This window comes from Nuphar pumila, chromosome 8, assembly GCF_984573655.1.
Source record: "Nuphar pumila chromosome 8, dmNupPumi1.hap1.1, whole genome shotgun sequence".
In the NCBI taxonomy this organism is placed as follows: Eukaryota; Viridiplantae; Streptophyta; class Magnoliopsida; order Nymphaeales; family Nymphaeaceae; genus Nuphar; species Nuphar pumila.
Window position 1 is genome coordinate 134340 of NC_143256.1, and position 144179 is coordinate 278518.

The following is a 144179-nucleotide window of genomic DNA, read 5'->3' on the forward strand; positions in this document are numbered from 1 at the left end:
ATTAATGTAATTTCCAGTAGTTGTTACATATTTATGAATGTAATTTTCATTGAATTCCAACAAAGTGTTTAGATTTCTGAGCGCCGTGTATTTGAACTTCGGCTGCTGTGTGAAATTTCGATGGATGATTCTGTTGTTTGAAATTTCGATGGATGCATGCAATTTGAGAATCCGATTTTCACTGCGATTTGGATGCTTGAAATTCACTGTGATTTTCACTGTAATTTGAATGCTTGAAATTCAGAGTGTGCTTGCTGAGTTAACTGTGATTTTCACTGTTGAACTGTTGAGCTAACTGTTTAATACAATGTTGTTAGTTAACTAAACTGTTAGATGTAGTGAAATGATTTGTTAGCTATTAGTTAAGTGAATAATATTGTTAGCTGAGTTGTAAGTCCATTCACTTAGTTAAGTAATCACATTTACTTAGTGCTTTATCATTAGAGTTACTTAGTTAAGAAAATGTTATTAGTTAGTTTGATATTAGATGTAGTGTTTAGGTTTACTTAATGATTTGCCATTAGGTTTTAAATAGTTAGCAGTGTGTTTAGTAATATTAAGTTGCAATCATTCACATTAGTAGTTAGGAATTAGTTGCATATATTAGCATTACATGTTTAGCAGTTTATTACTTGTCATTTAGCATTTTAGCAATCATTTTCATTTAAAATTGTCATTAGATTTCTTTTATATTATATTTCATTGTTTTAGCATTTAATTAGTATATTTTGCTTAGTGTAGTTTCTATTAGTATCTTGTGTTGCCCGTGTTTTTTTGCATTTTGCAGGATAGCATGGAGTGGAGCAGAAGCGAGTAAGCGACAAGGAGGCACAAGCATAGAAAACTTTTGCTTTTCTTTTAGAATTTAGGAATTTAATTCAATTTTTGGGTTTGTAATAAAACAGTTTCAAGCTCTCTGCGTAGGGTATTCATTTGTTGTAATAGTTAATTAGATTTACTTTTCTCGCACATTTTCATTTTGACAATAAAGAGTAGTTTAGTTGCTTGTTTGAATACAAAGTATTCTCGTTCCCTAAGTTCGACCCGGTCTCTACCACTAGTGAGAACCGGTTTTTATTATTTGATGTTTGGTTTTCACATTGCTTTCATTTAAAAATCTTTTCAAAACTACACTTTCATAAAAAGGACATCACCCATCTATATATAGACGTCCTCATGAGAAAGATTAACAAGGTTAGTTATCTCTCTTTCTCCCATTCTCATTAGAATTCTCCAATCTCTTTCTACCATATTCTTCTTCCTCTACTATTCATGGCCTAAGAGGTCTAATATGTGGCTTGAGAAGTCACTAACCTTACATATTTCATCAAGGTTGCGGTGGTGAGACTACTGGATCACTCAATTTCTTTTTGGTTCATCGATCTATCAATTCTTTTAGGTAAAATTTATTTAGTTTATGCTATGTGATCATGCATGAAATGCACATCATGTTAACGAGTTATTCATGCATATTGTAATGAGATTAAGGTTTAAAACCCATGTTTAGATGCATTTTGATAGTAAGGGGTTATGGTTCGAATTTCAGAGAAATCGAAGTTAAAATGAGAGAGTTATGGCTATTTCAGTGTTCAGGCACAGATTTCGAGGTGGATCGGATCCCTATCCGATCCAATTAGGCTATTTTGGACTTTGGATCAACCTTTTGAAAGCCCAAATCCAATCCACACGTATATCCATACCCATTTAGAAAACTTTTTGCAGAAAACCCCTCAGAAAGTGGCGCGGGGTAAAAAATTTTATTATAACACTGTTTTTGAAAATACCAAAAGTATAAATACAATTTTTGGGCAAACCCTAGGCATCTTTGGCATTGGGATTGGCGCCTCCTACTGTGACTCTAACTCCAGCCCCTTCCAACCTCTCATTCCACCTCATTCTCCATTGAGGATCGATTCATGCTTGGAAATCAAGCATCATTCTATCTCCCTTTGCATTTCTATTCAATTCTTTATCATCCTTGTTGTGTTTAATCACCATTTGCTGTGTTTTTGCAGGTGGAGACCATTTATCTTGCTTGGAAGTGTGAAACACCCCAACAAGATGAGCCGGCCCTACCTCCATCCAGTTTTCTAAGCCCTCTGATCGCGAATCGGCACCCGTTCCATCTTCAGTGGATCTCCAATGTGTTGCAGCTGTAGATACTCTGCTCGTGGTGATATTCCAGCATTCTCAAACAGTCCGGGACGTCAAGCTAGCGCCATTGTCCGCTCTCTTCTCCCCCACAATCGTCGGATCGCCCTGGAGGTAGGTCTTCTTCTCTCTTTTCTTCTAGTTAAAACCTAAATCGTGTGTGCTTGTTTTTCTTTTATTATTTTCTTTGTGTTTGCTGTATTTTCATGGGTTTAGCCCTAGTATAGAACTCGTGCATAGACCAGCACGGTAGAGCTAGGTTTGATTTTATTTTTATATTGTTCGAGTCTTGTTTTTTCCTCGTTTTCACCCAAAACGTGTAAATCGGCTAGAACCCCTTCTAGCCAATTTTTTTTTCTGTCCAGCGTGTTTTGTTGTGTTGTTTCTACAGAAAAACCAGTTTAAAAAGTTCAGTTTGATTTAATTTAGTCGTTGGGTCTGCTTGCTTATTGTTTCAATTAAAAAGAAAAGAAAAATCGACTAGATTAACTGTAGCCGATCTTTGTGTTTCAGCGAGTATAATCTCTGCAATTTTTTTTTTAGTTTTCTCGTGTAGTCTGAGTATTGTTGAGTTGTGTCCTAGGTATTCTAGATTCGTTTTCGTTGAAGGGCTGTGTTGGTTTGATTCTATGCATATCGTGTGATTGGTTTTGAAAAAGTTGTTGAATCAAAGTTGAAGTTGGGTAAGTGCGTGTGACTCCATTGTGTAAGTCGTGTAGTCTGCTGTTTGTTTTGCAGTTTAATAGTCTTGTAAAGTTGTGTTAGTCAAGTTCATCATATTTGAGTCTTCCTAAATATTGTTTTAATGTTTTAGTGTTTTGTGTGTTTTAGTTATATTGAGAAAAATTCGAGTTTTATTTCTTTGTTTTGGATATATTCAACCGGTTGAATGGTGTTGCATAGATGGTAGTCATTAAATTAGTTATATTCCATTGTTTAATGTCATATTAAGTTAGGTGTTACTTTTGCAATAGTGTAGTCGTATTAATTTTAAATATTGGGTGTTTTAGGTTGTGTTTTCATTAGTGTAATTAGTAGTTTTGATCATATGTTACTTTAGTTTTATCATTCTCATTGTCATTTAGTTTAATTGTTTTATTTTGAATTTTGGTGTTTTAGTCAGTCGTCTTCCCCAAGGAGGGGCGTCAGCCATTAGAGCTCCATTAGAGCTCTAGGCTGCTTTTGTTAAGTGTTTTGTGCATTTAAAAAGTCTTTAGTGTGTCTAGGTACATTGTATTAGATGTTGGTTGCTCTTAGACGTTTTTAGTGAATTTTTTAGTAAGTTTCTTAGGTTAGGTAATTTAATTTAATTGTCTACATTCATTAGTTGTAGTCTAGGAAACGTTTTTGGTGTGGTTTTAGGACAGTTGAAATAGTATAGTAATTGCTCCAAAAAAGAAAAACGTTTTGAGAGAAGTGATTGCTCCAAATTCGTTGACTACCATTTAAGTAAGTTTGAAATTGGGTTTAAGGAAGGATAGTCAAGATAAAATCAATAAATTTTTGGGAAAGTTGAATTGAATTTTCAAATTTTTTCTAAAAAGGAAATCACGGTTTTGATAGAGGTATTTATTTGTTTTATCAAACATTTTTTGAAAGCTAAAGCCGTGGAGACTCTCTTGAATTGGACATTTGCAACTTGTCTACTTGCTTAAATTAGTTTTTAAAGATCTTAAAGAAGTGTAACTGCTCCTAGCTGGACGGTTTTCCACTTCTTACCTTTCTAAATTGAAGTTTAAGGCAAGTCAAGACAAGCATTTAGAGTTGGACGATTTTTGGAGTTATCAATCTTCCAAAATTATCTTTGAGCATTTAATCTTTCCTATTTCTCTAACCGTCCATAGTAGGTTAGTATAAATTAGGTCTTAATTAATTTAGTTAATTGTGTTAACCTTAGGTTAGTAATTAGGATTATTGTTTAGGAAGGTATTAACTAGGGTTTCATGTATTAGGCGTGTAAGTAGTGGAGTCATTAGTGTTATTTATTAGTTTTAATTAATTAGGTATTAATTTTAAGTGTCTAAATTAGTCATTGTCTAAGGTATTTAACTTAACCTAGTCAACCTAGTTGACCCAGTTAGATGAGTCGTGTACCTAGTCTAAGCCAAGTCAAGTCGACCTAGCCAGGTGTGGCGTGAACCTAGTCCTAGTCATATCTTAAAACCGCCCCATTTTGGTTTTTAGTGGTTTCTTTAACTTTAGTTTTAATTTATATTAGCTTTAGTATAAGTTAGTTTAGTTCTTCACTTAATCGATTTAGTTAGATTTTAGAAGTTAGTGTTTATTTAATGTGTAGTTGTTCATTATGTTTGATTTGATCATTTCATTTAATTAAATTGTATTTAGTTCTTATTAATTGTAGCTGCTAATTCATACAGTTAGGTGTGCATTTTTAATTACATTAGTTGCAATTGCATTAGTAGTTCACTTAGCTTTAGTCATACTTTGCATATCGTATTTCATTTTTATTTCATTTAGCATAACTGCATTTAGTAGCTGCATATAAATTGTTATTCATTATCATTTAGGTTTGTATTAGGGTTAGATTGCATCCTTAGGGTCTAAAATAGACTTACAAAGTGAATAGTGCATTGAAATCAAAAACCGATTTTTCCCCTGTCGCACTGTCGTCATTTCATGTGCAAAAAATTCTATTTTTCCAAATATTATTTTTCTATTCACTTTGTTGGCGTGTTAACTGTCTTCAGACCAAATTTCAGCTTGATCCAAGTTGGTTTGCTCTGATTTTTAAGCGTTGCGTGAAAACTGCTTTTTCGGATTTTAAAATTTCGGGACCTGCGATATCCAGATTTTTTCAAGTTTTGAAACACTTATATCTAGAGTTACAGATATCATTTTTTAATTCTGTAAAAACTGTCAGATTTTTGAATCTGTTAGTTATAGAATAGAACAAATTTAGGGAAAATCGGACCTCGTTTCCCTTGTCAAACAGTCATTTTCTGAAGAGCTGTCAGAAGTCTATTTTGCACTAGTTAGGGGTAGATTTGTAATTTAATTCATTTAGTCATTTTTCGGTTGGTTTTCATCAGTTTCTGCATTTTAATTGCTGCATCTGCATCATCCAGCATTATTAGACTTAGATTAATTGATTTTAGAATTAGTTTGATATTTTCTTGATTATTTTATTATTAATTAGGTTTTATTTGTTTAAATTCTTCAGAATTAGGTTTAATTTACATTTTAGTTTAGTTTCATTAAGTAATTTACTAACTTTGCATTTTTCTGTGTTTTTAGGTTGAAAAGCATAATAATTTTCCAGGGATTCTTGTCCAAGGGCAAAAATTGAGAAGTGTGGAAAAGAAAGAAATACCCTTGGCATGCAACAGAAGACTGAATTGCTTTTCTATTTTATTTTTAGTGTTAATTTGTAATTGCTATTCGTCTTGTAATTGTAGACTGATATTTGTGATTAATAAATTAAGTTTCTTAGAAATACTTAAGTAATTCCTATTCCCTGTGGATTCGACCCGTACTTACCACTTTATGGAAAGTCGGTTATTTACTTTTGGTTGACGATTTTCCAAAGATTTTATTGAAAATATTGTTTTAAGAATACCACTTCCAAAATATCAACCAAATTTTGGCGCCATTGCCGGGGAACGACGAATTACTTCTTTTATTTCTTAGAGTTTAATTTATTAATCTGTGTTAGTTAATAGTTAATTAGTTGTTTTTACTTTCTAGTTAGTAGGATTAGTAAGTGAATATAGGTTTAACATAGTTAGTACATATAGGATTCACGTACTGTTTTCTAGGATTCACTCTATATTCATTTTGCAAGGAGCGATTAGACAGGTGGGTTTTAGAAAAACTTAGTTTGTGATTTCCTGTATTCTTCTTTTTCAGTAAAGTAAAATAGTTTACTTTGTTATTTCATTTACTTAGTTAATTAGTCTGACATAATTAGTTTAGCATAATTGCTTATTAGTGTCTTGCTTTGTTTTATTTACATTTTAATATCTGTGTTAGTCTTAGTCTTAGTTTTAGATTTAGGTTGTGTGCTTACATCTGATCTTAGTACCAGTGTATGCAGGGGCGAAGAACTCTAGGAACTCCATTACATCCATTTGTTGACAACCAAGAGAGAATTTTACATTCTCGTCGAAGTTCGACAATAATGGCGGATATGGATCTTCCAACTCCACCTCCAGTTCCTCCCTGTTCTCTGAGGGAATACTTCATTCCCACTGATTATGTTCAGGCATTCTGCATTCGGAGACTCGATGTAGGAGCGCATCATTATGAGATTAAGGCCAACATTATTCAGATGCTCCCATCTTTTTATGGCCTTAGTCACGAGGATCCCTACTGGCATTTAGACGAATTCCTCGAAATTTGTTCTACTGTTAATATACAGAATTTCGACGATGATACTTTAAGGTTGACCTTATTCCCATTTTCATTAAAGGACAAAGCCAAGTATTGGCTAAAGTCCTTAGATTTTGTAGAAATAGGGTCATGGGATCAGTTGCAGCAGGAGTTTCTTCGGAAGTATTTCCCCATTGGTGGTACGAACCAGTACCGGAGAGCCATCACTAGCTTCTCAAAGCTAGATGGTGAACATTTTCATGAGATCTGGGAGAGAATGAAGGATCTCCTTAGGAAGTGTCTCCATCATCAGCTGTCTAGATGGCAGCTGGTGCAGAGCTTTTACGATGAATTATCTGACACGAATCGTCAGATGATCGACTCTTCATGCGGAGGGACATTCATGTTGAAGAGCGAGGATGAAGCATGGAGGTTGTTCAATACATTGGCTGAGAATTCCCTCCACCATGCTTCGAGCTCTCATTCGGATAGAGCCACACTCAGCATTCAGAATAAAGTTGGTGTTCTTGAGATTGGTTCATCTACTGCACTACAGTGCAAGGTAGACATGATTGCTCAGAAGCTGAACCAGCTTCTCTCAGGACCACCCACTACTCAGCAGGTGTGTACTCTGTGTGCCAGTCCGGCACATGAGATCAGTGAGTGCCCTTCGACAGCTCAGTACCCTGAATTTGTTCAAGAACAAGTTCAGGCAGCCCAGGGTTACGCCAGACCGCAGAATAACCCATTTTGATCTACATATAATCCGGGTTGGCGTAATCATCCCAATTTCTCATGGAAGAATCCACAGTCTTTCATTCAGATGTTTACATCCTCTCAGCGAGCTCGACCGCCATCATTTACTCAGACATTTGTAAGGCCGAGTTATCCTTAGTCATCCTCTTCATTTCCTCCCCCGATTCCGCAGGAGTCTGCTCTGCAGACATCTTTTGAGGAGAGACTTCTCCAGGCATTCCAAGAGGTGAAAACCTCTAATCAGGATGCTTTCGAGAAGTGTAGCCAGATTTTGAGCTTGCATACGTAGTCCATTGTGAAGTTAGAGTCGCAAATGGGACAGTTAGCTGAGGCTATCAGTAGGAGACCTGAGGGTATGTTGCCGAGCCAGGCTGTCATGAACCCGAAGGGCAAGAACCAGATGACCGGAGGCCTGTTTCATGCTGAGTCACAGCAGTAGGCCAAATCTGTTATGGCCCTGAGGAGTGGACATGAGTATCACGTCGAGAGCAGAGAGAGTAGAGAGAGGATCGAAGAGCCAGAGACCAGTGTTCCACCTTCGTCGGCTCAGCCATCATTATCATCACCATCATCATCTTCATCATCATCATCATCATCTTCACCATCATCTTCATCTTCAGTTCAGAAGAAGGATAGGAGTGAGTCTTCTCACAAAGAGGAGGAGTCACCCATGTATATTCCCCCACCACCCTATCCCAAAGCATTAGAGTCTCCCGGATTCAGAGGGAAGCAGAGCACGAAGATCCAGGACATGCTTGACATCTTCAAGCATGTACAAATCAACCCGCCTTTGCTCGATGCGATTCAGCAGGTGCCGGCTTATGCCAAATTTCTGAAGGAATTATGTACGCAGAAGAGGAAATCCAGAGAGAGTTCCTAACAGGGTCCATTTGACTGAGCAGGTGAGTTCAGTACAACAGCATCAGACACCACTAAAGCTCAAGGACCCTGGAGCCTCCATCATTGCTTGTACCATAGAGAACATCCAGATAGAACGCGCATTGCTCGATCTTGGAGCAAGCGTGAACATTCTGCCCGAAAATTATTTGTGAAATTGAATCTGAATTTAAATTTAAAATTGAAATTTAATTTTAATCTCGAATTTAAGATTGAAGTTGAAATTGAAGTTGTAATTGAACTTGTTTCGAAAATAACTTGAAAATGATTTGAAATAATTTCAAAAATAACTTTGAAAATGCTTTGAAAATATTAAAAAAATGATGTGAAATAATCTTTTAAAAATGTTTCGAAAATATTTCAAAATAACTTCAAAAATATTTTGAAAATATTTGGAAAATAATCTTTCAAAGTATTTCAAAATAACTTTGAAAATATTTCAAAATGACTTGAAATAAAATTGAAAATGATTTGAAATGAACTTGAAAATAATTTGAAAATAATTTAGAATAAACTTGAAAATATTTTGATAATAAATTGAAATAAACTTGAAAATATTTTGAGAACAAATTGAAATAAACATGAAAATGTTTTAAAAATAAATTGAAACAAACTTGAAAAAGATAAATATTTTGAAAATCACTTTGATATTCATCTTGAAATAGAAATTATTTTTAAAAAAAATCGATTTTTTGAAAAATAAAATGATGAAATTCTATCCTAAATGATGAATCCATTATTTTGTAAAAGTTTTGATTTATTCAAAATTTTATTTTGAAATAGAGTTTTGTGCCTTTATAGAATTTAAACAAGATTATTTGTTCATATATTCATGACTATGACAATAATTATACTTTGAGTTAATCATTATTTCAATTCTAATAAAGGAAGAAAAAAATAAATTTTGAAATATGACAGTTTTTTAAAATGACCTAAGAGTATGGGTCAAAAATTTCCTTAATAAAGAATAATAATTCTAAGTATTTTTCATATTCTGACTATGACCACAAATATGAAGTTTACTTAGTTTTATTATCCTTTATTAAAGTGGTGCATGTGTCATTCGTGTTTTACCATAGTACAATTCAATAAAATAAGAAAAATAAACAAATTAATTATAAAAATTGAATTCAAACTATATGCTTTTTCGTTCCTAAACTAAGCATAAAGTAAAATTCTAATTAATTATTCAATTACAACCCTTGATATAATATAATAATTAATAAAATGGCAAAATAAAAGGAAAAATCCTACAAAATTAGAAAACTTGTTAGAAATAGATATAGGCTTTTGTGGAGTTTTTTTCAATTATTGGAAAAGTGAAGAAAATAACCAAAATTAGCCTGTTATGCCCCAAAAATAAAGGAAAAATTAAACAAAATAAATACAAATGATGCATGGCTTTTCAAAAGCATTTGAAAATGTGTTTTGGAGTTTCAAATTTTTGAAATATATAAATTAACTTTAAAATTCAAATTTAAAATGAATTTAACTTTGAAATTGAAGATTTGATAAAAACACATATTTAAAATTATTGAAATAAAAAGCAAATAAACTCCAAAACTTGTTAAAATGAAGACAAGGCATCCTAAGTTTTTGAAAAACATTTTCAATTTATAAAATATATGAATTATATTTGAAAATTGAATTTTAAAATATTAAAATACCCAATTTAACTTTATTTTAATAAATAAAAAACCTTTTATAAAATTGGTTTTGGAAAAATGCAACAAATAAAGGGTCAAAGGACAAACAAAATTTATGAAAATTGATATGGAGACTCATAAAAACCATAGTAACACTTTAGAATTGAAAAATTCAAGAAAATATCGGATAAAAACCCAAATTAAAGTTTTTTTATCCAATTAATACAAGAATTTATAAAATCAGGATTTACAAAGAAACCTGACAGAGCATTTCGGGTAAATGGCGATCTAATTCAACTCAAATCATGCTCAAAATGCATCCATGGATTCATAACATATTGGAGAAACATCTCCTTTTTATAGATCTTCAAAATCATTTTTGAAATTTGAGATATGACGGAAACATTAGAACATTAATTTTAAAAATAGGAAATTGGATTTTAGCAGACAAACTTCTGTAATTTGGGTGTTTTAGAAACAAACTTGACTCAATTTTTCCCAAATTTATGAGACGTTGCTCAACACAATCAGGAAACAACTCCAATTTACAGAAATAAAAAATCAATTTTGATTTGGAAATGGTGACTTCGGGAAGTCACTATTTCATCTCAAGAAATAAACCCAGTCCCGGTTTTTAGCAAAATTGAAATAGCAAATGAGAATGAAAGTTTATAAAAATTGACTGGAATAAACTACATACAAAATGAAAGAAAATGCTTTTTACATATTTTAAAAATGAATTTTCATTAGAGAGAGCTCTTCTAAACAAGATGAGATAATATATAGGTAATGCTTAATGATAAAAGATGATAGGGTTCTGATTTTTGATCCACATGAAATATGAAATCTCCATGGAAATAGATAAAAATTTGTAGAGGTAAATTAGACATGCAGAGAAAAAAATCCATTTTAAAGATCTAAAAGATGATCTTTTATTAGGGAGATCTGATCCAAGCAAGTTGGTTTAAAACCTATGCAAAGCCTGACAAAGAAAAATGACAAGATTCTGGTTTTTAATCTAAATAAAATATGAGATGGCAATAAAAATTGACATGCATAAACTAGACATTTTAAGGAAGCAACTCCTTTTTACAGACATGAAAAATTATTTTCCATTAGGGAGATATGACTGCAACAAGTCGATCATAGGTCTAAGCAATGCCTGAGATTGCAAACAGATAAGGTCTCAGTTTTAAATATAAATTAAATATAAATCTACCATAAAAATTGTTGCAGATTTTCCAGAATTAACTAGACATACATATTAGTAGAACCCTTTTTACAGATCTATAAAATGATCTCCCATTAGGGATATATGACTTTGACAACATGGATTAAAATTTAAGCCATTAAAATGACATATGGTGATAAGGTTGTGGTTTTGTATCACAATTAGGTATGAAATGACCATATAAATTGCTAAAAATTGGCATGAACAAACTAAATTCAATACCAGAGATACCATTTTTAACGGATCAGAGAAATCATTTTCGGTTAGGGAGAAATCACTCCGGCAAGTCGGGCCTGATTCAGGGACAATTCGAACGGTGTAGAATAATAGGTCATGAATCCTGTTTTTTTAAGTAGGTCAAGCAGCTCAAAATACAATGAATTTTGGTAGAGATCTTCAAAACACATGAAAGAATATACAATAAAAAAAATCAGATTAAAATGTCATCCAATTATATGTGAATTGATGAATTGAAAATCAGACCAGAATTGAAAATGCATCTAAACATGATTGAATAGAATAGAATAGAATCTCATTAATGAATTGATTCAATGATCAAGAATGAGATTTATCATTTTAGATCATGATTGATGATGAAAATGATGCAAAAACAGAATTAAAACATCTAAAAACCAAATTGAAAGCATTGGAGCATAAATTGAAATTGATTTAGCCAATTGAAAGTGAGATTTGATCTATTGAAGATCAAATCTCATAATTCTAATGACTAAAATGAAATTATATGAATCAAATAAAAAAATTGAATGGATCAAAAGTATAAAATCAAAGCTAATACAGAAATGAAGTAGATCTACATTGCTACTTTATAAAAAATTTGAAAGAAGACAAGTAAATCTAACTAAAAAAAGAATAAAAAATAAATAAAAAGGAAAGAAGGAGACTTAACTTGGACTGAAGAGGGAAGAAGGAGAGAGGGGCTGGAATCCTCCAAGAATGGCACCAATCCCAAGAAGAAGGGAGAGAGAGAGATAATTCCAACTTTCAAGGGAATTCTTCTCTTTTTTTCAAGTTGTTAAATAGACCCTCCTAAGGGGTCTATTTATAGTTGAGCTTGGGGGCAATTTGGGCATGCCCAAAATTCAAAGTTAGTTGGTATAGGGCTGAGGTGGCAAGCAAAAAGCTCCCATGTAGGGCGCCAACCTCATGTGGGTCTTTTTCAATTTTTGTAAATGGGTAATGATGGTATTTTGCTAAAACATTAACGCATGGCATCACTTTGCAAGTGATGCCCTTGTGTGTATGTTTTTTTAAACAAAGGGGATTTTAAAAGTGGGTTTTAAAAACAAAGGGTTTTAACAAAGAAAATAGAATTTTAAAATGAAAATTGATTTGAATTGAAAATGCCAAGTAGCGCCTCCTTTATAAAAGAGATTTTTTTACCTTTTTAAAATCTAAAATAAAAGATTTAAAAGTAAAAAGGGAAATAAAATGGTGAAAAAATAAAGGGGATTTGAAAATTAAAAATAATGAATCTTAATTAGATTTAAGATCCATTTTGATTTTTGAGATCCAAATTGAATTAAAATTGGATCCATATTGAATTTTGAAAGATTTTGCAAAAACACTGAATTTGAAATTCAAGGATTGTTTTTTGAAATTGGGATAAAAATGAGATTTTGACTTTAAATTTAAAATCTAAGAATTGATTTTGAATTTAGGATAAAAATTGGATTTTGAATTTGGATCTGGATCCATTTTGGTATTTTGAAATCTAGATTGAATTTTAAATTGGATCCAGGATATTTTTTAAAAGATTTCACAAAAATGCTAGATTTGAATTTGAAATCCAAGAATTGATTTTGAATTTAGGATAAAAAATAGATTTTAAAAAGGATCTACATCTGAGGTTTTGAATAAAATTCGGAGCTAGATCTTGATTGCAAGAAAAAATAAAGAAAATTGGTTTGAATTGGCAATCGGACCCTGAAAATGAATTAAAATAGAAAATCCAGGCTTATGATAAAATTTGGATTCGGATCTTGGATTTGGATATTGGATCAAGCCTAGAAATAGAATTGGATCTTGGACCTAGATCATAATCCAAGAAATGAAATTGGATCTCAGATGAACCTGAGTTAAAAATTAGAAATCGATTCAATTATCCTTCTAAATGGATCAGAAGGTGGATTCAGATAAAAATGGATCTGGAATGGTTAATTAGATCATGGATATCCAATAAGATATTTCAGGTTTAGAAACTGAATTGGACTCTAGATATAGATTATAAAATAAATTAGATGAAAAATCTAGGTTTGAGAAAAAAAATGGACATCAGATCAAACATTGGATCCAGTATCTGATTTGAAATGTGAATTGGATCTCAGATATTGATAAGATATCAGGTAAAGAAATTGATCTGAGTCTGAATTGGGACTTGTCCCAGTTTGCAAAATTGATAGAAATGATGTTCTGAAGTAATTATTGTTTTTTTGTTTTTGCCCTGCAGGGGTAAGAAACACGGTACTGGACTGGTTTGAACTATTTTGAACTAGATAAGATTGAAATGAACTGAATTGAAAGTTATTTATACTAAGGTGAACTAAATCTAGAGTTAAAACACTAGCTCAACCAGCTGGGGTTAGCTCAATTCAGACTTAATTATGCTCAAACGAGCTGAAATTAGTTAAAATGAAGGTCTGAGAATACGGAAAGTGACTTAGAACTCGAACTGGACTGTTCAAACTCCTGATAAACTCATTTTAGACTCAGAGGGATAGGATCTACTGAGTTTATCTGACTCAGGAAAAATTTAAGCTAAAAATGAGCTTATTTTGCCAGAAATAAACTAGATTTAGCTTGAGTGAACTGACACAGCTCATCGTGAGCTCGGTGTAGTTAGAAATGACTGATACTCTAACTTTTCTAAACTTAAGATGAGTTTGGCTGAGTTTGACTGACAAAAAGGGCTAAGGGTGACTCAAGAGTAAAATGATAATTTTATTGACCAAATAGGGTAAACTGACCTCTAGACCGAGATAAACCTAAGGGTGAGACTCTTACATCGCCCTGTGGGGGGTTGGCATCTGTGAAAGAGGGTGTCCGGAACAGACCTAGAAAATTTGGGGTGTTTATAGATGCCTCTATTTGCTGTTAAGCCAGTTGAAAGCTGAGCTTAGTAGTAAAGAAAAATACACCATATTTTTAAAAACAAAAAAAAATGCCCCAGTTAGGAAAATCTGAACTGAGTGTGAAAGAACTGATCTTGAAGGAGGTTCAGGTTTAATATCTTATCCTGAATGACTTTAAGAAGGACGGAATTCTAGAAAATGAAGTAATTGGATAAAAGGTATGAGAAAACCGTGATGGGACTTTCGAATTTTGCAAACAAAAAACTCGAAAAGCGATTGCAAAAGGCAAGAAAAATAGAGTGCCTGAAGCTTTAAAAAGGGAAGATTTGATCATAAGAGAGGTCTCGTGACTGAGACAAAATAAGCTTTTGAAATGGCCTTTTTGCAGAAATTCAGGTTTAGCCCTTATCATGGATGGGGCAAAAAACACCTCATCGAAATGAGACTCAGGTTTAACCCTTACCTGAACGGGGATAAAAAATACCTCATCGGAATGAGGACAAAGGTACCTTATCAGAATAAGGAGGAAGATACCTCATCAAAATGAGGCTCAGGTTTAACCCATACCTGAACGGGGACAAAAACATGGGATTGCAGGAGGCAAGTTGGAAAATGAACAAAGCAAATATTTCAAAGAAGTATAAGGTGAATCTTTTGTCAATGTGAAAGATGAATAAGGCAACTCTCTTGAAGAAGTAAGCAACACCAGGATGCATCAAAATAGACATCAAGTCCTTATTTCATGTCAGGATAACCAAAAAATATCGTCAATAAGATAAAACTTTGTTGATTCAAATGTTTGAAAATATGCACATATGTGCAACAGATATTCCCTCTTCTACCTAGAGTATTTCTTCCAACGAGATTAACTCCACGGATTCTAGAGTAAAATTCAAGTTTTAGTGTTGTTGGATTTTCTTTCAAGGAAACCATCCATTTCCTTGATATGAAGAGAGAGAAAATATTCTTAGTCTCATGAATTTATTCAAAATTTTTGTTGAAAATTTATGGGTCTTATAATAACTTAGGAGGATGTTGGGATCAAATGATATAGATGGATGGTTATCTAACAATATCAAGAGTCTAGGGTTAACACCATGGGTCTTTTGTATTGTTATCATCGCAAAAAAAATTCCCCTCCCTCTATGAGAGAGAGAAACAATTCTGCGAGTCAAACTCGACCAAAGTTTTGAAAATTGGTTTTGAAAATTACTCGCCTCCGTTTTTAAAAATTTACGGGAAAATTCCGTGGAATGGGATCCGCTTGTCGGTACGAGGTCCGACTGTTCCTGGTGCCTTTACCAGGGGTAATCGAACCAAGGATCAATTGTGTGCTTTAACTTGACTCAAATATCTAAATCATGTTCTATTTTCCTAAAATGCACAGAGAATCAGACATGTGTTATGGAATTTTGAAAAGATGCAAGTTTGAGAAATATGATGTTTGCTTTGGAAAATTGAGGGAAATGACTAGAAAAGTGTTTGAAGATGAAATTCCTGGGAAAATCACTGAATTTTATTGGAAATCAGAAATTTACATTGGAAAATGAATCTTGAATGAAAATTGATTCTTAGAAGAACTGGAACTTTGAGAAAATCAATTTTGAGATTTGGATTGTTTTTCTGAGGAAATTGATTTCTAAAATGGATTTCAGAATTCTGGGAAAATCAATTTCAAAAGTAATTCAAGGTTTTTGAGAAAATCGATTTTGGGATTTTAAAATGAAATTGAGAATGTGGAAATCTTGGGAAATCATGATTTGAACTTGGAAAATATTTGGAATCTCATTTGGAAATTCAGAGTTCTGAGAAAATCAAATCCTGAGAAAGACTTGGAAATTTTTGGGAAAATCGATTTCTCTGAAATGAAATTGGGAAAAGAGTTTGAAAATGATGTAAATTGAATGAATGAATATGAATTTGAAAGATATTTCATTGAGGAATTGAGAAAATCCTTTTGAGTTTTGAGAAATGCAGTGCATTTTTGAAATTAGCCTAAGAGTGTAGGCTGAATGTGGCTAATACGAAGATCACAAATCTGGGTTTCCTTCGTATTCTGACTATGGCCAAAAATATAAATTTCACCAAGTTTGTCAACTCCCTAAGAGCTTGTGCATGTGTCATTCGTGTCAACCATAGTGTATTTGGAAAATGTGCATGAATGATACATCAGATATTAAAATTTGCAGAAATTAAATTATATGCAATGTAGTCTTATTCTATGCAGGAAATGTAAATCTTATTCCAAATATTACATTATTTTTTACATTGAATTGAACAAAAGAAAAGAAATAAAATAACCAAATCTTCTTCTTGAATGTTCCTGCAAAACTAGAAAACATGTTAGCACAGAAATGTAGGTTTATATGGATTTATCCGAAAATATTAGAAATTAACAGATATTATTCAGATGTAAACCCAAATTCATACCTTCTTTGATATAAACATGAAAAATAAGTAATAAAATTCGAAAATAAACTTGGAAATTCGAAATTGGAGTAAAAATGACCAAAATGCCCCTGATGACCTTGAAATCAGGGTTTTCTGACAGAAATTTTATAAAATTTGGAGATTTGAAGATCAAATGAAATAAAACTAAACACAATATGACACAATACGATGATATGCATGAAAATTTATAGAATTAAAGTTTGGAATTTCAAAATTGAGGTCAAAATGACTAAAATGCCCCTGATAACAAGATTATGGCCTTGAAACTAGGGTTTTCTGAAATAAATTTTGCAAAAATGGGAAATGTGAAATGCAAATGACATTGAAATTAACCCTAATATGATATGATATGATATGCTTATTCACATGATGAAAACCCTAAAATGGCAAAAATATCACAAATTGTCAAATTTAACTTGATTTTCGCTTGATTTTCGCCTTTGAATTTAAAGGTAAACTAACATATAAGGTAAATGAACTTGGAATTGAGCCAAATTTGGCATGGACACCCAGACTAACCCTAAAAATAGAATGAATCTCGAAAATCTATATTTTTGATATTTTTTTAATATGGAAAATTAACTAGAAATCCTAAAAAACAAGATTTTGCCTAAAATGCTAACTCTAAACTGAATTTTGGGTACTAAACTACCATAAAAAATTTCTAAATTTTATGGAGTGACAGAGGACAGTTAGGAAAATATTTTTTTCCTTTTACAGATTTTGGTTTTGACCTATGGTCAAAGCTTGACAACTCTAACAAGTCGGATCGGAATCCGGCGACTCTAGGATTTAGGACACACTAACAGGTTTCGCAAACAATTATCGAAAAAATATCAACAATAGATAAAATGACTAAAATTTTGGGAGAATGTCCCTGACAAATAGAGGAAAAATTCCTCTTTTTACAGTTTTGGGATTAGATGAAAGGTTTGGAAAAGAGCAGAGGATTATCAGAGATCTAGATCTCTGTAATTCTCAAACACTGGAATTTGACAGACAGAGAGTTTAATTTCGGGAAAAATACCTAAATTGCTCCAAAAATTCTAAAATTTTGGAAATTGACAAAGGTAATGGTGAGGAATAATTTTGTTTTTGAAAGTTTTGACATCCAACCTACAAATTTAAGCATTACATCAGATTAGGGTCGATCTAGACCCTGATCAGGAAAAATCGAGATTTTCACAGGTTTTGAAAAAATTTGATTTTTAACAGAGACCAAACCTCATTAAAAAAAATCTAAAAAAAAAATACTTAAAAACAATAGATACTAACAGAGATCCACTATATTTTTTAGAGGAAAATTTGGATTTCTCATGCTGGAGATTTCGAGTGTTCTTGTCTGCTAAAACAAAACCTGGAATTTCCAGAAGGGTAAAATCTCAGTTTGGGATTTGGTTTATTAGAGAGGGTTCCAAAACCCCAAATCAATCTAGATTTTTGACAGAACATCACAGATAGATAAATCTAGATACAACAAAATTTTCAAGATTTATATAAGAAAAATCATGCATGAAATAGTGATGAGACTGGACGTCTAAAACAAAATCTATGAACTACTTAAACAACCATTAATGAGGCCTATGAAATATCTATCAAATAATAAAGTAGACTAAATACAACATCTAGGACATGCATCTAGTATGAAAAACAGCAAAATAAAACAAAATCAAGGGGGTATGAGCCCTTATTTTTAATGTGACTATAAGAAGAAAGGATCTGACCCATGTATCTGGTGGATCCCCTTTCCTATATGCTTTTTCTTTTGAGAGATGGATATATAATGTTGTTGCTCTTCACCAACTCGCAAGAGTACTGGCCCCATTTTATGGGGATGTAGGTGATGATTAGGCACAATTGCGATGCGATGACGCACAACTTGGAGGCTTGGGGACCCACACTTAGCTGCAGATGCTGGCTTCTTTTTAGGTTTTGGGGTTTGAGAGGTTTTCCCTCTTGTTTTGAGAGACTGTGAGAATGGATGTATATTGTCTCATTTTGTAGACTTGAAACACTTGAGTTTTGTACATTTTGGATCTTTGATGTATATGTATCACGTGTTGTGGCCTGCTTAGACTTGCAGCCTTTTTACCCTTGTTTACCCCCCTTTCTTTTGTCTTTCCACTGTTTAACATAAAACCAACTTTCAAAAAAAATCCTCAAAAATCAAAGAATTTTTTCAAGGTCGGGATTTGGGGCACCACAGAAAGAACCAGGACTGCAATGCATAGATGCACCCTTCTACTAAGATCGAATCTTTGAGCGTGAAATGGGTCAATCCATGGTATAAGAAGGCAAGTGCAGCCATGGCGATCGAGAGACGGTTGGTCTGCTGACTTCCCCATCTTCGCAAAAGTTGCACTACTCTGATGTCCACATAGTTCTATCCATCCTAGAATAAGGTTAGTCCTAGTGTTTACAAGACCATTGCATGTTGAATCCTTTCTTGTGTTGCTTTAGATAAGGAGTCGACTTCTTCAAATGCCCCATACTGTCGGTATAGCTCAAACAAGTTGACACACTGACTCTCATATGCTTCTATCATAGGTCAGAATCTGCGTCCAGTCATCCGGGCTAAAGCATCTTGGGGGTTGAATCCCTTAACATAGATCAAAAACTACTCTAATGGATCTTCTGACTGACCAGCTGGCTCAGGTAGACCCATAATCTCTGAAAACTCGTCTAGTAGTAGAGTCATCTCTATCCACGGGAACAAGAACGTACAAGTGTGTTGATTCCACTGCTCTGCCAGTGCTTGAATCAAATTACCATTGATGAACTGCTTGCCAACTGTCGCTGCCAGCTCTAATCTGCAGTCGCTTAAATGATCCGGGAACATACGAGAAAAGTTTTTTAGCCAAGAGTAATACCACCGGAGAAGAAAAGATTTAGTGTTCAGAGCCTAATGTTCAGTGAGACCTTATTGCACCTCATAAGAGATATGGCCCTCAAAAAAGATGGGATCAAGGTGACCGGATGCCATCAAGGTAGACTGAAAAATGAAGAAGAAATAAGACTTAAAGAATATACATGATTTTTTGAAAATTTGAGGGCAGAATCAAAACAAGGCTAGAAATTTGAGATCTAGAGGAATGGAAGGAAAGGGAAAACACTTGGAGTTTTGAAGAAATAATAGAGGATTTTGAGAAATCGTCCAAGGTTTTGATAAAATCTTTGTAAAAATATAGGGAAAATAAAGAAAAAAATAATTAAAAATGGCTAAGATACATTCACATCATATTCTGCACAAACAAGTATGCGCATACAACATTCTCCAAAAGGCTGATTCTAAATGCACAAGTTTTGAAATAGTTGTAGGACCCTAATCCTAACTTTAAGGCTCAGATCATTTGTGTTCAATCATGCTATGCTGATATACTCGAGCCGAGGCTCGATGTACGTGGCATAAAAATAATTTTCTCCAGTTCTAGGCTCATGTTTTCCAATATCCTTGAGCGTCTGCCGATATACTTTAGACTATGGCCCTCAATACGTGGCAGGTGACCCAATTGTGAGGCTTTGTCCTGAACTATGGTTCTGAAAGAAAGCTCAACAATGTGGTAGACATGTAAAAATATGTGAGTTATTTTTAAAATATGATCAACATGCAAGAAAACAGAAGGCTCTAATGACCTAAAGAAGTACAATTTTAAAAAATTATGAGAAGCAAACAATTTTTTAATCAGATACTAGATTGAGGAGGATTGTATGAGACCTAAGTCTATGTGAGCATGAGTAATGTCTTCTCAATTGGTCCTACTAAACCATGCCTAAGTCTATACGTAATCCATGTTAGCTGAATTTGATTCTAGGCTTCTAAGTTCATATGAAATAGAGCTGACATTGTAGAACACGATTTTGACAAGTTGAATAGTACAAGTTTGATCAGGCGAAGACATGTCTCATCTCGATCGCCAAACCTATTATAATTACAAAATTTTACTTTCGCAAGTCAAACTGACCTTTTGAAAATAACTCACCTTCATTTTAAAAAATTTACAGAAAAGGGACTCGCATGTCGGTACGAGGTTCAACCATTCTTGGTGCCATAACCAGGGGTAATCAAACCAAGAATCAATCATGTGCTTTGCTTTACTCAACTGTCTAAATCGATATTCTATTCCTAAATGCGTGAAGAATCAGGCATGTGCTATGAACTTTGGAAAATTTTGACAAAAAACATAATGTATGCTTGGAATATTTTGAAAATTCTTGGAAAAAAGATACTTTGAAAATCATGAGCCACATTTGGGAAATATTTTTTTGAAGAAAAAGAAGCTTGAAAAATCATGAATTTGGACTTAGAAAAAGGGGGAAACCTTGAAAATCATTTTTTAGGGAAAACTGGGTAACTTTGAAAAAATCAATTTTTCTGAGACGAATTTGTGAAATAGATCAAAAGGGATGAGCGTGTGGCCCTGTGAAACTCTTTTCATGATGCAATCTAACCTAGATGATGCATGAATGCAGTTTATGAAAATGTTTTTTGAAGAATTTGAGAAAATCATTTGTAAAAAAATTTATGTGCCTTATAGCATTTAGATGAAATAAATTCTCTACATATCCCTAACTATGACAATGAATACATATTGAATATATATCATTTGATTCTAAAAGGAAAAATACTTGGAAAAACTTTAGAAAATATGCATTAATTTCATAAGATAGCCTAAGTGTGTATGTTGTTTGTAACTTAGAAGAAGATGATAAATCTGGGTATCGTTCGTATTCTGACTATGACCACAAATACAAACTCCACCAAGTTTATTAACTCTCTAGAAGCGAGTGCATGTGCTATTCATGTTGATCATTATAAATTTGAAATATGTGCATGAATGACACGCATAACAGTTATATATCAGAATTAAACTATATGCAAATGCATCTGAAGCTAAGCAAGAAAGTAAATTTATATTCCAATATTACAATTTACATCAATAATTAAATAATAAAGTAAATTCTTGAGCTTCTCTGCAAAACTAGCAAACTTGTTAGTGGAAATATGATGGCTTTTCAGAATTTATCCAACAATATTTGGAAATTAAGGGATTTATCCAGATATAAGCCTTTTTTTCATGCTTCTATAAAATAAAGCCAACCAAATAACAAAATAGATGATGCATAACTGAATAAATAATAAAAATAAACAATTTATAAATTTATAATTTGGAGAAAATAACCAAAATACCCTTGAAAATTGACATTTATTGCAAAATAGGGTTAAAACAGGGTTTTTTAGAAAAGATTTTTGTAATACGCTTGATCTGGGGATCAAACAAATTCAAAATAATGCTAAATCGGGTGGAGAGTAGCCTAATATGATTATAAACATGATTAAACTCAAAAATCATGAAAATAATTGACAAGAATAATGAAATATGCAAAAAGAATGAAATTTGCCCGTGTTCCAGTTGAATCAAAACTCTGCGGGCATCCTATTTTTATCAAATAACTAGATAACACATCAAATGAATTTTAAAAATCATAAAAATTTACATGAACACTTCTAATAGCCATAAAAATAATATACAATAAAAAAATATTTTTTAAATTATTTTGTATATAAATATTAAATAAAAAGATAAAAAATATGTTATTTTACCTACAGTTCTTTACTTCTCATGGTGTCAGACCAGAATTAGGTATCAAATAGTAATGAAAATTTATAGAGAGATACTATACATATTAATGAAAATAACCCCTTTTACAGATCATAAAAAGCATCTTCCGTTAGGGAGATACAATTCCGGCAAGATGTGTTTGATTCCGGCCTATGCATAACGATGCAATAAAGACAGATCCGGTTTTGGGTTTAAAAAAAGGTAGAAAAACAAAATAAAAAATTATGAAAATTTTATAAAGGATAGTAGACATGCATATGAAGACATGGTTTTTTACGGATTGGGAATACAATCTTCGATTGAGGAGATATGACCAGAGCAAGTTGGCTTTGACTCCAGGTGGCGACTAATAATTATAAAAACACAGACTTTGATTTTTAACTAAAATAAAATAACAATATACCATAGAAATTTATAAAAATCACACAGAATAAACTTGAGATTTAGACAAAAACAACCCTTTTTACGGTTCAAAGAGATCATCTTTGGTTAGGGAGAACTCGCTTCGGCAAGATGGACCAAGATTATAATTGGCCTGGCAATTTAAGAAACACAATGTTTGATTTTGGGCTAAATAAAAATAGAAATCCACCAAAGAAATCTATGAATTTTTTACAGAATAAAGTAGACACTCTGACAAACATGACACTTTTTACGGATTTTAAAAACAATCTTTGATGAGGGAGATATGTCTTCGACAAGTAGCACCTAGATTTACACAGTGTTTAAACAATGCAGGAAACATGTTCTAACTTTGAATTTTGAAAATACGGTTACAGAACAAAAAAAACTGATTTTTTTATTGCAAACTATGAATATATGCACGATTCTACCATAAAAATTTCAGATTTAAATAACGAATATAAATATGCAAAACATCATTATCAGACGGCCATAATTGCATATCTCATAAATAAAACCCTAAACATGATATATTCTGATTTATGCATGTAAAAAATCATAAAAATATGAGATCAAGGGCTCTTGATCATGCTTGAACATGTAGATGATGAAAATAATGTAACACTCCCCCTCAAACTTACTCAATGATATACCAAAAGTTTGGAAATACAAAAAAGATTTAATAGGAAGGATTCAAGTCTTCAAGTGAATTCAAGGAAAATCTTCATCTTTATCACATAGATAATTTTGTAAATACAAGTCTTCAAATGTCTTTACTGGTGATCATCCCCAAATGCCTTCATCGGCTATCTCCATATTTATAACATGATGCATCGAAGATATCCTTTCTCAATCCATCACATCTTTAAGAGCTTGTAGAGAGAATAAACCAAAAGGTTCCAACTACACAAGGAAGATATCCTAGCCCAATAGTTATAAAAATTTAAAAAATATATATTTTAAAAACAAGAATAAAGTTTTCAAACAAAGTAGGAATAATTTTTAGAAATGTTAGATAATCATTAAGAAAGATAAGAGTATTCCTCAAGGATCAATTTTTATGAAATGACACCATAATATTAAAATCAACTTATTTTTCAAGAAAAACATAATATTGATCATAAGAAAATTTGATCATTAAAGGACATATGAATCATCAAGAAGAGATTGACAATTATGCATAAATAATATCCTAAGCATTTCAAATAACATGGATATAAAATATAACAAGTCAAAATGAGACCTTAAGAAAAGTGAAGCTAATTGAGTTCATGCAAAAAATGTGAACAAGATAATCAATATAAATATATATATATATATATATATCCAACATGTAATTAAATAATATTTAATGCACATAAGACAACACTAAAAATAACTATTTTTAATAACATGCACATAAAATGCATGATTTTAAGAAAAAAAATCAAATAGCCTTTAATTACAAACAAAAGTATCCACCAATATCAATTGGACAACACACAAGTGTTTTCGTGATGAACACACTCTCAACACCCACAAATGGGCACACACAATAAGACTTACAATATAAAGAATAAGATTTTATTAAACATCACAAATTTGCAAAAAATGCTTGAAATTTTTATCTATAAACATCTTCCATACAAAAAAAAAAAGAGTAGTAAAAGTTTAAAAATTTCAAGAAGAGATTTTAAAAAATCCTACCTAACAAAGAGAATGATATTTGCAAATCAACACTAATTTGTGAAAAATATGAAGAGATTTAAATTCTCACAAATATCAACAAGTGATTTTTTTCAAACTTCAACAATAGTTTGACTACCATAAGCAATTGATTCACTAGGCCTCCAAACCTAATAAATCAAGTGTATCAGCGACTAGATCAAGAACATAATCACCATGCCAATAAAGGGCCAAAGACACACATGGAGGTGTGTATAAACATATTTTGTCTGCATATAATGACATTCAAAATATGTGTGTCAGCGACTAGAACATGAGCTTGGCCGAATGGAAAATATTGATTTGAAACCTAGGTTTTTGGAATTAATTTTGAAAGAGAGGTTTTAAAATCGAATTTGGATTTAATATTTTGAAAAACATGAGTGTTGGATATCGAAAATGATATACAATGGCATGCAATGCAATAAAATGACATAAAATGATATGAAATAACATGAAATGATATAGAATGATATGCCAAATGCAAACCCTGGATGAGGGATTTGAAGTTCTCAGATCCTTGGCAGAGACAAAGAATTGAAAATTTCTGTTTGAAGATAAGAATTGATGATTGGATATGAGATTCGCTATTGGATCCGATCCAAATATGGATTGGGTCTTGGAATAGCTAAAATTTCAAAAAAGGAATTGATCCGAGCCCACGTTGATATTTATACTAGCTTGAGAAATGATAAAATGATATTTTAGACAAAATGTTTTGAGAAATGATTTTTCCCCTACAGGGCAAGGAGTGAAACTGAAAATTGAGGTTTTAACTGATTTGAATTAGTTTAAACTGGTTTCTAGAGTTTCTAAACTCAGAGGAACTAAAAAGACACCGACTTGACTAAACTCCTAGGCTGGATGATCGAGAAATGACATCATTCTCAGAGAAATGACATCATTCTCAGAGAAATGGACACTGAAGTGAAGTGAGTAACGAGACTGCACTGTGTTTAAGCTGGAATAAAGATCAGTTATACTGAAATAAACTAAATCTAGAGCTTAAACACTAGCTAGACTGACTGGACTTAACTCAATTTCAGCTGAAATGAGCTAAAATGGACTCCAATAGTATGGAAAATGGATTTGAACTGAAATCAAAATACTTGAACTCCTGATGAGCTCAAGTTAGACTCAGAGGCATAAGGTCGACTGTAATTGACTGACTCAGGAATAATTGGCTAGAATTGAGCTCATTTCTTAAAAAATAAACCAATTTTAGCCCAAATGGTCAGAAATGAATAGGATTTGCTCATCGTGAGCTCAGGGAAGCTAGAAATGACTGACATTCTAACTATTCTAAGTTTTAAAATGAGCTTGATTGACTCTAAATGACAGAAATCTAAGGTCACCTAGGGGTAAACTGAGAATTTTACTAACAAAAATGGCGAAATAACACTTAAACTAGGACGAACTTAGGGTTAGACTCCTAAGGGGATTAACATCTGCTGAAAGAGGGTGTTTAAGAATGAATGAGGAAAATTTGGGGTGTATACACCTATACTTCAGAATACTAAATAGGGTTGGGGTACATATTTTCCTTAGTGCAGAATGCACTTGTTTGCCCAAGTGGCATTTGAAGTCCTATAAGAATGATTATGACGTTAAACCCCTTCAGGACTTATGCTTATCGTGGTAGATGATGATGGTACAACCGTGAGTGACATTTTATGAACAAAAGAGTTCAAGGGACCTCATGTCACTTAGTAGGTTTGGAGGTTGAGTTATCCTTAAGATCTAAAGATTAAACCCCACTACTGCAGTTAAAGGATGCATCCAAAACAATATGATGGGGTTATCCCGGTATGAGTTCTAACTACCACCCCACCATGGACATGGTCATCACGCCTTTAGGTATCTAAAATACATAGCATAATAAATTCACAAAATGTCACATTGATGCCGAAGTTCAAGCTTCTCCCGTGTACCAGGGGTGAACAGTTAATATCGAAACAATGCATTAGTTATAGGTTCAATGATGAATGTATGAATGAATGAATATGTGTTCTTCTAATGATTCATGCATAACCTTGTGAAAGGTATTGAGATCGGCATACTACTGAACCGATAGGGCAAAGACTCGTAGTGTATCTGCACGACTAAGCTAAACTCGAGGAGTTCTTGCTTAGATTCGTGTGATACTGATATGCCAAGTCGTAAAAACTTGAGCTTTAATATTTCAATCATAGCCTTGAAGAGTTTTTCGTAATATAAGCTAAGTCGTGGAGACTTGAGCGACATTGTTTCAAACTGTGGCTCTAAGTAGCTCATTGTATTTTTCACAGTTTATATTTGCTTTGAATTCAAATACTTTTTTACCAGACCGGCAATGGTTCTGAGCCCATTTAATGAGAGAAACAGGTATTGAACCTACAATGTGATATGCAGAGCAATGTGACATCGAGTTCTAGGGTTTCTCCAAATAGTGTTGAACCTTTTCATTTATAAAACTAGTTTATAGAATATTGCTTTTCCAAGCAATAATGTTTGTAATAAACAACTCATTTTGATAAATGAAATACTTTGGTGGTCAATGAGTACTTGGCCACATACCTGTGACTTGCTCGGTGTTTTCTAAAATCGATGATTCATTATCGTTTATTTTTTATGCTAAAGACCTTTTCTAAATTTCGTTGTAAAAAAAATTCATGAATTTTTGACCAAGTATTATTTTAAAAATCTGGGGCATTACAAAAAGATAGAGAGGGGCGTGTGATAAAAAGAGTGAATATGTTACTCTTTATAACCTTTTCTCAAGAGACCCCTCGTTAAAAAAAGAAGTAACAATGTTAATCTTAGCAAATTAGAATTCCAATTAGATTAAGTAACCTTCTATAATCCTAGCTAAATAGGGTTTCTAATGCAATAAAGAAACAATTAAGCAATTTAGTTAACTAAGTCTCTTAATAAAATAACAAAACAATTTAGGACTTCTAATTAAATAACAAGCAAACCAAGCTAATAAGATAAATAGGAGAAAATAGGAAAGTAGGTGGAGACGTCTCACCTTCTTTGACTTGGCTTGAGTCCATATCTTGGACTCTAAGATCCAAGAGGGCCCACTTTAAAGGGGTGTCTCACCCTATGGATCCTATTTACCAAAATTGAGATTCACGTTTGGATCTAGATAGTACAAATTGAAATCCAAATAATAGAATTGCAATTATCTAGATCCAAATTGAAATTCAAACAAAAATTATAACATGAATTTCATCTTTATTTCATAGAAATGTATAAAAAATTCTCAAGTGTTACATCACAATTATTAGACTCCTACGGATTTTAGGATTTTTGAAGGTAATCGCAAAAACTTCATCGCTAGTTTCACAAATTGTTTGAAATTTTACAATTTTTTCAAAAAATTGTAACCTCAGATGCGATTTTATTGACAAATTTCGTAGGTGTACTATTTTAGTGTCATGATGTGCGAAAATCAGAATTTTCAACTGCAAAGGATAAAAATTGTAACCTATGATATTGTCCATTCGACATATTTGATAAATTGGAAGGCATATTTTAAAGTGTATCATTTTTGCTACAGTACAATTATTTTCCATAAAAAAAAATTGTACGATACTAACTGAACAATGGAGTAGCCAGAAATTTTTATTTGGAGGGGCAACGATATTCATGCCACGTGAAGAACTAATATGTGTCTACCATAGAAAGAGAGACTTAAAATTAATATGAGAGAGAGAGAGAGACTTTTAAAGTTAATATGCTCTTAACTTGGGGATCAAACAGGTCCTTAAACCATTTGATTAGAAGTGCCACATACCATGCATATCAGAAAACATATTAACAATTTGAAAATTAAAGGGGCACAAAAAAAATACCAAGGGACAGCTGATGGCATGTTTATTAGTAGCAAACTGAAAGATCTCTATCATCTAGGGATTTTTCTGGCAAGTTACAAAAACACACAACCAATGGCGACCACAAGCCCAAGTCCCATCTATAAATGGGTCCAGTAAAATAATAATAAAAGTAGATGAGCCAACAGGGTGGCAATTGACATGTGGGGTCCTTGTCATATTCTTAAGCAGTATCGGTGAAGATAACTATTTCATGCACTTGTTTATGAAACTTCATTCTGTCCATAGACTTCATAAAACATCTTCAAGTCTAAAGTCATTTATTGTGGATCCACCTATCCTTTTTATTGCCTAACCAAAACCGTGCTGATCCTTTTGCCAGAAATAAGGACTAAAGTGGACCATGTGATTTACTGCACACCTGCAGTTCACCCTACAAATATTTCTCAAACAAACTCGTTAAATTCCCTTCGTACCAGTAGATTAGCTGTGGTAACCAATTTATTTGCTATAATTGTTTGTATGTACAAATGATTTAGCAAATTCAATTTTTTTTTTTTTTGTAAATCTGACTCCATAAATATGATCCACATAGTCTGCTTTGTGAAGATTGACGTTTAGACGTCAGTTGCTAATGTGTGCGTAGGTTTTTCTCGCAATCCAAAAGTAAAGTTGATGGTCATAAACACTTTAAAAAATATAAAATGATCAAAACCTATTTTTTTTTGTCAAAAAACACGATCTGAGGTTTGAATCCTAACAAATCTATCATGCTGAGCACATTTTTAATGTTAGATTGAATTAAAATGACTTGCAGCATGAGATTTCAAATTATATTGCTCTGTTTGGAAACTAGCAGTTGGGATTGGGGTTTATGCATTTGGTAGCTAGATATAGATACATGGTCAAACTACATTGGTGGTGGGTGTTTGAAAAGTGGTAGCCCGGATGAGAGATTATACATTTAAGGAAGTGAAACTATATCCTTTTTATATTTGCACTAAAGAATGGATTTGTTTGCCAGGATTTGGAGGTACCACTTTTCCAAATGCAAGAAGCCCCTCAGACTATCAGTTTCCAAACACTGGCGGAGCCAGGGGTGGGCAGAGGTGGGCGGTCGCCCACCCCAGAATTAGAAACCGGATTTTTTTTTTCTTCTGACGATGTTAAAGAAAGAATATGCATCCATGTGTGCTTTCTTCTGACGATGGTCGTGCTAATCTTTTCCCTTAATTTTTTTTACCTTATTGAACTGTGTAAAAACCGCAGAAGAGACGGGTTATTAGTTTGTGGGAGTTGAAGTTCTCTATTGTGAATATTCAACGAAGATCTGTGTGCTTTTCTCCCAGCTTCTTCTTTTGTCATTTGTTCTTTGTGAAACCGTGTAACCTACGTTTATGGGGAACCCGACTCCACTTATCCCTGTATCATCCTCTGTGGTCATAACTCCCTCTGGGATCTCATTGGTACTAAGTTATTTTGATCAATCTGACCCTATCGATGGGTTCAACACAGTTGATTTAATAGAAATCAATCTTTTGATAGTGTTCTTTAACAAAAAAAAACATGATTTTCAATTTATTTTGACAGTGTTCTTTAACAAAAAAAATCATGTTTTTATTAATTGGTTATTGATTTTTGAATCAACAAAAAGTCTTGCACATAAGTCGGATTCTGTCTATTCAAATGCCGATCTTCACTAAATGGATGATGTAGATCACAAACACAGGGTCCAATTTGATGAAAACAACTTGCATCGGTGAGGTCCTAATCACAGGAATGGCGACATGAATGACTGGAACCAAAATCTAGTTATGGGTGTCATGCAAAACACTATGCTTGCTTCACTAAATGGAGGAAAAGAGGGATTGAAAGTGTGTTGTAGCCTGGCCACGGGCAGGCCTATGTTATGAAGGCCCTCAAAATGATGAAACCAGATGGTACCATCAACTTGATGGCCATTGCCTTCTCCAGCCAGGGAGGCCGCTTCTAGAAGAGCATGTGAGATCTATCACGAACAACCAAAATTTCTTCTGACGATGGGTAGGCAAAATTTTTTTAGCTCCGCCACTGGTCCGAATAAATGGATCGTCCTTCAGGACCATAGCATTGTCCCCGAGACCCAAAATCTGCCCACCCAAAGAAAAACTTCTGGCTCCGCCACTGTTTCCTAACGAAATTCACAAACCTTTCTTTTATAGTCAAATATATATTCACAAACTCTCTTATGTCCCTAGTAAATAATTCAGGTGTGTTTTGGTAATTCAGTCGGAAAGCAAATCAGGTCATGCTGAACATGAGCGTTTTTGCTCATGCTGACATCGTGGCCATCCGATTTGTATCTCAAAAAGCTCAAAAGTCAACAAAACCACGGGGCATTCATCCAAAATGCAAACAGACGGCCACGATGTCGGCATGAGCAAAAACGCTCATGTTCAGCATGACCTGATCTGCCTCCCATATTGTGGCCGTTTAAACCCTTGAAGATCCTACCACCCACATGCCCAACTGGAAACTGTCCTACGAGAGGCAGCCCCTTCTTGTAGAAGGGGTAGACACTCTAACTACCCCAGACCTGTGTAGAGCAGAGAAGCGATAAAAAGCAAAAAAAAATGGGTAGAAAAAAAGGACTAAAGGAGAGGTCCCCATCTATATTGTAGTGCCATTAACTCTCTGGACCCTCCTTGCTTCAGAAGAACGCTGCCACCATTAATGCTCTACAGAGCGGCCAATCTGCGCTTCGGATGAAGTTAGGTCGATCCACCCACTTTGTGAAATGGGTGCCACCATAGAACCCACCATTAATCCTGCTCAGTTCCTCACTTATTCTGTCTTAAACCCTAAACCCTCAATGCTCACGCTTTTGCCTACCCAACTGCCAGAACATGCCTTCATTAAATTGCCGCCTGGGTTGTTATCCTCTTGCCCCTCCCCTAAAACCCATTTGATCGGTTCTGGATTGTCTGTTTCTGTGAGAACAATTTGGGGAAGTAGTCCTTCTGTTTTGGAGTGCAGAAGAAAGGAGGAGGGGGCTGGAAGTAGATGGAGTTGGGGAGGAGCTACGCCTCCGGGCTGTGGAACTCGTCAGAGAATGCGTTCAGCCAGTCGAATTCTCTGCGAGAAGATGAGGACGATGAGACGGCCCTCAGGTGGGCGGCATTGGAGCGGTTGCCGACATACGACCGGGTGAGGAGAGGGATTTTTGAGAACCTCATTGGGGAGCATAGGGAGGTGGAGATCAGCAGCCTTGGCGTTCAGGACCGGCAGCTGGTTCTCGACCGCCTCATGAACGCCGTGGACCAGAATGCGGAGCAGTTCCTGTTCAAAATGAGGCGTAGATTCGACGCGTAGTGTTTCTAGTCCTCCCACCAAGCGTTGATTGTGTTTTCTTTTGGGAATTCTGTTAGTGTTTTCCATGTCTGGTTTCAATGACTGTTTTGTTTGAAATGCACAAAACTTCTCTACAAACTCTACAATTTTAACTCAGTTTTTGTCTACAATATTGTCCGATACCTTGGTGCATTCTTTATTTTAAGCTTTCCTTTTGATTTTCTGGTCTTCACTAGCAGAACAAGGTGTATGCATTAGCTTTAGGACTTCTACTTGGGCCTCATATTTCACTAGTTCATGTGAGCAGGTTAAAGTTCTGCACTGAGCATTTTGCTTCCATCTTTTCCCCTTGATCTTTTCACCAATGTTGGATTTTTTTTTCCTTTAAAATTTCTTGATTTTTTTCATCTTTCATATCAAATAGAAAATTATAATTTATGTTTCATGTCATTATTTTCCACAAGAAAGGTGACATTTTTTCTTTAAGGAATTTTCCAAGAATGCTTTTCTTGGACTCCTCTTGGCTTTTGAGTTAGTTTCTAAAAAAGGAAACTGCTTGATTTTGTAGTTTGCAAAGTCTTCTGCAACTTTATATCCTCTATTAGGACAGGAAAGATGTTTCACATTGAACAATTCGGTTGAGCTTTTCCGTGATCACTTTATATGAGTTTAGTTTCTTAGTTGTAATAGGAAATTATGGTGAATATTGAGCAATGCGAATTTTGTTTAGTTGGAAAGTTCCATGTTCCCATGCTATGATCAAATGATACTTATCTTTGTTTTAGTTCTTATCATTACTGTCTTTGGGAAGCGGAAGTAATGCTTTTGGCGTTATTTGCAGAGTGGGTCTTGAATTTCCAAAAATTGAGGTTCGATTTCAGCAGTTGAAAGTTGATGCATATGTTCATGTTGGAAGCAGAGCTTTACCAACGATTCCTAATTACATATGTAACACGGCAGAGGTATTTATGTTGATTGCATGGCACATATCTCTTTGTTATGGTTGACATTAAATTCTAAAGGCAGCTGCTTTTGAATGTATAAGGGTTTTAATATACTTTTGATCTTGTTCTCAAGGCCTTTTTGAGACAATTCAGGATTTTACCCAGCAGTCCAAGACACTTGTCCATATTGCAAGACATTAATGGCATAATTAAGCCTTCCAGGTCTGTTCTTGACAGAATTTTAATGTTGGTGTTGAGGCGATCATTACTTGTTCTTCTTCAATTACTAAAGTTGCCACTCTTTCAGAATGACACTACTTCTAGGTCCTCCTAGCTCAGGAAAGACGACACTGCTCTTGGCACTGGCTGGAAGGCTTGGATCAGATTTGCAAGTCAGTTTTCTTCACTTGAAAATTTTCTTTCTGGGGGTTGGGTGTGTGCAGACACATGCATGAATCTGCTATGATTTATCTGAATAGTTTTATGGGACCAACACCTTCGTTGCTTCAGGAATTTACATATATAACTGCAACTTGATCTTGAATGTTCTGCTTTACTTACAGAATGGAAGATATTGTGGTTAATTACATATAGCTTGTTGTGGACATACTCTCTGGAATCAATAATTCACTACTGGGAATATTTTTTGTAGATGTCAGGCAGCATCACATATAACGGTCACAGTCTTAAAGAGTTTGTTCCTCAAAGAACATCGGCCTATGTTAGTCAGCAAGATTCACATGTTGCAGAAATGACAGTTAGAGAAACTCTTGATTTTTCAGGGAGATGCCAAGGTGTCGGAATCAAATATGGTAAAACATTTCATCCTCAAATACTGAGAAAGTCTTTGTTCCATTTTCTCTGGAAGCTGAAATGTTGTTGAGTTGAATAGATATGCTTCTGGAACTTTCAAGAAGAGAAAAGAATGCTGGAATAAAGCCAGATGAGGATCTTGACTTATTTATGAAGGTATTCAATGTTATTCTGGCGTCCCTTCTCTATGTTTGGGCGGAAGGCTGTAAATTTGTTTATTCATTTTTAGTTTTGTTCCAGGCTTTAGCTTTGCAGGGAGAACAAACAAGCCTTGTGACAGAGTATATAATGAAGGTTCATTGAGATAGCTTTACTGTTCTTTTAGCTTCATTGTCTCTTTCTAAGATCAACTTCTATTCTCTATGAAAATCTACATGTATACTTGGTAAAACATGCATCATTAAAACATCGGAAATGATTTTTTGTTATAATATGTATTTACTATTTACTGACGTCAACTTTTCACGAGGGCATTTCATTTTCAAGGCAATAGCTTTCCACTTTATCACCCAACTAGTTTTTTTTTATATTTTTTCTGCAAACTTTATTTGATGGAGCATTTTCATATGATTGGAACTAAATCAGTGTGCAATATACTCTATACTTTAGAAGGCATACCAGTTTTTTTGTAAAAATTCTGAAGTTTATAAGCTCTGATTGGCATAGATTCTAGGTCTGAACATATGTGCTGACACCCTAGTAGGAGATGAAATGCTTAGAGGAATTTCTGGAGGGCAGAAGAAACGACTTACAACTGGTAAATGTTTCTCTATAGATGCATCTAGTATTCTACATGCATCTCTCAGGTGTTCAGGGATGCCTGACATGTGGATTTTGCAGGTGAACTACTAGTCGGTCCAGCTAGAGTTTTGTTTATGGATGAGATATCAAATGGGCTTGACAGCTCAACAACTTATCAAATCATCAAGTACCTCCAGCATTCAACCCATGCACTTGATGGAACTACTATGATATCCCTATTGCAGCCAGCTCCAGAAACATATGAATTATTTGATGATATAGTTCTTATTTCTGAAGGTTACATTGTTTATCAAGGACCTCGTGAGAATGTCCTTGAATTCTTTGAGTTCATGGGTTTCCGGTGTCCAGAACGGAAAAATGTTGCTGATTTTTTGCAAGAAGTATGAATTAAAGATTGTTCCTGTTGTATAATTTTCAATTCTTTCATGTTCAATGGTGCCAACTCTATACCTTTTACTGTTTTTAGGTGACATCTAGAAATGACCAGCGACAGTATTGGTCAGGTCGTGATTATAATTACCAGTATATACCCATTGAGAAATTTGCTGAAGCATTTCAATCTTTTCATGTTGGCAAGAGTTTGATGAAGGAACTGTGTGTTCCATATGATAGACAGCGTAATCATCCTGCAGCACTGACTACTTCAAGTTATGGGGTCAAGAAATCAGAGCTTCTGAGGGCTAACTTTGACTGGCAGATGTTATTGATGAAGCGAAACTCTTTCATTTATGTCTTCAAATTTATTCAGGTAACATGAATTCTATAATTTGAAAAAAAAAACAGAATAAAGCAAATTGGGTTGCTGAAAAATGAATTGAATGTTGGTACAACTAAATTTGGAAAATAATCTCCACAAACTGCCTTTGATAGTTGAATTAGTTACATAATTAGTTGGCTACTTATATGGTTTAAAATGAAACACAAATACTATCAAAATATCCATATACATGATGCTGATTTTCATTGTATGCTATGTCACATAGGTGCGGGTGCAGATACGGATGTGGGTGTGGCGATGATGTAATGCCCCCAAATTTTAACTTGTGATTTCGAAAACATTGGTGAAAAACCTTTCAAAGATAAGAGTTTTTACTTTTAAAATCGACAACATAAGCAATTTAGAAAAGAACACAAGTTAACAAATTATGGGCACGTTAGATATAAAATTATCATCATCCATAAAACAGTTACTCAAAGTAAGTGCAAAACAAAACCATATCTTATTAATAGAATCTTCAGTTTATTACAAAATGATAAACATTCTTTCCCACAATCCAAAAATCTAAAGGAAACCCAAAACACAGAGCCAAGACGCCAGCAAAAAGAAGGAAATCTCGAGCCATATTGCATCGGGCCATCGACCGTCGGTAAAGTTCAGCTCGTCACCTACTCATGAAATGGGTCAGTTTCATAACAAACTAGTAGGTTCACGAATAGACAATGTAGAATTAAAATAAAGCAGGACATTCATGAGATAAACAATTTATTTCATAAAAATAATAATAATTGAGATAAACAATTTATTTTATAAAAAAAAATAATTAAAATATATAATCTATTCTAGCAGGTGCAACATATACAAAGATCGTGTAAAAAGGTGAACTCCAGGTTTACCTGCGCAAGGAGAAAAAACGAGAAAAGAAGAAAAGAGGGCTGCAGAAAGTCACAACTGATTCTCTCACTCGTGACTAATCTATTCAAGGCATATGTATATAAAGATTACAAAGATTAGGGTACCGAAATACCCTTAAATAAATGTTTAAAATTACAACATAGCACAACCCATATATGGATACGGGTCTGGATTGGATCCAGATCCATAAACGATTCTTTTCACCCTCCCTTAAGTTGTACATGATCTTGGATCATGAACAACTTGCCTTTTAACATCCAAAACCTGTCATTTGTTAATCCTTTTGTGAATATATCTGCAACTTGTTCTTCTGTTCGGACAAAATTGGGCTCAATTTCTTTTTCTTTGACCTTTTGCCTTACAAAATGTTGATCTATCTCAATGTGTTTTGCTCGACTGTGATAAATGAGTTTGAAAGACATATTGATGGCACTTTGGTTGTCACATAGTAGAACTGATCGAGCAATCAATTCTCCTAACTCTGTGAGGAGATGTCTTATCCATGTAGCCTCTGCAGTCGCGGAAGCCATCGATCTGTATTCGGCCTCTATGCTTGATCTAGCTATGGCTTTCTGCTTTCTACTGCTCCAAGAAACTAGATTTGACCCAAGAAAACTGCAATAACCAGATACTGATCGACGTTCGTCTGGATCACCTGCCCAATCAACGTCAACATAAACAATGATTTCATGGGCGCCTTGATTCAGCTCACTCTTTCTGTACACAAGGCCATCGCCGACAGTACCTTTTAGAATATGTGATGCATGAGGTTCATGCATAAATTGAGATACCTGATTGACATAATACACTATATCAGGTCGAGTGAATGTTAGGTATTATAACATACCTACTATGCGCAGTATTTGGTAGGATCTTCATATAAGTCTCCCTCTTTAGAACTTAGTTTCTGATGCACGACACTTGGGGTTGCCAAGGGTTTGCAATTCATCATACCCGCTCTACTGAGAATATCCACTTTGTACTTGTGTTGAGTGAGAGTAAGTGTATTACATGTCTTGTCGACTTCCACCACAAGGAAATATCGTAGATCTTCGAGATCTTTCATTTTAAATCTCTGATTCAATAATTTCTTTACTTCCTCAATATGAGTTTCGCAGTTACTTGTAATGATGATGTCATCTGCATATATCAATAGGAGTGTGGTCACACTCTGCTTCTTGTAGATGAATAATGAATGATAAAAAAGAGACCTAGAGAAGCCATGTCTCTGTATTTCAAGCGAAAAACTCTCGAACCAAGAACGAGATGCCTGTTTCAAACCATATATCGCTCGTTTCAGTTTACACATGTATTGATCAATATCTTGTTCTGTATATCCTGCGGGTTGCTCCATATAAACTTCCTCCTTGAGATCTCCATGCAGGAAGGCATTTTTAACATCTAGCTGACTTAATATCCATCTATGTTCAACAGCTAGACCCAACACAATTCGAATGGTCCCCATTTTCACCATGGGACTAAAAGTTTTATCAAAATCCTGCCCTTGCTCTTGTGTGAATCCTTTTGCAACAAGTCTAGGTTTGTACCTTTCAATACTCCCATCAGGTTTATATTTAATCTTGTACACCCATTTTGATCCGACTATATTTCTATTTGGTGGTCTGGGAACAACCTCTCAAGTGCCACATTCATGTAGAGCTTCCATTTCTTCATTCATCGCTTCAATCTACTTCTTTGAGTTGGCAGCTTAATAAAAGGTGAGTGGTTCATATTCTTTGGTTATGGCTCTTAGAATCAATTGATAATCCAGTGATTTTTTTTTGCAGCTGGCCCATTTGTCAAGTGGGTGACGAGCCCGAGTAGTCCTTCTGATCGACAACATCTGTGAGGAAGTAGGAGGCATATTAAGGTTCGTACAGGGAGTAGAGACGAGTGGAAGGTCCTTCTCACGTCGAGTGTAGACGATTCCCTTATACCTTCCTATTTCCAAGGGTTGACCATCAACCTCTTTTGATTGTGATGCACCTTCTGACTCCTCACATGCATCCTTCTGACTGTAGTCCGGAGGGCATTCAGTATTAATGTTGGAGAAAAGTTTAGAGCTTAGCCATGGACAATATACCTCAACATTGGAACATGAGCCAGAGGGGTTAGTTAGTTGATTATCAAAGTTCATCTCATCAAAAATAACGTTTCTCGACACTTTGATGCGTTTACTCGAAGGATCATAACACTTGTACCCCTTATATTCATCTGCATATCCCACAAATCTACACTTCAAGGCTTTGTTTTGAAACTTATGCCTTAATGAGCTATCAATGTGTACATAACAAATAGATCCAAAAACACGTAATTCATGGTAATCAGGATGGATGCCAAAAAGTGTAAAGTATGGTGATCTGTTTTCCAACAGTGACATAGGCAAGCAGTTTATCGCATGCACTGTAGAGTGAAAAGCCTCTGTTCATAAAGTAATAGGGAGATTACTATCATGCATCATGCTCATTGCACTCTCAGCAATATGTCGATGCTTCCTCTCAGTAATCCCATTTTGTTGAGGTGTGTGTGGGTAAGACGCTCTCCTCCTTATTCCATTATGCTGAAGAAATTCAATAAAATCACTAGAGGAGAACTCTCCCCCTCCATCACATTGAAAATGTAGGATGTTTTCAGAGAAGTGGTTTTTGATAAAGGAATAGAACTTTTAAAATATTCCAAAAACTTCTGATTTATGCTTCATGAAGAATATCCAAGTGTAACGTGAATAACTGTCAACAAAGATAAAGTAATATCTACTTCCAGAAGCAGAAGCAAAAGCAATTGGGGCAGGGCCCCAAACATCAGAACATATGATCTCAAAAGGTCTTGAAGCTCTTTTATTGATTGAATTGAAGGGTAAAATATGACTCTTACATAAATGACAACTCAGACATTTTATTTTACTTGTTTCTGAACCCAGACTAGACTTAGGAATCAAATTATTTGAGACAAGTTTTTCAATGAAATGACGACTACAATGACCCAATCGACTGTGCCAAAGGATTGACTTATTACATTCAGAAATAACGAACACAGACTCATATGAGACTAATGATGGATGCTGATAGAGCTTCGATGAACAAGTGGAATGAACTGTGGAGGAGGGATCTTCTTGAAAAATGTACATATTGCCTCGCCTTTTTCCTTCAGCGAATGTCTTCCTCGTGCGACGATCCTTGACATAAACAGAAGAGGGAGTAAATTCAACTGAAGCATTAATATCATCAAGTTTTGACACAAAAACAATATTTTTCTGAATATTTGGTGCATAAAGAACATTTGGAAGTTGAAGGGAAGACTTGGACATGGGTATAACAATATTTCCAATGTGCGATATAGAGTGGTGAGTCCCGTCTCCTGTGACTATGCTATTTCTACCAACATAAGGAATAAGGTTTAAGAGTTTACCCGCATCACCTGAAACGTGGGTTGCTGCCCTTGAGTCAACATACCAAGTGCCTTTATCATTTTGCTTCATATTTAGCCTTGCCAGTGCTGCCAATAGTAACTCTTTTACTTCTCCCCCAGCCTTTGAATTTTTTGTGTCTTTCTTGGCTTCTAATTGCAAAGATTTTCCTATTCTTGGGATTGAATCAACAATTTGCTTTAATATGTCCCTTTTTGTTGCATAAGAAACCGGTAGGAATGGTCATTTGACTTTGCAAATTGGAAGAAACATTGGGCGTTAGGAGTAGCCCATTGTTAAATTATGTAATCTAATAATGCAATATAATATATATATTATATATATATATAAGATAATACATATACATATATTAATATATATCTATATGTATCTACTTATTATATATATATATATATATATATATATAATATATATTTCTAACTGTTTAACCGTATGGGTAGTTTAGTCTTTTTACAACATATTCTTTTTAGAATATATTTTTGTAATTTCCTTTTATTCTTTTTCTTTTTTCTTTTTTTTTTGCTGCTTTTTGTAAAAGGTGGAAAGCACCTTGGAGGGGCCCACCATCTAGTCATTGGGCCCCTTCCAACGGTCACATTTGTGACCGTTGGAAGGGACTCCAACGGCTAGAGGTGGAGCCTCTTCAAGGTCTCCACCTCTTTATTTAAAGGGGATCTCCCCTTGTGTATTCTTCGAGGCTTTGGGATTATAGCCCAAGTTTGTGTTAGTGGAACTTATGACTTTTGGGTTCGTATTTGTGCATTTGTGAGTTTGTGTTGTGCATTATGTGTACAAGTGTTTCAAGTGTTCTTGTTGGGCGTTTTAATACGCATTTATTTCCAAGAATATTGTAATATTGTTCATAGTATCTTGTTGGAGATACTTTCACATGGTATCAGAGCCTCGTTTGAAGAAGAATGATCGTCCGTTTCTTCTCTTTTGAAGTGCCTCAAAAAATGTGCCTTCAAGCTATTGGAGTTTGGAGTGGATCATCTCCTTCGGGCAATATTTTAGAAGCCTTTTTTGTCAAGAAAGAGTTGAAAAGCCTTTGAGGTACGTATTGTTTTTCATTATCTCTCCTCTCTAATGGGTGAAAAAGACTCCCATTTCTCTCTTGGGTTCAAACTCAATGGGTCCAACTATCATGTTTGGGCCGGTAACATGGGAGCTCACATCAAAAGAAAAGGGCTTTGGGGCTATGTCCAAGGCTCGATTCCCGAACCGGAACCCAAGATAACTTTAATAGAAGGAGGAGAGATAAAAATTCTTGAAGGAGATGAAAGAACCAAGGCCCTTGAAGAATATACGAAAAAGCATGAAGAATGGAAAATGCGAAATTTTAAAATCCTCTCTTGGATATTTTCATCCGTAGAAACGAGAATCAATGCAAATATCATAAAGTTGAAGAAGGCTTCTCAAGCATGGGGATATCTTGAGAAGATATATACCTCTAGGGATTTATCCCACAAATACTAGCTCCAAAAGAGGGCGCTAATGCTTCAACAAGGAAAAATGTCTATTAGAGAGTACTTTGCCGAACTTTCTTGTATTTGGGATGAGCTTGCTATGCTCGAACCCAAATAGAGTGGTGAAGCCATAGAGCTCCGTCACAAACAATTGGAAGAAGATAGATTTTTTAATTTTTTGAAATGGCTTAGGCCCGAATTCGAACAAATCCGATCTTCTCTTTTATCCGCTTTTTCTTCTCCCCCTCTTAAAGATGTATTAACTAAGTTAAGTGGGGAAGAAACTCGGATGTATATAAGCAAGAATACCCCAAGTGTATTAGCCACACCTTCAAATAATGAAGATAATGAAGGTGTAAATGCCGTTTCAAGACCAGGAAACAACTTAAAGACATACAAGCCTCCTCATTTCAAAAACCAAAATCCAAGTGGACAAGGAGGAATGAGGGACTATAGCAAGCTTACTTGGTACTTTTGTAAGGAACCGGGGCACATCAAACCCATGTGTCCAAAGTTAAAAATTCTTCTTGCCATGGCCACTACATCTCAAGAAGGCCCATCACCTTCAAATGAAGCACTCTATCTTCAACAAATCGTAGATGCTCTTCAACCCCTTCTAAAAGGTGCCACTTCCGGTGCGGCCATGTCAACCTCCTCTCCCCTCGGTAAGACTTCTTGGCTTTTGGATTCGGGTGCTTCCTTTCATATGACTCTAAGTTTTAATTCTTTTTCCGAGTATTCAAAAAATCTCCTTCCATCATTTGTTTCAACCGCGGATGGAACGTCTCTTGAAGTAAAATGAATGGGTAACTTTGAAAAACAAGGATTCTTTATTCCAAAAATTAGATTTATACCCAAATTAAACTTAAATTTACTTTCCGTTTCTCAACTCTCGGATCATGGGTGTGATATAAAATTCTCATGTAACAAATGTTGGATACAGGATCGTTAGTTAAGACTCTAGGAAGGGTGATATTTACTATGTCGATTCCCTTCAAGTTCCAAAGAATCCTTTTTGTAATACAACAAACAACAACAACAACTACGCCTTCATCCCAAAACAATTGGGGTCAGCGATATGAACCAAAAAAAGAAATTCATTTTGGGTCTTCCACATGAATCCTTTTCCTCCAATCATTTCTATTCAATGCCATGTCCTCGGTGAGGTTCAAAGCATTCATATCCTTTCCTATCATCTCCATCCAAGTCTTCCTATGCCTACCCCGACCTCTTTTAACTAATATATTTTCCCATTTCTCCAACCTTCTAACTAGAGCATCATTAGGCCTTCGCCGAATATGTCCAAACCACCGTAAACGATTCTCTCGCATCTTATTTTCAATGGGTGCAACACCTACCTTCTTACGTATCTCCTCGTTCCGAATCTTATCTTTTATTGTATTTCCACACATCCATCTAAGCATCCGCATCTCAGCTACACTCATTTTTTGAATATGATGTCTCTTGGCAGCCCAACATTCCGTACCATATAGTAAAGCGGGTCTAATAGTCGTCCTATAAAACATTCCTTTCAACCGCAATGTCATTCTACGATCGCATAACACTTCAGTTGCACTTTTTCATTTCATCCACCCAACCTTTATCCTATGATTTACATCTCCATCAATTTCTCCATACTTTTGAATGATGGATCCCAAATATTTGAAATAATCATTCACCGGTATTTCTTGCTCACCAAGCTTCACTACACTCCCATCACTACTTCGTTGCTTACTAAACCGACATTCCATATATTCAGTCTTACTCTTACTCAACTTAAAACCTCTAGCTTCCAATGTCTGTCTCCATAATTCTAACTTAGCATTAACCTCAACTCTAGCCTCATCAATCAAAACAATATCATCAGCAAACAACATACACCACAGTACATTTTCTTGAATTGATCTCGTAAGCTCATCCATCACTATCGCAAATAGGAAAGGGCTTAAAGCAGATCCTTGATGTAACCCAACCGTTATCAGAAAATTGGTTGTCACCCCTCCACAAGTTTGGACATTGGTTACTACTCCTTCGTACATATCTTTAATTATACTAATGTACTTGAGAGAAACACCTTTCTTCATCATTGTCCACCAGAGAACGTCCCTAGGTACTCTATCGTATGCCTTCTCTAAATCAATAAAAACCGTATGCAAATCTTTGTTCCTCTCTCTATATCTTTCAATAAGTTGTCTAAGAAGATGTATAGCTTCCATAGTTGATCTTCCAGGCATAAAACCAAATTGATTCTCCGATATCATGACAACCTTCCTCAACCTAGACTCAATCACCCTCTCCCAAAGTTTCATAGTATGACTCATGAGTTTTATACCACGATAGTTTGTGCAATCTTGTATATCACCCTTATTCTTATATAAATGCGCCAAAGTACTCTTCCTCCACTCATTAGACATCTTATTTGTTCGCCAAATCAAGTTAAAAAGATTTGTCAACCATTCTAAACCTTTCTCTCCCAAGCATTTCCAAGCCTCGATAGGTATACCATCTGGGCCAACTGCCCTTCTAGATTTCATTTTCTTCAAAGCCTCTGCAATTTCTTTCTTTTGAATCTTGCGCATGAAGTCACAATTTATCTCATGAAAAGGAATGGAGAAGTTTCCAAGATCTTGAGCATGACTATCATTAAATAGCTTATCAAAATAATCTTTCCATCTCTCCTTAATCTCCTCATCTTTGATTAAAACCCTTTGCGTTTCATCTTTGATACATCTAACCATACCCAAATCCCTCGATTTTCTATCTCTCATCTTTGCAAGCCTATAAATATCCTTCTCGCCTTCTTTGGTATCCAACTTGTCATAAACCGCCTTATATACCTCAGCCCTCGCGTTTCGAACTACTTTCTTAGCTTCCTTCTTTGCTATCATATACTTCTCCAAATTCTCATTATCACGACTCTTAGATTTCTATAACACTCTCTTTTAACCTTAATAGCTAATTTGACATCCTCGTTCCACCATGATGTATCCTTACCTAGTGGTGCACCGCCTTTAGACTCACCCAATACCTCCTTAGCCACTTTTCTCATGCCACCCGCTATCTTATTCCACATTGATTCTGAATCCTCCTCGAGACACTAATCAACTTTCTTAACTACCTGCTCTACAAACATTCCTTGTTTAGCTCCTTTCAGTGCCCACCACTTAATTCTAGGATCTATCCTATGTCTATCCCTTTTGCGGCATTGTCTAATTCTAAGATCTAAAACTAAGACTCTATGTTGTGTAGCTACACTTTCTCCCGGTATAACCTTACAATCGATGCAACAACCCCTATCTCTCTTTCTAAGTAGGAAAAAATCTATCTGACTCGTATTAACCCCACTTATAAATGTTACTAGGTGAGACTCCCTCTTCCTAAACCAAGTGTTTGCTAAGATCATATCATAGGACAAACAAAAATCTAAAATCCTTTCTCCACTTTCATTTCTTTCTCCTATACCATAGCCTTCATGGATACTCTCAAATCCATCCCTACTAATGCCTACATGTCCATTAAGGTCACCGCTGATGAAAAGCTTTTCTCCATAAGATATCCCTTGTACTACTCTATCTAAATCTTCCCAAAATTGATGCTTAATGGAATCATCTAAACCTACTTGAGGTGCATAAACACTAATAATATTAATAATATCCGTACCTAATACTAATTTAATAAGTAAAATTCTATCACCCTTCCTACGGACCTCAACTACATTATCTATAAACTGACGACTCATAACAATCCCTACTCCATTCCTATTCCTATTTATTCCTGTATACCAAATCTTATATCCCCAAGGTTCTATTACTTTTGCTTTCTCACCTACTCATTTGGTCTCTTGTAGACATAAAATATCAATCTTTCTCCTACACATAACATCTACTAACTCTACCAACTTACCAGTTAAAGACCCTATGTTCCAAGTGGCTAACCTAATTTTATGGTCTTGGACTAACTTCTTTACCCCCACTCGTCCAACAAAGTGAGGGAACCCTTGCCTATTTGACACCACACCCGGGCGCCGGTGTGACGCGTCGCTTCTGGGCGACGACCTAGCAACCCTTGCCCATTTATCACTGCCTCCGGGCCTAGAGAGTACAGCGCGTCGCTCAGTAGGGAACGCTCCAACGAAATTCTCATATTGGTTCATTTTCATAGGGTATGACTAAGTTTTTATGCTGGCTGTCACAGGCCTACCGCAACCCTCCTCCTTTATCCGGGCTTGGGACCGGCAGTGTATAACTAAACAGTTATACACAGGCGGAGTTAAAGAATCCTTTTTGTAATGTTGTCCAAAAATATATTAATGTATGGTACAAAAGACTTGGACATCCAAATATTGTAAAAAATTTTCATTTGCCTTTTGTCAAAAGTTTATGCAAAAGTGATTTCACTTGTAATGATTGTATATTTGGGAAATAAAAAAATTACCTTTCTTTCAAAGATCTATGTTTACAACTAGACTGTTTGAAATTGTCCATTCTGATGTATAGGGTTCGGCACCAGTTTTATCAAAAGGTGGATTTGCTTATTATGTTATTTTTGTTGACGATTATACGAGATATTGTTGGATTTATTTTCTTAAACACAAATATGAGTTTTTTTTCAACTTTTAAAACCTATCATATGATGATTAAGAATCAATTTAATGAGAATCTCAAAATTTTTAGAACTGACTCAGGTGGAGAATACCTTTCAAATGATTTCAAAAACTATCTTGAAAATTATGGTATTCTCCACCAAAGATCTTGTCCAAAAACCCCTCAACAAAACGGGTTAGCAGAAAGAAAGCATAGACATATAATAGAGATAACCTGAACTTTGTTGGTCTCTCAAAACATCCCAAAAGGTTTTTGGGCTGAAGCTGCTCTTGCATCTGTTTATCTGATAAATCGGCTACCCTCTAAAAACTTGAACAATATCTCGCCTTTTGAAAAGCTCTATACTAAAGAACCTGACTATAGTCGATTGAGAATATTTGGTTGTAAATGCTTTGTTCTTACTGATAAGAATGATAAGCTCTCACCTAAAGCGATTCTTTGTGCTTTTTTTGGATTATGGGTTTCGTTGTTATGATATCAAGAATGATAAGTTGTATGTCTCCAGAAATGTGAGTTTTCTGGAAAATGTTAATGGTTTTGAAAAAGGTGAATCCTGTGAATATAACATGGATTATTCTTTCCTATTTGAAATGTTAGCTCATGATGATGACAATGAGGATAGTGATGATGGTTTCACTCCTAATGACATCAATGAAAATGAAGATAGTTGCCCTCCTCTTCCCTTGGTACCTCAACATAGTAATGAAGAAGATTTAAGAGAACCTATAACATATATCTATAGAGATAGAAGTAATTTCAGGAGTGCTATTGAAAAATACAGTGAACGTAGTAGTTCTAGTTTAACAAATGTTGATCTACGAAGAACTAAGAGAAGTAGAAAAGTACCCTCTAGGTTTATCTCATTTGATTCTTTTTCACACAGATATAGGGCTTGTCTTAGCGCTATTCACTCTTTGAACCAAAGAATTTTGAGGAATCTTAAAAATGTATAGAATGGCAAGAAGCTATGCAAAATGAACTCACTGCTCTTAGGAAAGCAGAGACATGGGAATTCCAAACTCTACCTATTGGAAAGAAAACCATAGGCTGTCGTTGGGTATTTAAGATTTAAACTAAGAGTGATGGATCTCTGGAGAGATACAAAGCTCGATTAGTTGCTAAAGGGTATAGTCAAGAAGTATGAGATTGACTATGAAGAAACTTTTGCGCCCGTTGCTCGAATGATAACTGTCCGATGTCTCATCTCTGCTCCTTCTATCAACAAATAGAACATCTATCAAATGGATGTTAAGAATGCTTTTCTGAATGGTGATTTAAATGAAGAGGTTTACATGGATGCTCTACCTCTAATGGAGACTCCCAAAGGGAAGGTGCTTCGCCTTAGGAAAGCCCTTTATGGCTTAAAACAAGCCCCTAAGGCTTGGTATGATAGGTTCAACTCTGTAATGATAGAAAATGATTTTTCATCTTGCTTTACTGATACTGCTTTATTTGTTAAGAAATCTAATGCAGGGATTGTTATTTTACTTCTATATGTGGATGATATGCTTATAACCGGAACTGATTCTAAAGAGGTTAAAAGCATAAAATCAATTTTAAAGGATAAGTTTGAAATGTCTAACTTGAGTTTTCTAACTTATTTTTTGGGTATTGATGTAGCTTACTCTCATAGAGGGTATTTTTTGTCTCAAACTAAGCTTGCGTCTGAGATTATTGACAGGTCAGGTATTACTGATGATAAGGTTTGTGAAACTCTTGCTATAGTAGGAGCTAAAATGAAGATTGATGATTGTGTTCTTCTCTCCGATCCTACTCCCTACAGACAGCTTGTAGGATCGTTGATGTATCTGAGTATTACAAGACCAAATATCTCAAATGCAGTTCATACGGCAAGCCAGTTTCAGCATGCACCAACCTCCATTCACATGAGTGCTATCTTACGAGTTGTAAGATACATAAAGGACACTCTAAATAAGAGAGTTTTCTTGTCCTCTTCCTCTGATTTAAAATTAATTGCATATACTGACTCTGATTAGGGAGGTGACCCAAATAACCGTCACTCCACCACTGTTTTTTGTGTTTTCTTAGGAGATTTGCTGATTTCATGAAGATGTAAGAAGCAACAAAAGGTGTCTCTATCATCAACTAAAGCTGAATATCGTGCCATGACGACTACTACCAGGGAAATTGTATGGATTCATCAGTTGCTGGAAGATATGGGGATCATAATCGAAGGACCTACCAAGCTATGCTGTGACAACAAAAGTGCAATTTATATTGCTAAAAATCACATTTTTCATGAGCGGACCAGACACATAGAGATGGATTGTCACTATGTTCGTGAGGCGTACTTCAAAGGAGTCATTGACCTTCTATATGTCACATCAGAATATCAGTTGGCGGATTTCTTCACCAAAGCTTTGTGTGCTCCACGCTTCAACTTCCTTCTTAGCAAACTCTCAGTCATACTGCCCTAAGTTTGAGGGGTGGGTGTTAAATTATGTAATCTAATCATGCAATGTAATATATATTATATATATATATATATAAGGTAATACATATATTAATATATATGTATATGTATCTACTTATTATATATATAAAATATATATTTCTAATTGTTTAGCCGTAGGGGTAGTTTAGTATTTTTACAACATATTCTTTTTAGAATATGTTTTTGTAATTTCCTTTTATTCTTTTTTTTTTGCACCTTTTTGTAAAAGGTAGAAAGCACCTTGGAGGGGCCCACCATCTAGTCGTTGGGCCCCTTCCAACAGTCACATAGGGGCTCCAACGGCTAGAGGTGGAGCCTCTTCAAGGACTCCACCTCCTCTATTTAAAGGGGATCTCCCCTTGTGTATTCTTCAAGGCTTTGGGATTATAGCCCAAGCTTGTGTTAGTGGAACTTATGACTTTTGGGTTTGTATTTGCGCATTTGTGAGTTTGTGTTGTGCATTGTGTGCGCAAGTGTTTCAAGTGTTCTTGTTGGGCATTTGTATACACATTTATTTCTAAGAATGTTGTAATATTGTTCGTAGTATCTTGTTGGAGATACTTTCACACCCACGACCCCCAAAACCAGGTCTTCCCTGTCCACTCCTGCCTCGAAAAGCACCACCTCCTCTTCCTCTTCCTCTTCCATAAGTTAGCCCTGTAGCAAGAAGTTCTTGGGTCCCAGATTGCACACGATTTTCTTCAGAAAACCCCTTCAGACTCATCTCATATTGTAACAATTTTGCACGTAGATCTTCGAACTTAGGAAGCTCTGGGAGGCACAATAATGACCATGTCAGAACATGATAATCTGGCCCCAGTCCGCTTAGAGTTTGTTGTACTTTATCTTTGTCATTAACTGCACATCCCACGATAGCTGGCTGATCCGTGATACTCTTCATTTTATTTAAGTATTCCATGATCGACATAGAATCTTTCCTCAACATCTGAAAATTTCGCTTAAGAAACACAACTCTAGCCTCAGATATTTGCGAATATGTCTGAAGTAACTTATCCCACAATTCTCTGACTGAACAATCATCAGGGATGGCTACAAGAACCTCTTGAGACAATGTAGAGGTGATGTATGCCACCAATGCTTGGTCTCTCTTCATCCACGCGATATAATTTGGGTTTCTGAGAAGCACAGTAGAGGATGCCCCTTTATCATCTTCCTTTTCATGCGAGATAAACTCTGGAGGGGTTGGAATTGATCCATCTAGATGTCTAGAGAGATCTTGACTCCTTATAAAAGGGATGATCTGTCTTTTCCAAGTCAAGAAATTGCTATTGTTTAACTTCTCAGAGACGAGTTGACTAAGAAAATTAGAAGAAAGAAGCGTTTGTGAGAATGTGGAATCCATTGAGGGTAACACAAGTGATTGGGAATAAAGAAAAAAGAAGAATTTTCGGACCAGATTCAGTTAATAGATAAGAGAATAAGAGAATCGACGACTTTTTTTTTTTTGCAGAAATTTAACCAGAAAGGTTATATCCTGTCGTGGTCAGCAAACATAAGAGGTCTGATGCTGTCAACACTGAATCTGTTTCAGATGGATAAAGAAAAAAAAAAAAAATATATATATATATATATATATATATATATATATATATATATATATATATATATATATACACGTTGTTGAATGAATATAACTAGTCTTCAACAAATTCTGTAATCTCGAATAGCAAGAATGGTATAGATAACACAAAATTTTTAAGTAAAACAGATTGGCAGCATATCGATGGTCCTTTTAAAGGATCAAAGATTGTTGTCAATAGAAGAAGAAGATAGAAGTCGAGAGACGTTCCTGATTTTAGAGAAAAAGTTTCAGAAATCGTCGATTAAAGAAACAGAAATATGCTGAGACGCTGATTTAAGAAGATACAGAAACAAAAATACGCTGAGACGCTGATTTAAGATACTGAGACGCTGATTTAAGAAGATGAACGTAGATTGTTTGGAGGTCTGGGTTTAAAAGGATTCAAGAGGGAAAAATGCAGATTGATTCGGGGTTTAGAAAAAGGGCGTAGATTGAAGGAGACACAGTTTTGGAGAAGACAGATGAGATATATTGAACTCACAGATTTTCGGCTTGGAGCTTAGGATCTCTTTGGACAATCCTGTTTGGAGAAGCAATCCCAGGCTACTGCTTTGATACCATGTGAAAAGGTGAACTCTAGGTTTACCTATGCAAGGAGAAAAAACGAGAAAAGAAAAAAAGAGGGCTGCAGAAAGTCACGACTGATTCTCTCACTCGTGACTAATCTATTCAAGGCATATGTATATAAAGATTACAAAGATTAGGGTACAAAAATACCCTTAAATAAATGTTTAAAATTACAACATAGCACAACCCATATATGGATACGGGTCTGGATTGGATCCAGATCCATAAACGATTCTTTTCAGATCTACTGTTCTGAAACAAATATTCTTCGTAAGATACAAACAACATTGTAAGTAGTATGAATCTCAATTATCTACAACTATTGTGAAAGAGATATTCTTTAAGTTCTGATATTAACTGGCCTGTGGGTACGCACGGACGCGAAACGTAGAAACAACCGAGATCGATCTGGGGGTTTATTATGTTAAGTGTTTTTCATTAACCCGGATGACTGATTGAGTCTGCTACTATGAGGACGGTTAGTGACCAAGAGAGTAAATCCCCAAAGGCATTCGTGGCCCATGGATTTATCCAATTTCTGCAGAAGTACCTGTGAGTTACCACCTAGGACAATTTATGGTAATCTCAATTTCCCTAACTCCGATGACTGGGGAAACCAAGTCTTTTGCTCGTGGAGTGATTGTTAACAACCTGTCCATCAGAGTTTTTGTACCATTCATTCTTTCCCTTGATGAACCGTGAAGGTCGAATGGGCACGACGGGGGTTTCTTAACCATCGTTTTATTCTATATGCTCTGGTCTACTAAACCTATTTGAGCATCTTGTCTGTAAAGGCGAATTATCACCATTTATGTGATCTCAACATTGTGCCATATACACGCTTCGAGGTTGCCACAACCTCATCATGAAAACATCGCAACACCAATGTGACGTACTTGTCCAAAAGTATGTCCGTACCTGCCTAAAGGTACGACTACGATGAGAGGGTCAACATTTAATATGTTTCAACTTATTTAGTTTGAACTTGACATGCATTGCTCTTTGACCATTTGGTCTATGGAGTGATCATTATTTTCACTTATTTTTACAGTGTGCTCATTGCACACATCGAGGTGCTCAACGACCTCACATACTACTTATCGTAATGTATATACCGTACCAGTCCAAAGGCCCGACCACGATAGTAGGTCATGGGACTCTCGAAAGATAACCCAACATAGTATTTGATATGACATAAAAGCACTAATATACTTGGCATACTCAATCACTACGAAACAGGAAATCTCAAACAAGACTTGGGATCGCCGTGGATCCAATCATTCTTTTTGAGTAACCGACTCGGGGTACAATTAGTTGCATCTAGCAACGCATAAATGAAACATAAGCTTTATAAGCAGGATTTTGTTCTCGAAAAGTCGGCCTAGCACAAAGAAGCACCTTCTCTCAAGCTTTTAGTGCATGTACACAATTTCGCACCTTTTCAAAAGGCGAGAAATATGGTACGCGCACCTGCACACCCTACAAGGCTTGCCTGAGGGCGACAACAAGAACAAAATGTAATAGCAAATCTAAACATATGCAATATGACGACAACAAGAAGCAAGTAGTGAAGATCACTGGCAGTAAACTAATGGCAGAACTCATACTATGCATACAAGACGTGGTGGCTACAAAGAACATATAATTTCTGATAAATAAGGTCAAGTAGAGAGCAGGCCATCACAAGTCATATTCATCCATATTTACGCATGCATGCAAATATATCAGTTGTTCTTATCCCAGGATTCAACTACTTTATTTAATTCATCCAAAGTCCTCGTGCATCTTGTTAAAAATGATGTTCTCTACGTTCACCTGTGCAAGAAGGAAGAAACACAATATAGGAAGAAGTGGCTGCAGAAAAACACGTCAAAATATGGTTCAACGTGTTTCATTGTATTAGGTTACGAGTATTTAACTAATACAGATATTTATGGTATAAAAATACCCTCTAATACAAAATAGAATTACAATATATTCTATGTTTGGATCTTAACCTGATCCGGTACAGAAGTCGGGTCTGGTTCTGTGCAGAACCAGACCCGACTTGGCTCCAAAACCCAATAACGACTTATTTTCAACCTCCCTCAAGTTGTGCATGGTCCTGGACCATGAACAACTTGCCTTTCAACATCAAGAATCTGTCCTTTGTCAGCCCTTTGGTGAAAATATCCATAACTTGCTCTTCAGTTCGCACAAACATAGGCTCAATCTCCTTTTCTTCAACCTTTTTCCAGACAAAGTGTTGATCTATCTCAATATGCTTTGCTTGACTATGATAGATAGGATTAAAGGACATTGATGGCACTTTGATTATCACACAACATAATTGATCGAGTAATCGGTTCTCCCATCTCTGTTAGGAGATGTCTTATCCTTGTAGCCTGAGCAGTGGCAACAACCATCAACCTGTATTCAGCCTCTGTACTCGACCTAGCAATCACCTTTTGCTTTCTACTACTCCAAGAGACCATGTTCGACCCGATGAAGCCACAATAATTAGATACTGATCGTCGTTCATCTGGATCACCTGCCCAATCAGCATCAGCGTAAATAATGATTTCATGGCCACGTTGATTTTCACTTTTCGTGTACACCAGCCCATCACCAACTGTACCCTTTAAATACCGTAGTATTCACTTAACAACCTCCATGTGCGGTGTATGAGGTTCATGCATAAATTGTGATACCTGATTGACCGAATACACTATGTCGGGTTTGGTAAAGGTTAGGTATTGCAGCATGCCAATTATGCTATGGTACCTAGTGGGATCCCCATATAAATCTCCTTCTTTAGAACTTAGTTTCTGATGGATGATACTTGGAGTTGCCAATGGCTTACAGTCTTTCATGCCTGTCCTACTAAGAATATCCATGGTGTATTTGTGTTGAGTGAGAGTAAGTGCATTACATGTCTTATCAACTTCTACCCCAAGAAAATACCGCAGATCTCCCAGATCTTTCATTTTGAATCTCTGATTAAATAACTTCTTTACTTCCTCAATGTGATCTCTACAGTTCCCTATGATAATGATATCATCTACGTATATCAATAGAAGAGTGGTGACATCTCGTTCACTTTAGATGAATAATGAGTGGTCTAGAAGAGACCGAGAGAAACCGTGCTTCTGTATTTCTAGCGAAAAACTCTCAGACCAGGACCGAGAAGCTTGTTTCAATCCATAGAGTGATCTTGTTAACTTGCATACATACAGATTGACATCTTGTTCTGTATACCCAGTGGGTTGTTCCATATACACTTTCTCTTTTAGGTCCCCATGCAAAAAGACATTTTTAACATCTAGCGGGCTCAACATCCATCCATGTTCAATGGCTAGACTCAATGCAATACAAATGGTCCCCATCTTAACAACATGACTGAAAGTTTCATCAAAGTCTTGTCCATGTTTTTGTGTGAATCCTTTGGCTACAAGTCTAGCTTTATACTTTTTAATTCTCCCATCTGGTTTATATTTTATCTTGTACACCCACTTCGACCCAACCACATTTCTATTTAGTGGTCTAGGCACAACTTCCCATGTACCACATTCATGTAAGGCTTCCATTTCTTCGTTTATAGCTTCGATCCATCTTCTAGAACTTTCAACTTGATAAAATGTGAGAGGCTCGTTCTCTTTATTTATGGACGTTAAGAACAATTGAAAATCCAAGGAGAATTTTTTATAGCTTACTCACTTGTCAAGCGGATGTCGGATCCGGGTGGATCTTCTGATGTCCAACATTTGTGGAGTAGAAGTAGAAGAACAAATATCTGTGCAAGGAATAGATGATGGATCTTTCTCTCGCCGGGTGTAGACAATACCCTTATACCTTACTGGCTCCAAGTTTTGTGTGGTAACCTCTTCTGGTTGGGATGCATCTGCTAGTTCCTCAATCTGTAGAAAAATCATCCCTAGTATTGGAAAAAAGTTCTGAATTTAACCATGGATAGTATACTTCAACACTGGGACTTGGATTAGCAACATGGAGGCTTGGATTAGCTGGCTGATTGTCAAAATTCATCTCGTCAAAAATGACATTTCTCGATATTTTGACGCGTTTACTCAATGGATCATAGCACCTATACCCCTTGTAGTCATCAACATATCCCACAAACCTGCACTTTAAGGCTTTGTCCTGAAACTTATGTCTCAATGAGCCATCAACATAAATATCCAGATCTGAGTAAGATCTGATTCCTCCCCTTTTTAGATCTTCACCTTGTACACGACAAGATCTGACACCCACGACCATTGGGTCTTCATCCAACTTCCAGATCTGGCTTCAGATGTGAGTCATGACCTCCAGTCAGATCTTCATTGTCGTGACTAGGTCTGACTGCAGATCTGTCGCCAGATCTGATCTTCACCAAGAGGCACAGAACGCTGATCAGCAGAGGAGCGATGGGATGTTGATCTTCTCCGACTATCCGATGAGATATTGCTTGAAGGAAGCTGAGACTGGAACTCAGACACTCAAGATCGCACGCTGCTTTGATACCATGTTGACGTCGGCTGGGTTAAGAGAGAGAGAGAGAGAGAGAGAGAGAGAGAGAGAGAGAGAGAGAGAGAGAGTAATCATATATTTTCATTAGACCCTAATCCCTTCTTAAAGGAATTAGTTAAAAAATAGGTTACCAAAAGAACCCATCTACTTATCACTAATTACATAATGCTACCCAAAACCAAAAAGATATTTTCCTTTAACAATTACAATTAAAATTTAAAAAGTTAAATACATCCATATTTAAATTAAAGAACTAAGAAATAGTCAAATAACTAAGATAACAATTAAAAAATAGCATTTCTGTTTCTCATTGGTTCGCAAAAGTAATCGAAGATTGAAATAAATAAAGACTAAATTCTCTACACCGGTTGTTGGTGAGTTGTTTATCATGATGTTGTGGATTTGGGCATGTGTGCTCTAATTTCTTTCACGACATGATGATGTAGTAGGCTGAAATAGCAATCTCAATGCAAAACACTGAAGAAGAAATGTTTCTGATTCATATGTTGACCACCATGTTTTAGGATATATATTCTCTTCCTCTCTCGGTAGTAATGCCTATCCATATAACCTCCTATAGGAAAAATTTTCAAACTCTTGTGTGGCTTGCTTTATAATATGTTCTTAAAGTCTTGCGATACACATATTCCTATGCTTTGATAGCTCTGGATCTAGATTTGGAGGGACACGACCAACACCTCCTTGTCACTTCTTTGTATAATATTTGAGATTGAGAGAATGTGCCATGCAATGCAAAAAAGTGCTACTCTTATCCCATCTTTTCACTAAAATTGAATGTATATAATTAAAAAAATTTGAATCATCAAGTGCGTGATCTTTTTTCTCGTGCTTGAAAACTGCAAATTGTATTTTTTTAATTAAATTATCCCACATTTTATAAACTTTGTGAAGCATGGGCTCATCCTTGTCAACTGCTTTCAACATTTTTCAAATAGGTTGCGTAAACTCAATGAAGTATATGACTCTATCTCAAAACTTATCATCAATAACACATTTCTTAATTTCTTGGGCCTCGACAACTTCATCAACACTATGGAATGTCCAATTATTACAGTCACCATGTTAATTAAAGCATTCTTGACTTGATTCTTTTCACCATCATAATGATAGACACAAAACGTATTTCAGCAACCTAAATAATTATAGATCATAGTGCCTATTAAATATGGCAATAACATGATGGTGGTTGACAAAAAAATTCCTAATATTTTTATATTTTTTTTAAATTCTTCAATCCATGAACATAGAACATATTAAGGCGATTCTTCTTTCTCTTTTGGGTTGTAGATGCTCTTGAGGGACAAATTCAAGCTGTGTGCTATAGAGGGAGTCTAAAAATGTGAGGATACTCACTGTCCAAATTCAATGCTGCACTTTTATAAACTGGTGCACTATCTGTGATGATCTGCATTACTTTCTCATCACTCTCTTCTTTTATTACTTCTATAAACAACTCTTTCAAATACTCAACATTTTTATATTGCCTAGATGCATCAACTGCTTTCAAGGATACTAATCTACTAAGCGAAGAAACAATGAAATTAATCAGGTGACACCTTTGAATATTCATTCACCCATAAAACACAATGAAAACTCCATTTTGTTCCCATAAAAATTTATTAATCTCTAGCAAACTCTAAACATTTGTCCTCTCTTCTGCAAGATTTGTCGTTCATTGTTTTCGACACTTGGAGATGCATAGCCACTCAAATTATAGTTTGTTAGTGAAATAATTAAATCCTTCAAATAAAGATTTCTAGCTCCATTAAATTGAAGTAAACTAGAATAAAAATACTTCTTACTTTTCTATCCATCTCCTCCCTTCCATATGTATTGAATGTTGCTTGTATCGTTTCTCTACTTTCTACGTTCACTTTTCTTTTTTTTTTAGTATTTTCTTGGTGGCTTAAAAGGGGTATATTGATTGCACAAGAATCAGTCATTCTTCTTCTCTTTTCATATTCATCTTGTATTTTTTGTAGTCTCTACATAACCTCATCAACTTTTTATATCATGAAATGCCATGTCTTGATATCTTCAACAAATGATCCTTAACTTTTGTGGAAGACTCAATAAAATTTCTCTCATAAAGAGTACACTGAAATCTCACATTTTCACTACCTCCTCCAGCTTTTTCAAGTCTTTTCACATGTGCCAATAGTGGCCCATCATCACATGATGCAGTTAGAACGAAAACCAACACTACCACTAGTAGCAGAACTTGCATGTGGAGACGAGGATGATGCAATAATTTTTCTTTTGTTCGCAAGTCTTTTCCCTTTATCCGCCATTTTCATCCTTAAAACCAAAAAAATAAAATTTGTATTAAAATAAAATTTATAAAAAAAGCTGCAGAACCCAACCCAAGCTTGAGTTCGGTTAAGCTTGAGTTCAACACAACCGAATCCAGTTTGGCCCTTGCGTCAATGAGGGGAGGAGGAGTAGAAAGTAGAAGGAAGAAGAAGAAAGAGAGGAGGAGGCGACGAAGGGAGGAAGAGAAGGAAGAAGAAGAAAGACAGGCGGAGGAGGAGAAGAAAGCGGAAGAAGAAGGAGAGAGAGAGAGAGAGAGAGAGAGAGAGAGAGAGAGAGAGAGAGAGAGAGAGAGAGAGAGATGCCTGAATTCGTCACCGCCATCGGAAGAGGAGGAGTCGAGGAGGTGGTCTTTCGTCGTCGCCTGGTGCGGCACATTTTAATTACTGCTGCACCAGGTGCTGCACCCACACCTGTGTTGCATCCATGAGGGTGCAGTCACCCTTTTAAAGAGTCCCTGAGACATAGATTGTATGCTATTTAGGGTTTGCTATGATTTAGAGAAGTCTATTGACAAATTATTAGCTGAACGGTTGACATATAATCTGGCATGCTAATCAGCTTGTTTAGTTGCTATCTTGCAGCTTCTACTTGTTGCTGTTATCACAATGACAGTGTTTTTTCGAACAAGAATGCACCATGACACTGTAGAGGATGCTGGAGTATATCTTGGAGCATTATACTTTTCTATCATAATGATTTTGTTTAATGGGTTCACGGAAGTGTCAATGCTTGTAGCTAAGCTTCCTATTCTTTATAAGCACAGAGATTTGTGCTTTTATCCATGCTGGGCATACACTCTTCCTGCCTGGGCTCTTAGTATTGCAACCTCGCTTATGGAGTCTGCTATGTGGGTGGCAGTTACATACTATGTGATGGGTTTTGATCCACAAATTACTAGGTAAAAACATCTCCATTGCTTAATGTGAAATTTGTTTGAATGTTTATAAATTGCCTTGACATTGACCCAAATATTTGACATGTTGCTATGCAGATTTCTTCGGCAGTTTTTATTGTTCTTCTTCTTGCACCAGATGTCATTAGCTTATTTCCGTATAATGGCAGCCCTTGGTCGAAATATGATAGTTGCCAACACTTTTGGGTCTTTTGCTATGCTGATTGTCATGCTTCTAGGAGGATTTATTACTTCCAGAGGTTGGAAATTTGTATTCTTCATGTGCCTATTTTGATTTGGTGGGTGTTGTTGGTTCATTTAGTTCTGATTGTTGCAGATAGCATTGGGAAGTGGTGGATTTGGGGATACTGGTTTTCTCCCTTAATGTATGCTCAGAATGCTGCTTCTGTAAATGAGTTTCGTGGGCATTCATGGGATCAGGTAAATGGATTCTTGCTCCTATAAATGTTGTAAATTGCACCTTTTATTTTTTATAGTTTGATCACAGTAGCAATATATTCTCCTCTCTACATGTGTTGCATTCTACGCATGGTCTTCTAGCCCTCTTCCTCTTGTTATTAATGCTCTTATTGTTTTGCCTTTCTCCACAAATTTATCTAGAAGGCTAATATGCATATTGTGGAACTTGGTAAGCTGCACAAATAAGCAGCAACAGAGGTTTTGAGAAATTTTGCATGTTGATGTCTATTGGTTCACTGACTACATGCTTCCTGTCCAATAGATAGTTTTTATCTCTAAAGAGTTTGAGTTTTTTCCCATAATTTTTATTTCCTCAATGTTGAGTACTTAGCTTGCAATAGCTAATTTTATCTCACAAATTTGACTCCATCAGAAACTTATAAAACCAACTGATCCATGACTTGCTGTGACTGCTTAAACTTTGTTATGTTACCTGCACAAGTTCCACTGCAATCAGATTTCAAATGGTTCTTTTAGAAGCACTGCTTTCTGATGGAAAATCTGAAGTGCTATATTTTAGTTATTCAATAGTCCATGAAAATCTGAAGTGCTGACCCCAATTGTTTTGGGATGAAGGCGTAGTTGTTGTTGTTGTTGTTGTAATAGTCCATGCATTTTCTCATTCATGTTAGTTTTGGCCCAGGCTTTTTGAAATTTTCTTTTCCTGTTTGTTTTCTACCACACTTTCTTAAATAAGATGTTCTGTATGTGCGTGTGTGTGTTTCCTTAAACTCCAAACATTTCTCTAACCTAAATGAACACTTTCCGAGCAGTGATCTTTCTGCGTTCTGGCTTTTCCCAGTCACTAGCTTCTTTAATAGTTCAATTAGATAGCTTCATATTGCAGTTTTCTATATAATGTGTATTTTCTGTGGTTCTATTGGTACATTTGCTTCATTATCTTTCATGCAATTTTGTCTTTTCTTTATATTTGGGTATTTTGATAGAGGGTAACTCTTTGACATTAATTTCACTAGAACACCTATTTAACTAGAGCACCTATTAAATTGATGCAGATCAATAAGTGCTATTGATGAAAACTTTTATATCTTTTCATCTTAAAAATTACCTAGTTTGGTTTCTTTATCTTTTTATGTTAATGCCACAGCTGTTTATGGTCGATCCTATGTCATAGGCACACCAATATTTCTCCATGTGTCCCTTGTAGCACTTGTAGTTTGACATAAAATGCAAGCTAAATTGCTCACAACATGGTCATAGTCATGTCATATGTGGTCAACCATGCTAGACATTCCCATATTGCATGTTGAAGTACAACGTTTCCCTATTTTGGTTTTTCAGCTTTTTGTGTATACTTCAAGACCATAAAAAAGTAGAGGTCCCTAAGATAAATTAAAATAAATTATGTCATTAGTCGTTATTGCTCACCCATTATGTTAGCTTAAAATTTGTCTAATAAATCAGGTCAATTCTATTTTGTTGTCACACAATCATACACGATTTTAAATGTTCCTTCTCTTCCCTCAAAGGAAACCTAACCAAGTTTTGTACAAAGGTTACTAAAGTTTATAAACAGCCCCTTGCATATTGATATAAACTTAACTATTCTTAAGCTATTTTAAGGACTGACCTAAACTTGAGTTGACATAATTGGAGAGATTTGTTACTCTTAACTTGAGATCTTTGTGTATCTAAAGTCCAAGAATGTGTGTGTGTGTGTGTGTGTTATCATGCATGTTGATGCTATATGAACTATGATCTGGTTCTTCAGATAGCGATCACGTTATATTTATGCATTTCTTTACATGGGATTTGGCAGATAATAATCTATATGCTGTTTCTTCTCAGACTATTTTTTAGACTTTTAACATGCTTATTGATGATATGTGAACCATGATCTTGTCCTCCATATAGCATTCGAACCTAATTGTTGGACATGCTGAGGGTTTCCATCATCATTGATTAATCTGTGACAGAACTTGTAACTTTTAATTGTAAAATAAAAAAGATAGAGATTGACACATATAGTGTTTTGCTAGTTGTATGGGTGCTTAAATTTGTTTGCTCCTGCGAGGTAAATTCTGATGTGAACTTTGCCTTTCAGAGAATTGGCAACACTAGTGAAACCATTGGCCTGGCACTCTTAAGAGGACGTGAGTTGTTTCCTGAGAATTACTGGTATTGGATTGGTGTTGGTGCTCTACTTTCTTACTCAATCTTGTTCAACATCATTTTCACCTTCTTCCTGACATACCTCAATCGTAAGAATACTGTTTTAAGTTTTAATTATTGAGATATCTTAACTTCAAGTCTTCAGCTGAAAGTTATAACGGGAATCATGTGCACGAGTCTCTTGCAGCTCTTGGGAAGCCACAGGCAGTCCTCTCTGAAGAAGCACTCCAAGAGAGGGATGGTAAGGGGAGTGGTCATTTTGAGCTAAGCCCACCTATGCATTCAGGAACCATGGGAGGTGAGCAAATTATGTGACAGTTCCAAATTCAGTTTTCTTTCCTTTTTCTCCTCCTGCATCAAGTCTCACATAGTCTCATACTATGCCAACAGCAAATGGAAAAGAGAAGAGAGGCATGGTTCTTCCATTTCAACCTCTCTCTATGTGCTTCAGCAATATCAGATACTATGTGGATGTGCCTGAGGTGTGCTAGTGTGCCTTATCATTTTCTATTTTGATTTATGCTTGATAATCTTCAGATTCATTCTTTCTTATGATTCACTGTTGATAGGAAATGAAGCAACAGGGCATTATGGAAGACCGATTACAGTTGTTAGTTGATGTTACTGGTGCATTTAGGCCTGGCATTCTTACTGCATTGGTTGGAGTTAGTGGTGCTGGTAAAACCACTCTAATGGATGTACTAGCTGGTAGGAAAACTGGTGGATACATAGAAGGAAATATAAGCATATCAGGTTATCCAAAAAATCAGGAAACCTTTACAAGAATCTCCGGCTATTGTGAGCAGAATGATGTACATTCTCCATATATGACTATCTGTGAGTCACTTGTATATTCTGCTTCGCTCCGTTTGCCTGCACATGTCGATCCAAGAACTCAAAGGGTAAGTACCTTGATGCTGGAGTAGGAGCGAGACACTACTGAGTCTAGGGTCCATTAGATCCATTTTGATTATTTGAGTTTCTTTTGTAATTATTTAGTTGATTTTGGTTCTTGAGTCATATTTGGATCATATTTTAGGATTCTATCTCAGATCCGTATTGGTTTTTTAGTATATTTGGATCATAGTTTGCAATTGGATCTATCTCAGATCCATAGTAAGATTAGGGTTTCTAGGGTTTTTCTCTCTTCATTATAAATTTTCATTGTGAAGATTAGGGGAGAAGCTAGATGAATGATTTTAGTTAATTTTCAGCAATTTTTAGTTATTTTCCATTAATTCTTGTTTTCGTAGATAACTCGGTTTTTAGCTAGGATATCGATTTTGCGGGGTTTGAGAGAGCTAAAAACAAAGTTACCTACAAAAATAAGAATTAATGGAAAATAACTGAAAATTGTTGAAAATTAACTAAAAACATTCATAATCATTCATCTAGCTTCTCCCTGAATCTTTACAATGAATATTTATAATGAAGTGAGAAAAACCCTAGAAACCATAATCCTACTATGAATTTGAGATAGATCCCAATCACAAACTATGATCCAAATATGACTCAAAAACCAATATGGATCTGAGATAGATCCAATTCTAAAATATGATCCAAATATGACTCAAGAACCAAAATCAACTAAATAATTACAAAGAAACTCAAATAATCAAAATGGATCTAATGGACCCAAGACCCGATAGTGTCTCGCTCCAACTCCTACACCATACCTTTAGTGCAACGTTTGGTTTTTGACCCTTTTAGATGCAACTGGTACTTCATAATGGTGTGCAGGCTTTTGTGGAAGAGGTAATGGAACTGGTAGAGCTTGTTCCAGTTAGTGGTGCCCTTGTCGGACTTCCAGGAATAAATGGGCTGTCAACAGAACAGCGCAAAAGATTGACCATTGCTGTAGAACTTGTTGCTAATCCATCCATCGTGTTCATGGATGAGCCAACATCTGGATTGGATGCCAGGTCTGCTGCCATTGTTATGAGAACTGTGAGGAATATTGTGGATACTGGACGCACAATTGTGTGCACCATTCATCAACCCAGTATAGACATTTTTGAATCTTTTGATGAGGTCATTCATCTAGCATTTCTTACATGAATAGGTTTCTAATTTTTTTCAGCAATTCATATAGGCATTTATCCATAGAAGATTTACTATTAGTGTCACTGTTGATATTGATGTGGTTTATATCATCAGCTTTTGTTTATGAAGCATGGAGGAGAGCTCATTTATGCAGGTCCTCTGGGAGATAATTCTCAGAAACTCATAAAGTATTTTGAGGTACACTTAAACACCTTGATATTTTCTATATTAGTGCTTCCACATTTATCTTCTCTTGAAGTCTTCTTCAACAAGGAGCTTGGATTTTATTTTATTTAATTTTTGCTTTTCTAATTGTATCTTTTAGGGTTGTCTCATGGTTAGAAAGCTGCTCTAGTTGCTTAGAAGCTAGTTTTCTAAATTCAATTCTTCACTTGCTGAATCATGATTTTGTTTTCATTCAATAACAGTCTTTCTACTATTAAAAAGCAAACCAAGCTTAGGTATTTGGGTGTATAATTGTTTTCTTATCTATTTTGGTTGCTTGGGTTTCGTTTCACATGTTTTTGGTGTAATGAGACTTCTCCTCCATGTAATGGTCCCAACAATTGATAAGTATTTTCTATAGCAAGCATTGTCAAGATTTACTTACTCTAGTGGTCTAGCCTCATTGATTATCTTGTTTCATATGTCTACAATTAGTCACACTAGTTAGTGTTTCTTGTTATTGCCACCACATTTAGTTGATATAATCTTTCTAGAGTTGTTCAGCAAGGTCTTGGGTTTTCTTTCCCTTGTATTTTCCTGCATCATTGTCTTGCTCCATTCTATTCTTTATTACTTTTGTGATGCTCTTATTCTCAGTTTCTCATCTGTCTCACTCTTGCCTCTTAATTTTTGATAGAAAACAGAGAAAAAAAAAACAAAAGAAAAATGGTGGAAGGAGGTGGCCATAACTTTAGTAGAAAAAATGATTCCGAAAAGGGAAGTAGCCTTGGTATTGATCAAAGTGTGCCCCCTGTGCACCATTGAAGAAGTACGAACTGGGGACGCATTACAGGTACTGATGATGTAAAAGAACATATTTATGAAAGGACCTGATAAGTGATAACATATTCTCAGCACTGCTGTGGTAAGAAGAAAGACAGAAAAAGGAAAAGTTGAAAAAGAAGCAGGCACAATGTTGGAAGCACCTTAGCTAGAATAAGATGAGATCAGAAATTTAAGAAAAAAAGTTGAATGTCAAAAGGAAGAGAGATGATGATAAACAAACAGTATGGAGGTTTTACTGTGTGATTCCAGCCACAGGACAGATGAAAAAGAGAACAAAAAAAAAAAAAAGGAAAAAGGAAGAATGGAAAGAGGCTAGAAAGAGAAAAGAAAGAAAAAAATGAGAAATTTGTATCTTTGACAGTTAGTGGGGTTTAGCATCCCTTACTGGTAAAAGAATATAAAGAATGAAAAAGAAAAAATGGAATACTTTCTGTTGCGGCTTTCAGTTGCTTCCTTGCAAAAGCGTCACTTACTAATCCATGTTTGTTTTTTGGGTACAGATAAAATTCCATGACTGTAGTGAGTTAACTGAAGTTCTACCTGCTTAGGAGTTGGCACAATATAGTGCATGACACGGTGATATTTCAGGCAATATAGTGAGACTAGAAACTGTGATTAGATAGTGCTGCATGCATTAACTGAAAATGGTAACTGGGATAGTGTGATATTTTGCAAATTACATACTTCATTTATGTTTTCCTTTCAATCATGCTATGATCCAACATTTAAATCCTGAAATATCTGTCATTGCTTTTTTTCAAGTTTAGATCTAGGAAATGTCTCTCGATTTCATTTTTTTGCTCACAATTTCATGTTCGTACAAGTCTTTATCTTTGAGCAAGAAGTTACGTATGTAAACAAACAAGCACATACATGCACACAAAAAAGACAATGCGTACTCTCTGTAGAGTGAAATGCCCTTCCCAGATGTTTCTGTTGCTTACTGTGCATAATACATGACTTGCAAGAAAAAGATCTTTGTGGTATTAACAGATCTTATATGAAATTAGGCCATTGAAGGTGTGCCTAAGATAAAGGATGGTTATAATCCAGCAACATGGATGCTAGAGGTGACCTCTCCAGAAGAAGAGAACCGCCTAGGAGTGGATTTTGCTGATATTTACAGGAAATCTAATTTGTACAGGTTTTGTCATTTTCTTTACTGATGCCATTTTTATAGAAAAATGAAAATTGGTTTTGTAAGTATGCTTTTTCTATATCTCCGCAGGCAAAACAAATTGTTAGTTGAGAATCTAAGTCGACCATCACATGACTCAAAAGATCTCAGCTTTCCAACCAAATATGCTCAACCATTTCGCATGCAGTTTCTTGCGTGCCTGTGGAAACAGCACAGATCTTATTGGAGAAACGCTCACTATACTGCAGTTCGGTTTTTCTACACTGTCATCATTTCTTTGATGTTTGGTACCATCTGCTGGAGATTTGGTAGCAAAAGGTTACACCTGGGACCGACTCTCTCTCTCTCTCACACACATGCACATGCACATGCACATGCACATGCACATGCACATGCACATGCACATGCACATGCACATGCACATGCACATGCACATGCACATGCACATGCACAAACATACAAACACACACATTGGTAATCCTATCCCCCATGGTTTGTACAAGACTGTATGCACCAAGACGGGTTATGTTGCTTTTACGAATACTGCTTGCAGAAACCGATAATTCCTGGTTGGGCCTTGTATTGGCATTCTACTTTTTGTATTTTTCATTTTTTACTTTTATTTTGTTGATACATAACTGAGTCTTGTAAATGTTGTTTTCTTGGAGACATCATTCCCTACCATGCAGAATGTAGAATCTCTCTTGATCAAGATTGAGCCACCTGATCTATGTATGGTCTATCAACCTGGATCAAGGAGATTTAAGTCCTTGAATTCAGCTAATCTACCTATGAGGGTATTAAATTAAAACAATCTTTCATAAAGTGCTTCTTGTCACTCCTTACAAGCCTTCATATCCTTTCATAACTTTCATCCTTCTTTAACTATCCTTTTTAGGATCTTTTGCATATTTTTTTATTTATTTTTGGTTGACAGTACTTGACCATCTAAGAAGATTTTCAAGCTAGGAGAGCTGTTTAGCGGTTGAACCATCCTTGTGTGTGGAATTAATTTTTTCAATTTAGAGACTGGTTTATTTTGCCTCACCAATGCCATTCCATGGGTCTCTTGTAAAATCAGATGGATTGTAAACCCTGAAATGCACCCATTTGTAGTCAACACAGAACTTTATGGAAAATTTAGATGAGGCTTCCATTCTGAAGTTTAGGGATGGAGAATTGCGGCTTTCCCTTTGCAGTATTTACTCTCATCTGTGATAATATTGCACTTGAGTATATCTTCATACACGGACAACCTTCTTCTGTGTTGAATACTTACATGGTATACTAATGGCAGCCTAATTGTTACTACATGCATATTAAAAATCTACATGATTAATGTCAATATTATATTTCTTGTTTGTGTCCCTGCCTAGAAACTATTTTGAAGCTGATGCAATGGCTTATGATTTCCGTCTTCCTTTTGACCTTTACCATATAAACTTTGTTCCCATTTGGGCCTGCATGTTGTTTGGAGTGCAGAAAACCCAAATGAACATTTCACTTAGCATGCACGAACACAATGGTACATACATCCCAGCACTTCATGGACACAGTCAAACCTGTGTGTGACAGTCAACATTGTGTACTTCATATATTTCTTGTTATGATCTTGATTGTTTATTTTGTGTTAAAATCTTTTATTAATTACATTGCATTTCTATTTCCAAGTTGGACTTAATATTTAGAGCATGTTTAAATACCTCAGACCTCAGCTCTGTGGATCTGAGCTGGCATACGGTATGCTGATGTGGCACAGGCCCCATGCCAAAGTCTGAGGTATTTCAAACATCAGACTTTATACGAAGAATGTTAAATCCCTGATATAAAGGGAAAGAATGAGAGTCTCTTGTCCGATGGGGAGGGGTCGCATCTGCTGAATCCCTTGGATCTGAAATTCCAAAGGATACAGACACCTCCTTAGTGTTTTGATTTTGATTGGTTATCCAAGAATTTGGACTTGAGATGATATCATGCTTTGTTTCTTTAGATTAATAATATTGAATGTAGATAATCATATGTGTGTCTGTTGTGTTCTTGTGTCCCAGCTTTACAAAAACTCTCTTTTCATACCAAGCTTTTCCATTTCATATCCCATATCTTCCCCTTAAGTTCTCCCGTTCAGACCCCCAATTCTCTGGCGCTGAGGTGGCCAAAGCTCCACCAACATGGGGAGGAACAAATTCTGCAAACTGGGCCCTGGGAGGGCTAGGCGCAGGCAAGAACCAGTCACAAGAGGGGAAGATAAGGGTAAAGAACAGGACCTCTGACCTGGGGTACGATTCCCAAGGGGGAGACGTCAGCAAGGAGGAGGGAGAAGATCAATCTCACCTGGACCTGCGATCTATGCAGGGATGATAGGGTGTGTGGAGGGAGAATATCAATCCTTGCAAGGATGATGGGTGTGTGTGGAGGGAGAATATCAATCCTTGCAAGGATGATGGGGGTGTGTGGAGGGAGAATATCAATCCCTCAAAGGTTGGAAAATGACAAGCAAGAACGAAGAATAGAGATTTCATTCAATAAACTTCATTGATTATTAACCAAGACAATACACCTATTTATAGAGTTTATTAAAGAGTCCTAAAAACAATAAGAGACCAAAGAATTAAGAGTCCAAAGAAATGATGAGTTCACGAGAGAGATTCCCAAGTGGAGTAGGAATCCCACAAGGGGGATCGCGGGTCGTGGGAATCAGGTCTTCCTAGGCGGACTAGGGGTGGTCCGTAACAATTCACCCCTTTCAAACTCGCCTTGTCCTTAAGGCGAGAAATCTAGAAAGCGGGTCAAAATTCGGTCCTCTTCTTCCCACGTCGCTTCGTCTATTTTGCTTCTGCTCCACTGCATGAGGATTTCAGTGACCAGGTGACCATCTTGTTTGTGTCGCCGTTTGCCCAGTATGTGAATGGATTGGGCTTCGATGCTTCCCCCGAGACAGGTAGGTGCAGAGATTTATCCAGTGGCTCACCTTTGTAAGGTTTCAAATGCGAGACATGGAACATGTGGTGGATCTGAACTCCTGCAAGCAGATCCAAACAATAGGCCAAACAATGTCACTAAGGGCTTTACAAGATCACGATCACAAAAATGCATAAGCACAAACCAATGCCCACTAAGAGCTTACGAGATTACAATCACAATATATACAAGCACAAGTCCACTATGGGATAAAACAATAGCCAACAATGGGCAACAATACAAGTACTAAGTGCATATAAGACATTAAGTCACTAAATAGAAAAACACAAAATATAAAAATATTCATCGGTATTGAACATAAATGCTTAAGAGAAGCATTAAAAAAAGTGGGCACAAGTTGTGCCATTATATACAAAAAGACCCAAGGCATAGAGCCATTGGGAGCTCCCATAGGAGTCATTGGGAGCTCCCAATGACTCTATGGTCTCAATGACCATAAAGCCCCTATAATGTAATAAAGGGAAAAAAAAAATTTAAAAAAAGCAAAACTGTCCCTAGTGGACATCTATTACAAACAGATGAAAATACCTCTAAAGGGTATTACCTATTATATATATATATACAACTTAACACTCCCCCTCAAACTTACTCAATGATATACCGAAAGTTTGGAAATACAAAAAAGATTTAATAGGAAGGATTCAAGTCTTCAAGTGACTTCAAGGAAAATCTCCATCTTTATCACATAGAGAATTTTGCAAATACAAGTCTTCAAATGTCTTTACTGGTGATCATCCCCAAATGCCTTCATCGGCTATCTCCATATTTATAACATGATGCATCAAAGATATTCTTTCTCAATCCATCACATCCTTAAGAGCTTGTAGAGAGAACAAACCAAAGGTTCCAACTACACAAGGAAGATATCCTAGCCCAATAGTTATAAAAATTTAAAAAAAATATATTTTAAAAACAAGAATAAAGTTTTCAAACAAAGTTGGAATAATTTTTAGAAACGTAAGATAATCATTAAGAAAGATAAGAGTATTCCTCAAGGATCAATTTTTATGAAATGAGACCATAATCTTAAAATCAACTTATTTTTCAAGAAAAACATAACATTGATCATAAGAAAATTTGATCATTAAAGGACATATGAATCATCAAGAAGAGATAGACAATTATGCATAAATAATATCCTAAGCATTTCAAATAACATGCATATAAAATATAACAAGTCAAAAGGAGACCTTAAGAAAAGAGAAGCTAATTGAGTTCATGCAACAATGTGAACAAGATAATCAATATAAAAACATATATATATATATATATATCTATATATATATATATCCAACATGTAATTAAAGCATATTTAATGCACATAAGATGACAATAAAAATAACTATTTTTAATAACATGCACATAAAATGCATGATTTTAAGGTAAAAAATCAAATAGCCTTTAATTACGAACAAAAGTATCCACCAATATCAATTGTACAACACACGTGTTTTCGTGATGAACACACTCTCAACACCCACAAATGGGCACATACAATAAGACTCACAATATAAAGAATAAGATTTTATTAAACATCACAAGTATGCAAAAAATGCTTGAAATTTTTATCTATAAACATCTTCCATACAAGGAACAATGAGTAGTAAAAGTTTAAAAATTTCAAGAAGAGATTTTAAAAAAATACTACCTAACAAAGAGAATGATATTTGCAAATCAACACTAATTTGCAAAAAATATGAAGAGATTTAAATTCTCACAAATATCAATAAGTGATTTTTTGCAAACTTCAACAATAGTTTGACCACCATAAGCAATTGATTCACTAGGCCTCCAAACCTAATAAATCAAGTGTATCAGCGACTAGATCAAGAACATAATCACCATGCCAATAAAGGGCCAAAGACACACATGGAGGTGTGTATAAACATCTTTTGTCTGCATATAATGACATTCAAAATATGTGTGTAAGTGACTAGAACATGAGCATAATCACAATGCCAACGATGTGCTAAAATCACACACGAAGGTGTTAATAAATATCTCTTGTCTATATATAATAATACTAAAAAATCAAGTGTATCAACGACTATATCAAGAGTATAATCATAATGCCAACAATGAGCTAAAAGCACACGGTGTGAACAAACATCTCTTGTGTACGTATAATGACACTAAAAAATAAAGTATATCAACGACTAGATCCAGAGTATAATCACAATGCCAACAATGAGCTAAAAACACACGTGAACAAACATCTCTTGTCTACATGTAATGACACTAAAAAATCAAGTGTATCAACAACTGGATCAAAAGTATAATCATAATGCCAACAATAGGCTAAAAACACACACGATGGTGTGAACAAATATATCGTCTACGTATAACGATTCTAAAAAATCAAGTGTATCAATGACTAGATCAAGAGTATAATCATAATGTCAATAATGAGCCAAAAACACACACGAAGGTGTGAACAAACATCTCTTGTCTACATATAATGACACTTAGATAAAAGGCATAATAGGAGAAAAACACCCGACGTAAGAAAGCTTGTAATGTAAACAAACTAATGCCATCAATTTGTACAATCTTTTGAAACACCAAGATACATAATAATCACATCCAATTTAATAATGGCCAAATAAACAAATGAGTGATACAATACGTTCATAAAACCAAAGTTCAAACAACCGTCAGTTAGAGCCAAACTATAAGTTGACGATTTAAACTGACATAACCAAGGTGCACACAACTCATCCCTAACAAGGTCAAGAGAAATAATGCATCATATAAAATTCTGTGATGGACACTAAATTCCATAAGACAACAATAAATACTCACGAAAATCATTTTCCAAATAAATGAGTTCAAATATAAGAATTGATTTGAAAAAAACAAAGTTTCAAATCAAATCCAATAACGGTGGATGAAAATTTAGACTGAATATAGTGCAATCATATGCACAACAAAATGCCAATTCATGCAATCATAAGCATCGTTAATACAAGCAAGCTATATAGAGAGATAGCCCAATCTAGATTACAAGCCTACTATGAGACAATCAATGCCATTTCACATTAAGGAGGACCAAAACAAATATAGAGATTCTCAAAGAATCGTATAGAAAACCAAGTGCATACACAAGTACAACTAATCATGGATACTTACAAAGAGATTAAAAGAACTCATGTATATACAATAATCTAAATAACTTAAAGCTACGTATCTTATACAAAAGACATGCATAAGAACAAATTTAAGCATATATGCAAGTGATACATTTAAGGCACTAAGGACACAATATACAAATTTATATTTTATAAATAACAAGTATGCAAGGAATCAAGAGTCTTTAATCAAGAACACACATGTCCACTAAAGATCTAAGTGGACAAGCACGTATATCAATAATGAAAGTACTAAAGTGAACCATGAGGGAAACACTTATAACACCTACTAAGGAAAAACACAAGGAAGTTTCTCATGATTCTCAACTTAATATTTTATTAAAAGCTAAGTGTGCAACATAAACATAATATTTAAATCCTATGCAAAACATGTAAGATAATGTTCATTAAAGAGCCATGAGACTAAGAAAATAACATCCACAAAAAGGACCAACAAGAAAAACACCCAATATCATAACTATTGTTTCACAAAAAGACCATAAAAGACATTTATTAAAGTGAATGACTTCCCATAAGAAATTATGCTTAATACCTTATGCACAAATAAACAATCTTATTCATCATGTAAATTTATTATAAGTGTATAAGGATAAAAAATCAATATAAAAATTATTATTTTTCTTTTTATAAGCTGGATCATAGTTTGTAACACTTCATGTGCTACTTTTAATACATTAAGTGTAAAGAGAAAGATTAAACACAAGTTTAAGCAAAATTTCATAAGATCATGAAATACACACTGTTAAAATACATGTTATATATATATATTCAATCATACCGATAAGGGTATTTCTGTAATTCTGCCCAATAAGGGCATTGTACAACAACAACATCAACAACTACGCCTTCATCCCAAAACAATTGGGGTCGGCGATATGAACCAAAAAAGAAAATCATTATGGGTCTTCCACATGAATCCTTCTCCTCCATTCATTTCTATCCATTGTCATGTCCTCGGTGAGGTTCAAAGCATTCATATCCTTTCTTATCACCTCCATCCATGTATTCCTAGGCCTACCTCGACCTCTTTTAACTAATATATTTTCCCATTTCTCCATCCTTCTAACTGGAGCATCATTAGGCCTTCATCGAATATGTCCAAACCACCGTAAACAATTCTCTCTCATCTTATTTTCAATGAGTGCAACGCCTACCTTCTTACGTATCTCCTCGTTCTGAATCTTATCTTTTATTGTATTTCCACACATCCATCTCAGCATATGCATCTCAACTACACTCATTTTTTGAATATGATGTCTCTTGGTAGCCCAACATTCCGTACCATATAGTAAAGCGGGCCTAATTATCGTCCTATAAAACTTTTCCTTCAACCGCAATGGCATTCTACGATCGCACAACACTCCAGTTGCACTTTTCCATTTCATCCACCCAACCTTTATCCTATGATTTACATCTCCATCAATTTCTCCATACTTTTGAATGATAGATCCCAAATATTTGAAACAGTCATCCACCGGTATTTCTTGCTCACCAAGCTTCACTACACTCCCATCACTACTTCGTTGCTTACTAAACCGACATTCCATATATTCTGTCTTATTCTTACTCAACTTAAAACCTCTTGCTTCCAATGTCTATCTCCATAATTCTAACTTAGCTGTAACCCCAACTCTAGACTCATCAATCAAAACAATATCATCAGTAAACAACATACACCACGACACATTTTCTTGAATTAATCTCGTAAGCTCATCCATCACTATAGCAAATAGGAAAGTGCTTAATGCAAATCCTTGATGTAACCCAACCGTTATAGGAAAATTGGTTGTCACTCCTCCACAAGTGCGGACATTGGTTACTACTCCTTCGTACATATCTTTAATTATACTAATGTACTTGAGAGAAACACCTTTCTTCATCATTGTTCACCAGAGAACATCCCTAAGTACTCTATCGTATGCCTTCTCCAAATCAATAAAAACCATATGCAAATCTTTGTTCCACTCTCTATATCTCTCAATAAGTTGTCTAAGAAGATCATAACTTCCATAGTTGATCTTCTAGGCATAAAACCAAATTGATTCTCTCATATCATGACAACTTTCCTCAACCTATACTCAATCACCCTCTCCCAAAGTTTCATAGTATGACTCATGAGTTTTATACCACGATAGTTTGTGCAATCTTATATATCACCCTTATTCTTATATAGAGGCACCAAAGTACTCTTCCTCCACTCATTAGACATCTTATTTGTCCGCCAAATCTTGTTAAAAAGATTTGTCAACCATTGTAAACCTTTCTCACTCAAGCATTTCCAAGCCTCGATAGATATACCATCTAGGCCAACTGCCATTCTTGATTTCATTTTCTTCAAAGCCTCTACAATTTCTTTCTTTTGAATTTTGGGCATGAAGTCACGATTCATCTCATGAAAAGGAATGGAGAAGTCTCCAAGATCCTGAGCATGACTTCTATTAAATAGCTTATCAAAATAATCTTTCCATCTCTCCTTAATCTCCTCATCTTTGACTAAAACCCTTTGCATTTCATCTTTGATACATCTAACCATACCCAGATCCCTCGATTTCCTATCTCTCATATTTGCAAGCCTATAAATATCCTTCTCGCTCTCTTTGGTATCCAACTTGTTATAAACCTCCTTATATTACCTTATTCCTCACGTTTCGAACTACTTTTTTAGCTTCCTTCTTTTTTATCATATACTTCTCCAAATTCTCATTATCACGACTCTTACTTAGATTTCTATAACACTCTCTTTTAACCTTAATAGCTAATTTGACATCCTCGTTCCACCATGATGTATCCTTACTTAGCGGTGCACCGCCTTTAGACTCACCCAATACCTTCTTAGTTACTTTTCTCATGCCACCCGCTATCTTATTCCACATAGATTCTGAATCCTCCTCGAGACACTAATCAACTTCCTTAAGCACCTGCTCTACAAACATTCCTTGTTTAGCTCCTTTCAGTGCCCACCACTTAATTCTAGGATCTATCCTATGTCTATCCCTTTTGCGACATTTTCTAATTCTAAGATCTAAAATTAAGACTCTATGTTGTGTAGCTACACTTTCTCCCGGTATAACCTTACAATCGATGCAACAACCCCTATCTCTCTTTCTAAGTAGGAAAAAATATATCTGACTCGTATTAACCCCACTTTTAAATGTTACTAGGTGAGACTCCCTCTTCCTAAACCAAGTGTTTGCTAAGATCATATTATAGGACAAACCAAAATCTAAAATCCTTTCTCCACTTCCGTTTCTTTCTCCTATACCATAGCCTCCATGGATACTCTCAAATCCATCTCTACTAATGCCTACATGCCCATTAAGGTCACCGTCGATAAAAAGCCTTTCTCCATAAGATATCCCTTGTACTACTCCATCTAAATCTTCCCAAAATTGACGCTTAATGGAATCATCTAAACCTACTTGAGGTGCATAAACACTAATAATATTAATAATATCCGCACCTAATACTAATTTAATAAGTAAAATCCTATCACCCTTCCTACGGACCTCAACTACATTATCTATAAACTCACGACTAATAACAATCCCTACTATATTCCTATTCCTATTCCTATTCCTATTTATTTCTGTATACCAAATCTTATATCCCCAAGGTTCTATCACTTTTGCTTTCTCACCTACCCATTTGGTCTCTTGTAGGCATAAAATATCCATCTTTCTCCTACACGTAACATCTACTAACTCTACCAACTTACCGGTTGAAGACCCTATGTTCCAAGTGGCTAACCTAATTGTAGTCTTTTTTTAGTTTTTTTTTTCCCTTTTTCTTTCTCTTATTTTTTTGTTTTCCCAACTAGGAGTCGTTGGGAGCCCAATGACACCTTGTTGGGCCTCCCAATGTGGTCTCTCTCTCTTACTTTTCTCCCTCTCTCTCACTCCTTGCCTATAAATAAGTGGGGTCTCCCCCTTTGTAAAGTATTGGCTTCTTGAAGCCCTTTCTTGCATTTATAAGAATTTATGTTTGCAAGCCATTATTGGCTTTTGTGTATGTCCTTTTTGGATTTGTTCTTTGCTTTCTATATGTGAATGTCCATTGTAGGACATTGTTTTTATTTCCGCATATTTCATTACATGGTATCAGAGCCAAGTGTATGCTCTTGATTCTTGATATTGCTAGTTGACTAGTTATATTTTTCATTTTGTATTTCTCTTTCTTGGTTTGTCTCCTTGAATTTAAAATGGAAGGAGAACAAAAGATTGATCTCTCCTTCAAACTTAATGGTTCCAACTACATGATGTGGGCCGCCGCTATGGAGAACAACCTCAGGGGTAAAAAGCTTTGAGGATATGTCATGGGCACTATTTCGGAACTGCAACTCTAACTCACCAAGTTGGATGATGATCAAGAAAAAGCTCTTGAAGGAAATACCCACATGAAGGCCATTAAAGATCATCAATCTAAAGTGGAAGATTGGGAAAGCAAGCATGCAAAAATTCTTGCTTGGTTTATGAACAATGTGGAGCTTAAAATTTGCGCCAACATTGCTAAATTTCGGATGACAAATGAAGTATGGTTCTTTATGAAGGGTATGTATACTCAAAAAGACCTTGCTCGCCAATTCTTTCTCCAAGAAAAAATCCGAACTATTAAGCAAGGGGAAATGGGTGTAAGAGATTACTTTAGCACCCTTGGACCCTTATGGGATGGGCTATCTCTACTAGAACCAAAGTGAGTTTCTAGTGAAGATGTGAAACTAAGAAGATAACAAATGGAAAAAGAACACTTTTTTCAATTTCTACGTGGGCTTAGGCCCGAATATGAACAAGTTAGATCTTCCCTACTTCATAGATCTAAGCCTCTTCCTTTGGAAGATGCCATAGCTGAAATATGCCAAGAAGAAACTCGTCTTGGCATGATTAAGGGAGGAGATGAAGTTTTGGCCGTGTCTAAACCCGACAATCATGTGAAAGCCTATAAGCCTCTATACTTTGGGAGGCAAAATAACTATAATGACAACTATAAAAAAGCCATTTGCCATCATTGCCAAGAACATGATCATATAAGACCTAATTACCTTAAGCTAAATGAAGCACCAAAAAGTAAGGTTGCCTCCATTGGAGAAATTACTCAAAAGGAGGATACTATCAAAGGGAATGAGTACTTCTTTCTTGCTCAACTATCGGAAGCACTTCAAATTCTACTCAAATCGCCATCAACTTCGGGTGCTGCCATAGCTTCTTCTTCTCCTCCAGGTATGTCTTCTTGGATTCTTGATTCTGGAGCTTCCTTTCATATGACCCCTCTTGAAAATGGGCTTTCTGATTTATGTAATAACTCTAAAAACTCTTATGTTTCAACCGCCGGTGGTACATCTTTACAAGTAAAAAGTTTTGGAACTTTAAATTTTTCCAAAGATTTCTTTGTGCCAAACGTAAGAGTGGTACCTCAACTTAATTTAAATCTCCTTTCTGTTTCTCAAATATGTGATCATGGATGTGAAATCTCTTTCTCAACTAAGGATTGCTCTATACAGTCCGGTCCGAGAAGCAGATTGGGCAAGGCCATAGGAGGGGAGATCTCTATTACATGAGCAACTTGAAACTTCTCATTAACTCTTTTTGTAATCGTGTCTAAGATAAAAATATTGAAACTTGGCACCAAAGACTTAGACATCCAAGTTTCTAAAAAATGCACTCCTTTTCTTTTGGAAAGAAATTTTGTAATGAGAAACATTTTGTTTGCAAGAATTGTATTTTTGGAAAAATGAAATCCAATCTTTTTCGAAATAGAACTTTTGTATCCATAAGACCTTTTGAGTTAGTCCATTCGGACGTTTGGGGCCCTTTTCCGGTCATATCGAAAGGAGGATACTCCTATTATGTTACTTTCATTGATGACTACACTAGTTATGTGTGGATCTATTTTCTCAATTTAAAATCCGAAGTCTTTGACTTCTTCAAGAAATTTCATATGATAGTAAAAACTCAATTTTCAAGTAATATCTCCACTCTTAGATCCGATTCGGGTGGAGAGTATCTATCAAATGAATTTCAAAATTATTTGGAAACAAATGGAATTTATCAAAGATCATGTATTCATATACATGTATTTATGTAATCATTCCACATACATGCTTTCATTCATGAAACATCTTCATTAGAATATATGAACGTTCATACATTTACGTACATGCAAAACACACATCAATTTCATGTATGCACATGCACTTAAACAAACTTTGTAACAACATACTGCTTAACATGTCACATCGAGTCAAAGCATGTGAGAAATTACATTCTTAACATGTATTAAAATCAAATACATACACTTAGCAACAAGATGTGGAAATTTACATGCATAACACATTTGAATTCTAGATTTGAACCAGCCCAAGAGTGTAAAAATTTATTTATTTCTTTTTCCGCAATAAGACACTCGAACCTAGCCGACCCCATTGGCTGTGGTTCAAAACCCAACTGAGCTGATCCCAATCAGCTGGGTGCAACAAGCCACCCACCTGTCACCAAACAAAAATCCTGTTTTAAAATTTTTGTTTCAGATATATATATATATATATATATTCTTTTATATAAACTCAACACCCAGCTGACCCAGTCGGTTGGGGTCCAGATCAGTGGTCTGGTCAGATCCAGCTGGGGCTTGGCAGTTAGCCCCAATGAGAGTTATTTTAAAAAAATAACTTCTTTTTTTTTGTAACAGTCCCTGCCCAGCTGAGCATGGGCCCAGCAGGCTCGGCAGGCCTGTCAGCCTGCTGGCCAGCTTGGCCAACCGAGCCGAGCTCGCCTAGTCTGCTGTCCAGACTGCTGGTTTATGATATATATATATATATATATATATATATATATATATATATATATAAACCACCTGCTGCCCAGCCGAGCACTACTCGGCTGGGCCCGGCCACTCAGTCAGGCCTGACGAGGCCGAGTCAAGCTTGGACAGGTCTGGCCTGGCCCGACCAACCGAACTGGGTTCGGTTGGTCTGCCGACCAGACCCTAACCGCGCCACCAATAGGGCCTGGCAAGTCAGGCCATCAGAAAATATAAAGGCATTTTTTTAACTTTCATTGCTCACAGGTGCATGAATATGCATACTTTCATTCATTTATGTATGCATGTACAAAAGTATAACATGAACATTTAGCTTACATGCATATGCCAAGAACACATGCATATTCAGATTTGCGAAAATTCATAAGATAATTACCTACCATTATGCAGACTTTGAATGAAAAACACGTGTATAACGTTATCTATCACATGCTTACATGCCTCAAACGATCCGTAACACGGATCATCGATGGAAATCGATAACGTCATAACGTAAACACATAACAAGCTATTTTAGCATGAAATAAATTCTGTTTTACCATAAAACTAAACATACACAGAAATTTCTTCTTGAAAAAGTGAATAAAATAAAAAACGAATACATGGAAGAGGATCCATTAACCCTCTTCCATATATTTTAGAGTAAACATGTAGATCTACTCTTTTTCCATGGATTTTCATCAAAACCATGTATGAAAAACCCATTTACATTCAATTTCTCACTTGATTCAAGAGAGAAAACCCGTATCTTTACGTGAATAAAAAAGAAACAAGAAAAATAATGGTGGAAAAGCTGGATGGCTGGAGAAGAAGGCTCCTCCTTCGTCTTCCTCCTTTCTCTCATTTCCTCTCCTCTCTTTTTTTTTCTTTCTCCCTTTCTTTCTTTCCTTTTTTTCCCCTTAAATAGGCTAAGAGAGGGGGTGACTCCCCCCTTCTTCGACCCTTTCTAAATGGGCTAGAGAAGGAGAGTTTCCTATTTTGAGGACTCTCTCTCTCTTCTCTTTCTAAAATTTTCAAAACTCCTTTTTAGGTTGACTTTTCAAAGTTTCCAATTTTTTAAGTCTTTTCTAAAACTTACTTTAGCCTTCTTAGGCATGAACAAGGACTCTTTTAAGAAGTTCTAATCAACCTTGCAAATAAAATTCGGAATAAATAAAAATTAATTATTATTAATATTATTAGTGTTTATGCACCTCAAGTAGGTTTAGATTATTCCATTAAGCGTCAATTTTGGGAAGATTTAGATGGAGTAGTACAAGGGATATCTTATGGAGAAAGGCTTTTCATCGGCGGTGACCTTAATGGGCATGTAGGCATTAGTAGAGATGGATTTGAGAGTATCCATGGAGGCTATGGTATAGGAGAAAGAAACGAAAGTGGAGAAAGGATTTTAGATTTTGGTTTGTCCTATAATATGATCTTAGCAAACACTTGGTTTAGGAAGAGGGAGTCTCACCTAGTAACATTTAAAAGTGGGGTTAATACGAGTCAGATATATTTTTTCCTACTTAGAAAGAGAGATAGGGGTTGCATCGATTGTAAGGTTATACCGGGAGAAAGTGTAGCTACACAACATAGAGTCTTAATTTTAGATCTTAGAATTAGACAATACCACAAAAGGGATAGACATGATAGATCCTAGAATTAAGTGGTGGGCACTGAAAGAAGCTAAACAAGGAATGTTTGTAGAGCGGGTAGTTAAGGAAGTTGATTGGTGTCTCGAGGAGGATTCAGAATCTATGTGGAATAAGATAGCGGGTGGCATAAGAAAGGTGGCTAAGGAGGTATTGGATGAGTCTAAAGGAGGTGCACCGCTAGGTAAGGATACATCGTGGTGGAACGAGGATGTCAAATTAGCTATTAAGGTTAAAAGAGAGTGTTATAGAAATCTAAGTAAAAATCGTGATAATGAGAATTTGGAGAAGTATATGATAGCAAAGAAGGAAGCTAAAAAAGTAGTTTGAAACGCGAGGGATAAGGTATATAAGGAGGTTTATGACAAGTTGGATACCAAAGAGGGTGAGAAGGATATTTATAGGCTTGCAAAGATGAGAGATAGGAAATCGAGGGATCTGGGTATGGTTAGATGTATCAAAGATGAAACACAAAGGGTTTTAGTCAAAGATGAGGAGATTAAGGAGAGACGGAAAGATTATTTTGATAAGCTTTTTAATGAAAGTCATGCTCAGGATCTTGGAGACTTTTCAATTCCTTTTCATGAGATGAATCGTGACTTCATGCGCAAGATTCAAAAGAAAGAAATTGCAGAGGCTTTGAAGAAAATGAAATCAAGAAGGGCAGTTGGCCCAGATGGTATACCTATCGAGACTTGGAAATGCTTGGGAGAGAAAGGTTTAGAATGATTGACAAATCTTTTTAACAAGATTTGGCGGACAAATAAGATGCCTAATGAGTGGAGGAAGAGTACTTTGGTGCCTCTATATAAGAATAAGGGTGATATATAAGATTGCACAAACTATCGTGGTATAAAACTCATGAGTCATACTATGAAACTTTGGGAGAGGGTGATTGAGTCTAGGTTGAGGAAGATTGTCATGATATCGGAGAATCGATTTGGTTTTATACCTGGAATATCAACTATGGAAGCTATACATCTTCTTAGACAACTTATTGAGAGAAATAGAGAGAGGAACAAAGATTTGCATATGGTTTTTATTGATTTGGAGAAGGCTTACGATAGAGTACCTAGGGACGTTCTCTGGTGGACAATGATGAAGAAAGGTGTTTCTCTCATGTACATTAGTATAATTAAAGATATGTATGAAGGAGTAGTAACCAATGTCCGCACTTGTGGAGGGGTGACAACCAATTTTCCTATAACGGTTGGGTTACATCAAGGATCTGCTTTAAGCCCTTTCCTATTTGCTATAGTGATGAATGAGCTTACGAGATCAATTCAAGAAAATGTGCCGTGGTGTATGTTGTTTGCTGATGATATTATTTTGATTGATGAGTCTAGAGCTGGGGTTAATGCTAAGTTAGAGTTATGGAGACAGACATTAGAAGCAAGAGGTTTTAAGTTGAGTAAGAGTAAGACAAAATACATGGAATGTCGATTTAGTAAGCAACAAAGTAGTGATGGGAGTGTAGTGAAGCTTGGTGAGCACGAAATGCCGGTGGATGATTCTTTCAAATATTTGGGATTTATCATTCAAAAGTATGGAGAAATTGATGGAGATGTAAATCATAGGATAAAGGTTGGGTGGATGAAATGGTAGAGTGCAACTGGAGTGTTGTGCGATCGTAGAATGCCATTGCGGTTGAAGGGAAAGTTTTATAGGACGACTATTAGGCCCGCTTTACTATATAGTACGGAATGTTGGGCTGCCAAGAGACATCATATTCAAAAAATGAGTGTAGCTGAGATGCATATGCTGAGATGGATGTGTGGAAATACAATAAAAGATAAGATTCGGAACGAGGAGATACGTAAGAAGGTAGGCGTTGCACTCATTGAAAATAAGATGAGAGAGAATCGTTTACGGTGGTTTGGACATATTCGACGAAGGCCTAATGATGCTCCAGTTAGAAAAGGATGGAGAAATGGAAAAATATATTAGTTAAAAAAGGTCGGGGTAGGCCTAGGAATACATGGATGGAGGTGATAAGAAAGGATATGAATGCTTTGAACCTCACCGAGGACATGACATTGGATAGAAATGAATGGAGGAGAAGGATTCATGTGGAAGACCCATAATGATTTTCTTTGTTGGTTCATATCGCCGACCCCAATTGTTTTGGGATGAAGGCGTAGTTGTTGTTGTTGTTGTATTAATTATTAATTATTAAATAATTAATAATTATTCAGAAACTTGCAAAAATAGCCAAATTAACTTTGGAGGCTTCTTAACCTTAATTAACTCTAATTTAAAGCTTTTTAATGAATTTAAAGCTAGAAAATCGTTGGGCATGGATTTGGATCTGGATCTGAATCCAATATCCAAATCCATCTCCAAAATCCAAATGGGTTTTGGATTGGACCAAATCCAGATTAATATGGGTCTTGAATAGAGTCCAAATCCATATTAATTTGGATTAAATCCATTAGATCCAGTCCGATCCAAATCCGGATCCGAATCGACAAATTGCTTTTTTGAAAAATGCGATTTTCGAGCCAACCAAAACTCAAATTATAAAAAGTAACATATCGTTGCGATCAACATTCCGAGACGCATCCAACGATATATCACATGATTATAAATTTTGAATTTTGCTCGAAAATAACCCAAATCTCGCTTGAATTTAAAGGTCGAAAATAAATCTCTTTCTTACATTTTAAATGGCTCATCTAGGCCTAGTTGATGGGACCTGGGCCAAGCCTAAACTCAAAAGCATCGGTCTAATATCGAGCTTCAAACAATTTTTCTTCTATACTTAGCCAAATTTTCAACAAAATCATAAAATGACTAAGTGCGAAAATACACGATATTGCATGTTGAGCCTTGGAGAAGGTCTGTAATGCCTCAATATAAAGTATCCCTTGAAGGCCTCTTGGAGTTTGAAGGACAGACATACCTCTCATTCTAACTTTTATTCCCACTACATCCTTAAATAGATCATCGGATCCATAATCCTAATGAGGGAGAATATCCAGATCCAAATAAAAACAAAGGTTGCAAACCAAATAAACAACCACTATCACACTGATTTGGTAGTGGGCAGCTGGAAAATGGTTAGGAGGGTGTCTTCGTTGTTGCTTGTTGGATATCACCAACAATATGGTAGACATGCAGTGGGAAAATGTGGGAAAAACCAAGCCTAAGTCTTGTCCATAAAGTTATTGGGCTGTCGCTACTCACCAAAGTACGCCGCCACTATCATGCATTGCTCTTTTTGTGTTTTTTCTAATTCCACTCAATACCACTGTCAAGTCCTTTTCCTCTGCAAACAATAACCTAGTGCATCCACCAGAACCATCACCTACCATTACCATTATCATCTCTCAGTACCCACCTGTACCACAACATTAATTTCATTGGAAAGGCTGGCGTCTGGCATTGGCAGCGACCCTGCCGCCCCATAGTCATACAACACAAGGTATTGGGCAGAATTTGGATGAGAGAAAGAGAGCGGTTATGTGCCTTAGATCTAACACAAAAGCCTACCTAATCAAAAATCTGATCACTCAGGTCAACTACTGTGTCATCCAATAGGTCCTGATGCATTGGAGGATCAAGTGTTTTTGAACTTGCAGGTTCCATTAAGACCATGGTCTTATAATTACGGAAAGAAATAAATCATTCATAATATTGAGATGATTGTGAAGTGTAATGAAATACAAAAGAACAATAGAATACCTCTTATGAGCTTTACAAAACACACAAAGGTGTGTATAAACAAAGACCACTTATGGGTCAAATACAAGCATACAAGCACAAAATCACAAATGGGCAAGAGACAATTAAAAATATAGATCTTATTTTAGAGCACTTGCTTAAGTCAAGCCCTTCCAGATCTAAGGGGAAACACCCCTGTATATACACAAAGGCGAGCCAATAACAAAAACAAGAATTTACAAAACAGAAAAAAATAAAGGAAACAAAAAATATACAAAGATACTAGTGCCCCTAGTGGGCACAACCTATATAGTGAAAAGATTGAAATACCCTTATTGGGTATTACCTATTACAATGATATGATGCAACTTAACACTCCCCCTCAAACTTACGGTGTGATCACTGAAAGTTTGTTAAGTAAGAAGGGAAATCAGAGAGATGAAAGCACTTTTATGAAAAAGTCAGCTAGCTGGAACTTCGATGCTACATTGGGCAGGATAATAGTCTTATTAAGATATTCTTCACGAATATAGTGGCAATCTATCTCGATGTGCTTTGTATATTCAGGAAATGTATAATTGTCAGATATGTAGATAGTGTTTTTATTATCACAACATAACCTTGAGAGCGATTGCATATGCACCCCCATGTCTTCCAATAATCTTATAAACCACACAATTTCAAATATTGCGGTGGTTATGGTCTGGTACTCATCTTCGGTTGACGATAATGACACCTTCTGCTGCTTCTTGCATTTTTAGAAAACCAACGAGACACCTAAAAAAACACATAAACATATAGTTGAGCATCTATCATTAGGACTACCTCTCCAATCAGAGTCTGTATAAGCAATCGATTTGAGTGGGGAGGAGGAAGACAAAACAATCCTTTTAGAAACAAAATTTTGTAAATATCTAATGATACACATAATGGTACTCATGTGCACAGTGGTAGGAGAATGTTGGAATTGACTGGCGGTATGAACCAAATTGGCCAGACTAAGAAGCAGAAGCAGGAAACAATATGGAAAGTGGAAGGGATGTATTTAAAAATGTATAGGAAGCAGGAAACGAGGAATAAAAAAACAATATAAGAATTGTATGAGAATCAAAATAGAACACAAATAAAAACTAAAATAAAAATGACTATTCTTAAATTTCATGATTTTTAGTGTAAGAAAAAATCTAAAAATGATGTCTCTCAATTTAGAGAAAGCACATGGAAGTGAGTGAAAAGTGTGAGAGGAAACACATAAAAAACATGAAAAGTATAGTGAGAACATATAAGAAGAATAGATGAATCATGTGAAAAACATATGAGAAGCGTGGGAGAATCGAGATTCTCATCAAGTTTCAGAAGCGAGGAGTATCGTGCTTCCAAAGCGAGTTTCTGGGAAGTGGGCTTCTCACCTATCTAAGAAGCTTCCAATAACTCTGGTATGGACTGCATTGTGAGATATCAGGTCTGATGATGGTCAAATATGTGAGAGCCCCAATCATTTGGGGGTAAGGAGTAGGATCGTCCAAAGGTATATCATCATCTATCTTTATTTTTGCATTTATCACTTCAGGAGTGTCCGCCCTTTTGTCACATGTAATTCCAAACTTGTCTATGATGTCAAAAACAAACTTGGATTAAGTTAAAAATAGCCGCGAGCAGAATATGGAACCTCAATTCCTAAAAAGTATTTAAGAAAATCTAGATTAGTTATTTCAAGGCTTTGGTTTAAAATATTCTTAATAAAACTAACTCTTGTTTGTCTCCTCCAATGATGTGTTAGAAATCCACCCGTACCTGCATTGAGAAAGAGAGAGAGAGAGACGAAGAGGCGAAGGGGTCTGCGGCTGTCACGATTTCTGTATGAAATCATGACCTAAAACAATGCATTTATAACTTTACTTTACATAGTTATGGATCCGGGTTTGGTGTATCCAGACCCAATTAAAAGGAAACGTATACTCTGTATATAATCTTTACAATCTTTACATGGATCGGGTCGACTCGGGTCGGATCCTTTTTCACCTTTTTCACCCTCCCTCAAGTTGATCATGGTTTTGGACCATGAACAACTTGCCTTTAAGCATCCAAAAACGATCCTTGGTTAACCCTTTGGTAAATATGTCTGCAACTTGCCTTTTAGTACTGATGAATTCAGGCTCAATCTCTTTTTCTTCAACCTTCTGTCTCACAAAGTGTTGGTCAATCTCAATGTGCTTAGCACGACTGTGATGTATTGGATTGAATGATATGTTGATAGCACTTTGGTTGTCACATAGCAAGATAGTGTGGGAGATCTTTTCTCCTACTTCAGTTAGTAGATGCCTGATCCATGTGACTTCGGCAGTAGCAGCAGCCATGAATCTATATTCAGCCTCAGTGCTTGATCTAGCGATAGCCTTTTGTTTTCTACTGCTCCAAGAGACTGAATTTCTTCCAATGAAGGCACAATATCCTGATGTAGATCTTCGTTCATCAGGATCTCCTGCCCAGTTTGCATCACAATATACAGTAAGTTCGTGCTTATCTTTGCCATATGACTGTGGTGAATATATCAATCCATCCCCAATAGTCCCTTTAAGATATCTAAGGATCCTCTTGACCGCTTCCATATGTCCAGTACGTGGCGCATGCATAAATTGAGATACTTGATTGACTGAATAAACGATGTCAGGTCTAGTGAATGTGAGGTACTGTAACATTCCTATTATGCTTCGATACCTGGTGGGGTCATCACACAAATCTCCATCATCAGCGCTAAGTTTCTGATGAAGCACACTCGGAGTTCCTAGAGGTTTGCAGTCTTTTATGCCTGCCTTGCTGAGAACGTCTATAGTGTACTTATGCTGAGTGAGTGTCAAGCCATGAGCCTAGTTATCAACTTCTACGCCAAGAAAATAACGTAGAACTCCAAGATCTTTCATTTTGAACCTCTGACCTAGTAAGTCTTTGACTTCTTGAATGTGGGCTGCAGAGTTTCCTGTGATGATAATATCATCGACATAAATTAATAATAGAATGGTCACAGTCTGACTTTTAAAAATAAATAATGAGTGGTCCAGCATGGAATGTGAAAATCCATGTTTCTGAATCTCTAACGAGAAGCTATCAAACCAAGAGCGAGATGCTTGCTTCAGACCATAGATAGCTTTGTTTAACCTGCACACATGGGTTTTACAATTTTGTTCTTGATATCCAGGAGGTTGCTCCATGTATACTTCCTCCTTCAAATCTCCATGCAAGAAGGCATTTTTTACATCAAGCTGACTCAACTTCCATCCATGTTCAACAACCAGAGAAATAATAATTCGAATTGTTCCCATTCTTACAACCGGACTAAAGGTCTCATCATAGTCTTGCTTTGCTTTTTGAGTGAATCCTTTTGCCATAAGCCTTGCCTTATATCGTTCAATGGTTTCATCTGGCTTGTACTTTATTTTATAGACCCATTTACATCCGACAACATTTTTGTCAGGTGGTCTGGGAACAACTTCCTAGGTTCCACATTCATGCAAGGCTTGCATTTCATCATTCATGGCTTCTACGAATTTGGTAGAAGTGACTGCCTAATAATACATAATGGGCTCATCTTCCTTATTGAGGGCAATTAAAAAGAGTTGAAGATCCAAGGAAAAGTTGTTATATCTAACCCACCTGTCAATAGGATGTCATATGCGGTTTGATTTTCTGACCTCAAGAGTATGAGAAGGAGTTGGATTGGTGACTGAGACATGATCAGAATGACTTGATGCTATCGGTCTCTGTCTGGAATAGACAATGCCTTTGTATCTACCTGGTACTTCCTCTGCATTCTGTGATCCCGACGTCCCAGTGTTCTCAAACATCTCTTCTTCTTGTTGCACGCAATATGAGAAACACACTTCATTGGGGCCAGCAAAAAGTTCTGAACTCAGCCAAGGATAGTAAACTTCAATTGACATGTTCGTCGCGTCAGCTTCGCGATCAAAATTTTGTTCATCAAAGACAATATTTATTGAGGTTCTGATGCGTTTGTTGATGGGATCATAACACCTATTGTAATGAAATATGCGGAAGAATCCAAGAATGCTAAAGCATTCACTATGTCCCACACGGACAAATGCAACAAGCATAAGAGAGGAAATCCACTAAGGGATATACGAAAGGCCTTATAAAAAGGCTACACACATGAAAAATAATATCACTATTATTGAAGAGGAGCTCTCAAGAGCAATACCACATACAAGGGGGGTTCCCCCTATTTATAAGAAAAGGAGACCAAAGGGGCTCCCAATAGAGTCGTTGGGAGCCCCCAACGGTCACAATTGTGACCGTTGGGGGCCCTTTTTGGTATCCAAAATGCATTTTAAAAAATAAAAAACAACAAAATAAAAGAAATAAAACAAGTACCCTTATTGGGTACTTGTGAAATGACCATAATACCCCTATCGGGTATTATGGTGAATATACATCTATATTTATATATATATATAGATGTATATTATTACATATGTTTTAACACCCCCCCTCAAACTTTACGGGAGAATGACCGAAAGTTTGCCAAGGAGGAACAAGAAGCGAGGAGCAGGCAGGGCTTTGGTGAAGAAATCTGCAAGTTGATATTCTGAAGTGACATATGGCAGTGTAACTGTCCCACGAAGATATTCATCACGTACATAATGAAAGTCCATTTCAATATGTTTAGTCCTCTCATGGAAAGTGTGGTTGCTGGCAATGTAGATGGCACTTTTGTTGTCGCAACAAAGCTTCGAAGCCCCGGTAATTTCGACTCCCATATCTTGAAGAAGACTTCGAAGCCACACCAGCTCCATTGTAGTAGTTGCCATAGCCCTGTATTCTGCTTCAGTAGAAGACAATGAGACTTTCTGCTGTTTCTTGCACCTCCAAGCAATTAGCGAATCTCCTAGGAAAACACAAAAGCCAGTAGTTGAGATTCGATCATTTGGGTTTCCTCCCCAGTCAGCATCAGTATAAGCTAGTAAATCTAAGGAAGAGATTGAGGATATGAATAGCCCTTTAGTCAAAGTATTTTTAATATGTCGAATGATCCGGAGCACAGCACTCATATGCACAGATGTAGGAGCATGCTGAAATTGGCTTGCAGAGTGCACAGCGCAATATCCGGCCTGGTGATAGTCAGATAGGTGAGGGAGCCTATGAGTTGCCTGTAGGGCGTAGGATCATCCAGCAGAACTCCATCCTCCAGTCGTAGTTTAGCATTGATAACCTCGGGAGTCTCCACCTTTTTATCATCTGAAATCCCAGATTTGGAACATATGTCTGCAGCAAGCTTCATCTGTGACAATATATACCCTCGAGGAGAGTATGCAACTTCTATACCAAGAAAGTACCTTAGAAAACCCAGATCAGACATATCAAAATTATGTTTTAACATATTTTTAACTTTAAGAATACCACTTTCATCATTGTCAGTGATGATCATATCATCAACATAAAGCAGAAGGATGATGATACTATTACCTGCACGTTTAACAAAAAGAGCAGTGTCAGTATAACATGAGCGAAATCCCAATTGTAACATGATAGCACTAAATCTATCATACCAAGCCTTAGGGGCTTGTTTAAGACCATATAAAGCTTTTAATAACCGAAGGGTTTGACCTTGGTTAACACTGATTCCCGGCGGAGGGTCCATATATACTTCTTCATTCAACTGACCATTAAGAAAGGCATTTTTAACATTTAATTGGAATATAGGCCATTTCTTAGATGATGCTACCGCAATTAAAGTTCTAACGCTTGTCATGCGAGCCACGGGAGCAAAAGTCTCCTCATAATCGATGCCATATTCTTGTGAGTATCCCTTAGCAACTAATCTAGCTTTATAACGCTCTAGGGAACCATCACTTTTTGTTTTGACTTTGTAGACCCATCGACATCCTATAGCTTTCTTATTTGGAGGAAGGTGAACTATTTCTCAAGTTTTAGCTTTATTTAAAGCATCTAGTTCAACTTTCATTGCTTCAACCCAATGAGGTATACTTTTTGCTTGATTATAATGGGAGGGTTCATAGTAAGAATGCAAGGCTATTAGACAAGCTCTATATTTAGGTGAGAGAGTTTCATATGAGACAAACCTATTAGGTGGAATTGATTCTCTAGAAGAACGCCTAAGGGAGGTCTCTTCTAGGGGTTCATTAAGCCGCAATAATTTTTCTAAAGCACTAATAGGTTGGGCTTCCTCACGCCGAGTGTATACTTGGAGATTGTCGCCATTAGTTGGTGATACATCATTATCATGAGAATTATGAGTATTTTCTAAAACTTCCGGATGACTCAAAGAGTCATCATTTAAATCTTCTAAAAGATCATTGATAAACATATAATCAATTTCATTTGATTTTTCCAATATGTCAAATCCATTTTCATCTTCTAAAAAGGTTACATCTTTGGAGACAAATAATTTATTGTTTTTATGATCAAAGCATATATAGCCTTTTTGATTTTCACCATATCCTAAAAATACACATTCTATTGCTTTAGGTGACAATTTATCTCTTTTATGTAAAAGAACAAAGCATTTACACCCAAAAATTCGAAGACAATTGTAGTCGGGTGTCATATTAAAAAGTTTTTCATAAGGAGAGATATTGTTCAATTTTGAAGATGGCATCCTATTGATTAAATAGGTGGAGGTTAACACGGCTTCGGCCCAAAAATTTTTAGGAATATTTTTAGAAATGAGTAAGGATCTAGTGGTTTCCAAAATATGCCTATGTTTTCTTTCCGCTAGACCGTTTTGTTGAGGAGTTCTTGGGCAAGATTTTTGATGACAAATGCCATGTTGTTTTAGATATGATTGAAAATCATTTGATAAGTACTCTCCACCCGAATCGGATCTAAGAATGAATATTTGACTTTGAAATTGATTTTGAACTTTTGCATGGAATTCTTTAAAGAAGTTAAAAACTTCCGATTTAAAGTTAAGAAAATAAATCCATACATATCTAGTATAATCATCAATTAAAGTAACATAATATGAATAACCACCTTTAGATAGAACCGGAGATGGCCCCCAAACATCGGAATGCACCAATTCAAAAGGTCTTGTTGTCACAAAGGATCTAATAGGAAAAGGAGTAGACTTCATTTTGCCAAAAATGCAATCTTTGCAATTGATATCTTTTTCTTTACAAAACTTGTGTCCAAAAGGAAAAAGATACATTTTAGAGTAACTTGGATGTCCAAGCCTTTTATGCCAAGTTTCAATATTTTTGTCTTGGACATAAGTACAAAATGAGGTATTTGGAAGCATTAAATTATCCATAAAATAAAGGTCTCCCTTCCTATGGCCTTGCCCAATCCGCTTCCCGGACCGGAGATCCTGCACAAAGCACCCTTGGGATGAGAAAGATATTTCACATCCATGGTCGGCTATTTGAGAAACGGAAAGGAGGTTAAGATTTAATTTTGGAACTATTCTAACTTTTGGAACAAGGAAATTTTGAACATTTTTAGAATCAAGAGTTCCAACACCATTTATTTTGAGAAAAGTTCCATTGGCCGTAGAGACACAAGACATTTTTGAATTGGTGTGCACATTGGTTAATGCATTTTCATGAGGGGTCATGTGAAAAGAAGCTCCGGAATCTAAAATCCAAGAGTACGTACCGGGAGGTGATGATGAGGTAATTGCGGCACCGGAGGTAGAAGAAGTAGCCTTTAGAATTTGTTGGAGAGCCAAGGAAATTTGTCCAAGAGTATCTTTGAGATCTCCGTTCTTGCCGTCATTTTCTTTGGTGGATGATTCTTCAACGGAAGCCACCTTTGGCTTGAATGCTCCATTTAGCTTTGGGCAAACAGGTTTAATATGTCCCGGCTCATAACAATGATGACATATAATCATTTTTCTTCCACCACTCCCTTGCTTACCAAAATGAGGTGGTTTGTATGTTTTGACATGATTGCCGGGTTTAGATACGGCAAGAACTTCATCAATGCTTTTACCCATATTATGCCTAGTCTCTTCTTGAGTAATCTCGGCAATAACCTCTTCTAAGGGAGGAAACGTGGATCTATGGAGAAGTGAGGATCTAACTTGTTCAAATTCGGGACGAAACCCAAATAAAAATTGAAACAATCTATCTTGTTCCATTTGTTTTTGTCTTAGTACCACATCCTCCATAGACACCCATTTAGGCTCTAAAAGAGCCAATTCATCCCACAAAGGATTTAAAGCACTATAATAGTCTTGTATGCTCATGTCACCTTGTTTTGTGGTTCTCACTTTTTCTTGCAAAAAATAAGCTCTTGCAAGATCCTTTTGGGTAAACATACCCTTCATAAAAAACCAAGCTTCATTTGCCCGGCGGAATTTTGCAATATTTGCACATACCTTAAGTTCAACATTATTCATAAACCATGCTAGGATTTTTGCATGGTTACTCTCCCAATCTTCCATTTGATGATGATAATCTTCAATAGCCTTGAGACGAGCATCGCCTTCAAGTGCTTTCTCTTGATCTTCTTCCATCTTTGTGAGCTTAAGTTGGGGTTCCGGAATGGTCCCCATTACATAACCCCAAAGCTTCTTCCCTTTGAGATTATTCTCCATTGCGGATGCCCACATCATGTAATTTTTCCCATTGAGCTTGAATGATAGATCGATCTCGACTTCCATTGCTTAGAAGATCGTATGGCCCTGATACCATGTAATGAAATATGCGGAAGAATCCAAGAATGCTAAAGCATTCACTATGTCCCACACGGACAAATGCAACAAGCATAAGAGAGGAAATCCACTAAGGGATATACGAAAGGCCTTATAAAAAGGCTACACACATGAAAAATAATATCACTATTATTGAAGAGGAGCTCTCAAGAGCAATACCACATACAAGGGGGGTTCACCCTATTTATAAGAAAAGGAGACCAAAGGGGCTCCCAATAGAGTCGTTGGGAGCCCCCAACGGTCACAATTGTGACCGTTGGGGGCCCCAACGACTCCATTGTGGGGCCCCTTTTCGGTATCCAAAATGCATTTTAAAAAATAAAAAAACAAAAATAAAAAACAACAAAATAAAAAAAATAAAACAAGTACCCCTATTGGGTACTTGTGAAATGACCATAATACCCCTATCAGGTATTATGGTGAATATACATCTATATTTATATATATATATAGATGTATATTATTACATATGTTTTAACACCTATATCCTTTATAGTCATCTGCATATCCCACAAACCTACATTTCTTGGCCTTGTCCTGAAACTTGTTTCTTAGGGACTGATCAATATGCACATAACAAATACATCCAAAAACACGCAGATCGTGATAACTAGGATGAGCTCCAAAAAGACAGTGATAAGGAGACTTATTTTTCAAAACAACCATAGGTAGTCTATTTATCACATGTACGACAGAATGGAAAGCTTCTGTCCATAGGTTGATAGGAAGATTACTGTCATGAAGCATACTCATGGCACTTTCAACGATATGCCTATGTTTTCGTTCAGCAATCCCATTTTGTTGAGGGGTGTGAGGGCAGGACACCCTTCTTCCTATTCCGTTATTTTGGAGAAAGGAAATAAAATCACGGGATGAGAATTCCCCACCTCCATCACATTGGAAAAATTGAATGGACTCAGAAAATTGATTTTTGACCAAGGAAAGAAAACTTTGAAACAAAGAGAAGACTTCTGACTTATTTTTTATGAAATATATCCAAGTGTATCGGGAATAGTTATCAACAGAGATTAGATAGTATCTGCTCCCAGATCCAGAGGCAATTGGGGCGGGTCCCCATACATCAGAACTAATTATCTCAAAAGGTTTTGAAGCTAATGAAATAGAAAGGCAATACATGACTCTTGCATGAAAGACAACTGGAACACTTATGACTGCTCTCATTCCCATTGAGACTTTTTTTTGGAATGAGATTATTAGAGACAAGTTTTTCAATAAAATGACTCCCACAATGTCCTAATCGACTATGCCATAAAAATGGCTTATTACATTCAGAAATACTAAAAACATTAGCATAAGAGGATGAACATGACTCTAATGAAGGCTTCAAATTCAGATGAACAGGACGAACAACATGACATGGAGCTTCCTCAAAGACATACATATTGTCTCGTCTCTTTCCTTCATTGAATGTTTCTCTCGTGCGTAGGTCCTTGACCTGCACAAACAAGGGAGTGAATTCAACTGAAACATTATTATCATCAATAAGTTAGGAAAAAGAGATAATATTTTTCTTGATGTTAGGAGCATGAAGAACGTCAGAAAGAGTAAGAGTGGAATATGACATGGGAATGACAGTTTTTCCAACATGAGAAACAGGATGGTGGGATCCATCTCCAGTGACAATCTTACTTTTTCCAAAATAAGGAATAGGGTTAGAAATTTTACCTGCATCGTCTGTCACATGAGTTGCTGCCTCTGAGTCAACAAACCAAGTGCCTTCGTCATTCTGCCTTAATTTCAACTCTGACAAGGCAGATATCAGCAGATCTTTAATCTCTCCACTGTCTCTAGTATTTGTGAACTTTCTTTTGGTTTCCGTCTTTGGACCCTTTCCTTTATTCTCTGGATTATGCCAACAATTTGCCTCGATATGCCCCTTTTTGTTACAAAGGAAGCAAGTAGGGATGGATCTTGATCTCTGCGCATGAGCTAATATGTTTGCAGTGGGAAGCAGACCATGCCCTCCGTGTACACTTCGCCCTTGTCCTCCTCGTCCCCGTCCTCTACCATATGTCACTCCTGTGGCAAAAACTTCTTGAGAATTTGGGTGAATGTGAGTTTCTTCAGAGAATCCCTTCAGAGTCATTTCGTACTGGATCAATTTGGCTCGTAGCTCATCAAAGGTAGAAAGAGCAGGAAGGCACAATAGTGAAGTGACTATCATATTGTAGTCAGATCCCAATCCGCTCAGAGTTTGTTGCACCATGTCATTGTCACTAACGACACATCCTATAACTGCAAGCTGATCTGTGATGGTCTTCATCTTGTTCAAATATTCCATGATGGTCATGAAATCTTTTCTTAGCAACTGAAATTCCCTTTTTAGAAAAACCATCCTGGCTTGTGAAACCTGTGAATACGTTTGAACTAGTCGCTCCCAGAGTTGTAATGCTGTACAATTGTCGAGAATGGCAACAAGGACCTCTTGAGACAAGGTTGAGGTGATGTATGCAAAAACAGATTGATCTTTCCTTTCCCAATTGAGAAATTCTATATTTTTGACATATACGATCGAACTCGCCCCTTGATCATCTTTCTCTTCTCTCGGAACAAATTCTGGTGGGACTGGGATGGTTCCATCCAAGTGACCTAAGAGACCTTGGCTCCTTATAAAAGGAATGATTTGTCTCTTCCAAATCAAGAAGTTTGAGGTATTCAACTTTTCAGAAATGAGTTGGTTGAGAAAACTTGAAGAAATATTTGATTGAGTGGAATAGGGATCCATAGAAAGTGAATTTCAGCAAGAGTGTTCACGAAATGCTCAACCTTTTTTTTTGCGGTTGTCAGATTCAGAGAATAAGAATAGAGAGACTGAACCTTTTTCTATGCTCTCCAGAAAACCGATATTAAAAAAACTTTCCCACGTTAAATATATTTTCAAACGAGTATCAATAAGAGAAACAAAAAAAACTACACGGTAAATATATATTTGAATATGTAGAAATGGATGCGTGAAAGGGATTGGACAAAGGGAGATCGAGTGGATGACAACAGTAAAGGGAGTCAAGCAGGCAATGTCAAACAAAAACTGAAATAGGGCACGCGATTTGTCTGATGTTTCACGTGAATCGATTTCAGCGATTCACGTGAAATACAACCCCTCGTTTTTCATGGTTTGGGTTCACGTGAACAGGATTCACGTGAATCTCAGATCCAAGAGAGAAGCAAGCCCACGTGAGATGTGGGTACACAGAAAAATTCAGAAGAGGAGGGAAGAACGAGAGAAGAAAGAAAATGAAGAAGAGTAGAAAAGGGGAGGAACGAAAAACCTCAAAACTCCGATTGTCGTTTGTCGCTCCTGTCGGAAGCCTTTTTTTGCCCTTAGACAGATCTAAGCTCTGATACCATGTTAGAAATCCACCCGTACCTGCATTGAGAGAGAGAGAGAGAGAGAGAGAGAGAGAGAGAGAGAGAGGCGAAAGCAAGAAGGGGTCTACAGCTGTCACGATTTTTGTATGAAATCGTGACCTAAAATAATGCATTTATAACTTTACTTTACATAGATATGGATCCGGGTCTGGTGTATCCAAACCCGATTAAAAGGAAACGTATACTCTGTACACAATCTTTACATGGATCGGGTCGACCTGGGTCGGATCCTTTTTCACCTTTTCCATGATGATCATGTCATCAATATAGAGAAAAAAATAACAATAATGGCCGCTACAACTATAGGCCAATACATTTGATAAATAGGGTAACATCTAATGGCATCTACAATTATAAGAGTTCTAACGAAAGTCATTCTAACTATTGGGCTGAAAGTTTCATCACAATCTATTCTATATTCTTGAGAATAACCCTTGACCACTAATCTAGCCTTATGCCTCTCTAAAGTTTCATCACTCTTAGTTTTAACTTTAAACACCCATCTACATCTTATTGTTTTCTTTCTATGAGGAAGATCTTTTAATTCACAGGTTTTGGGCTTTTCTAATGCTCCTATTTCGCCATTCATAGCACTTATCCATTCAAGACAATTCTTGGCTTGGTTGTAGGCGGAAGATTCAAAATAAGAAAAGATCTTGGCTAGACAAGCTCTATATTGCGGAGTAAAAGACTCAAATGACACAAACCTATAAGGAGGTCTATGTATTCTTTCGGTTTTTCTAAGAGTGCTTAGTTCTTGATTTTCTATGTTGGAATACTTTTCTAGGGCATTGAAATGTCTATCGTCTCCTCTTCTTCTACATTGGATAACTAGAGGTTGGCTATCTATGTCATGTGCCTCACAACATTGGATATTGGATTGAGGTTCATTATCAATATCAATACTGTTGTTCAACAATTCAACATTATATTTAGGAACTAATTCAATAAATGGGTAATCATTGTCTTCCTTAGGCACATTTATATCAAAGAAGCTTTCTTGCTCTATAAAGGTAACATTCTATTAAATATAGAGTTTATCATGTTTAAAATCATAACATCTAAGTCATTTATGGCTTTCACCGTAACTAAGGAAAAAACTAGGAATAACTCTAAGAGAAAGTTTGTTATTTTTATTTGTAAGAACAAAACATTTGCATCCAAAAGTCCTTAATCTAAAATAATCAAGAGAGGTTTTATAAAGTTTTTCATAAAGAGAAATATTTTGAAGTTTGGTTGAAGGAAGTCTATTTATGAGGTAAACAACAATAAGTGTACCCAAAATGTTTTGGGACATGTTTAGAAATAAACATGGTTCTAGCGGTTTCTGCGATATGCCTATATTTTATTTCGGTCAAACCATTCTATTGAGGTGTGTTTGCACACGATCTTTGGTAAAAAATGCCATGTTTTTTCAAATGGTTTTTAAAGTCATTTGGCATAAATTCTTCCCCTGAATTAAAATGAAAAATAGAAATATTAGTTTTAAGAAAATTTATAACAAGGTTATGAAAGGTTTTGAAAGTCTCAAAAACTTTATACTTGTGCCTAAGTAAATCCAAGTGAAACGAGTATAATCATCCACAAAAATCACATAATAAGTATATCCACCTTTTGAAGTAACCAGGACCCCATACATTTGAGTGTATTAATTCAATTGGTTTGGAAGCAACAAAAGTCCTCCTTTGATAAGGAATTGCCTTCATTTTCCCAAGAACACAATCAATGCATTGAAATTTTTTATTATAAAATTTTCTCAAATGAGATACATTGGATAACTTAGAAATGCTAGGATGTCCCAGTCTTTGATGCCACAAAACAATATCCAATTTTTATACATTAAGACAAAAAATATCTTTGAAAATGATCAACCGATTCATGTAGTAGAGATCTCCTTCTCCATGTTCTTCCCCAATCTGCTTCCCAGACTGGAGATCCTGTATCAAATATCGGTTAGGTGCGAAGGAGACACTACTACCATGATCAATTATTTGAGAATCACAAAAAATATTTAAATTTAGTTTTGGAACAATTCCGACTTTTGGAATAGGAAAATTCAAAGAATTTTTAAAATCCCCAAATCACGAGAGGAACCTTCGACCGTAAAAACATTAGATCTACTTGAGTTAATACCACAATTGGAAAGCCTGAAGCTATTAGGGGTCATATGAAAGGAAGCACCCGAATCTAGGAGCCAAGAAATCTTACCGAGAGGTGCGGAAGAAGAGATTGCGACACCAGTTAAAGGGGAAGTTTTTGAGAAGCGATTGTAGAGCTTCTGATAATTGGGAAAATGACATACTCCCAAAAGATTTTGGATCTCTATTGGTTGTATTCTTGTCTTCTTGAAAAGCCTCTAGCATAGCTACTCTTTTCTCATCATTTCTTTTGAATTTTGGGCAATGTTGCTTGATGTGCCTCGGCTGTGGACAAATAATTTTCCCCTTTCTCCCACCATTGTTGTGTTGCCTTCCAAAGTTATTTATAAAAAAGTAAGGAGGCATGTAGGAATAAGTGTTGGCTCCAAGTCTAAAAACTGCCAACACATTGTTTTTAGACTCCTCAGATTTGGTCATTGATTTTAGCCAAGTTTCTTCCCTACAAATTTAGGTCAAAATCTCATGTTAAGATGAAAGCTCCTTTTGTTTGCTCTAAATAATAGATCTCAAAACATGTTAAAATTTGGGCCAAAGCCCTCTCATGAATTGAAAAAATTGCTCCCCCAGTATTTGTTTTTTCCTTCAGCGAGCATCATCAGGAGTATCCCAAATAGGTTCTATTGTACTCATTTGGTCCCATAATCTCTTAAGAGTATCATAATACTCTCTAACACTCTTTTCTCCTTGTTTGCAATTGTGTATTTTCTCTTGCAACTCCCATTTATGGGTGACATCATTTTTAGTTTAGGTTTACTTAATAAATATCCACGCTTCATCGACACTTTCAATTTCTAAAATATTCTCACAAGGTTCTTCACATACTTCCCATAAATAGGGATAAAAGTTAAAACCTTGGCATGTCCAACTTCCCATGATTTAAGAGCCTTTTTGTATTTCAAAAGAGCCTTTTCTCTCTCGTTGCCCTTGAGAGTTTCCTCGTTAGTTTCTCCATTTTTTCCACAAATAGATTTGGTGAGAATAGGTTGAGTTTTCGACAATGAATTGTCAACATATTCCCATAAATCCTTTCTAATTACAATTCTTTTAATGGCGGTAGCCCACATATTATAGTTCTTCCCATCAAATTTGATGGGAATAATCGCATCACTTCTTTTTCGGCCATTGCACCAAAGATAAGAGAGAAAGAAAAGAAGAGGTAGAGAGAAGGGATAGAGAAGAGATAAATAGAGGAGATAGAAAAAGGGTGTTGATGACGAGTTTTCCAATCCAATGAAGTTCACGATCACTCATTCCTCCACGTACTCTTGAATGGATGATCCTTCACTTCAAAGATTCAGCACTCTCTGATACCATGTAATGAAATACAAAAGAACAATAGAATGCCTCTTATGGGCTTTACAAAACACACAAAGTTGTGTATAAACAAGGACACGTATGGGTCAAATACAAGCATTCAAGCACAAAACCACAAATGGGCAAGAGGCAATAAAAAACATAGATCTTCTTTTAGAGCACCTGCGTAAGTCAAGCCCTTACACATCTAAGGGCAAGCACCCCTATATATACACAAAGCAGAGTCAATATAGCTTTTGGGAGCATCCCAACAACTATATTTGGGCAATGACAATATTTCCCATAACAAAAACAGAAATTTACAAAACAGAAAAAAAATAAAGGAAAAAAAAATATACAAAGACACTAGTGCCCCTAGTGGGAACAACCTATACAGTGAAAAAACTGAAATATCCCTATTGGGTATTACTTATTACAATGATATGAACATATGTATCATATATATATTTATATGTATATACTATGTATGTATTTACATATATGATCATATATATATGATACAACTTAACATGAACATGAGATGGATATTTTTTCAATGTCTCATTAAGGCTGATATTCATTACAAATTCTCTGCTTACCATTCTTCAACTTGGACCTTTTGATGCTGTCAACTTGAGTTATATTTCACTTCATGTACCTATTTGTTGCAGACTTGCAGTTAGCAACTTGTGCTGAGGTTATCTATCCATGCACTTTGAAATTTTCCTGTACTATTTGAAAGTGCCCAAGATTTTTTATCGTGCATGGACAATCAGCAACATGGCTATCAAAATGCATATTCAAATGACTTGAGATTCTTTTTGTCACAATATGACAGTATAAAAACTTATAGTGCTAGAGAAATAGTCAAATGAAGCGAGCAATTATACTCGATATTCATGTTAGGATTTCTAAAGTTTACAATCCTGGCCTGTAATAAGTGTCATTTCTGGTCATTTGTTTCTGAGAAAATTCTGCTCAATCCACTCTTATTTTGTTGAGTATTAGTGGAAGCAAAAGAAAATAGTCGTACTTTCAGCTTTATTTAAAACATCATGCAACTGAAATTTGAGTGGGTAGAGTTCCAGTTTAGCACAACCAACTTCCGCTTTTCAAAATTTCTCTTTTTTTTTTGTTAGAGATTGTTAGGCACATTAAAATGGCATATTCATGTAGTTGTTGGATCAAAGCACCAGCTTCGGTCATTAATGTTCTCCAGGACTCGTCCTGATATTTAAGTTGCATTAAAAAATCTATTGAAAAGATCTTGAAATTTAAGTACACTTTTTTTCTTTTTCAGGAACACTGTACAGGATATCCATAATGCAATGGGATCTATGTATGCAGCAGTTCTATTCATTGGAATAACCAATGGCACTGCTTCCCAGCCTGTGGTTTCTGTTGAAAGGTTTGTTTCTTATCGGGAAAGGGCAGCAGGGATGTATTCACCCCTTGCATATGCATTTGCACAGGTTGGTGCCTTTACCTTCCGTTGTGTAATTGTGCTATGAAATCCTTTACTTCCTTTTATCTGAAAAACAAATTTTCTGTTTTCAGGTCATTATAGAGTTCCCATATGTATTTGTGCAAACTCTAATATATGGCACAGTGTTCTATGCCATGGCATCATTTGAATGGGTTGCCACAAGATTCATTTGGTATATATTTTTCATGTATTTCACTTTGCTCTACTTTACATTTTATGGAATGATGACCACTGCAGTCACACCAAATCACAATGTGGCGGCCATAATTTCTGCGCCATTTTATATGCTGTGGAATCTCTTTAGTGGTTTCATGATACCACACAAGGTAATGAGTTATGAGCTGCTTTCTTTTCAGCTGTTTATGAATTCACTTTTATTTTTTTCTTGGCTCTGTCCTGAAAACTTTATATGGTAACTGTGTATTGCTTGACTGTTTCAACATGGCTTGGACCATTGTGATTCTACACCGTGGTTTTCATTCAAATGATCCTATACCAGTAAACCAGTCTTTGGAAACTTGGAGTCCGACCCACAATCTACAACACTGCCTATTGTGTGAAGACCCAATACTCTTTGCACCCAATGACACTTCATGACATAGCGACAGCCTGGAAAATTTAACTGCTGAAATCATTTCTTTGGTTTCTTGATCCAATTGCATTCATGGAGAATTTATACATGGTTCCCCTGGTCAAGGGTTAAGAGTGTTACTGCCCTTCTCAAAAATTGTCGATTCTTTTGGTTTCTTCTCAATTAAAAACCAAAGTAGAAAATAGGATAAAAAAGAAATTTGAAAATAAATGTGAACGAAATATGAGATCAGAAATATAAAAAATTAATTTGTAAACTTAAAAGCAAGCTTTAAGTATAGAAAAGAGGAAAAAGAACAGATCTGTCTGCCAGAAATATGTTCTTAAAGTGGCTGACCTTTGTAAAGTACTTGTTCAATTTGCAAGCAACTGTTGTGACCACCTGGTGCAAGTGGGATAAAGTGGCTTGGCCTGGTTGATTGATGAGAATGGTGGCAAATGTGTTCCATTGGCACTTGTAAAAGTGTGAACAGTGGTCAGGGTGGTTCTTGCACTACTGCCTGGAATTTGGTAGTCAAGGGCTTTTTTTTTCTTGAGGAAGAAATTTGGTAGTCAAAGTTGGCAGAACCTGGCATGCATTGCCTGTTATCTATGTCGTACAGATACTCCACTTTAACTCCCCGTTCCATCAGTCATATTGAAAACTTAATAAAAATGGCTGTATCCCTGTATCCACGGTCACATCCATGCAATATGGCGTGTTGCCAAGAAAATAAAGTGCTGCAACCTCTTTGACCTATTCATGAATGGTCAGTGCAACTTTATTCACCTCCAGCTTCACTGTTCACTGACTGCTCTAGGTGCATATTGTTCTAAAATTGCTGTGGTTTATTCTCTTTTTTCCATATTATTATTATTCTTGTTGGAGTCATCTTTTTTACTGCCAAATTGCAAGATCTCATCAAGTTTATATTGTTTTGGTTATTCTTTTAGAGGATTCCGGGATGGTGGCGATGGTACTATTGGGCCAATCCTGTTGCCTGGAGCTTGTATGGCCTTCTAACATCCCAGTTTGGTGATCTTGACGACATCATAAATTCAGCAGGAGGAATGACCACTATTAGCATTAGACATTTTCTCAAGGACCACTTTGGTTTCGAGTACAAATTTTTGGGTTTAGCTGCAGTTATTGTTGTTGGGTTCTCAGTGATGTTTGCTGGGATTTTTGCTTTGGCAATCAAACTCTTCAACTTCCAAAAGAGGTAGAGAAGTTAGCATGTTTGTATTTCCATTATTGTATATCGTTTCAGTTCTGTCCTGAGATCACTAATTTATTGAAGGGCCAGGTCTTGAAATATGTAAATTCCATGTTCACAATAATGTAGTTGTTCTTTAGATATTGATACAATCTATGTGCCTATTTTTATGGTTGGTGTAAAATGGTCAAGAGGTTTTTGGATGTGTTGACTTGTCCAAAGAATAGTGATAGATTTAAATAGATATATTATCAAGCTGGAATATCATAGGAGCAAGCTGTATTCACTCAATCTAATTCCGTAGCTGTGTTCAGCATGGTCTGTTTGCCAGGGATTACATCTTCATACTCCAATTCAAAATTGTGGTACATTGTATACCATTGATTTCTGAAGCTCTTGAAAAAGCTACACATACATCGCATTCTCACTATCCAAAAGCCTGTTTCTTCTAATCAAAAGATGTAGGTCATGTACGTAGGCTGAGACCAACAAAATGTGGAAAATATAGTGTTTTCAACCAGCTCGGCTGTAGAAAATGTATATGTGGCTCAGACATTGCATTATGTTCAAAAGTTCAAATACCTACTTTTGGTGCATAAGCCGGGTAGGGCTGGTAAATGGGCCAAATAAGCCAAACTGGGCATGTTTGGGCTCGGCTAGTTTACCAATGGATTGAGCTCTTGATTCGGCTCATGGCCGAGCTCGAGTTCGGCTCATCCCTCAATGAACACAAGTCGGTTCATGTAAAAACATTATATATATATATATATATAGGGGTAGATACCTACCCACTTTCTCGCTAAACACCAACGGTCACATGTTGAGCATCCATCACGCGGATGCTCAATGATGCAACTTTTTCAATAAAGTATTTAAAAAATATATTTTCAATAAAAATATTTGTGCAAACCGTGTATCAAATAATAAAACTGGTTCACTCTAGTGGTGAAGTTCGGGTCGATTTCATGGAACGAAAAAATACTTTGTATTCAAGCAAACAGTTAACTACTCGTTATTGCAAAAAATAAAAAGAATTAATTAAATAAATAACTAAGAGAGTGTTGCCCCTACAAAGAGCTTAAACAAATAAATAAAGTGCCTTATTACAAACCTAAATGAATAAATAAATAAATTTTTAATCTAAAAATAAGAGAAAAAGTCTTCAGCTTCTTGTCCATTTTTATCATCTCTTGTTTTCCTCTTGTTACTATAATATTTTCATTTTTTGGAGGGTTACTTAGTTTCTTGAAAGGTTTTTTGAGGGACTCAAAGGGTCTTTTGAGGGGATAATTTGGAGACCTCAAAGTGCTTTTTTAGGGTACTTTTGAGGGCTTACTGCACAATCAACCACTTTCCTGCAAGAATAAAAAGATGAAACACAAAACAGAGAAAGAAAACTACGAAAAAATCACAGGTTAATTTTAAGAAAAATCACAAAAACACTAAACACACTATAAAATAACACTACAACAAACAACAACGCCTTCATCCCAAAACAATTGGGGTCGGCGATATGAACCAACAAAGAAAATCATCCTGGGTCTTCCATATGAATCCTTCTCCTCCAATCATTTTTATCCAATGCCATGTCCTCGGTGAGGTTCAAAGCATTCATATCCTTTCCTATCATCTTCATCCAAGTCTTCCTAGGCCTACCCCGACTTCTTTTAACTAATATATTTTCTCAATTCTCCATCCTTCTAACTGGAGCACCATTAGGCCTTCGTCGAATATGTCCAAACCACCGTAAGCGATTCTCTCTCATCTTATTTTCAATGGGTGCAACACCTACCTTCTTACGTATCTCCTCGTTTCGAATCTTATCTTTTATTGTATTTCCACACATCCATCTAAGCATACACATCTCAGCTACACTCATTTTTTGAATATGATGTCTCTTGGCAGCCCAACATTCCGTACCATATAGTAAAGTGGGCCTAATAGTGGTCCTATAAATTTTTTCCTTCAACCGCAATGGCATTCTACGATCGCACAACACTTCAGTTGCACTTTTTCATTTCATCCACCCAACCTTCATCCTATGATTTACATCTCCATCAATTTCTCTATACTTTTGAATGATAGATCCCAAATATTTGAAACAATCATCCACCAGTATTTCTTGCTCATCAAGCTTCACTACACTGCCATCACTACTTCGTTGCTTACTAAATCGACATTCCATAAAATAACACTACAAGACAAAATAGTATAACTAATTGTATAACTAACATGAACTAGGTTATGAAACTAATTAACTAAAAGATAAATTAACATAACTAATTAACTAGCTAACAAGAAACAAGTTATTGAATAAACTAAAAATAAATAACAAGAAATAAACTAGACTAAACTAACAATAAATTGTGAGCAATATTTAGCATAAAATAACTAATCCAACGTGAAAACTATACTAACCGAATTTAAAAGAAAATAATTTTAATTAGCTAATTAATAAAGCAAGTAACAAATTGATCTATCTAACAAAAATTGATAATTTAATTACAAGAAAATAAAATCAGGTAATATAGTTAAATCAAATAATTGAAATCTAATAATTCTAATGACATAAAACTGAATCTAAATGAATTTAATTGCTGAGAAAAACAGATTTAATATTGAATTAAAAATCAACTAATAAACACAAAATTAAAACTACCTAAATCGGCTAAGTGTATTTTTTACCTAAAAAATGATAATTAATCAACAACTAAATTATGATCTAAATACGGAAAATATAAATTCTCTAATTGTAAATAAACTCAACTAATTGCTGACAACAATGATTAATTCTACTCTAATTTGTTGAAATAAAAAAACCCCAATTAACTATCTACTCTACCTATCGATTTCTAATATAATGGAATAACAAATTAAAAATTAATTAAGTCTAAACTAACTAATCTAACATGCTGGAAATAATGAAAGACATAAATAAATGCGTTTATGAAAGAAAACATGCAAGAAACTATTAAATCTATTTATTGCAATTCATAAATTAACTAAAAAGATAAAAACCCTAATTGGCTAATCTTATTAAATCTAATCTAAATTTATGTAAACTAATTTTTGAAACTAAACTAACTAAATCTAAGAAAACAACTATCGTGAAACAAGATTAACAACTAAAAGAAACGATTATATATTGGCACACAAATTGAGAAAAATGTTTATTTTATGATTTTCTATTTTTTTTCTTTTTTAAGTTTTCAGACGCAAGAAAACTAAACTAAGCTAGATTAAATCAAATGAATATGCAATGACATGCTTTATGATATGCAAAACTAAAACTATGATGAAATGAAGAAGAAGAAGAAGCAAGTCGTTCGATTTGCTTCCGATGGATGGGTTGAGAAGAAGAAGATGATCTTTCCTGCTGCAATCAAATGAACTCCGCTCTCTCTCCAATAGAGGGGATGAAAGGAACCAACAACGATGAAGATTAGAAGAAAGATTGAAAATCATAAGAAGCAAGAAGAAAGAGGTAGGCAACTGGTTGATCAAAAAAGGAGAAGGAAGCAATAAAGGGAGGCAAAGAGGAGAGAGAGAGGGGGGGTGCAGGCTACAGGGCTGGAAAAAACCTATATGCATGCTGCAAAAGGACTATTTATATTAAAAAAATATAGGTTTACACGGTTTCTATGGAAGTCTGGATAGTTTCCAAAAATTCCAAAAGAGGTCTCTTCTAGAAAACATGTTCTTCAAAAAGTAAAACTTCTAAACTAACTAAAATTAATTAATTAATTCCTAATCTAATTAAACTATAAATTAAAAAAATATTAAACTAAACAAAACACTGAAAAATGCAGGGCAAGTTTTAAAATGTGCAATTTTCTGTATTTTCGATTTTAAAATGATTTCTCAAAACTAACGATAAAAATAAGTTTTTAATATGATTTTTTTATGGATCATGCATAAAATAGTATAAATAAAATGTAAAAAATATGCATGATCGAATTCTCCCATGCTTATCGTTTGCTAGTCCTTGAGCAAACTGAAGCAAAAAGACTAAACTAATCAAAACAAAAATTAACTCACTTTCGTAGGAATCATGATTGTATTTAGTGTATGCAACAAGCCTTTTTAACTCATGGGTTACCCCAGTGGACGAGTAAGGTCTCATGAGGGTTTGCAGTGATGCTACTCACAAACATCTCTGTCATGTATGCATAAAGATTTCAATTCAAGAAGCATTAGGCAATTGAGGAGTTTGTTTTTACAAATATTTCATTCCATTACATTATCAAAAACATGATTAGAGTCTTTTACAGGCCACCACTGAATAAAACATTTTCTTTAAATTTTCTAAATATCATAATCATTTATACTTTATTCTCAAAAAATCAAATATATATACATGTTATTATTTATTTATCCTCACTCATATATTTTTCTCCCAGTTTTTCTCAATATTTGCTTCTAAGCAGTGAACTTTTTCTTTTATGCTATTTTTTTTTTTAAAATTTTTACACTTTTTTATTTCTTTCTTTTGTTGAGCACTATATCAAATTTTCAATTTTTGTAACCCGTGTAACGAGCTTTGGGTCATTGACACTCAAGCCAAACAACCTTAGGGCAATAGATACAAAGTATCCCTTAGACTTAATTGCTCGAGTCACTAGACCTTCAATTTTCATAGTTTACGTATAATTTACTTTTTGTTATGTGCAATATCAACATCTATTAAGCTCTCTATAAAGTTCATGTAATGGGCTTTCGGGCCGATGGCTCCCAAACCAGATGACTTTAGGGCACCAAGGTGTAAACACCCCTCAGACTCTACTTGCTTGAACAAAATAGGCCACAAAAATCAACTTAGACAAATAAGTGATTTCTTTTGTTATCCTTTTCAACATGGAACTCAAACACTTTAACTTGTGTCTGAGCCCAACTACTAAGGAATACGAAGATATCAAACAACTAAATGTATGCTTCTTTCACTTTTTGAGCTCATGACTGCAATGCTGTTCATTTGCCTAGTTTTTCAAAAATAAAGCTATACATATTCATACTTGTGATTTAAAATAAACTCTAACATACATCTATAATCATTTCTTTGAAATCCACATAAATAATCATAGTTTTTTTATATCAGTGTCAGAAAACTTTTTTCTGGGGCTTAAAAATTCTCTAAAAATCTTAGATTTTGCAAAGCATTCATATAAGATCAAACTCATTCCTTAAAAGCCCAATTTTTATGACTTGTCATCAATGTACAAGTACAAAGACAAAAGAATATTTGGGTGTGCAAACTACACCCTGTCTCATGCTTGAATGACACTGTCCTCAGTGGCACTCCCCCATGCTTCTATGAAACTGAGTGAATGCATATAAGAAACAAAATAAATGAGAGAAAAGTAGTAGAAGTCACATAATCCACACTGTAGAATCTTACCTGTTGCTGCATTGTACTGGCTCTGTAGAAATTCCACCTGTCTCAATGTATAAAACTCATAAAAATATACTAAAAATGCAATGCATACATAATCTGACATCTAACTCATGAAAAAAATAGAATAACTATTAAGACTACTAATAGTATATCACAAATATGGGTTGTCTCCCATAAAGCGCTAAGTTTTACGTCCGCAGCCAAATGGATCCCTGGAGACCCTTCATCATCCATGAGATCAATGGACATGAAGCCATGCTCAATCAGGGATTCTAAGAAAAATAATATCATCTGTGACACTGCACACTATGTTTTCTCCAACTCTACCCCTAAGTATCTTACGACGGCTCTCTAGACTGACAGGAAGAACGAGATTAGTCTCCATATGGAGGCTATTCTCAAAGAATGAAGAGCCATAAACCGAACGACTAGCAAGATACACATCCAACTGTGGATCAGATTGCTTTCCTGCGATGTCTGGCACGTGTAATCATTCGTCATTTCCTATCATCTCATGGCAACATCAAAGATATGTAATCATACACACTTATTGTTGAAAGAAATCTCCATCTTCCCAGTATAACAATCGATACGAGCATGGGCCGTGGCAAAAAATGGTCTGCCCAGAATAATGGGGGTCTAGTGAGCTACATTAGTGCCCTCCATGTCCATAACAAGAAAAATGACAGAGAAGTAGAAGTTCTCAACCTTAACTAACACATCTTCCAAGATTCCTCGCGAACACTTGGTAGACCTGTCAGCCAACTAAAGACAATAGTCGTGGGCTTCAGATTCCCAATCCCAAATGTAAAACCCACGTTAAAAAAAAAAATACCGGACCCGGGTTGGGTCGGGACCCGACCCAGGCCCGCCCTCGTTAGGGTTTTAAAAACCCGACGTAGGGGAGGATTTGTTTAAAAACAAACCCTCTCCCCTATACCCCCCCCCCACTCGTGCCACTCCACCCTCCTCGGCAGGATAAGGAAACCCCTTGAGGGTTTCCCCGATTGTCGCCTCCCCCGAGCTCTTTAAGAGCATGGCTAAAAGGGAAGGGGGGCACACCGCCCTTCTCTTCTCCTTCTCCTCGCTCTTCTGGCACCGACGACCCTTCTCGCAAAACCTGTCGTCTCCTTTCGTCCCCCGCGACTGCTGTCGCCGGCGAACAAAGCCGCCAGCCACCTCGCCTTCTCTCCTTCCTCTAGGGTCACTAGCGACTGTCTCCGCCGGCGACCTCACCTCTCCGCCTCTCCCATCTCTCGTTTCTTCGGCGACCTCGAGTCCCCTCAACTCCCCCGCTTTGACATCCTTGTCTGCACCTCCTCTTCGGCAGCCCCAGGTAAAACCTCCCACCTCTTCTTCTACCTTCTCCTCTCCCGACAGCCGTAGGCAGAGGTCAAAGGCCCTTGCGTCTCTCTCTCTGCTTACCTTCTGGCAGAGGCCATCGACCCCTGCCCCTCTTCTTTTAAAATCCAGCAGTGGCCGATGGCCCATGCCATTTTTTTCGAGCTCGACAGGGGCCTTTGGCCCCTGCCTTCCTCCTCTTTTAAAGATCAGCAGGGGCCGATGGCCCCTGCCTCCTCTTTTGAAAGCCGCAAGGGGCCTTTAGCCCCTGCGCTCCCTCTCTCTGCTCATTTTTTTTCGGCAGGGGCCTTCAGCCCCTGCCCTTCCTTTAAAGCCAGCAGAAGCCTTTGGCTCTTGCCTCCCTCTTTTTGGAAACCCAACAGGAGCTGATGGCCCCTGCCCCTCTCTTAGTCGTCTAGCAGAGACAGATGGCCCCTGCACCTGTGTCCTTTGGCGGCATGGGTCATTGGACCCTACCCCGTTCTGTTTCAAGTCGACACAGACCATTGATCCCTGCCTTGTTTTGCAGAGAAGCCGAGACCCCAATCCTTTGTTGTTGTTTTTCCTATTCATTTAAATGCATACTAATAACATACCTTTGCAGCTTACGCAACAGGCTCCATTCGTGCTCCACGGCCCAACCCTCGTATTATCCTCACGCATAGGCGTACACAACTACACAACATTCTTAGGTAGGGTAAAGTCGCACAAGAGGCAATAGATGAACCTAATTAAGTTGAAATAATTAAGATATCCATGCTAGATGTACTTAGATTTATATTGCTTTTGCGTTGCATATTTTCTTGTCTGCATATTTATGAGTCGAGGTATGATTTTACGATCTCTGAGTATTAATTTGCGTATTTGCATATGTGGTTGAGGTGTGGTTTCGTACTTTTTGCAATACTTATGCTCTTAATTGCTTGCATATATACTTAACTGTACGTTCCTATGGGTCGATGTACAATTCTATTCTTCGATTATTATTTTGCGTAGTTGTTTATGAGTTTCAGGTGGTTTCGTACTTCCTGAAATACATATGCCTTTGTTTGCTTGCATACATTTTTGCCTGCACGACTTCGTGTCTCATGTATTACTTATGACCTTATGTGTTTGTCTATCTAAGTGGCCAAGATATGGTTTTGGTACCTCGTGTGTTACTTAAGTGCTTTTCGCTCGAGGTGCGACATCGCAAGTCGAGAGTTGTTTGTTGTCATGTTATAACCTGCATATGTTCACACTTATGGTCAATATGTACTTACATAAATATATTCTTGTGTCTATCCTGATTTCACTTGTTTTCAAAACACTAGAAGTTGTGCTTATGCATTGCAGTTCTTTTAAAGCAAGTTTCCTTCTGCGAACTCAGTGCTCTTCAAATTGCACAACTTTTGCAAAGTTTAGTTTTATGCCTCGCAGGATTTCAAAGTTACATTTGAGCCCTCCCAAGTCCACACACTTGAAAGAAATGTTTTATAACCTCGATTCATGTTGCGGCTCAATTTAAATAACCCCGATTGGGGCAGGAGCCTTTGATGAGTGGGGTTCTGTTGAAGGACCCATTCTTCATTTATCAATCTAGTGTCGCATGTCGATACTAAGATAAATTTTGGATGCAAGATTGATAGTGTTGTGTCGTGCGTGAATGACTTAATGTGACATTATGGCTTTTAAGGATGAATCATGCCAAATGAGCACTCCTATATTCTTTGGATCGTTATGAAGTTGTGTGTTGGGTGTTCCTTCTGAGAAGCCCACACATTTCCCTTGTTCAGTATAACATTCTTTTAGACATGCACGACATGTTAAGTACTTTATTGATTAGACGAGAGATTCAAGATGACCTTGTATCATGAAAATTGCAAAATATTGTTGAAATGAATTCAAGACTTATCTTGCCAAATTGTGTTGTATTACTTCTTATGCAGATAAATTCTGTTGGGGTTCTTTGGTGAAACCATATCCCTTTCATCGTAGTCGTACTTTTGACAAGTATGACCGTACTTTTTGACAAGTATGTCTTTTTACGTTGCGATGATTGGATGAGTAGGTTGTGGCAACCTCGATGAGTGCAAATAACAAAATGCTAAGATCACCTAAATAGGTGATGATTCCGCCTTCACCAGCAAGATACTCGAGTTGGGTTGAAAGACCAGAGTATGTAGAATGGGTCTTCAGTTAACTAACCCTGATGTACTCATTCGAGCCGCTGACTCCTGTCTGGAGAGAGGATGGGAAGGTACAAAAACTTCAATGGACAAGCCATTAATGGCAGTTACGAGCAAAAGAATCGGCTTCCCCAGTCATCGGAGTTAGGGAAAGGGGACTACCATAATTATCCTAGGTGGTAGCTCTCCATTTTTGGGATGCATCCATTGTTTATGCTGCTTTAGGGATTTCTCTCTTGGTCACTGACCGTCTCCTTAGTTGCGGACTCAGTCAGCTATCCGGGTTATCATAAAATACATAGCATAATAAACCCTCGGATTAGTCTAGTCTGTTTCTAGAGTCGTGCCTTGTGCGTGCCCACTTGGCCAGTTAATATCGAAACATAATTTAAATCTGATCACACAATTTGTTGAGTTATGCACGTATAAAAGTTATAGTGTGCAACAGGTTCAATACTTATGGAATTGTGTGTGTGGTTGATGTAGCATTGTATTTTGCTAGGTAAATTGCTTATGCAGCTCTTTGCTTATAATAGTTAGCCTGCTGGTGCCAGTGAAATGCTTGTAGTAATTTTTCGCATGGTGCTCATGATAGTTGTTCCATGAATATGTTGAAATTAAATTGCTATATAATTACCTGTCTACTTGACATATTAAATTATTCTGCTTAACTATGTTCTATATTGTCCTGTATGTGCACCTACCACTTTTTAGTGAAACTGACCTATTTTATGGGCAGGTAATGGATAGGTAATACAGTCTGCGATGACACGATGGCGTGATGAGATCAAGATAGAGCTTTTTTCCTGACGTTTCGCTCCTGAGGACATGTTGGTAAATTTGGTATAAAGTGTATTTCAAAATTTCTCTTTTTATTAAACCTTGAGTTACTAAAACTGTTTTAGTAAACTTCTTCTTGGTTTCAACAAACAAATTCTCAATCATTGAAATTGTATTTTAAAACCATTTGATTTCAATAGTTGTGCGGAATTCGGTAAAAAAAAGTTTACGCTGTAATACGCTCAAGGTCCATCGACTTGTTGTTTTAAAAATATCATTTTCCGCTGAAGTACTATTTAGACTCTGATAATTGTATGATTTCAAAGCTTTCTAAACTATTCTAAAAGTTAGAAGTCCTTGATTTTTGGGGCGTTACTACTTGGTATCAAAGCGACAGGGAAAATAGTGATTCTTGACCATCCGACATCTGCATCGCACAGTAAGTACTGTTGATTTTATTGTTTGGTACTAAACTTGATTAAAATATTTTGCTTCGATTTAGATGTCGTATAATGAGATGAGCGAGGCAATAAATGTCTTGACTGGAGCCGTTATTCATCTTCAATCTATGGTCCAGAACTTGAGTCGTAGTGTGGCTTGCGAAACCACCTTTTAGGGTCAGTGCGATAAACAGATAGATAACCATCAAGTTCTCCCGAATCTATTGTACCCCCGAAATTCTATTGTTTGCTCTTTCTGTGGTAAGGTGGATCATTCAGTGAAAGAATGCCGCCATAAGCGAAAGTACGATAGGTGGCAACTGGCCACACAATGCTTGGAGCAAGGAAAACAAGTTAAAGATATTCAAAACAAAAAGACAGTTGGTAGTAAGGAAGTTAGCAAATGCCGACTTGCCAATGATAGAATGTAGGGATCCCCACCTAAGAAACAAAAGCAAGGCAAATGAATCAAGCTACATCGTTCGTCTAGTCGAAAATGCTCGAAGTATAATTATGGTAATCCTGGACAACCATGCCCTCGAGACACTGGAGATTGTTTCTATTGCGGAAAGATGGGGCATTTCGCCAGAGTTTGTCGCAAGAAAGAAGCAGATCTGAAGAAGCGAACCACGAAGGAAAGTTAGCAACAACAACCCAAGCTGCCTCACTAGTAGCAATGAAAGTAGTGAACCATGTTTATTTTCATCATGACGGGTTAGGTAGAGAATTAGCGAATAGACACTTTAATAAGTTTTGGGTAAGACTTTTTATTTTCCAGTACGGATCTTGTCAAGCAAAAGTTTATCAATGAAATTACGTATGAATTTTGTCAAACCTAGACCCTTATGATTATGATGCTTATGCAGGTAAATGGCATGTCACGCCTACAACTGATTAGTTTTTGGGTAGTTGACTTGTTACGCCTACAAATGATTAATTTTTATGTGGTTGGCATATACGCATACAAATCATTAGTTAGACTATTTAGAGGAATGACACCTCACGACTACAAACGCTTAGTTTCTGATGATACATCATGCCTACCTAGCTGTGTTGCAGAGGGTTGCATTATGATTGTTTGTGAGAATATATCATACCTGTATAGCATGATTGATGGATATCATATTGGACTAAAATGTCTTGAAGATTCGTGCGTGTGTCTCACGCTGAAGTGGTTGAATGCGATGTGATTTGATGTAAAAAAAAAATTGTGAATGCATATGATGGTGCAATGATTTGAATGTCTTAGATGCATATATGACTTGAATCCTGTGTGCATAACTCGAACTGAGTAGAAGTTACGTATCTTGAGGTTTAAGTTGATTCTTGATATATACATGATCACATTGTATAGAACTCATGCTTTAAGGTTAGATTTGGATAATGCAATGCTCATGATGGCAATGATATGATGCATAGAATAATATGCTTTTATACAATATGATCGAAATGCCACGTGATCTGAGATTTTGAAATGCATGTGACTTCAAATTTTGAAAGTATGCGATATATGTTTAAGTTCAATTGTAAACTATGATTCATCGAACCTTATTGGTGAAGGTGTGATTTTTGATTTATATACCATATGAGATGAAAGTGATAATGCATATTGATGATATATATATACTTTTGCCCATTATTGGTGGCTATCGACCCTGAGAGTCGTCATTTGTTTTGATGCATGTATCATTGATTTCGGTACCTGTTGAGGACCTTATCCGCAAAGGGTTCTCTGCGAGGGCATGTATAATCAAGATCAGGTAATCCGACTAGAGTGGTGAATCTTTGTGAGGAAGTACACTGTCCAAGATTGGGTAGCCGCAAAGACGGTGAATTCCTATGAGGAAGTATATTTGTCCAAGACTAGGTAAACCATCTAGGGCGGTAATTCCTTGTGAGGTCGTACATTTCCTAGACCAGGTGATCCAGCGTGGAACTTATAGATTTTGATTTCGTAGAGAATTATGGTGTGTTAGTATGCTCTTCTGAGAGCATTTGATATAGCCAGTTATGAATCTTTAAATTTGTCTTTCTATTGTAGCTTGATTATATATTGGTTTTAGATTAGAAAATCGGATCCTTGCTCATTTTTTATCTTGATACGAGGTTATGTTTTTGTCTTCTATGAAAGTTAGGGCCATTCTACGAATGATGACTTAAGCGAAGATAGGACAACTGACCATGTAAGGCCTTGAGATATGGGGATTAGTTAAGGCTATTCCGGACTAAGAGAATGTTAGAAATAGCAAGGGCAACAAACGACAACCTGATTATGATAAAGTACAGAGACCCCATTCAAGAAAACAAAAGTTTTGTAAGGAAATCACACATTCATTTTGTTCAACTGAAACCTTTCTTAGAAACTCATTATGAGTCGTCTTGATTACTTTAATAGCATATGTGTTACGGATCACTCACACATATAGTGCATCCTCATTAACAACGATTAACTAAGAACCGGATTGTTGCAGATAATCTTTTAATGATATTTCGTGGACGAAAATCTTTAAGAGGGGTAGGATGTAAAACTCACGTTAAAAAAAAATACCAGACCCGGGTCGGGTCGGGACCCGACCCAGGCCCGCCCTCATTAGGGTTTTAAAAACCCAACGTAGGGGAGGATTTGTTTAAAAACAAACCCTCTTCCCTGTACGCCCCCCCCCCCCCCCCACTCGTGTTGCTCCACCCTCCTTTGCAGGATAAGGAAACCCCTTGAGGGTTTCCCCGAATGTCGCCTCCCCCGAGCTTTTTAAGAGCATGGCTGGAAGGGAAGGGGGGGACACCTCCCTTCTCTTCTCCCCCTCCTTGCTCTCCTTGCACCGACTGCCCTTCTCGCAAAACCCGCCATCTTTTTTCGTCCCCCGCGACTGCTGTCGCCGGCGAAGAAAGCTGCCAACCACCTCGCCTTCTCTCCTTCCTCTGGGGTCACTAGCGACCGTCGCCGCCGGCGACCTCACCTCTCCCATCTCTCGTTTCTTTGGCGACCTTGAGTCCCCTCAACTCCCCCGCTTTGACATCCTCGTCGGCACCTCATCTTCGGCAGCCTCAGATAAGACCTCCCACCTCTTCTTCTACCTTCTCCTCTCCCGACAGCCGCATGCAGGGGTCAAAGGCCCCTGCATCTCTCTCTCTGCTTACCTTCTGGTAGGGGCCATCGGCCCCTGCCCTTCTTCTTTTAAAACCCAGCAGGGGCCAATGGCTTCTGCCATTTTTTTGAGCCCGACAGGGGCCTTTGGCCCCTGCCCCTCTCCTCTTTTAAAGACTAGCAGGGGCTGATGGCCCCTGCCCTTTTTCTCCATGAACGACAGGAGCCATTGGCCCCTGCCTCCTCTTTTGAAAGCCGCAGGGGGCCTTTGGCCCCTGCGCTCCCTCTCTCTGCTCATTTTTTTCGACAGGGGCCTTCGGCCTCTGCCATTTCTCTTTCTGGTAGAAGCCGAAGGCCCCTGCCCTTCCTTTAAAGCCAGCAGGAGCCTTCGGTTCCTGCCTCCCTTTTTTTGGAAACCCAGCAAGGGCCGATGGCCCCTGCCCCTCTCTTAGTCATCTAGCAGGGACCGATGGCCCCTGCCCTTCTTTAAATATCCGGCAGAGGCCGATGGCCCCTGCACCTGTTTCCTTTGGCGGCATAGGTCATTGGACCCTACCCCGTTCTGTTTCAAGTCGGCAGAGATCGTTGATCCCTGCCTTGTTTTGCAGAGAAGCCGAGACCTCAATCCTTTGTTGCTATTTTTCCTATTCATTTAAATGCATACTAATAACATACCTTTGCAGCTTACGCAACAGGCCCCGTTCGTGCTCCACGGCCCGACCCTCGTATTATCCTCATGCGTAGGCGTACGCAGCTACACAACATTCCGATGTAGGGTAAAGTCGCACACGGGGCAATAGATGAACCTAATTAAGTTGAAATAATTAAGATGTCCATGCTAGATGTACTTAGATTTATATTGCTTTTGCGTTGCATATTTTTTTGTCTGCATATTTATGAGTCGATGTATGATTTTACTCTTCGAGTATTAATTTGCATATTTGCATATGTGGTTGAGGTGTGGTTTCGTACTTTTTGTAATACTTATGCTCTTAATTGCTTGCATATATACTTAACTGTACGTTCCTATGGGTCGATGTACAATTCCATTCTTCGATTATTATTTTGTGTAGTTGTTTATGAGTTTGAGGTGTGGTTTCATACTTCTTGAAATACATATGCCCTTGTTTGCTTGCATACATTTTTGCCTGCATGACTTCGTGTCTCATGTATTACTTATGACCTCATGTGTTTGTCTATCTAAGTGGCCAAGGTATGGTTTTGGTACCTCGTGTGTTACTTATGTGCTTTTTGCTCGAGGTGCGGCATCGCAAGTCGAGAGTTGTTTGTCGTCATGTTATAACCTGCATATATTCACACTTATGGTCAATATGTACTTACATAAATATAGTCTTGTGCCTATCCTGATTTCACTTGTTTTCAAAACACTAGAAGTTGTGCTTGTGCATTGCAGTTCTTTAAAAGCAAGTTTCCTTCTGCGAACCCAGTGCTCTTCAAATTCCACAGCTTTTGCAAAGTTAAGTTTTAAGCCTCACAGGATTTTGAAGTTACATTTGATCCCTCCCAAGTCCACACACTTGGAAGAAATGTTTTATAACCTCGATTCATGTTGCGGCTCAATTTAAATAACCCCGATTGGGGCAGGAGCCTTTGATGAGTGGGGTTCTGTTGAAGGACCCATTCTTCATTTATCAATCTAGTGTCGCATGTCGATACTAAGATAAATTTTGGATGCAAGATTGATAGTGTTGTGTCGTGCGTGAATGACTTAATGTGACATTATGGCTTTTAAGGATGAATCATGCCAAATGAGCACTCCTATATTCTTTGGATCGTTATGAAGTTGTGTGTTGGGTGTTCCTTCTGAGAAGCCCACACATTTCCCTTGTTCAGTATAACATTCTTTTAGACATGCACGACATGTTAAGTACTTTATTGATTAGACGAGAGATTCAAGATGACCTTGTATCATGAAAATTGCAAAATATTGTTGAAATGAATTCAAGACTTATCTTGCCAAATTGTGTTGTGTTACTTCTTATGCAGATAAATTCTGTTGGGGTTCTTTGGTGAAACCATATCCCTTTCATCGTAGTCGTACTTTTGACAAGTATGACCGTACTTTTTGACAAGTATGTCTTTTTACGTTGCGATGATTGGATGAGTAGGTTGTGGCAACCTCGATGAGTGCAAATAACAAAATGCTAAGATCACCTAAATAGGTGATGATTCCGCCTTCACCAGCAAGATACTCGAGTTGGGTTGAAAGACCAGAGTATGTAGAATGGGTCTTCAGTTAACTAACCCTGATGTACTCATTCGAGCCGCTGACTCCTGTCTGGAGAGAGGATGGGAACGTACAAAAACTTCAATGGACAAGCCATTAATGACAGTTACGAGCAAAAGACTCGGCTTCCCCAGTCATCGGAGTTAGGGGAAGGGGACTACCATAATTATCCTAGGTGGTAGCTCTCCATTTTTGGGATGCATCCATTGTTTATGTTGCTTTGGGGATTTCTCTCTTGGTCACTGACCGTCCCCTTAGTTGCGGACTCAGTCAGCTATCCGGGTTATCATAAAATACATAGCATAATAAACCCCCGGATCAGTCTAGTCCATTTCTAGAGTCATGCTTTGTGCATACCCACTTGGCCAGTTAATATCGAAACATAATTTAAATTCGATCACACAATTTGTTGAGTTATGCACGTATAAAAGTTATAGTGTGCAACAGGTTCAATACTTATGGAATTGTGTGTGTGGTTGATGTAGCATTGTATTTTGCTAGGTAAATTGCTTATGCAGTTCTTTGCTTATAATAGTTAGCCTGCTGGTGCCAGTGAAATGCTTGTAGTAATTTTCGCATGGTGCTCATGATAGTTGTTCCATGAATATGTTGAAATTAAATTGTTATATAATTACCTGTCTACCTGACATATTAAATTATTCTGTTTAACTATGTTCTATATTGTTCGGTATGTGCACCTACCAGTTTTTAGTGAAACTGACCTATTTTATGGGCAGGTAATGGATAGGTAATACAGTCTGCGATGACACGATAGCGTGTTGAGATCAAGATAGAGCTTTTTTCCTGACGTTTTGCTCCTGAGGACATGTTGGTAAATTTGGTATAAAGTGTATTTCAAAATTTCTCTTTTTATTAAACCTTGAGTTACTAAAACTGTTTTAGTAAACTTCTTCTTGGTTTCAACAAACAAATTCTCAATCATTGAAATTGCATTTTAAAACCATTTGATTTCAATAGTTGTGCGGAATTCGGTAAAAAAAAGTTTACGCTGTAATACGCTCAAGGTCCATCGACTTGTTGTTTTAAAAATATCATTTTCCGCTGAAGTACTATTTAGACTCTGATAATTGTATGATTTCAAAGCTTTCTAAACTATTCTAAAAGTTACAAGTCCTAGATTTTTGGGGCGTTACACCAAAAGTGTCATACAAGGAACCTAGCAAAATGTTCATGCTAACCCCAAGATCGAGAAATGCATACTCAATGGTCTTGTTCCCTATAACACAAGCGATAATCAGTGCCCCAGGATCCTTGAGCTTGGGTGGGGCCTGGTGCCAAAACACGGAGCTCACCTGCTCAGTCAAGAAGATCATCTTGGGAAACATCCTCAATTTGTTCTTTTACGTACAAAGTTCTTTGAGAAATTTTGCATAAACATTCACTTGCTGGATGACGTCAAGCAGGGAGATGTTTATGTGAACCTACTTGAATATGTCGAGCATCTCGTGAATGCGTGCTCCCTGCTTCCCAAAATTGTGTGGTTTGGTCAAGGCCTCAAGAAAAGGGGATCTAAGAATATACGAAGAAGGCACAGGCCGTGGGCCCTACCCGTTCTCCTTGGGCCTGGTGGAGGAGGTTGACTGATTAGTACGTGTGGCAGTGAGCTCACCAGTCGACTCCTGAGTAGGGTGAAATGCCTTTCCACTCTAAAGGGTTATAACAGAGTTGGCCTACTCTTGGTGGGACTTTGTGAGGTATATACCATGATGCATGGGTTCCTTACCCATCAGATTGATGACTGTCTGACTCGGGAGGCTTCCCTCGCTTCACCTGCTCAAGGCCTCAACCAATTGTCCCATCTGGGTCTCTAGCTTCTCTATCGACTGTGTGTGGGAACCGAGACTGACCTTAATATAAGAAGACCTCAAGCAACTTCTCCTGAAAAGATGAGTTTGATATGGTCTCCTGAGGAGAAGACAAGCTAAGTTGGGGAGGGGCTTGTGGAAATGTGGGACGTGAGTAACCTTGTGGGGGGTTACTCTATCTGTGCTTTGTCTGAGGAGGCATGTGAGGTGACTCTTGTGGATTTCTCCATGCAAAGTTGGGATGATTTCGCCATTCCGAGTTATAGGTAGGTGTATAAAGATCGTGTACCGGTCTGACGAAACCTTGGACAACATTCACTTGCTCCTAAACAAAATTCAGGATATAGTGGTGCTGCCGAACACTAAAAAAACAAAGTGTGTAGGGCTAGTGCATAGCTCACACACTTTTCCTACTGGATTTAGCGAAGCTGGGTTGGCCAGTAATTGATCTACTTTCCTAGTCAACTAGTCCACTTTGATTTGCAAATCATGTCCGAACCCAACTTCAAAAATCCCTCCATTCTTAGGACTACTAGGAACATGTTCAAGTTGCGAGGACAAGGCATGGTGCATGACATTTTTGCTCATTGTATCAAATAATGTTCATGCCTCATCCTTGCTCTTGAGCATGAATATGCTCCCACATGAAGAGTCATCCATTTGTCTGTCCTTCTTGATCAGGCCATCGTAAAAGTACTACACTAGTTGCCAACATGGCACTTACAGAGAAGATCTTTCATCCCCTCTCAGGTCTCATGGAACTATTCTCCCTTAATCTGGGAGAAACTGATAATGGCTTTATGAAACTGGTTTGTCTTACCAATTGGAAAATACTTCTTGAGGAACTCACGTTGCATGCGTTCTCAAGTAATAATCTGAACAGTATCGATGACCTTCAACCAGTGCTTGGCTTTGTCCTTGAGGGAGAACAGAAACAACGTCAACCTCAATGCGTTATCCCCAAAATTGTTGATCCGCACAGTTGAGTAGATTTTGAGGAACTCATCGAGATGCCGGTAGGGGTCTTCGTTGTTCAGACCATAGAAAGATGAAAGCATTTGGATTATGTTGGCCTTGATTTTGAAATGCGGTGCTCCTACAACGAGTCTAGCGATGCAGGAGGTGGAAGTATATTCATTGAGAATGAAATACTCCCTTAAGGGACGAGTCAACTGCTGATCCTGAGCCATGGACCAGGATCGATGGGCTTTCCTAATAAGGGACTTGGGGTCCTCGATAATCTCAGCAAGCTCGGGGTCAAGCGAGCATCGCCTTTGCATGCACCGCAGGGTAGATCGATGCTGTAACCATCCTAAGTAAAGGCTTTCTACCTACCTAACGTGCAATGCGGTGAAACCACAACAAACCACAAAGCAGGTAAAAAGAAAAATAACTAGAAAGTAGGAAATAAACAAGCACCAAACAATTGCACTCAACAGATATCCTACGAAAAATAAGCTATGAGCACAGTACCAATCGTGCACAGTCACTTCTAAGGGTATCCTAATAGGTGGGCCATGAAAGAAAGATAAGCTGGTATCTAAGGTGTGCAAACACGTGGTTCTAAACCTAAATGCAGAAAAGAAGCTAAACAATCCTAAATAATGACCAGGAAAGGTAAACTAAACAATCCTAAGTAAAGAACAGAAAGTAAACTAGCAACCTAAATAAACAAGAACACACAATGACAATAAAGTGAATACTCGTATTTAATCACCGTTCCTCAACAACATTGCAAAAAAATTGATGCAAGTTTTCCAATAAAGCATTTTAAAAATATATTTTCAATAAAAACACTAACCGTACATCAAATAATAAAAACTGGTTCGCATTAGTGGTGAAGTCTGGGTCGATCTCAGGGAACGGAAAAATACTTTGTATTCAAGTAAACAATTAACTACTTTTTATTGTAAAAAATAAATGAAATTAATTAAATAAATAACTAAGAGAGTGTTGCCCCTGTAGAGGGCTTAAACAAATAAATAAAGTACCTTATTAAAAACCCAAATGAATAAATAAATAAATTCTTAATCTAAAAATAAGAGAAAAAGTCTTCAATGCTTGAGCTTCTTATCCTTTTTTATCATCTCTTATTTTCCTCTTGTTGTTACTATAATCTTTCCTTTCTTTAGAAGGTTGCTTAGTTTTTTGAAGGGACTTTTTAAGGGCTCAAAGGATCTTTTGAGGGGACCTTTTGGAGACCTCAAAGGAATTTTTAGGGTACTTTTGAGGGCTTACCACACAATCAACCGCTTCCCTGCAAGAATAAAAAGATGAAACACAAAATAGAGAAAGAAAACTATGAGAAAATCACATGTTAGTTTTGAGAAAAATCACAAAAATACTAAACAAACTAAGAAATAACACTATACTATAAGACAAAATAATATAACTAATTCTATAACTAACATAAACTAAGTTATGAAACTAATTAACTAAAAGACACAGTAGCATAACTAATTAACTAGCTAATAAGAATAAACTAAAAACAAATAACAAGAAGTAAACTAGACTAAACTAACAATAAAATGTGAGCAATATTTAGCATAAAATAACTAATCCAACGTGAAAGCTATACTAACTGAATTTAAAAGAAAATAATTTTAATTAACTAATTAATAAAGCAAGTAACAAATTGATCTATATAACAAAAATCGATAATTTAATTGCAAGAAAATAAAATTAGGTAATGTAGTTAAATCAAATAATTGAAATCTAATAATTCTAATGAAATAAAACTGAATCTAAATGAATTTAGTTGCTGAGAAAAATAGATTTAATATTGAATTAAAAATCAACTAATAAACAAAAAATTAAAACTACCTAAATTGGCTAAGAGGATTTCTACCTAAAAAATGATAATTAATTAACAACTAAATTTTGATCTAAATACGAAAAATATAAATTCTTGAATTATAAATAAACTCAACTAATTGCTGATAACAATGATTAATTCTACTCTAATTTACTGAAATAAAAAAACCAATTAACTATCTACTCTACCTAGTGATTTCTAATATGATGGAATAATAAATAAAAAATTAATTAAGGCTAAACTAACTAATCTAACATGCTGGAAATAATGAAAGCCATAATTAAAGACATAAATAAATGAGTTTATGAAAGAAAACACACAAGAAACTATTAAATCTACTTATTGCAATTCATAAATTAACTAAAAAGATAAGAACCCTAATCGGCTAATCTTATTAAATCTAATCTAAATTTAAGTAAACTAATTTCTAAAACTAAACTAACTAAATCTAAGAAAACAACAACTATCATGAAACAAGATTAACAACTAAAAAAATGATTATCTATTGCCACGCAAATTGAGAAAAATGCTTATTTTATGATTTTCTATTTTTTTTAAGTTTTCAAATGCAAGAAAACTAAACTAAGCTAGATTAAATCAAATGAATATGCAATGACATACTTTATGATATGCAAAACTAAAACTACGATGAAACGAAAAAGAAGAAGCAAACCGTACGATCCGCTTCCGACAAATGGGTTGAGAGGAAGAAGATGGTCTTTCTCGTTGCAATCAAACAAACTTCACTCCTTTGACAGAGAGGATGGGAAAAACCGACGATGATGGAGATTGAAAAGCATAAGAAGCAAGAAGAAAGAGGTAGGCAACCGATCGATCGAAAAAAGGAAGGAAGGAAGGAAGAAAGGGAGGCAGAGAGGAGAGAGAGCGAGGCACAGGCTACAGGGCTGGAAAAAACCTATATGCATGCTGAAAAAGAACTATTTATTAAAAAAAATTAGGTTTACACAATTTCTATGGAAGTCTGGATAGTTTTTAAAAATTTCAAAAGAGGTCTCCTCTAGAAAACATGTTTTTCAAAAAGTAAAACTTCTAAACTAACTAAAATTAATTAATTAATTTCTAATCTAATTAAACTATAAATTAGAAAAATCCTAAACTAAACAAAACACTGAAAAACACAGGGCAATTTTTGAAATGTGCAATTTTTCTGTATTTTTTATTTTAAAATGATTTCTCGAAACTAACAATAAAAATTGATTTTTAATACGATTTTTTTGTGGATCATGCATAAAATTGTATGAATAAAATGCAAAAATATATGCATGATCACTCAACATGTGTCCTGATGTAAAAGGGCCTTTAGCGGCACCGCGCAACACACTGCCTTTTAGCGTGCAAGCATCGTCCGTCATGTGTGTGATGAATGACGTGTGTGCATCCACTAACATCTAACCAAGTGAGTGACAGACAACTACTACTCACTATATATATATATATATCTTCCCCTTCAAAATCTTTATGTTAAATATGTTTTTTGGCAAATCTCTGTTTGATTTGTAGGTAAGATTTTATAACATGGAAAATTTAAGAAATTATAGAACCTTTGTTTTTTGGAACCTTGTAAAATCCTATGTATACATAAAAAAAAGGTTGATCTAAGAGTCTATTCATATGTTTTCAACCATAGAGAATACATTCATGGTCATATTTGCCAAAAAACATATGTAGCATTGAAATTTTAAAAAGGTGGACCACCTTATTCTCATTCATATATATATATATAGTGAGTGAGTGAGTGGTAGCTGCGCAACCCTTATGTGCGCAACTACCAGCGGACTCATACTGGCCGTCCCTCGCGACCTTGATGGTCAGCCAGGGAAAAAATGTGAAAACAATATTTTTCACTTTTTTTAGGCTTTAGCTAAAGGTCCCAACGGAAAATGGAAACCTTTAGCGGTGGTAAAAAACCGCCGCTAAAGACGCTAAGACCGCAAAAAGCGTGTTTTAGCATTTTTTTACTTTTTGCACTGGCCGTCCATTAAGGTTGCGATGGAAGGCAGCGTGAGTCAGTTGGTAGTTGTACACCTGAACAGCTACCATTTTTTCTTTTTCTATATATATAAGAAATATATATGAGATAGTATTTGCTATCCTTGTGGATAAGAAAGATATTCACAAATTTCATTCTCCGGTGATGTAATATCTAGAAAGATTTTGAAAATCTATTTTTCTCCAAAAATTCTCATGAAAATGCCGGATTATTAAAAAATAATATAGATAAATATGTAATAGAAAAAACATTGGTAAGATTTGCTAATAAATAGGTAAAAAGTGGTGAAATAAAGTGGTATGGAAGCATGGGTAAGCTTTTATGCTAATAAATCACCAGCAAAAATAGTCCCATATCCAAGGCCTCTCCCACTTGTATATAAGAGGCCGGAACTCACGTAGCCAATTTACACGTAAGCACCACTTTTAAGCCTTTTTTTTAACGTTGGGTTTGGAGCGCCCTTGGGCTTTGAGCACCTTTTTGGTGGGCTCGCTTACGAGGCAATGCCAGTTAAGCATTAGTTTTGAAATTTTTTGACATTGTGTTTTGATTGAAACTTGGATATTTGTTGATAATATCGTGAAAAGGCTGTGATAATATAAGCGATATTTTCAAAATAGATGGTATTTTCATTATCTAGTCTTGGTGATATTTGTGACTATGGTCAGGGGGAGGTTGTTTTGACCAAATCTAACCTCGTTGATGTGTTCAACATGGTCAAAATAGTATGAATCAACTCTAAGATCAAAGTTTTTTTAAATTTAAAAATATTTTTTTTAGGTTTGAAAATTTGGCACATTGTAGGCCATTGATTTTTCAGCCCTCAATAAAACCTGATATATCCGGAGAAACATGATCCAAAGGTAAGTTTCTATTATATATATATATATCATAGTCACAAAATTCAATAATATTTTTAAAATATTACAATATTATTATTCTGTAAATTCAACAAATGATAATATAGGTAAAATATCATGATATTTTAATATTATCATGATATTCTTGTGATATTATCAATTAGTTTTATTGTTTTTATTTATTTTTATATTATAAATATTTTTTCTTATTTTTTCTATTTTTACTTATTTCTTTTATTATTTATGTATTTTTTGTCTAAACATATATTTTCTTACTTATTTTTGTTATTTTTATATTTTTTAAGCTCCAACATTTTCCAAGATTTATCACCAAACCTATAATATTGCGAGAAATAGTCTTTGTCGAGATATAACCGATACCGATATATATATATATATATATATATATATATATATATATATGAGAAATGCGTTCAACCAACCCATTGTTTTGGGTTAACCAATCTCCTATGAACTGTTCATTGCACTTGATCCAACGGTTTACAATCAATTTATTTTAAAATGAGGACATAGTCAGGAGCAAAAAAAGAATTCCTGCCATTTTTGTTTTGATATTTTAATATTGTTATGATATTCTTGTGATATTATCAATTAGTTTTATTTTTTATTTATTTATTTTTATATTATAAATAATTTTTTCTATTTTTTCTTATTTCTTTTATTATTTATGTATTTTTTTGTCTAAACATATATTTTCTTACTTATTTTTGTTATTTTTATATTTTTTAAGCTCCAACATTTTCCAAGATTTATCACCAAACCTATAATATCGCGAGAAATAGTCTTGCCGAGATATATGAGATAGTCAGGAGCAAAAAAAGAATTCCTGTCATTTTTGTTTTCCTTTTACGAGGACCTCTTACCTAGGGGTGGCAATCGGGTCGGGTTGGCGGGTCGTGTCGTCGGGTTGGCGGGTCAGCATACCTCAACATGAACCCGACCCGTTTATTAAACGGGTCGGCTGTGGAAAACACGAACCTGACCCATTTATTAAACGGGTAACCTGACACAACCCGGTTAACCCGTTTAATAAACGTGTTGGCGGGTCGGGTTTGGGTAAACGGGTTGACTCGCCCGCCTAACCCATTTATTAAACGGGTCAGCCCGGTTAGCGGGTTGGCATACCCCTAACACGAACCCGGCCCATTTAATAAACGGGTTAGGTGGGTTGACCCGTTTATGACACAAACCCATTTAAGCCAAACTCGAACCCGCCTAAGAGGCAGGTTGGCGGGTCGTGTCAGGTTTTGCCACCCCTACTCTTACCCTACATGATTTTCAAGGGCATCTCTCTCTCTCTCTCTCTCCGTAACAATTGAGATTTTTTCTTGATATTAAATAAATAAAGATTAAATTTTTATGTTTATTATTGTGTGAATATCAATTTGAGAATTTATGTAATATTCATTTAAGCTTGAATATGAGGTAAAATCAAATCTTAATGCGAAATTGGAGGTTCAGATTCAGTTTTGGATCTTTATTTATGAATTAAATAAATTTAAATATAGATCCAGGATATTATAATGGATCTACTGTGAATATTTAATTAATATATTTGGGGATCCAATTAATGATAAGTTGGATCTGGATATTTAGTTAGAGATTAGTTGGATATTTAATTAGAGTTAATTGGATCTCTAATTAAATGTCAGTGGACCCTAGGGGTGGGACGCCCCCTAGGTGGGCTCTTCCTAGTTGTGGAAGTCCACATGGAATGGACTCTACACATTTAAAGACCCCAAAGGGGTGGGACATCCCCATCTCTCTTTAAATATTTAATTAATTAAATACATTAATAAAATAAAGAAAGGAATTAAAAGAAAATAAAAAAAATAAAAAGGGTTTCCAAATAGAGTGGGAGTCCTTTTGAAAATCGAGACCTATGTGGAGTTAATTAATACATTAACTCTATTAAATCAAGGAAAGGTTGAAACATTTTTTGACTCTCTCCCACTCAAATTTTGGGAGACTCGATTTTTGGCAGAGAGTCCTCTCTCTTGAGGAGAGTCTAGAAGAAAGTAGAGGAAGGTGAGGTAAGGGCTTATAAGAAGACCCTTTCACATGCCCCTCATCTATCCCTTTTTCCCACCTTCTCTCGTATTCCTCTCATAACTCTCTCCTCTTCACTTTGTAGCCTCTTGCTTTCTTTTCTTCCTCCTCATTCACGCCCCTAGGAGAAACCTCATTCACGTGTGGGATGCTGCTATTGGAGCTGCAGCTTGAAGGAGGTGGCATTGAAGCCATCCAACATCCAACAATTTTCCATTATAATTGATTTTTGAGGTAGGTGCACATTGGCTTTGCGTGTGCACATAGTGCCAAGATGTCTGTGCATGATTAATAAAATTTCAGATGTATATTTTAATGTGATATCAGCCCTAACTTCATGCTTGGACTGATATCCTATGGTTTTGGAGGTTTATAAAACTCCGAACAAGTTTATGATGAAAACGATTTCTGGCAAATACCATAAATCATGTTGGTTGCTTATACAAATCATGTTTGATATTTCTAAATTGATGGTCATTTATTTGATATGAGCAGTATGTATAAACTTTGTTAAAATTAGTGTTTGTGGTGTACAATTAGTTTAATATCCAAAAAAGAAAATAAAACCTTGAATATTAAAAATCAATTCTTGTGACTTAGGGTCTCTTTTTGAAAAAATGATTTTTAGTGGTTTATGCTGTTATATTTTGTGTTGAGATTCATGTACAGTATGATCTACATATTATTCATGTTAGATGTAAAATTGTTATGCATGGTTGAATTTAATTATATAAATAAATTTATGTGTCATACTGATTAGGGTTTATGGGAGCCTTTTTTAGGAAAAATGGCTTACATGATTTTATTTATATTTTATTTTAAGTTAATCTATGATTAACAATGTTTATTTATATTAATATAAGATTTAATATACATGTGCATGCTTGATATGTTATTAAGAAATAAATCCTAACTTATGAAACATGTTTTTGGTGTACGACTGCTTATTTTGGAGAAAATGACTCCTGAATGTGATTCAAAATTTATTTCATATTTTGGATTGAGTTATATAGACCATGAATTGATTATGTTTCATATCTAAACTGATATTGATTGAGTTATGTTGATGGTATTTGTTTTATGAAAAACATGAATTAAATGAGGTATTTGAGTGAAAAGCACATTGTCCTGTTATTTCGATCTTGAGCACTTTTCAAGAACTTTCTCGTATACCCAATGGTGATCCCAAAAATTGCCAAATTTAGAGATGTTTCAGACACATAGAGGAAGTCCTAGAAAAAAAATTAGCCCTGTTGAAGGTCTGGATTACAAAATACAACCTTGATAAATCAGAACATAATTTATATCCTGATAGAAATTCTGTAGACGACTGCTCGGTCTTGTGGTTTTTATTTTTATAAATCTGTCACGTGTAAAAGTATCTCTAACAAGATACTATGATCAAGATCTTAATATTCTTGATAATAGACTCGGCACACATGAACAATAAGAGCTCTTAGAACACTTGTGAACAAAGGCACAACTCACAAAATCTCACAAATGCACAACGACATAAAAAATATTAGAAAAGCTTTATTGAACACTAGGGCTTTGACTCAAAGCCATGAAAATACAAGAGGGGTGAAGCCCCTATTTATAACCTCACAAAGGAGCCACATAGGGGGCTCCCAACAGAGTCGTTGGGAGCCCCCAACGACTCTTTAGGGAGCCTCCCTATGTGGCACAAATAACAAAAATGAAGAAAGGAAAAGAAAGAAAAAAGAAAAAAGAAAAAAGAAAAAAATTAAAAAAGTTACAATCATATTCCAAATGGAATATGCGTAAAATAGGAATTTATAGAAATACCCTTTTCGGGTGAAAGATAGACAAAAAAGAAATAGGTAAATATATTTATATATATATATATATATAGATAGAGATACATATACAAATATACATAGTACATATATCTCTCTCTCTCTATATATATGAATATATATATATACGAGATTACAATGTTGATACATAATTTAACACCCCCCTCAAACTTAGGGCATGATGACTGAAAGTTTGCGAAGGAGAAAGTTGAATCGGGGTGCACATAAAGCTTTGGTGAAGAAATCCGCCAACTGATATTCTGAAGTAACACCAGGTAGATCAATGACTCCCTTTAGATAGGCTTCATAAACATAGTGACAATCCATTTCAATGTGCTTAGTCCGCTCGTGAAAAGTATGATTTTTGGCAATATAAATTGTGCACTTGTTATCACAGCATAGCTTAGTGGGCCCTTCAATATTGATCCCCATGTCTTCAAGCAGCTGATGGATCCATACAATTTTCATGGTAGTAGTTGTCATGGCAAGATATTCAGCTTTAGTCGAAGATAGAGAGACTTTTTGTTGGTTCTTACATCTCCACGAGATCAATGAATCACCTAAGAACACATAAAAACCAGTGGTGGAGTGACGGCTATTTGGGTCACCTCCCCAATCAGAGTTAGTATAAGCAATTAATTTTAAGTTAGAAGAAGAAGACAAAAAAACTCCCTTATTTAGAGTACTCTTTATATATCTTACAACTCTCAAGATGGTACTCATGTGGACAGAAGTTGGTGTATGCTGAAACTGGCTTGCAGTATGGACTGCATGAGAGATATCTGATCTGGTGATACTCAGATACATCAATGAACCAACAAGTTGTCTGTAGGGAGTAAGGTCCGAAAGGGGGGCACCATCACCAATCTTCATTTTAGCGCCTACTATAACACGAGTTTCACAAACTTTTTCATCCGTAATACCTAACCTGTCAATAATCTCAAAAGCAAACTTAGTTTGAGATAAGAAATACCCTCTATGAGAGTATGCTACTTCAATGCCCAAAAAATAAGTCAAAAAACCCAGATCAGACATTTCAAACTTATCTTTCAAAATGGATTTTATGCTCTCACCCCCCTTAGAATCACTACCAGTTATGAGCATGTCATCCACATACAATAGTAAGATGACAATTCCTGTATTGAATTTTCTAACAAATAAAGCAATATCAGTAAAACATGATGAAAAACCATTTTCTATCATTATAAAATTAAACCTATCATACCAAGCCTTGGGGGCTTGTTTCAAACCATAAAGTGCTTTTCGAAGGCAGAGCACATTTCCTTTAGGAGTTTCCATTCCAGAAGGAGCGTCCATATACACTTATTCAGTTAGATCTTCGTTTAGAAAAGCATTCTTAACATCTGTTTGATAGATGTTCCATTTGTTGATTGAGGCAACGATTATAAGACATCGAACAATGACCATTTGAGCCACCGGAGCAAAGGTCTCTTCATAATCAATCCCATATTCTTGACAATACCCCTTTACAACAAGTCAGGCCTTATATCTCTCGAGAGATCCATCACTCTTGGTCTTAACCTTAAATACCCATCTACACCCTATTGTTTTTTTACCTTTAGGAAGGTTTTGAAAATCTCATGTCTTGGCTCTTCTCAGAGCTCCGAGTTCATTATCCATGGCAGTAATCCATTCAGAATTTTTTTGTGCTTCCTTGAAGCTTCTAAATTCTATGTAAGAATGAATGGCGCTTAGACATGCTCTATGTTTAGGTGAAAATGATTCATATGAGATGAACCTAGAAGGAGTTTTTCTATGTCTCTCGGTTTTGCGAAGGTTCTCCTCACTTTGGAGAGCAGTTCTACTAGCATCACCATACCTTTCAAGAGCACTTCTGAAGGTGTTTCTATCTCTATGAGTATAGGTGATGGGATCTCTAGGAGGTTCCTCATCAACATATTGATAAAATGGAGAGGACACAAGACTGGTTTTCCTAGTTTCATTATCACTTGATTCATTATGATTTGACTCATCATCACTAGTACCATTACTTTCAGCTAATAGGTCAAATAAAAAAGAATTATCTATGTTCTTGTCATTAGATTCAAGGTTTTCGAAACCACTAAGATTTTTCAAAACACTTACATTTCTAGAAACATACAATTTGTCATTTTTAACATCATAACATCAAAACCCCTTTTGGGTTTCAGAATAACCAAGAAAGGTGCAAGGAATGGCTTTTGGGGAAAGTTTGTCATTTTTATCAGTAAGGACAAAACATTTACATCCAAAAACCCTTAACCTGCTATACTCAGGTTCTTTCTCATAGAATTTTTTAAATAGGGAAATCTTGTTCAAATTTTTTGATGAAAGTCTATTTACAAGATAGACCAAAGTAAGAGTTGCCTCAGCTCAGAGTTTCTTAGGAATATTTTGCGAAATGAGCAGGGTTCTAGTTGTTTCAATGATATGCCTATGCTTTCGTTCATCTAACCTATTTTGTTGTGGGGGTTTTGAACGGAATTTTTGATGAAGAATACCATAATTTTCAAGATAACTTTTGAATTCTTTTGAAAGGTATTCGCCACCGGAGTCGGATCTAAGAATTTTTAAACTTTCATTGAATTGATTTAAAACCATCATATGAAAAGTTTTAAATGTTGAAAAAACTTCATGTTATGTTTAAGAAAACATATCCAACAAAATCTAATGTAATCGTCCACAAATATGATATAGTATGAGAATCCTCTTTTATATATCACAGGAGCCGGACCCCATACATCGGAATGAACAATTTCAAAGGGTTTTGTCGTAAACATGGATCTTTGATAAAAGGCAAATCATTACATTCATCTTCTCAAGAATACATTCATTACATAAAAAATCTGCTTTACAAAGATGTTTAATAAAAGGCAAATCAGAGATTTTAACAATGTTGGGATGCCCCAGTCTTTTATGCCATACATGAATATCTTTGTTTTGAGCAACATTATAAAATTGATTCTTGGGAACTTGAAGAAAATCAACATAGTAGAGGTTTCCTCTCCTAGAGCCTTCCCCAATCAACCTCCCGGACCAGCGATCCTGTATCCAACATTTGTTAGAAGAGAATTTTATATCGCAACCATGGTTCGAGAGTTGAGAGACCAAAAGTAAATTTAGTTTTGGTATAAGATGAATTTTCGGAATAAAGAGATCTTGTTTTTCAAAATTGTCTACTCCTTTAATTTCAAGAGGTGGTCCATCCATCGTTGAGACAAAAAATGAAGAGAATTTTTAGAAAAATCAGAAAAAGAACAAGCACTTAGAGTCATGTGAAAAGATACTCCTGAATCTAGAAGCCAAGATGTCATACCAGGAGGTGATGTAGACATAGCGGCTCCAAAAATGCCTCCCTTGAGAAGAGGTTGTAAAGCTTCTACGATTTGTTGAAGAGAAAAAGATCCATTAGAAGATGACGGTCGTTCATCCGGTTGAGATGTCATAGCCGTGGCAAGAAATTTCTTTCATTTTGGGCAAATAGGCTTAATGTGCCCCGACTCTTTACAAAAGTGGCATGTAAGCTTGCTATAGTCTTTCTTTGCTCCTTGACCACTTGAGTTTTGATTCTTGAAGTGAGGAGGCTTGTAGGTCCTTAAATTGCTCATCGATCTTGAGATGACATTAACACCTTCATTTTCTTCATTGTTGGAAGGTGTAGCAATGACACTTGGGTTGTTTTTGCTTATACCCATCCGAGTATCTTCCCCACTAAGTTTAGTAATAACATCTTCAAGAGGGGAAAGTGAAGGCGGATAAAAGGGAAGACCGGATTTACTCAAATTCAGGCCGAAGCCCATTCAAAAAATTGAAAAATCTATCTTCTTTCAATTGTTTATGGCGAAACTCTATGGCTTCTTCGCTCCACTTAGGTTCGAGCATAGCAAGTTCGTCCCAAATAGAAGAGAGCTCAGCAAAGTACTCTCTAATGAACATCTCCCCTTATTGAAGTGTAAGCGGCTTTTTTTGGAGAAAGTACTTATGAGATAAGTCCCTAGAGGTGTACATCTTCTCAAGATATTCCCATGCTTGAGAAGCCTTCTTGAATTTGATAATATTTGCATTGATTCTCGTTTCTACGGATAAAAAAATTCGAAGAGAGGATTTTAAAATTCCTCATATCCAGAATCGAGCCTTGTACATAGCCCAAAAGCCCTTTTCCTTTGATGTGGGCTTCCATGTTTCCGGCCCAAACATGATAGTTGAACCCATTAAGTTTGAAGCCAAGAGAAAAATTAGTCTTTTTCACCCATTAGAGAGGAGAGATGATGAAAAAAAATACGTACCTCAAGGACTTTACAAGTCTTTCTTGATAAAGGAGACTTCCAAAATATTGCTCGAAAAAGATGAAACACTCCAAAAAATAATAGCTTGAAGGCACATTTTTTGAGACACTCAAAAATGAAGAAACACATGATCTTTCTTCTTCAAACAAGGTTCTGATACCATGTAAACTAACAAGATACTATGATCAAGACCTTAATATTCTTGATAATAGACTCAACACACATGCATAATAAGAGCTCTTAGAACACTTGTGCACAAAGCCACAACTCACAAAATCTCACAAATGCACAACGACATAAAAAATATTAGAGAAGCTTTATTGAACACTAGGGCTTTGACTCAAAGCCATGAAAATACAAGAGGGGTGAAGCCCCTATTTATAACCTCACAAAGGAGCCACATAGGGGGCTCCCAAGAGAGTCGTTAGGAGCCCTCAATGGTCACATATGTGACTGTTGGAGGCTCCCCAACAACTCCTTGGGGAGCCTCCCTATGTGGCACAAATAACAAAAATGAAAAAAGAAAAAGAAAGAAAAAAGAAAAAAGAAAAAAGAAAAAAGAAAAAAGAAAAAAGAATTTAAAAAATTACAATCATATTCCAAATGGAATATGCGTAAAATAGAAATTTACAGAAATACTCTTTTCAGGTGAAAGACAAGACAAAAAAGATATAGGTAAATATATTTTTATATATAGATAGAGATACATATACATATATACATAGTATATATGTATATGTATCTCTATATACATATATATGAATATATATACGAGATTACAATGTTGATACATAATTTAACAACATGGTCATGGAAAAAACTATGCGTTAGATTACATATTGAAGAACTTTCAATAAAAATTGGATGCAGAGATTCATTATTGTTATAAACTAAAAATCACAAAAGATGGTTCTGAAACCTCAAAATTTGTAGAACACAGTCTATCCAAGAACCTGACAAAGCTACCATAGAATCCAAGATTTTCTTGATGATTAAAATGAATATATGATGGAGTATTGATGTGATTATGACTATAATTGTGCATTCTCGATTTCTTGATCTTCTTGAAATTTTTGATATCGCAATATTCTTGATTTTCCTCAAATTTTTTATTTCGATTAATTATGAATCTTTGTCTCAAGTTATGAATGCTATTTCAAGAATAATCGAAAAAGATAAATTATGAAGACTTTATGAGTTTGGTGTGGTTTGGATCTTGAACTTCGGTTCTGGATCCAAAATCACCATTTGGATCTAGGGTGCAGTTCGGTTTGGATCCAATGGATATATTTTGGACCCTCATAAGGGACATCCAATGTGAAACCCCATTTGGATCCAAGAGTCCATATGGATTAAATTATCATCTAGTTTTAAATTCATAAAAATATTTAAACAAAATAAAAAATAGATAATTAAGACTTTTAATTTAAACCTTTTTAAAGCAATAAATAAAGAGGATGTCCCACATCTCTAGAAGAGGCCACACATGTTGGATGGGCTGGACTTAGTTGTTGAAAAGCCAAGCCTAATTATCTCACAAAAAAATCAATATAGTTAAAGAATTAGGAGTCTAGAAGTAAGGGTTTTTCTAGAAAAGGCTCCTCTCCCCTTCCACATGATTTTGGAGAGGAAGGGTCCAGATTAGATCAGCCTAGGGTTGGGAAGGGGATATAAATACGCCCCTCCCACACACCCCTCACATCTTTTGAGATTTTTTCTCTCTCTTTTTCTCCTTATGTTTTTGTTTTCTCTCTCCTCCAAAATGTCTAAGAGGTCTGAAGAAGTCTTGTGCAGCCATTAAACCTGCACTTACCTTGTTGGTGGTGGTGGAGTAGAAGTCGGATTACTCGATTCCCTCATTCAACCCTAAAGATCTATCGTTTCACAGGTAAAATTTATGTAGTCGATGCTCCTTACGTATATGAAGCATGCATGTATAGATTAATTTTGTTTACAGCAGCATATTTACATGTTTTGATCAGTTTCTACACATTTTTCTCGTGTGATCATTGCAAAATTTTTTAAAACTTTCGCAAATCTACTTGACCTTTTGAAAAACTCACCTTCATTTTTTAAAAATGCTAGAAAAATTAGGAAATAGGGTTCGCTTGTTGGTACAAGGTTCAACCGTTCCTGGCGCCTTTACCAAAGGTAATTGAATTGTATGCCTTGCTTTGTTTAAAATGTCTAAGTAATTATTCTAAGTCCTCAAATGCAGAAAAGAATTCATACATGTGACTTTGAAAAATTTTCAAGAAAAATCATGATGCATGCTTGGTGTTGCTTTGAAACTGCTTTGGAAATTATTTTAAAATCAGTTTGAAATGATATCTTCTTGAAGTTGACTTGAAATTACATTAAAATTGCCTTGAAATATTTTAAAATTGAATTACTAGTGATTTTGAAAATTGCTTTGAAAATATACTTCAGAAAATTGCTTGAAAATATCTTAAATTTGGCTTGAAATGATTTCAAAATTGATTCAAAATATTTGAAAATCATTTGAAAAATTACTTTGAAATGACTTTGAAATCGCTTTGAAAATGATTTGGAAAATATCTTGAAAATGATTTAAAATGATTTTAAAATTGATTCAAAATCGATTCAAAATTACTTTGAAAATTATTTGGAAAATATCGTGAAAATGATTTCAAAATTGATTTGAAATTGCTTTGAAAATTTTTTAAAATTGGATTGAAATGATTTTGAAATTAATTCAAAATTACTTTGAAAATATTTAGAAATTAGATTAAATTGATTTTGAAATTAATTCAAAATTACTTTGAAAATATTTAAAAATCATTTGGAAAATATCTTGAAATCATTTTGAAATTAACTTTGAAAATATTTCAAAAATCATTTGGAAAATAACTTAAAATTATTTTGAAATGTTTTCGAAAATGATTTGAAAACATTTCGAAGATCCTTTGGAAAATATCTTGGAATTGATTTAAAAATGACTTTGAAATTATTTTAAAATTGAAATTTGAAATTATCTTGAAATTGAAGTTGAAATTGAAATTGAAATTACTTTGAAATTGAAATTGAAATAGAATTTGTCTTGAAATTGAAATTGTAATTGTAATTGAAATTGAATTTGAAATTGCTTGGAAATTGAATTTGAATTTGAAATTGTGCCTTACAAAATTTAATAAAGATGAATTTGCCACATATCCCTGACTATGTGTGATCGTTGAAAAAATTTTCCTCTTTTTTTACAGAAGGGAAAACTCTTGTAAGGTCCACTTGACCTTTTGAAAAAGATTTTGAAAAATTACTCGCCTTCATTTTTAGAAAATGCCGAAAAATAGGTAGACGGGGCTCGCTCGTCGGTACGAGGTTCAAATGTCCCTGGCTCCTTTACTAGGGGTAATTGAACCAAGGATCAATTTTATGCCTTTAACTTGTTCAAATTTGTCTAAGAAATTATTCTAAGTCCTAAAAATGCATATAAAATCATGCTTGTGCTATGATTTTGAAACTATGTATGCTTTGGAAATGTTTTAAAAATTTTGATTTTTTCCAAGTTATTTTGAAATGGCATTTGAAATGGAAATCATAGTTTGAAATTGCAAAATGAATTTGAAAGTTGAAATCGAGTTTAAGAGTTAGAATTAAATTTCGAAATTTGAAATCCGAATTGGTTGAAATTGAAAATCTAATTTGGAACTGTTTTTTAAAATCAAAATTGAATTTATTATTCAAATTTGGAATTTTGAAATTAAATTTGGAATTTTAAAATTGAAATTGAAAATCAAAATTAGAGTTAAAATTAGAAATTAAAATTGAACTTTGAATTTAAAAATTTAAAATTGAAGAACTAAATTTTGAAATTGAAAATGCAATTTGAATTTAAAAATTGAAAACTAAAAATCGAATTTGAAATTTGAAAATGAAATTGGAATTTAGGATTGGAAATTCAAATGAAATTCAAAATTTAATTTGGAGTTAAAATTGAAACTAAGGATTGAATTTTGAAATTAAAATTGGAATTTGAATTTGAGATGGAATTTTGAAATCGAAACTGAGAAGTTTAAGATTGAAAATTTGGAATGAAAATAAAATTTAAAATTAAAATTTAAAATTAAAAATTAAAATTTAAAATTTAAAATTAAAATTTAAAATTGGAATTTGAAAATGAAAAATAAGAATTGGTATTTGAAATAAAAATCAAAATTTGGAAATTGAAAATAGAAAGTTAAAATTAATATTTGAAATTCGAATAAGGTTTTAAAAAGTTTTGGAATTGGAATTAAAATATTTAAAAATGAATTAAAAGTGACTTGGAAAATGTTTTGAAAATACTTGGAATTTGAAAGTGATTTTGAAAATACCTTGAATTTGTAAATGATTTGGAATTTCAAAAAGGAAATTGGAAAATAATTTTGAATTTGATAATGGAAATAAAAAATGACTTTGAATTTTGAAATGAAAAATGTTTTAAATTTTTTTTCGCAAATCACTTGGAAATTTGAAAATAAGTTGAATAATTAAACAAAATGGAAAATAATGATACAATTCTATCTTAAATAATGAATATGCTATTTTTGAAAATTATTTGAGTTTTAAAGTGAATTTTGCACTTTTATAGAATTAAAACAAGATTAATTTTTATATATTCATGACTATGGCCGTAAATACACTTTAAATTAATCTTTATTAAAATTCTAATAAAGAAGAAAAGTAGATTTTGTGTCTTTATAGAATTAAAACAAGATTAATTTTAAATATATTCAGGACTATGACCACAAATATACTTTGAATTAATCTTTATTTAAATTCTATTAAAGGAAGAAAAGAGAAATTGATTTTTGAAAAGAAATGATAATTTTTGAAATTGACTTAATCGTATTTCGACTATGGCCGTAAATACAAACTTTACTTAGTTTTGTTTATCCTTTATTAAATGGTGCACGTGTCATTCATGTTTTTCATAGTGTAAAGAAAAATAAATGCAATACATTAATATGGAATTAATCGATATGCTCATTCATTCTAAAGTAAGCATAAAGTAAAATTCTCATTAATAGAATTATTACAACCCTTGAATTAATTATAATATTTGAAAAAATAAAAATTCCTGCAAAATTAGCAAACATGTTAGAAATAAATATAGGCATTTATGAATTTTCTTTAATTATTGAAAAATTAAAGAAAATCCGAAGTTAGCCTTTTATGCCAAAAAAAGGAAAAATTAAGATAAAATGCAAATGTTGCATGGCCTTTGCAAAAGCATTTTGAATTTCATTTTGGAGTTTTGAAATTGGGGTTTAAAACATGTAAATTCATTTTTAAAACTTACAAAAATAAATTTAACTTTGAAATTGAGTTTTTTATGAAAAACATATTGAAGGTGATAAAATAAAAGGCAAATAAACTCCAAAATTTCTTTAAAATGAATTTAAGGCATTCTAAGTTGATAAAAGATATTTTTAATTCGTGAAATACATGAATTATGTTTAAAAATTGAATTTAAAAGTGTTTAAATGCCCAATTTAACTTCATTTTAACAAAATAATGCCTTTTACAAAATTAGTTTTTGAAAAATACAATGGATGAAGGATCAAATGACCATAGAAATTTATAAAATTTGATATGAAGACTCCTAACAACTTTAAAAAGACTATAGAATTGAAAAATGTAAAAGAAGTTTGAAGAAAAATCTGAATTAAGGCCTTTTATCTAATTAAAACAGGATTTTATAAAATCAGAAAATACAAATAGACCCTGTCAGAGTATTTTGGATGAATGAAAGCCTAAAACAACTCAAATTGAGCTAAAAATGAATCCATGGATTTATGACACATCATATAAACATAACTATTTTTATAGAACTTCAAAATCATTTTTAAAACTCGAGATATGATTGAAACAACAAAACATAAATTTTAGAAACAGAGAATTAAATTTTTAGCAGACAAGTTTCTATAATTTTGAAGTTTCAGAGACTAAACCAATTCAATTTCTCCTAAATTTGTAAAAGAAGTTGCTTAATTCAACTTGAAAACATCTACAATATACAAAATTGAAAAATCAATCCTGGTTTGGAAATGGTGACCTTGGAAAGTCATTATTTCTAAATAGAAAATGAACCTGTTACCCAATTTAAGATTTTGTAACAAGTCTCATTTTTTAGCAGATTTGGATTATCAAATGAGCATAACAATTTATAAAATTTAATATATAGACTCGAAATGAAAGAAAATCCTTTTTACAGATTCTGGAAATTAGTTTTTAGTAGGTAGAGCCAATCTAAACAAGTTGAGATAAAATTTAAGACTTAAAGAGGCAAAATGATAGGGTTATGATTTTTTATCAGAATCAAATATGAAAAATCTATAAAAGTTGCTGAAAATTTACATAGATAAACTAGACATGCAAAGGAGAAATATCCAATTTACAGATCTAGAAAATGATCTCCCATTGGTGAGATCCAATCCAAACAAGTTGGTTAAAAACTTGTGAAATAAAATCGATAGGGTTCTGATTTTTTATCTGAATGACAGATGAAAGTGTATGAAAACTGATATGCATAACCTAAAAATTTAGAAAGAAACTATTTTTTACAGATATGAAAAATGATCTCCTATTGGGGAGATATGAATGCAACAAGTCAATCTTGTGTCTGAGCAATGCCTGAGATTGCAAACAGATAGGGTCTTGAATTAAAATACAAAAAAATAAAAATCTTTTATAAAAATTGATAAAAATTTACAGAGATGAAGTAAACATTCAGAAAAAGAAAAGCCTTTTTAAAGATCTCAAAAATAATCTCCCATTAGGGAGATATGACTGAAAAATAGGCTAAAAACTGGACCATAAAAATGACAGAGTATAATAGGGTTGCGGTTTTTAACCATAATCGGGCATATAAACACCATAGAAATTGATAAACATTGGCATGAAAAATCTAAATTTAATGCTGAAGACATCCTTTTTCATATATTGGAGAGATTATCTTTGGTTAGGGAGAAATCACTCCAACAAAGTAGTCCAATTTTGGGTCAAATCCGGATGAGGCCAAATAATAGGGTTTGAATCTCAAATTTTTTGGTTGATCAAACCAACTCAGAATGATATGATTTTTGGTGAAAATTCCGAAAACATATAGATAAAGATGTAGTAAAAAAATCAGATCAAAATGAGGCCTAATTATATGTGAAGTGATGAAATAAAAAATAAACCTGAATGAAAAATATCATCTAAACATGATTGAATGAAATAAAACCTCATTAATGAATTGATCCAATGATCAAACATGTGATCTATCATTTTAAATCATAGAAGATGATGAAAATTATTAAAGCATCTAAAATGAAATTGAAAGCATTGTGACATAAAGTGAAATTGATTTATCCAATTGAAAATGAGATTTGATCTATTGAAGATCAAAACTCATAATTCTAATGGCTTAGAATGAAAATGCATAAATCAAATAGCAATTCTGTTATCATCGCAAACTTTTTTCCCCTCTCTTGCGAGAGAGAAACGAATTTCATGAATCAAACTCGACCAAAGTTTTGAAAATTGTTTTTGAAAATTAACTCACCTCCGTTTTGAAAATTTTGCGGGAAAATTCCGTGGAATGGGATCCGTCTGTCGGTACGAAGTTCAACCCTTCCTGGCACCTTTACCAGAGGTAATTGAACCAAGGATCAATTGCGTGCTTTAACTTGACTCAAATATCTAAATTATGCTAATGCACAGAGAATCAGGCTTGTGCTATGAAATTTTGAAAATAATGCAATGTTTGAGAAAATATGATGTTTGCTTTGAAAAATTGAAATATGCTTGAAAATTGATTGGAAAAGTACTTGAAAATTGAATTCCTGGGAAAATCATTGAATTTCATTGAAAATCAGAAATTTGCATTGGAAAGTGATTTCTCAGAAAAATTTGAACTTTAGAAAATCGATTTTGAAATTTGGAATTGCTTTTCTGAGAAAATGGATTTGAGAATTCTGAGAAAATCTAAGGAATTAATTGGAAAATGACTTTTGAAATAAAAAATGGATTCTCAGGAAAATGGGAAATCTGAGAAAATCAATTTTTTGAAAACTTGAGACTTTGAAATTTGAGAATTTTAAAACATTGGAAAATATTGATTTGAACTTGGGAAATGCTTTGAAATGTCATTTGAAAACTTAGAATTCTGAGAAAATCTAATCCTGAGAAACTTGGAAATTCTTGAAAAAACTGAATTTTCTGAAATTGAAATTGGAAAATGAATTTGAAAATAATGCAATTTGAATGATATGAATGAATGAATATGAATTTGAAAGAGAATTTCAATTGAGGAATTGGGAAATCCTTTTGAAACTTTGAGAAATGTAGTGCATTTTTGAAGTTAGCCTAAGGATGTAGGCTGAATGTGGCTAATATGAAGATCATAAATCTTGGTTTTCTTCGTATTCTGACTATGGCCATAAATACGAATCCCATCAAGTTTATAAACTCCATAAGAGCTTGTGCACGCGCCATTCGTGTAAACCATGGTGATTTTGGAAAAATGTGCTTGAATGATGCATCAGATATCAGAATTTGCAGAAATTTAACTATATACAATGCAGTCCTATTCTAAGCAGAAATGTAACTCTTATTCCAAATATTACATTGCTTTTTATATTGAATTGAATAAAATAAAGAAATAAAGTGACTAAGCCTTCTTCTTGAATGTTCCTGCAAAACTAGAAAACAAGGTTAGCACAAAAATGTAGTTTTTTCTGAATTTATTCGAAAATATGAGAAATTATCGAATATTATTCAGATATAAACCCAAATTCACATTCCCTTTGATATAAATATAATAAATAATGAATAAATTTTGAAAATAAACTTGGAAATTCAAAATTGGGGTCAAAATGACCAAAATACCTCTCATGACCTTGAAATCAAGGTTTTCTGAAAGATTTTTTTTTTAAATTTTGGAATTTTGAAAATCAAATGAAATAAATCAAATACAATATGATGAAATATGATGATATGCATGAAAATTTATGGAATTAGCAATTGGAATTTTGAAATTGAGGTCAAAATGACCAAAATACCCCTTATAACAAGACTATGGCCTTGAAACCAGGGTTTTCTGAAATAAATTTTGCAAAATTGAAAAATATGATTCTACATGCTTATGTACATGATAAAAACCCTAAAATAATGAAAATATCATAAAATATCAAATCTAACCTGATATTCGCCTGATTTTCGCTTCTGAATTTAAAGATAAACTAACACATGGAGCAAATGAACTTGGAATTAAGCCAAATTTGGCATGAACACCTAAAATAACCTTAAAAACAGAATTGAGCTCGAAAATAATTTTTTTTTATATTTTTAAATATGGAAATTTAAATAAAACCCTAAATTTTGTGATTTTTGCCTAAAATGCTGATTCTAAAGAGGATTTCGGATATCAAACTTCTATAAAAAAATTCCAAATTTTATGGGGTGACAGAGGACAGTAAGGCAAGGATTTTTTCCTTTTACACTTTCTGGTTTTGACCTATGGTCGGAGCTATACAGTTTCGGCAAGTCAGATCAGAATCCGGCGACTCTAGGATTTGGAGGAAACAGACAGGTTTCGGTAGAAAATGTGGGGAAAATAGTAGACAGATGGGAAAAAGGCTGAAACTGTGGGAAAATGTCTCTGACAGACAGGAATTTTTTTTATCTTTTTACAGAACTAGGATTCAGGTTACGGTTTGGAAATACGCACACTGTTATCAGAGACCCGAATCTCTGGCTTTTTTGGATATTGGAATCTGTCAGACAGAAAATAAATTTTCGAGAAAAATACTGAGACAGTTTCAAAAATCCTCAAATTTTGCGAAATGACAGAAAAACATGTTAGAAATAACTTTTGTGTTGAAAGTTTTTGCAGACAAGCTACGGATTGGGTGGACTCGGTGCATTAAGGTTTGTCTATACCCTAAGGGAGGAAAATCGAGATTTTCCCAGGGGGCTGGGAAATCCGATTTTTGACAGAGGTCAAAACTAGCTGGAAAAACCTCAAAATTTCCAGATCATCAGTAGATTTGATTATGAATCCACTGTGATTTTTGAAGAGCAATCCGGATCTCCCAAAAGAGTGGTACCAGAGGTTCTTGTCTGCTAAAACGCAAACTAGAAATTCAAAAAGACAGAAAACCCGATGTAGGGTTTAATCGGTTTAGAAGAGTTTCGAAACCCAAATAGATTCAAGTTTTTGGCATGATGTCGCAGACAAGATAATATAACAATAATAAAAATTTTAAAATTTGTAAAAGATAATTTCTGCATGAAATGACGACTAAACCAGATGCCTAAGACAAAATATGGTAAACTATCAATATAAACTGAATTACATAACAAGGAATAAAAAAAATGAAATTAACTGCAATATACAAAACATAAAATGTATTTAAACCTGGAAGAAAACATAAAAAATTCAGGGGGCATGAATCATATTCATTCTTATTTTTGTGGCTACGAGAAGGGAAGATCCGGTCCATTGATTGGACGGATTCTTCTCTTTCAATAGCAAACCTATGAAATACATATATTAAAAAAAAAACTAAAACAAATATATAGCATATAATGAAGAATTTGGATATGAGGGATCTTACCTTGGCTTGGGTAGGGATGCTGCACCAATGGAGGGTTGTAGTCGGATGTTGAAGGGTGCTTAAGATGATGCTTCAAAGAGGTTGCAACAGTGACTAGTGACTGAAGGAGCTGGAACCCACAGTTGTTGGAGTCAGTTGGAGCTGGTGTTGCTGGTGTTGCTGGTGTTAAAACTGATGTGCAGAGGATGGCTGGAGGCTGCAGCTGCTGTGCGCGGAGGAGACGGAGGTAGCTGCTGGTTGTTGTGGTGCTTCAAAGTGGATCTGCTGGCTGGACCGACTGCTTCCACCGTTGAGAGGGCTGCACCTTGGGGTGGCTGGCGTGAGGTAGATGGCTGTTGTAACAATGGCACCTGCTGAAGCTTGAAGATGGAGCAGGGAAGAAGGTGGCTGTTGTGGCTGCAGCAGTGACTGAAGGAGAGAGCTAAAGGGAGAGAGAGAGAGAGAGGGAGGGAGAGAGAGAGAGAGGGATAGGCGTTGAATCACCTTGGGAGCAGCCGTATGGCCCCTTTGATAAGAACTTAGGGAAAGATCTAATCTTTCCTATGTTTTCCTTAGTTAATAAAAAAAAAGAATTCACGTAAATGGGTTGGAGGCTGGGGAAAAAGAAGGAAGGAAGGAAATGAAGAAGGAAGAGAAGAAGGAAAGAGAGAAAGGAGAAAGAGAAAGGAGAAAGAAAAGGAAAGAAAGGGGAAGAAGGGAAAGGAAAAGGGGGGCTGGACTCCCATACGTGAGTGGAGGGAGAGGAAAGAAAAAGGAGGAAAGAAAGAAAAAAAAAGAAAGAAAAGGGAAGAAAAAAGAAAGAAAAGAAAGAAAAAAATAAAAAATAAAAAATAAAAAATAAAAAATAAAAATAAAAATAAAAATAAAAATAAAAATAAAAATAAAAATAGAGGAAAAAGGAAAGGAAAGGAAAGGAAGTGGGCTGGAAGGTGGGCTAGGGTGGTTGACCCCCTTGTGGGTCCCACCTTAGGAAGAATAAAAAAATAATAAAAAAAAATAAAAAATAAAACAAACAACAAAAAAATAAAGAAAAAGATATTTTTTTTCTTTTCTTATAAATTGAAACAAGAAAATGCAAATGGATGGCCCATCTCAGAGCGGGTCCAAATTTCACTTTTGAAATTCATTTTGACGATTAAAGGGGTAAAATAGTCTTTT

At 35.5% G+C, this 144179-nt stretch overlaps 1 protein-coding gene across 2 annotated transcripts; it reads left to right on the plus strand.

Moving 5' to 3' along the window:
* The first annotated feature begins 30770 nt into the window (after nucleotides 1-30770).
* On the plus strand, nucleotides 30771-101478 carry LOC149829411 (ABC transporter G family member 32-like). Of its 2 annotated transcripts, none has more exons than XM_090015921.1 (24): nucleotides 30771-31281; nucleotides 32267-32387; nucleotides 32503-32591; nucleotides 32677-32761; nucleotides 33022-33181; nucleotides 33262-33338; nucleotides 33423-33476; nucleotides 33849-33939; nucleotides 34023-34324; nucleotides 34411-34692; nucleotides 57121-57437; nucleotides 57531-57691; nucleotides 57769-57872; nucleotides 59977-60133; nucleotides 60232-60342; nucleotides 60435-60526; nucleotides 60614-60946; nucleotides 61785-62075; nucleotides 62202-62285; nucleotides 64109-64242; nucleotides 64327-64554; nucleotides 99306-99477; nucleotides 99563-99817; nucleotides 101016-101478. In XM_090015921.1, exons 1-24 carry the CDS (start codon nucleotides 30872-30874, stop codon nucleotides 101286-101288), a joined length of 4383 nt encoding a protein of 1460 aa, XP_089872047.1. In that variant the 5' UTR covers nucleotides 30771-30871; the 3' UTR covers nucleotides 101289-101478. The 2 variants fall into 2 exon arrangements, with proteins under 2 accessions (XP_089872047.1, XP_089872048.1); XM_090015922.1 differs by having other exon boundaries at nucleotides 31019-31442.
* The last annotated feature ends 42701 nt before the right edge of the window (nucleotides 101479-144179 follow it).

What these genes read in the sequence shown, in the direction of transcription:
- LOC149829411 (XM_090015921.1), top strand. Translation starts at nt 30,872, where the DNA reads ATGGGTGCCACCATAGAACCCACCATTAATCCTGCTCAGTTCCTCACT. An exon ending in TTTGATCCACAAATTACTAG is followed by an intron (nt 57,438 to 57,530) that starts GTAAAAACATCT and finishes GTTGCTATGCAG; the next exon opens with ATTTCTTCGGCAGTTTTTAT. An exon ending in TCGATCCAAGAACTCAAAGG is followed by an intron (nt 60,947 to 61,784) that starts GTAAGTACCTTG and finishes AATGGTGTGCAG; the next exon opens with GCTTTTGTGGAAGAGGTAAT.